This window comes from Eleutherodactylus coqui, chromosome 5 (genome assembly GCF_035609145.1).
Source record: "Eleutherodactylus coqui strain aEleCoq1 chromosome 5, aEleCoq1.hap1, whole genome shotgun sequence".
Classification (NCBI taxonomy): Eukaryota; Metazoa; Chordata; class Amphibia; order Anura; family Eleutherodactylidae; genus Eleutherodactylus; species Eleutherodactylus coqui.
In genome coordinates this window covers 112471123-112615301 of record NC_089841.1, presented here as the reverse complement: position 1 = coordinate 112615301, position 144179 = coordinate 112471123, and the positions used below count along the sequence as shown (strand labels likewise).

The 144179-nt window shown below is 45.1% G+C and overlaps 1 protein-coding gene across 1 annotated transcript; it reads left to right on the top strand.

The window, feature by feature from the left end:
• The first annotated feature begins 24296 nt into the window (after positions 1–24296).
• LOC136627707 (solute carrier organic anion transporter family member 4C1-like) lies at positions 24297–117657 on the top strand. The gene is made up of 13 exons (XM_066603027.1): positions 24297–24717; positions 78668–78931; positions 85247–85441; positions 88112–88208; positions 90711–90832; positions 91441–91556; positions 92999–93143; positions 103541–103736; positions 105960–106116; positions 110072–110268; positions 111839–111903; positions 112956–113093; positions 114243–117657. Exons 1-13 carry the CDS (start codon positions 24312–24314, stop codon positions 114365–114367), a joined length of 2223 nt encoding a protein of 740 aa, XP_066459124.1. The 5' UTR covers positions 24297–24311; the 3' UTR covers positions 114368–117657.
• The last annotated feature ends 26522 nt before the right edge of the window (positions 117658–144179 follow it).

Here is a 144179-nt window from a genome sequence, read left to right as displayed (position 1 = left end):
GCATCATCTGTGTTAAAGAGGCCTAAGTAACAGGTCACTTTACATCATTTTAAAACATTTGTTAATGAACTTTGTCCATTAATCAATGTGATAAGGCTTTAACACTCTAGATTCTAATCGTTATTCTTATCTGTAGTCTGATACCACAAATTTGACTAGAAATTCCCTGCTTTATGACATTAATGTTGAATTCTTTTGGTAGCTGAAGATGGCCGCACAAATATGCCAGGTCCATTGCATGGCAGACCCCATAAACCCCACCAGGTTTGATCAAAGTGATTTGACATTTCATTAAATACAAACCAGTGTTGCATGCAGAGCTGTTTTTTAATCAAATATGATGGAATCTGTGACAGAGGGCCCTTGGGGAGCCTCCAACATACCGTAGATGTGAACGTCACCAACAATGGGTGGTCATGTGCCACCACTGGTTTTAGTCTATGTATTCATTGGTTTTTAAACAGAATGTCCAATATGTACTCCAATTTTTATCAATTATCGGGCAAGAAGTGACTAATTAGCAAGCAAATACTATATAATTAGCAAAAGAGGCAACACATATTTTAAGGCTTATGTATAAAAATGGTGGGAGCAATTGCAATTCAGGCTACACATTGTACTTAGACATTTACAACTATGTTTTATATATCTCTCCAGTCTGTTTTCAATTAAAAATTGAAGCAACTTTGCAAATAGTCTTGATTAAAAATAGCATTTTGTATGTGCAGCTCCTATGCAGACCTATTTGTCATAATGGTTACAGACTACATCTTGACACTTTTGAAAAGTTGATTAGAGGCGTAATATATTCTGTGCTTAGTGCAAATCATTAGTAAACTTTTCTAAAATGCTTTCTGCTAAATAGGAACACCTTACACCAGTATTCTGGTGTAAGACATAAACAGTATATAATATAGAAACATCGCTCCTGTCAAACCAACCTGATCAACTTCTACGAGGAGGTAAATTCTAGACTTGACTGGGGGGAGGCATTGGATCTTGTGTATCTGGACTTTTCTAAAGCATTTCATACTGTGCTGCATAAAAGGTTGGTATATAAAATGCTTGGTCTGGGGGAGAATGTGTGTAAGTGGGTAACTGGCTCAGTGATAGAAAGCAGAAAGTAGTTATAAATGGTACATACTCTGATTGTGTCACCGTTACTAGTGGGGGACCACAGGAGGCAACTTTGGTCCCTATTCTTCTTACTGTATTTATTATTAATCTGGTAGAAGGATTACATAGTAAAATATCAATATTTGCAGATGATACAAAACTATCTAAAGAAATTAACACAAGAGTATACGGTTGCAAATGGATCTGGATAAGTTGCAGGCTTAGGCAGAAAAGGGGCAAATGAGGTTTAACACTGATAAATGTAAGGTTATGCTCATGGGCAGAGGAAATACATGTCACCATTACACACTAAATGGGAAACCAGTGGGTAACACTGACATGCAAAAGGACAGGGGGATTTTAGTTAACTGTAAACTTAACTGGAGAAACCAGTGTCAGGCAGCTGCTGCCAAGACGAATAGGAACATGGGGTGCATCAAAAGAGGTCTAGGGGCACATGATTAGAACATCGTTCTTCCTATTTATATACGTGGAATATTGCTTATAGTTTTGGGGTACCGGTACTCAAGAAGGGCATATCAGAGCTTGAGCGGGTTCAAAGGTGGGCAAAAAAAGTAATAAATAGAATGGGCGGACTACAATACCCAGAGAGGTTATCAAAATCTGGGTTATCTAGTTTTGATAAAAAGACAGCTGAGGGGCGACCTAATAACTATGTATAAATATATCAGGGGACAATACAGAGATCTCCCATCATCTGTTTATACCCAGGACTGACTGTAACAAGAGGGCATCCTCTAGGTCTAGAGGAAAGAAGGTTTCTACACCGACATAGAAAAGGGTTCTGTACTGTAAGAACAGTGAGACTATGAAACTCTGTACCTGAGGACATGTTGATGGCTAATTTGGTAAAAGAGTTCAAGAGGGGCCTGGACATCTTTCTTGAGTGTTACAATATTATATGTTATAATCATTATTAACTTCAGAAGGGTCGATGACCCAGGAATTATTCCAATTGCCAGATTGGAGTAAGGTAGAAATTTTTTTTCCCTTAACCCCTTTAGTGACACTGCAGTAAGGCCGCCTGCACACGAGCGGAAATCCCGCCGCGGGATTTCCGCCGCTGAAAGTTTGCATAGGAGTGCATTAAAATACGCGCGGCAAACAAACCGCGGCATGTCCTAATTTTCTGCAGGGCACGCACTCACCCGGGCGCCGGCTCCGGTCTGCGTATGCGCCGGCTGCGCGGCAGCCGGCACATGAAAGAGCCGGGGCCGCCAGGCGCGGGTGAGTACGTGCTCGTTCCTGCAGGCGCTCGGGTCGGATCGCGCGGCGAGAATTCTCGCTGCCGGATCCGACCCGCTCGTCTGCAGGCGGCCTTAAACCACGGATGATTTCCGTGGACAGCTCTAGTGCTGAAATGCTGTCCAGGACACACAGTTATTGTGCCACTGTACACATTTGCCACTTCAAATTACCTCAAGAAAATCTCCGGGGCTTGCTGCACTGACATGGTAATAATAATCCTGCCACTGAAGGGGTTAATGGGGAAAATTGGCTTCTACCTCACTGTTTTTTTGCCTTACTCTGGATCAATATTGGTGGGCTTTTTTGGCCTTACATACTATGCTATGTGATATAAGGTTTGCTTTACATTTGCAAATGCCCTAGTAGACACTGCTTGTAACATTACATATATAAATATTAGTAACAGTCCCTTTCAGCCTGTCACTGTAAATGTGCAACGACAATAGCAGTTATTATCATACTGATAATCTCTACAATATAGTCTTTGATTTTGAAGAGGTTATGCAACTGATTATCTCAGGGAGCCTTGAGCCATGCACCACAAACTTTGACCATTGCCTTCTTTGAACATTGACTCTCAGGAGTTATACAAGTGAAATATATGGTATTGTATTTCAATAACAAGAAAACTCTTTCCCTGCCTGACATCAACGGGAAATATGAGAGCAACAACATGTTATTCCACTGGCTAACACGGTGCCAAACTTTTTTCTGCCCGCGTTCGAGGACCTTTTTTTCACTGTGTGGATCTTCTCCATCCTTTCCGAAACTTCTTTCTTCTGCACAGGGATGCGTGTGGGCATGCTGGCCAGCGCGCCATGCGCATGTGCACTACACTTTTTTAACTCATGCTTTCCCGCGGACCTGCGGCACGTCTGCATTGTTAGCTGCAGATAGGCTGCGGATCAAACAGTTTCCATTGAGTTCCATAGAAACTGTCAGTGCAGGATCTGCACAGAAGTGGAGCACGCTGTGATTTGATTTCCAGACCAGAAGGTCCGCAAAACAAATCCGCATGCTTAAATTAATTTGTGGATGCCCATGCATCCCTATGGGTGGCTTGATTTGCGGATCTCCCACAGAGGTTCCCCACGCGGATTCCACAAATCAAATCCGCTCGTGGCCTAACTATCCCAGATGCGTCAGGACAGTCCTAGACTGTCCTGCAATCCCGGGACATAGGAAACATATGCAGGGGTGGCCAAAAATGGAGCAAAATAAAATACGGACCATACTCACTCTTTTTACTCTTCCTGCCGCTCTGGTCATGCACTTTCTTCCAGGTAGCTTCATCACGTGCTAGCTAGCATTTGAATGCTGTGGCCAATTACAGGCCTCAGCCATACCAATGCTGAGCCAGGAATTAGCTGCAGCAATCACATTATCACATTACTTACAAGTGGCGGACCAGAGCAGGGAGAGGAAAATAAGTGAGTATAGGCTGTTTTTTTAATTTTACTGCATGACAGGGGGCATTATTGAGTATGTATTTGTGCCTGTGTGTGAACTAGTGTGTTTTTGTGCGTATGTATTGTAAAGGAAAATATTCGATTATAGACAATTTGTGTGATATATATGATAATGTTTGAATCTAAACTACGCAATAAACCATAACTAGAGAAAAGGTCATTACAGGCACAGTAAGAATATAGTAGATGTAATTTCTCACCGAAGGGACAAATGGTTTCAGTAATGACTTATGAAAAACCCTATGAACCCTCCATGTAGCTGGCAAATCAAGTTCATAAGCATGTAGATTTACTACCCACAAGATGACAAAGGGACCCACATAACGTGGCACTAGTTTCAAAGACGGAACCCTCAATTTGAGATTTCTAGAAGACAAATATACCTTTTGTCCCATCCTGTAAGGTTCAGATACTGACAGACTCCTCCCACTACGCAACTGAATACGAGCCCCCGTTGCTTCCAGGTTCTTTTGTACTTCTTTCCATACCCCCTGCAGCGCATCTGTGGCGATATCAGCTGCAGGACAGGCCGATGGAGTAGAAATAGTTGTAAGGAAGCAAGGATGCTGACCATATACGCAAATGAATGGAGATACCCCAGTGGAAGAACAAGTACGGTTGTTTAGTGCAAACTCTGCCAATGGCAGGAATTCTGCCCACTGATGAGCCTTTTCGCTTGTCAAACAACCGTAAATATTGCACTAAATCCTGGTTCTTCCGCTCAGTCTGACCATTAGGGTGCGTTCACATGAGCGCATAAACGGCGCATTTTTGCGCCCAATCGTATAAACGTGACCATCTGAGGCATTGGTTTCCAATGTATTCGTTTGCACGGGCGATTTTACGACGCGTAAAAACGGCAACCCGAAAAAAAGACGGAACATACGCGACCAAAATACGCGCCAACGCATATTCGATGGCCGAAAAGATAGTTTGCAAAGTAGGAACAAACAATAATACGCTTTCTAGCTCTGGTCATGATTGCCGAAAAATGTTCTTTCCGGCGATTAAATGCTGCGCACGTGCGAACGTAAATACGCCTACGCTCGTGTGACCGCGCCCTTAGTCTGCGGGTGGAATGCTGACAAGAAGGAAAGCGACGTTCCCAGGTTTCTACAGAAGGCTTGCCAAAATTGCGCAACAAACTGAACACCGCAATCAGAAACAATGTTCTCGGGAACTCCATGTAGACGAATGCTTTCTTTTACAAAAATCTTGGAAAATTCTATCGCAAAAGGTAGCTTCTTCAACGCCACGAAATGTGCCATCTTTGAGAACAACTAGAATGGTGGTGAACTTCCGAGACTAAGGTAGATCTGTGATAAAATCTACCGATAACTGCGACCATGGACGAAAAGGCACCGTTAACGGTCTCAGAGGCCCCTCCAGAGGATGCAGCCGACTTTTACCACGTGCACAGACAGAGCATCCCTTAACAAAGTCGCGGATCTCCCGAGACATGCCTGGCCACCAGTAGTGTCTAGTACAAAGATCCAGAGTCCCCTGACCCCCCGGATGGCCTTCAAGAACAGATGAGTGAGAATCTTCAATGACTCTAAGACGCAAGGTCTCTAGCACAAACCATCTGCCCTTCCGCACCCCTGAGAGAGCATCCTGCTGACAATTTTGTAGATGGGGAACGAGATCAGATTCTACAGCTGCCACCACCACCCCAGGTGCCAAGATATTCTCGGGAGCCACTGTCTCACTTTCCAGCGAACCAAAACTCTGTGAGAGGGCGTCTGCCTTCACGTTCTTCTCCCCTGGAATATATGTAACGACGAGGTTAAACCGGGCAAAAAACAACGCCCACCTGGCCTGACGAGCCGTGGTATCTCTTAGCATTGGCGAGATATACCAGGTTTTTATGATCAGTATAGACGGTAATGGGATGCCTTACCCCTCAAGATGGTGATGCCACTCTTCTAGAGACCACTTAATTGCCAATAACTCATGATTATCCACGTCGTAGTTACGCTCCGCCGAACTGAACTTCCGCGAGAAGTACGCACATGCACTATACCCAGGTCTCTGGCTGACTTCCTGAGACAATACAGCCCCCGCCCCCACCTCAGACGCATCGACCTCAATGAAGAACGGTTGCTGCGCGCCAGGCTGTACTAGCACCAGGGCAGCAGTAAACGCCCTTTTGAGATGACTAAAAGCGTCTAGGGCCTCAGGCGACCATCTTACCAAGTCGGCACCCTTCTTGGTAAGATCGGTCAGGGGTTGAGCAATAACAGAATAATTCTTAATGAATCTATGGTAGAAATTTGCGAAACCTAAAAATCGCTGGAGAGGTTTCAGGTTATCTGGTCTGACCCATTGGGAAATTGCTGCCACTTTATCAGACTCCATTTGAATCTCCATGGGTGAAATTACATAACCAAGGAAAGACACTTGTTTAGTACCAAAAATGCATTTCTCTAACTTGACAAAAAGGTGGCACTCATGCAAAAAGGTCAGAACCAGCCTCAGGTGTCACATGTGAGTCCCAGTCTGGGGAGTACACCAGAATGTCATCAAGATATATAACCAAAAATACCCCCAAGATGTCGTGGAAGACCGCATTCATAAATCCCTGGAACACAGCAGGGGCATTGCAAAGTTCGAAGGGAATGACTAAACATTCAAAATGTCTGAACGAGGTGTTGAACACGGTCTTTCACTCATCTCCCTTTGGGATGCAAATTAAATTGTAAGCCCCCCTTAAGTCCAATTTGGAAAACCAGTGGGCCCCTACCACCTGATTCAGTAAATCAGGAATCAGCAGCAAGGAGCACTGGTTCTTCACTGTAATTTTATTCAAAACCCGATAATCCACACAAGGCTTCAATGTCCGATCCTTCTTCTCTACAAAGAAGAGACCTCCCCCGGCAGGGGAACTGGACGGCCTGATATGTCGTTTGGCCAGAGACTCTGAGATATAGGACTTAAGGGCTTCATGCTCACGCCGAGACAAATTGAAAATGGCTCCATTAGGGATGAGACTGTCGGGGATCAAATCAATACCACAGTCCCACTCCCTATGGGGAGACAAAGTCTCAGACTGTTTTTTTGGAATATACATCATGAAAATCAAACAAATACTCAGGAATAAGTATGGTATCTGCTGAACACATGGATATGGTAGCTAAGCGACTATGACAGGGGAACCCCCAATGTGTTAATTCCCGAGTGGACCAATCAAATCGGAGATTGTGCAGTGCCAATGAGGGCATACCTAGCAACACATCAACAGACATCCTTTCCATTACCAAGAACCACAGATTCTCAGAATGGAGAACACCCACAGTGAACTGTAAAATGGGAGTCCTCCATTGTACAACCCCTGCAGACAGAGGGGTAGAATCTATACTAGTGAAGCGTATGGGAATTTTTAACGCTGAGAATTCAGTCATCAGAGGTCTGACAAAACTTAAACTAATCAAATTGGCAGCAGCACCCGAATCAATAAAAACTTGACCGGACCGAGTGAAATTCTGGAGGCCAATCTGACAAGGCACCAACAACATAGGCAGTACCTGTGATTCTAGGCGATCCTCCCAAAGATTGCCTAGGATCTGAAGTTTTCCACGGTTCAGACTGATGTTGTAGACACTTCTGAGGACAGGTGGCTACCCGATGTCCAGCTTTCCCACAATATAGACAGAGGCGATTAGTCATCTGGAACCGTTGCTGTTTCTCGGGACTTAGCTGATCCACTTCCATAGGCACAGCACCAGAAGTTGGCATGGGAGAAGGAGGAGCGGGCCTGCCGGATTCCCTAGCCTTACGGGCCTGACGTTCCTCTTTTCTAGATCTCAGCCTCCTGTCAGCTTTGACCGCCAATTTCATCGCATCATTGAGTGTCACGGAAGCGGGATGAGAAATGAGTCAGAAAGACCCAACAAGAACACATCTATAAGGGCGCTATCATTCCAAGAGGTTTCACCCGCATACAGTCTAAATTTAGAGTAATAGTCCTCTACCCACTGCTGCCCCTGACGTAGAGACATGAGATGAGATACCGCCAACCCTGCACGGTCCGGCTCATCAAAAATACCTCCAAGTTCCTGAAAAAACAAATCAATTGACTGCAGGCAGGCTGAACTCTCAGGCAAGAAGTAGGCCCATGTCTGGGGGGGGGGGGGGAAGCACATAATTAATCCAACTTTCTGGGATTCTGAGCCGGAGGAGCGGGGCTACATCTGAAAATACAATCTACATGCCTGCTGAAAAACAAAAAACTTGCTCATCTCCCTGAAAATACCTCAGGAAGAGGACACTTGGGCTCGGGAATAGAAGGGGTAGTAGAAACATACACAAACTCCCGCTGCTCCTGTGCCACCATATGACTGGACAGGTCTTGAATCACGACCACTAAATCCCGCAACTGACTTGCAAGGGTACTCATGGCCTCCATTGGAGAGCAATTTTAAGGGACAGTTATTATGTTACGGTGTACTACCCTTGATACGCCCGCCCGGGTGCCCTAGATCTCACGCACAACCCCTGTCACTGCCTGCTTGCCTCCACTCCTGGCTAACCTCAGACGGGCAACTGGGCGGCTGTCCCTACTCTCACTAGGGACCGAAAAGGGATGCTGGCGTACCTGGATGGGAAGGGTAGAATACCGACAGAAAAAGCAGATGAAAATAACCAACACAAACAATGCTAAGCAGGACAGAAGCAGATGGAAAAACCTGGCGGACAATAGCAAAGTATGTAGACAAGATGACAGAGCAGGAGAAAAACAGAGGCAGACGAGCTAGCACACTGAGGGAAACCAATAACTGGCAGTGATTGCAAGTCTGTACCCGACATTTAAACAACAGCCTCTGCCCAGGGGAAGAGAGAGGGAGACAGCCAACTCCCAACAGAAAATAATAAAAGGGAGCTTGTGCACGGCAGCTGCACTCACCGGTGAGCGCGCGCACAGTGCTGCGCGCCCCCCGCACCACGCTGGCCACACCAGGCGAGCACCCACGCCCCCAGCAGCTGGAAAACAAGCTGGGGGGACGCCTTCTCCTCCGACCGCAAGACCCCGCACACCGCCACCCTGTGAGGACCAGCAACCGCCGCATGGTAACAACATTTTGATAGTGGTAACACTATCTTCCTCATAGTCTAGATCTTCAGAGCGTGTACAAAATAGGCCCAGGCCTAAGTCTCACACAGTTGGTTCTGGGTGTATGTAGCCCTATTGCACGGGTCACCCAGGATCGCGGGAGGAGAGTGCGAGTGGAGTAGGTTGTACAGGGTCTGAACGTACCAAAATTGATAATGCATAAACCGATGGATTAATGAGTGTATGTGACTTCTCTTGTATTGATTTCCGTTTGCTCTTGCTGGAAGAATATCTATTGGCTTTGTGGGAACATCTGTTTGAAAGCATGGATTGTATAGTTTTGATCTTGGCTGGCTGGTTGCGGTTATAATAATTCTGCCGATAGTGTTTGTGTGCTTCCTATGCCTTAGATAGAAGGTCTTAGCAAAAGCCTCTGGGGATAAGGCGACAAAGGGATCCGGGGAAAAATCTATAATAGCTATCAAACCCTGGGTTCAAGAACAGCAGGATAGTCGGACTGACAATTTCATGATGCGTTTGGATGTGTAAATGATGGCTGTATAAGTGATGACAAGTTTGCATGTGCAAAGAGACTCCCTTTGACAGAGGGAATAGGACCTTTTAAGCAGTAAACAAACTAATGACATAGAGAGAAAAAACCTGCAGACAAATACTTACATGGGACATGCTGCAGGCTATATATAACGACCCAGATGAAAAGACTAACTTGACCATTATATGTCACACAACTTAAGATGCAGTGCAGTTAGATTTTTTTATTTTTCCGAAAAGTAAATACGCAGTTATTTGACTAACTTACTGAATGCGTTATAGACAGACGCGACAAGTAAATTTAACCACCACCCGTACGTAGAAGATACCATTAATTTTGGTAGACTGCCAATTGCCTTCTTAAAGACAGAATCTATCTATCTATCTATCTATGAGTTTATTGCTGTTAGTACAAATGGGGGAGAATTATATGTAAAGTTTGGAAATTAAATGGAATTCCTAGTGGGCTAAATATAAAGTAATGTATATGTGTAAACCAATTTCACCATGTCAGAGATGATGAATTGGGAAATGACTCAATTTACTGATATGATTGTATTGCCCTTATGTCACTAATGTATGAATAGCAGTAGCAGTTGAGTTGCCCCCATTTCCCATAAGTATAAAAAATATATGGATGTCGGCTAAAAATGTTATTGTTTCTCTGAGAGTGATAAAAAGTATCTTTGTCCTGATGTAGGAGGAATTCAGAACACTCACCACCGCGACAAGGGTAGGAGACGAGAATATGTCAGGACACTGGGTTCTGTCTTGAGTGCCCCTCTGGGAGGGCGCCCTCCGAGGAGGCTAAACAGACAGATGGAGTGAGCCATTATAATAAAAACGTGAGTACTACCAATAAGACCTGTGTCATCACCCATCTTGAGTACTTTGGGATGGTGTCAGCCCCAGAGGGTACAAGACGGAGGTGGATTTTTTTCGCCTAGTGACCTGTCGTGACGGCACTGGGTGGTATCAGCCCCAGAAGGCTGTACACAGACAAAGGGGGGAGCATCCACATATGTCTTCTCATGTCCGTCCTGCAGGCTGCATAAGGCAGTGCAGAAGCTGGCAAAGTTTTTAGCTCCGCAACTGCCTCAACCACTGCCTGGCAGCAAGTACTTCCGCCCGGGTCAGTGGTCGGCACGTGCTGGGCGTCACTCCTTTGCCGGCCGCGTCTAACCACTGTAGTCGACGGCGAGTGAGCATAAATCAATAAATCTTGGTATTTGTATAGCGCCAACTTATTACGCAGCGCTTTCAGGTAATTATTACTTAATTACCCCCCACCAAGCTGGGTTCTCATTTTACCGACCTTGGAAGGATGGAAGGCTGAGTCAACCTTGAGCCGGCTACCTGACGCATGTGGGGATCGAACTTGCAACCTTCAGGTCGTAGGCAAGAGCTTACACTCTGCGCCACACAAGGCGCGCCGGCGTGCATATTAACTTTTTCTTCTGCCCTAATCAGCAATTCCAGCAACCTGATTGGTTGTTTGGGTTAACTGATTCACTAAACAACCAATCAAGTTGCTGAAATTGCTGATTAGGGCAGAAGTGGGGAAGAAAAAGTTAATATGCGGCCGGCGTAGGAGTGACGCGTCACGTGCCGACCACTGAACAGGTGAAAATACTTGCTGCCCGGCAGTGGTCGAGGCAGTTTTGGAGCTGGAACTTTGCCAGCTTCTGCACTGCCTTATACAGCCTGCAGGACGGACATGGGAAGATGGGGAGGTGTTTGGTGAACGGCCCGGTGAGATACAGGTGAGCAGGGGCATAACTATAGAGGATGCAGTTGCACCCGGGCCCAGGAGCCTTGGGGGGCCCATAAGGCCTCTCTTCTCCATATAGGAAGCCCAGTACTATAAATAAAGCATTATAGTTGGGGGCCCCGTTCCAGGTTTTGCATTGGGGCCCAGGAGCTCCAAGTTACGCCTCTGTAGGTGAGTATAATTTATTTATTTTTTTGCTGACAGAACCCCTTTAATGTTTGGACTATGATAGAATGTATTAAGAATATTTAAATTTTATCTTAAAGGGGTGGTCTCGCGAAACCAAGTGGGGTTATACACTTCCGTATGGCCATATTAATGCACTTTGTAATGTACATTGTGCATTAAATATGAGCCATACAGAAGTTATTCCACTTACCTGCTCCGTTGCTAGCGTCCTCGTCTCCATGGTTCCGTCTAAATTCGCTGGCAGCTTGCTTTTTTAGACGCGCTTGCGCAGTCCGGTCTTCTCCATTCAGCACGAGCCGCTTCAGTGTGCTCCCCGCTACAGCTTTTCTGCGCATGCGCAGACGAGCTGTCACTGCTCGGGAGCGCGCTGCAGCGGCCATTCTGCACCTTCCTCTGTTAGAGGAAGGTGCAGAAACTGGAGCTGCCCAGCGGAGAAGCCCAGCCCAGCAGCCCCGAGAAGCCTCCCAGGTAAGTGATTTGTCGGGGGGGGGGGGGGGCTGCCGCTGCGCCGGGCTGGGGCTGTCGCTGCGCCGGGGGGGGCTGCCGCTGCGCCGGGGGGGCTGTCGCTGCGCCGGGGGGGGCTGCCGCTGTGATGGGGGAACTAGCGCTAGGCCGGGGGGGCTGTCGCTGCGATGGGGGGGCTGTCGCTAGGCCGGGGGGGGCTGCCGCTGTGATGGGGGAACTAGCGCTAGGCCGGGGGGGCTGTCGCTGCGATGGGTCGGCTGTCGCTAGGCCGGGGGAACTAGCGCTGGGCTCCGGAACCTAGCGCTGGGCTCCGGGGCCTTCACCTGGGCTGAGGGTCTAGCGCTGGGGAGCTGGGGGCTAGCGCCGGTTACCTGCTGCCTGGCGGTGGGCGTCTGGTCGGCGGCTGCGGGGCGTCTGGTCGGCGGCTGCGATGCGTCCGGTTGCCATGGAGACACAGCTGGCGGCGTCTCGGGAGCGCGCACGTCGGGCTGCAGCGAGCGACGGGGAAAGAGCCGGCGGCCATCTTGAGGAAACTTTTATAAGTTGCTGAAACGCTGGAACGGTAAGTAGAAACCAGCTAGAAATGTCATTTACAGGGGGGCTTAGTAATGTATGTTTAATGGGGGGGACTGGGAAAAAAAAAAATTTAACTGCTTCCTCGAGACATCTCCTTTAACTACTCAGCTTCACTTGCTTAAAGATTAGAATGTTACAGCTATAGAATGTAGGTTTTGAGAGATGTATGTGTACTCAGTCTAACTTATTGACCAAGAATGGGCATCTGTGGAGAAATATATATAATCTATATATAATATATAATTGATTATATATATATAATCAAATTGATGAAAAACAGTGAAAAACACTTACAAATTACGAATCACATATTGAGGCAGAGAAACAGGCGATTAAAACTTTGAAAGGTCTAATATTTATATGTGTTCTTCTAACAATGTGGAATTGTTGTCCCTCCAGTTTCATCTCCAAGGAGAAATCGCCATAAAACTATCATACTGGTTGTTGACCTGAGCTATTGAACTGAATAGAACAAAGTAGCAAGTACTGTTTGCTTACAAAGAGTGCATTCTGCATGAGTTATGGACAGCTGAACAAAGATGGACTGTACTTTGAAATGTGTTTTCAAACATCTCTTTACAATATTGTGTTCTGCTTCTGCTTGTCTCTTGGAGACACACGCATGCTCCTTCTCCTACCCAGGGATAGCACAGTTGCCATAGGTTCCAGCGAGGTGATGCCCTACGGGGTGTTACCTCGTTTGGGGAAAGGGTGTGGACTCCTGAAGAGTGCCCAGGTCGTTCATGCCTTCTCCCAGTGTTAGGTAAGGCAACCTGCCCCTGTAGAACAGTTGAGTTTGGGGTGGGGAGGAGAGTGAGAGGTTTGTGTGGCATAGCATAGTAAGACAGCAGAAGTGATCACAAAACAGTGGAAACGATGGAGAATATATTTGTGTAATATTGTCAAATTGATTATTCACATGACTTAATTGCTTATGATGATAAAATTGTACATGTGTCTTTAACATAGATTGAAATATAAAGAGTAGTTTCAGTTATTGGGCGTACTCTTGTACAGACATTTTGGCTATACAATCTGAGATGGCATAACCAGACGACGGACTGGGATAAGAGCAATTGATATTATAGTATGTACTCTTATCCTAAAAGATAACGTAGAAGGATTAATGTTATAGAACATTAAGGCTGGGTTCACACAGGGCGGATTTGCGGCGGTTTTGCCGCGCATTGCCGTTGCATATCCGCACTGCGGCAAAACCGCTGCGTTTGCAGTGCAATGTAGCACGAATGAGTTTTGCCAAAAAGCTGTTCTCACAGGACGGATTTTTTCCGCAGAGCCGCAGTGCGGAAATACAACTGCGGTGCGGTTTTTCAAGACGCAGCATGTCCATTCTTCTGTCTTTTCCGCTGCGCTTTTTTGTCCATAGACCTCCATGGACGCAGCAAAATCCGCACCAAAATACGCTGCAAAAAGTAAAAAAGCGCTGCGGAAAAAAACAGCTGCGGATTTTTCCGCAAGAAAATCTGCAAGCCAAAATTAACCTTTGAAGCGGTTTTGCTGCAGAAGCAGTTCTTCTGCGGCAAAACTGCAATGGAAAAATTGCGGCAAAACAGCAGCAAATCCGCCCTGTGTGAACCCAGCCTAATAGGAAATGTCTAGCCATTAACCTTAAAAGTTGATTTATAATGTATGCAGCGAGTGTGTATTATATATAGAAGAACAAAGTAAGAATAAATCATGTAAGTTGCTGTTTTCTCAGGGCTAATTCCCACGGGCGGATTTCCACCGTGTATTACACGTCGGAAATCCGCCGTGTTGCCCCACAGCTATTAGGTTCTATTGAACCTAATAGCGCAATTCTCACGGTGCGGAATTCTGCACCCTGAAATCACACATCCTCACCCCCGGCAAGTTCTATTTGCTGCGGGCGTACGCGCGGACGGCTTCCATTGCAGTCAATGGAAGCCATCCGTCCCGCTATCTTCCGCTGTAGCACATATGCGGCCGGTGCATCATGTGATGATGTGGGCGTGTCATGACGCGGCCGGCGTGTCACATGATGCTGCCGGCACGTAACATGACGATGCCGGTGTGTAACGCGCTTTATTGCGCATGCGTGCCGAAGCGTCTTGCGGCATGTCGGACGGCGGATCTGGAGGTAAGTATGGGGTCTCTGGGAGGGCGCCGTGACGGGCTCCGCTGCAGAATTCCGCTTGCGGAGCCCGTCACGGCCATGGGCACTAGACCTCAAGAAGCAAGTAACCAAGGTCCAGGTAAATGCTCTCTGATATGTCAAACAGTGATTGGAGCACTGTAACTACCTGCGAGACCCTGAACTGGTAATGAGACACCTGTTATTACAGAGGTCATCCTTGACAAAAGCTTGAGATAATAGCAACATAAAATTATAATGTGTGTGCTTATTTCTTTTCTGTTCCTTTTTTCTCTAACTTCGTCTAAATACAAACAAGAGGGGGGAATGTAATGTCTAAAGTAACCAATCAAAGGTTGGATTGTAAATTGTCCAATGATGCTGTGACACCCCAATGTAAGGGGGCTATAAACAAAAGCCGCCTGACCTAGGTCAGGTAGGAATGTTATGCTGAATCCATAAGGCCTCATGTCCACTTGAAAAATAAAATCCGCGCAGAATCTGCGGATTTGCTTTAAATGATTTTTTTTTTGCATGCAGATATCCACACACATTGCTGTCAATGTGATAGCAATGTTGCTGATCCACGCGGAATCCGCGCCAGAATGGAGCATGCCGCGTTTTTTCTCCCGCGCGTGAAAAACGCAATTCTTTTAAAATGCCATCAGCGGGTGCAAAAATAAATTTAATGGACTGCGGATGGCCAATGATTCCCTATGATCAAAATCTGCTGCGGAAATCCGCCGCGGAATCTGCAATTCCATTTAGCTAGTGGACATGGGGCCTAACTGTGTGGGCTCTGTCATTTAATTCCTCCGGCATGTGACTTCGTGGGTCATATGACGTCATTCACAGCTACACTCCGCTGTCCTTAAACGGCCATACATTTTTGCCGTAACAGTATAGAAGTCGCAGTTACTTTAAGAGACTGGGGAGAAGAGGGAACCCAACTTGGTTTTCCTTGGAATTAATTGTATCTCCAATACCACCTGTACGCTGACGACACCCAGCTATACACCTCTTCCCGTGACATCTCTGCACCTTTACTCCACAACATCACCAACTGTCTGTCCACTGTCTCTAACACTATGTCCTCTCTCTACCTAAAACTAAACCTCTTTAAAACTGACTTACTGGTATTTCCACCCTCCACTAACCGACCTCCTCCTGACATCTCCATCTCAGTGTGTGGCGCCACCATAACTCCTAGACAACATGCCTGCTGCCTTGGGGTCATATTTGACTCTGATCTCTCCTTTACCCCTTATATCCAATCTCTCGCCCGAACATGTCAGCTGCACCTCAAGAACATCGCAGGAATCCGCTCTTTTCTCACTGTGGATACGCTAAAAATGCTTACTGTTGCCCTCATCCACTCCCGGCTCGATTATTGCAACTCGTTGCTGATCGGCCTCCCCTGCACCAGACTCTACCCTCTCCAATCCATCCTGATTGCGGCAGCCAGGCTCATATTCCTGTCCAGCCGCTACTCGGACACCTCTCCCCTGTGCTGGTCACTGCACTGGCTGCTGTTAAATACAGAATTCAATTTAAACTCACTACCTTCATTCACAAAGCCCTCCACAGTGCAGCACCACCCTATATTGCCTCCCTCATCTTAATCCATCACCCAGCGCGGGCACTCCGCTCTGCTAACGAAACCAGACTGAGCGCGCTCTAAAAACGCACCTCTTCAGGGAGGCATACCGCATTCCCTAAACAAACCCCTCTGTACTCCGCCTGATAACATGCTCCCTGACCTGTTGAGTGCAATCCCTGCTAGCCATAACCGTTTCTGCCATCACACGGCTAAATGTCTGACCATTGTCTATGTGTATAGCATCCCTCACTCTCCACCTCGCCATACCGTGCACATCTCCAGCCCCTTTACCTTCTGTATCACCCCATTACTTGTAGTATGTAAGCTCGTTGGAGCAGGACCCTCACCCCTACTGTTTCCATCAACTGATTACTATGTAACCGTGATTCTGTAATTTTTGTACTTTTCTCTTTCTGTATTCCCCCGTCTATGTAAGTGCTGCGGAATATGTTGGCGCTATACAAATAAAGATTATTATTATTATTTTTATTCATATTAACAGGTTAATTTGCTAAAGATGAAGAATTATTATTTTCTCTGTTTCCTAGTAGTTCCTCATTTGTGTATTTTCTTTTGTTGCTAATTTGTAAAAAATTCTTCTCTTAAAATATATAGGACTGTTTAATCCACTGATCATTAGCAATCTGCTGCATCCTCCAAATCTTCCATAGGCCACTGAGGTCACTATCTCATCTGTGGTGGACAATTTCTGGCATGATTAGAGACCCAAGTCCTCCCTCTTATAGGAACAATGTCTTCAGTCGTCCATAGACTGCAACATCAATGACATAAAAAGTAATTGTCACGTCCGTGCAGCACACAAGCACTAAGCTCAGCACGGATGCAGGGTGATGATAACCACGACTGTGAAAAATAGACTATTGTACTGATGAACAGTGTGCACCACACTATGCGGGATGGTAGCACCACTCCAGGGAGAGGGGAGGAAGCCTGGCCCTAACCTAGCAAGGAGGGTGATGGGTCCCTGCATAAAGCGGGGACATCGCCTCTAAAAAAAAGCAGCCCAGCGGTCTTTTTTCTGGGCCCAGATTGTCCCTGTAGGAATCCAAGAAGAGACGCATCGACACGCCAAGCAAAACAGAAAAGAAACGCAACAAAACAGACTGCAAAGGAATCAGCAGCTACTTATCTGCAGGTTGTAAAACATCCAGCACAGTAGAGCTCCAACTCCAAGTCCTCCATTGTGGAACGGAATAAGCAGCATTACTCACCAGGAGGGGTGAGAATATATAGCCCCTCTGCACCTGAACACTGGTAGAATGAATAGAAAACCACACCTCCAGCCTACTCCCAGGCATGGCTAATCCAGCATGCATTCATGCAGCAAAGGCAGACAGCACTAGCAGGACTTCGCACATGGTGCATTAACCCTTAATCTGCTTAACAAGACAACAGGTCTTTGGCCTGTGTTGAGGCCACCATGCCACGATGTTGTCGTGACCGACTGTCTGAATTACTTGCATAGCTAAGTTGGATCTGATCCAACAAAAGTCGTCATTTTGGTCTGGGACAAATGGATAAGAAAAGGAAAAAGTTAAAGATTCCAGATGGAGGGGACATCACCTGTGATCACTGGTGGTAACTGTGTTATAATCGTTTATATCGTCTGTAGAGCACCTGTATAGAACTGGTATCAAATGGTATATGGTCACTGTATGGGGATAATATTGGTTTTTGTATAGTGTTTTTTCAGTAACAGTATGGTATTACTGTGGTCCTAATCTGGGAGTATATTTGGGAGTCTTATTATTGGTTATACTGATCTTTGTAGTGGTGTTTCTTTAGTAACAGTATGGTAGTATTAGTTGCTATGTGGTGGTAATATGTGACAGTATTATTTGACCCTTATATAGTGTTATTACTGATGATGTTTAGTTTGGTATAGTTGGTTTAGTTCATATTCTAGAGGTAATATGAATGGTATACAGTATAGAGGTCATACGAATGGTGAAAATATTTGTATCTGGTATGCAATATAATTTAGGGGTCTGGTCTGGGATAACACTGTTCCTAAGACAATGTGCACTTATAGGCCTAGTTTTTTTTTTAAGCAGGAAAGTATGTACTTACCTAAACTTTTACATGGAACTGGTAAATCCCCACAAACCTATATATCTCTTTATTTTCTTTGCAGGCGGAAAGAGTTGTTCAGGCACATTCTCTGCATAGAGGCCCTTGGCACTCTGTATCTGTTGTCCGCCACTGGCAGTATCCCATTAATGGAGTGTGGGCGTGGCTGTAGCATTGCACTGGTAGCCAATACTTTGGCATCTCATTTGGTTAAAATATTCTTTTGAGTCCCAACTTTTTTATTTTGTCCATACTGTAATGTATTGAATGCATGTCGAAGAGACCAAAGTAGTCTCAAAAGCTTGCTTTTGTAAATTTTAGCTAGCCATTAAAATGTATCACATCCACAAGATTATTTTGCTTCTCTTAGGCCAGGCTCAAAGGAGCGTGTTTTAATTGTGCAATGTATGTGCGCATAGCGTATAAGGCGACGGGGCGTATAAGACGACCCCCCAACTGTCACCTTATACGCCGGTATACAGTGGAGAAAAAAAAAATATTTATTACTCACCTCCCACGGCGTTCCGTCGCGCTCCGGCAGGATGTCGCTCGCTCCTCGTCCCCGGCGCAGCATAGCTTTCTGAATGCGGGGCTTGAAATCCCCGCTTCCAGAAAGCTAATACACACGCCGGCAGCCATGACATCATTGAATGGCTGTGATTGGCTAAAGCACACGTGGCTTCAGCCAATCACACTATTCAATGACATCATTGAATGGGTGTGATTGCTAACACACGTGCGCCTTCAGCCAATCACAGCCATTCAATGATGTCATTGAATAGTGTGATTGGCTGAAGCCACGTGTGCTTTAGCCAATCACAGCCATTCAATGATGTCATGGCTGCCGTCGTGTGTATTAGCTTTCTGGAAGCGGGGATTTCAAGCCCCGCATTCAGAAAGCTATGCTGCGCCGGGGACGAGGAGCGAGCGACAGCCTGCCGGAGCGAGCGACATCCTGCCGGAGCGCGACAGAACGCCGTGGGAGGTGAGTAATAAATTTTTTTTTTTTACACTTTTTTTTTTTTTGTATTACCGGCGCATAAGACGACCCCCGACTGCAGAGCAGATTTTTCGGGGTTCAAAAGTCGTCTTATACGCCGGTATATACGGTAATATGCGGTGAATGGAGTCAATTGATTTGCATTGATCCATTTACACTGTATATAATACATGCACAAAAAGGAACGCATGTCCTATTTTACCATATATTACGCACGATGGAGACCTATTGTTATCTATGGGTATGTACGAAAACGCTGTGAATACACAATTACATATGTGTGGCATTTTTACATAACAATGTTTAGAGACAATAGAAGGAAAGTTAAAAAAAAAACAAAACAAAAAACTGGAAATCAGTGCATGGCATCGTGTATGAATATGTGATAACAAACGCGGTGATACGCAGCTTCACACACCCGTAAACCACGCCAATTTTTACACAACATTTTATCATACGGTCCCGTGAGCCCGGCCTTACTGAGAGCAATAATACATTGTACTGAAAGACAGTCTGCTGATGGTGCCGAGAGAGCTGCATTTTACTAGCCTAATTACTCCCATTCATAAAGGGAGTGATTCATATATCGCATATATCTTGCTGATAACATAATCCTTTATATCCACTTAAAGTGGCTTCCCTTTCATCTATCAACCATAATATATTCATATTAACATATAATATGAGATCTTGATATCTGCCTGGTGTAAGGTAGTTAGATATATAATTAGCATTTATTTTTACTTTGGGAGTAGTCTGGGTGGTGTTTTCCTCTTCTTAAGAACACGTTACTTATTTTCCATGACACTACAAACACTGAAATGATGATGGGAAGACAATTAATTTGAACATGTACTAAAAATTATAGTTGAATTTTAATGAGTAATTTATGGAGCTGTTAAACCTACTTAATGTTCACTGTCTCATTGCATGCCAAAAGCCCATAAAATGTACCTTTCTGAAAGAGTGTCAGATTATCCTCCATGTTACAGACTCTGATACAATTAGTGGTGGAACAACTGTTGTAGCTGCTATAGTATCTACTATGGGGTCTGTGATCTCAGGGGGGTCTGGGCTGCTTGGCATACAAGGAGGATTTTTTAAAACTCCTGTACGTACTGGCGTAACTATAGGGGGTGCAGGGGATGCGGTTGCACTCGGGCCCACGAGCCTTAGGGCGCCCATAAGGCCTCTCTTCTCCATATAGGGAGCCCAGTACTAGGAATAAAACTTTAGAGTTGGGGGCCTTGTTACAGGTTTTGCATTGGGGCCCAGGAGCTCCAAAATACGCCTCTGTGTTAAGGGGTTAAGAGAAGTTGGGTGGCCCCAAGATAAACGTTTGCACCCAGGCCAATGAACCTTTAGCTACGTCCCTGCCTCTACGCCATATGTTTGGCATTCAAAAGTTGCAAATTATGGTGCATTTCACATTTTCAGCATAATTTGGGACTTTTTGCTCACTTCATTTCTAAAACTGGGTGGGGCTTATCAAAAGTGGGCACGGCCTTGCAGGCCCATCAGATTTACTATCATTTACATAAGAAATTGGTTTAAATTATATATATTTCAGATTTGGCACATGGACCACCCACTGATATGCCAAATATATCAATAGGCTTATACCTCTTAATATATTTGGTACACTTCCCACCAATGCAACCTTTACTTAGACAGGGTATAAAACCCCCAGTGTCCTGATGCCAGTCACCTCAGTCACCGACACTGCCCACTGCCCACATGACGATTGACTAGTATTGAGCTCTGAATTTAATAGAAGTATATTTGGGTGAAGTGGGGGCTGGAACAGCAGGAATCAGTGAGGAACCAGGGCTAAAAGCAAACAGGCAGTTTCACTTGTCAGAGTATGGCCTGGCTCACAAGACCGTAATTCACTGCATGGCGCACACAAGTTGGTATGCAGCAAGTATGCAATGTCATGCTGCCAATCGCCATGCACTACGAGTGTGTAATATGCGCCAAGATAAAACTTCCTGTGGTCTTTCTTGCGCATGTATTTCATGCAATATGTGTAAACGGGAGCCTATGGCAGATTGGTACATTGTATTACATGCGCAAAACCTGCGTGAGGAATATGCTGTCACCACACACCTGTGTGAAGGAGCCCTATGCGGCAGGTCCTCTTTCAGATTAACCTAAAATACATACATATATCTACAATTCTTTATGATGCACTAGAACTTTGACTCCCAACCTTTTGCAAGCCGAGATCCTCAGCAATATTCTATTCATGTCGTGTTGATGTCCCGATAATTTTGAGGGACTCTCTAGGAAGATTCTTGGCTACTAGTATTATTGCTTCTATGGTGGGCTTTAGTAAAGGCTATTGCTAATATTTTAATTGTGAGTTTTTTACTTCAGCCTGACCGCCTTCACACGTACAAGAAAATTGCGCAAGATTTGTGTGTTGCGAGGCACACAAATTTCACACGCATATAGTGGTATGGTCTATCTTTGCACGTTCCTCAGAACATATCACCCATCCATTGGGACAGGAAAACACACCACACGCCGTGCAATGTGCATGCGAGTGCGATGCGAGGTTTATCATTGAAAATAATGGGAAAGACTTGCTGATCCTCCGACGCACCTGAAAGCCGCACCGGAGGATCACAACCTCACAGAAGTGATGGGAGGTATTTTTGTCAGAAAAACGGCTCACATCCACAGTGACATCGCATGTTCACGCGTGAAACACGGCCCGATATCACACTCGGCCGTGGGTAGGTAGCCTCTCTTATAGTCTGTTTTCATGGGGCTGTATCTTTTACTCATATTATGGACAAGTGTCCCAGGCAGCCTTAGTTGTATAGTATATTTTTATATGGTAGACCATGGAGAAGCAGGCCGGCACCACACTCTAATGAAAGCTATATAACAGAAAAATCTGTCTTTATTGCCCATAGCAACCAATCACAGCGAAGCTTTTACCTCTTATACTGCTGAGGTGAAATGAAAGCTGCGCTGTGATTGGTTGCTATGGGCAACAAAGACGGATATTTCTCTTAGACAGCTTTCATAAGAGTGTGGTGCCGGAGTACTTTTCTATCGCCGACCCTGTAGCTTAGAATCATAAGAAACACTGTGTCTGACTATACTGCTCTTGGCCAATTTCCTCCATATACGTAACCTGTTTCTTGGCCAATTTCCTCCATGTAAGGTTCACACTTCATGTGTTTCATGATTGCACACAGCAGAACTGAAAGGAAGGAATTTCTTGTCAGTTATTACATACAAAATTGTAACTCAACAAACTGAATTTAGTTGTGTCAAAAGTGTTTAGTTCTTCTGGTTTTTAGTTACTCACACCTGTGTTTTATTTGTGTGCATGCATTACTCGTGCAAACAAAATCGTGGAATGTCCTATCTTGTGTATTACATGCACATACACACCAAAATAGTGAATTGGGATTGGCGTCATGCAAATACACATGTCATAGTGCACTTGCCACATGCTCGTGCCACACAGGTACGGTACTTATGGCCGTATGAACCTAGACTAAGAATTGGAACTTTATTCGTATGATTGTGATTATTAAGAATAGCAAAGGCCTAACATGTCATAAAGATAATAGACAGTATACTATATATACAGATTATAACGACCAATTAAAAATAAATGATGGCACAGTTGTAGATTAAATCCCGCGCACCACCCACATTATAACCCACCTCTGCCTGTGCGCCTCTGTATGATGTCTTCATGAGTACTTCCATAATATGGCAAGCAATGCTACCTGCTCGATACTTTTTTTCGAGGGAGGATTCCATATGAATATGCATATATAATCAGAAACACTGGGAGGTACTGTATGGTTCCACATCAAACTATGCCTGGAGATTAAGGATCCGTACTAGAGATGAGCGAGCATACTCGCTAAGGCAAACTACTCGAGCGAGTAGTACCTTATTGGAGTACCGGCCCGCTCGTCTCTAAAGATTCAGGTGCCGGCGGGGAAGAGCGGTGAGTTGTGGGAGTGAGCAGGGAGGTGCGGGGGGGAGAGAGTGAGAGAGAGATCTTAGCGAGTATGCTCGCTCATCTCTAATCTGTACCCCATCGTTAGCATATTTGCCTATGATACTTAATCTCTATATGGTTGATAATGCAAGATCTGCACATGAACATTCCATTTCCAGGTTATCATTTATGGTCCCTGTCCTTGGTTGTAAAGTGATGTACAGTTTTCCTTCCAACAACTATTTCTGATCTCTGTGCAAACATGATACAAAGTTATAGATAGTGAATTACCAAGTTAAACCATGTAATGAATAACTACAATTGGAAACGTTTTACAATTGGACTTTAAACTAATTCAGGGTTTAGTAGTAATCCTAATCATTGATGACAGATATGACTGTATACACGCAAGAAAGTCACTCATGACTACTAAGCCCAGAATGAGCGGAGGCTTACATGAATAAATAAATGATACTGGAAGTTTTCTAACAAAACTACATATGAATGTGCTCAATTCCTCCTTCTGTAACACACGCTGCCTGCAGATTGCACTACATTTCCAATGTGACGGCTTTGCTTTAAGTATGAATGGCGTGCAAAGCTATCTAGAGTGAAAAGAAACAGGTTTGCATTACTGCCTACCTATAATTAGCTGTAGTTACACAGTACCAACAATCGGCTGTGATCTCTGCTTACAGCTCATACATATAAGTAAATAATTAATAGGTGGAAGTCATCTGCATGTGGATTATTAAATTGTTGCTTCTGAACAGATATTAAATGACAAGATCAGAAGAACTTCTGCTTTCTGTGCTAAAAAAAGGGTGTTGCACAGATAACCAGCATGTCAGTTTACAGTCTATGAATACAGGGGATGTGCACTAATAGAAGGAGGAGGTGGAGGGCAGGTACAGTAGGAGTTGTCTTCTCATGTGATCCATGCCCTCAGGTGGGAAGACAGGGAAACAGGTGAGATAAACAGGGTGGGAGGGGTGTGTTTTTTTTCCTTGGCAGGTGAGTTCATCCCAAACTGTAGCCAAGAAAAAAAAATTAGGAGGTTTCTCCACCTTTCCTATGACTCAACATATGTCTGACAAGGATGATCGTGGTTTGCCAAACTGCAGAACGACATATGCACCATGCACAGATAACTTGTCAGGAGCACTGCTGTCATTCCAAGAGTCCTTCAAGAAGCTACTCTCCTTCACTCATCCCAGACTGGACTGTCAAACATATGTCATGGAAGAAGGCATAGATAACCCTGCATTTACCTCCTTGGGTGAGGTGGGCTTAAAATCTATTGATCAGGAAATCAGTAAGGTCAAAGATGGAGTGAAGCCGGACTCACAGGCCCACCATGTAGATGAGGAGTTCAAAGAGGGTCCATGTGGATGGGGCAAATTTACCCCAAGCTGCCTGCAGTGCTGTAACAATCCCAAGGGTTACCTAGTGATGTTCAGTCTCCTGGCTATTTTGCAAGGTAAGCACTATAGTAATGGCATTTCTTCAAAAAACTATTTTAATATTGTGTGCAAACATAGTACAACATGATATTTAGAATTGGTTACGGACAAGTACAGTTACGGATTTCCTGTATATTCTAGACTTATTTTTATAGGATGGCATTCTGTCACTTACTGCTTTTGCATAGTTTGTGTATTGTTAGCAATCATACACCATAGTTGTACTATTCACCCCATGTAGCATACTTGCCTTTCTGACCTTATGATCTCTGCAGAATGACTGTACTAGTGTCTCGGGTATCGGCTTGGTTTTGGTTCTGGAGCTCTTTGCAGATACTGAGGAACAGTTTAAGGGCTTATTCACACAAGCACGTATATACCACGTTATTACGACCAACCGTATATACGCGACCATCTGAGGCATTGGTTTCCAATGCATTCGTTCACATGGGCAATTATACAGCATGTAAAAAATGTCGACCCACTGAAAATAGAACATACGCAACTGAAATACGCCAGACGTTCTGGAACTATCTTTTGGCCAATATACCCCAGCGGGTCCCATAGACTCCTATGGGAGCAGGGAAAAAAAGGGAGAGGGAGGAATTTTTGCAGCGTCCAAGGCTGCGAAAAGCTTAGAGGTGCCTCTATATAGGCACTGGAAGGCATTTCGAGGATTTTTGCACAGCGAGGGCTTTCTGGGTTGCAGCGTATTGTTTTGATAAAAACGACGCTCACGGTCGTGTGAATGGGCGAAAAAAACTCTGGCCAGGATCATGGAAAATGCCCATTCACTCGGTTTTACGGTGCCAGTGGGCAAACATAAAGACACCTACGCTCGTGTGAATGAACCCTAAAAATGTTTTTTTCTCGTAGAACAGCTGTTAATGAGGATCCTTTTGCCCATTGTGCCAAAATTAATGTTGACTTTCAGATAAATGAGCTCCCACTGATCACTATAATAAAGAATTCTACAATGTTTTTCTGAGCATTGTTTCCATTCAGTTTTTAGTTTTGAGATTTTTGGATCTCCAAGTATACCAATAAACAATGGATAGCTACTTTATTAGAGACACCTGCTCTGTCACAATGGGAGCTTCCCTGCAAAGAAATTAGAGATATAACCATGGTATGATTGAGGAAAACCATTCAACAAAGGGGGATCCTGTGGACATAAACAGCTTATCAAAAAAAAGGGGTCAGAGGAAGATATCAAGAATTGTTCTGATGAAAACATTCAACACAACATTGGTGCTCCAACTAATGGGTCATAATGCACAACTTAGCGTGGATGGGCTATAACAGCAGATGACCACTTCCAGTGCCAGTGGCAAAAATGAGCAAAAATTCGATCATTGAGGAGGGAAAAACCACCCGATCAGATGAATTCAGATTTATGTTTTACCGTGCTGATGGGAGGATCAGAATTTGGCACCTGCCAGCTGTTCAGAGTATGCCAGTACATCTGATTTGCAGAGCATGGAGATCTACAGCTGCAAGTCAAGAGATTCCCCATTTTCTCAGTGTCATTCAATTCATTGGGAAAAGTGAAGGAGAAAGAGAAGGTTTGGGGTTCATTCTCTGGGGTCCCAGAGTGCCCACCTCTGAGCTTTGAAATTTATGAGCAATTCCATCTCCACTCGAAGGAGGATGCTTCCAAAAGGAGACTCTCCTAAGCACTTTCCAAAATATCTGCCGAGTCTTGCTTGCAAACTTTATAGAGCCCTGACTGATGGCTGCAGAAAAACGACATTTCCCATGCATGTTTGTTCACATTTCATGCTCATTTCCGCGCCCCTATAGACTCCTATGGGGCCTTTGGTGCACAATTCCACAAAAGAATAGTGCATATTGTATACTTTCTCGTTCGATGGAAACGTGTGCAGAAAAACGAGCAATCTGAGGTAGCCGATTAAAATCAATGGATTCTATTGTATACAGTTTCTGCGACCGTATTTCTGCACACAAAATTCCAATTTTCCCATTGAATTGAATGACACTGAAAAAATTGTGAATTTATTGACTTGCAACTGTAGATCTCCAAGCTAAAAGCCAAAGGCATCCAGTACTCAGATACCGTGCGTTCTTTTATGGGCTCCTGCCAATTACATATTTAGATATACCTCAAATGAACCTTAACTTTAAAGTCAATAAACTATGAGGCACCAGTTTTCCTCCTCTATTTCACTATCTCGCTGGAAGATAAAATCCCTGATAGCTGGATATGTAGTTACCTGGCCTAACGATGACTTCACACAACCGTATGCAGAAGGGCGCTTGCTGCAGCGCAGTGTTTTTGCACATGAACGAGGTTGGAAGAAGTAGATTTGCGCATGTATCGGCACATAGTACTATACTTTTGCGTATGCAGGGCCAGTTCACCCGTGCGACACACCCTTTTTCTTGGAATAACAGACTAATTAGCCTAATGAGGTCCATATGTGTTCTTTCCATGCGTTTTGTACAGTGTTTCACACTTTCAAGGAAAATATTTACACACCGCCTTATAGACATCTATGGGACCTTTGCTGCGCAAATGCAGGAAAATAGAGCAGGTCCGACTTTTTTCTGCGTACTCATGAGAACAAACCCATTGAAATCAATGGGTTCTATTCTCTGTATTTTGCGTGCTCAAATACCTGCGCAAACACGGTCGTGTGAAGAAGGCATAAAATGTATGAATTGTATCTCAATTGGAGTACTGTGGCAACATTACACACTCCTTTTAAAATAAAGACAGACTCAGCCATTACTAACAGATGCATAATTAATTATCCCAACCATTGAATATATAGCATTTGGGATAGAGGGAATGATATTCCAAATATGAATGGATGTGATGATTGATATAGTGCATTAACGTACATGAATTTTAATCTCTTAGTCCCTGGGCAAGTCCTGAAAAACAGTTGAGTCTCGATATAAGGAGACACTGTGTTGACATACTTTCTCGGACTTTGGAAAGGTGCTTAATACGATACAATATAATGTCCGCACCTCGGTATAACAAGTTTTAGTCCTTCCGTGACTTCTTTTTGCAATTATAAGGATTTATTCTGCCACGGTGACAGGTGGTGCTTAGGTTGGATTAACATGAGCCTTTTATCATGGCAAATTTGCCATGATAAAATGCTGGCTGGAAAATGCAACCATCTGATGTATTGAATTTTAATGTATTTGATCAGATGGGTGATTTTCTGGTATGTAAAATCGGTCAGCCGGAAAAGATAGTGCATACGATTCACAGGTCTTTCCCTATCTTTTGCCGGAATATGCTGGCCATTCCCATCGATTCCTATAGATCCAATAAGAACCATTAGAAAATAGAAGGGAGAGGGAGTTTAGCAGTGGCTCGCGTTGCTAAAGTCCCTCCCCCTCACCTTGCCAGCAGCTCCCATAGGCTGGGGAGGGAGGGGGAGAGACTAGCTCTGCTAAGCTCCTGCCTCATCCCACTCCCTCCCCTTACTGGCAACCGGCAAGGGGCAGAGAGGAAGAGGGATTTTAGCAGAACTAGCTCTACTAAGCTCCCGCCCCCTCCCTTTGCCGGCAGCCGGCAAGGGGTGGAGAGGGGGAAGGGAGTTTAGCAGAGTTGAACCTTCTTCCCATGTCTTATGGTATTCCGGGCTGCGGCATATATACACCGCAGCCCAGCCATCTGAATGGGAGTAAAAAAAGAGCAGGAGATGCAGCGGCAACTTGCTCGCGGCTGCCTCTTGTTCATACGATTTCCGGTCACGATTCGGGCGGCCGAAAATTGCAGCGTCTGTGTGAAGGAGCCCTTTCTGTTATACGGTTACAATATATACAATAAATATGGCAAAGGATAGGAACCTGTAAAACAAAATGCATCTTATGCATCTTAAGCTAGTCAGACTGTTCTACCCCAAACATATTGGGAGTTATGCTAATGATACTGAGGTCAACTGAAGAACTATAACCTAAAGGAGTTTTCTACAAAATTGAAAATGATGTTGACTGAAGAATACTTAAAGAGTGTTTACTGTACGTACCGTGTGTTCTCAGACTGAATTGCACACTTTACTTCTTCAGCCAGTAGACGGAAAAAACTATATTAATGAAGCCACTGCCACGTTTTCTAACATAAGTAACAAGTATAGTTTGTATGGCAAAAAAGAAACTGACTTTACTGACACAAAAGTTGTTTGGTGCATTGCGCTGAATACAGGTCATACAACACTAATTCTTCATACATTTACCCCATTGTGTCAGGGGGTGCTTCCTGTTGTCTTCTTGAGATGGGCCACAAACTGCATCACAGCTCCCTCCATCACCCTTTGCGATGTAGTGCTTGATCTATGGTCACCAAGACCCATATCATGATAGAGACCAAGCTGAACTTTAATCAAATTAGTTCAATAGATTGATGTTCATGCTGCACTGTAATGGCTACAATCTACCCAAGACCTGTCTTGTGAACTATCATCAGAATATAGCCCAGTCTCATTCACTGTACATTTTACAGAGTACTGCAACACCAAGGTGTTTCATCTATAAGCCTGCTTTCTGCGTTTCAGTATGCTAAAGCCTTGGTATTTAAAGGAATTGTCTAACTTGTAACTGGTTTGCTGCAGGAAGTAGATGGCTCTATACTTTGCTCAGTTGCCTGCATTTGGTTTAGTCCTCCTGAAGTACCAACCCAGGCCACTACACAATGCACGGAGCTGACTGCTTCCTGCAGCAAAACAGCTTAAAGTGGGACAATCCCTTTAAGCCAAAGCATCATAGTACAGTACTCTTCTTGGGATATACTAGAAGTGTTTACATAGTAATGCTAAGAGGCTACATGGGCTTCTTCTGCGTAATACATATAAATGGTTGCATTTCCAACTTGCGTTCTAGTGGAGGTCGTTTTTCTTTGTTTTATCAAAAAGGAGACAGGATTCAATGAGAGGAAAGTAAGTAACATTTTCTAAAAGATTTCCTGCTTTCCTTTAATGAGAACTACTGAGAAGGAATATACAAGTGCCAAAACAGACTGAAAAGGTGTATGAATGTACACAAAGTCAATGTGTTTCCCATTCATCCGGAAAAAGGCATTGTGAGTAGTGCCGATATGCATGGAAATCTTAAATAAAGAAGTTTGTTCGGCTTACATAGTAACATAGTATGTAAGGCCGAATGAAGACAATGTCCATCTAGTTCAGCCTGTTTAACCTTCTTGTTGATCCAGAGGAAGGAAAAAAAAACCCAAGAGGCAGAAGCCAATTAGCTCTATTGGGGGAAAAATTCCTTCCCGACTCCCTAATGGCAGTCGGACTAATCCCTGGATCAACCTCTATTAGTTCCTACCTGCCTATATACCCGGATCAACATCCCGCTGGTCACCTAATATTTATATCCTGTAATATCCTTCCACTCTAGAAAGACATCTAGTCCCCTCTTAAACTCCTCTATGGATTTTGCCATCACCACATCCTCAGGCAGAGTTCCACAGTCTCACTGCTCTTACAGTAAAGAACCCTTTTCTGTGTTGGCGATGAAACCTGCTTTCTTCTAGACGTAGCAGAAGCTCTCTTGTTACCGTCGCAGTCCTGGGTATGAACAGATCATGGGAGTGATCCTTGTATTGTCCCCTCATGTATTTATACATAGTTATTTGATCACCCCTAAGCCGTCTTTTTTCCAGGGTAAATAATCCCAATTTGGATAGCCTCTCTGGGTTTACATTCGCACAGCCCCTATTGATTTTCATTCAGCGCGATACCTGTCATAGGTTCATCGAGAGCTGCAGTGATTTGCTGAGCTGTGGCGCTCGACAACCAATCTGAGCCAGCGCTTCCTGGAGGGCTGGCTGAAGACTACAAGCAAGTGGGGCAGAACTTCCGGAGAACAAGTGTGGTAGAGGGGACAGCGCCTATTAGGTAATGTGACAACGCAACGATATCGCACAGAACATAGCTGCAATATCGCTGTGATTTTCTCGCAGTAATATCGCTGTCACCTGTGTCAGAGAGGCCTAACCAGTAGTCAGCTGTATTTTTCCTGACACACTAGTGGCATTGTCAAGTTACAGGGGAAATGGACATAACTAACAGAACCTGTGTACTGGGTGTCAATGGTACCCCAATAAGATGCTCTTCCTTGGCCACAATCTGAAACTTTGCCCTAGGTGACAGAAAGCCTTAGGCCACTCTCAATATGCATTCACAAAATGCAGTTCGAAATTGTTGCATTTTACTGCAATTTCGAGCAGTGTTTTTAAACACGTGTCACAGCGTTTGATAGCGTTTTTTTGACGCACCCTTTCATTAAAAATCACGAAAACGCATAAAAATGAAACAGACAGCACTCAAAAATCAAGGTCTGCGAGGGCCCCATTTAAGTCAATGGGAGCGTTGTACTACTAATCGCGGTAAATAGCGTCCGGTATGAGAGCGCCTTTGACAGGTGTCACATGGGTGTAAGTGCATTTACGCATGCATTTGGGCCGGGTATTTGCTCCCTCGACATTGTGTATTTGCGCATGCATGTGCCTGTTTTACTGTACATTTTGCACTTGCAAAAAAACCATTCTACCATGCTCCTATTCATTGAAATGAGCAATTAAGTTAGTTAGTAGAGATGAGCGAACGTACTCGTCCAAGCTTGATATTCGTGCGAATATTAGGGTGTTCGGGATGCTCGTTACTTGTAACGAGTACCACGTGGTGTTCCGGTTACTTTCAGTTTCCTCTCTGAGACGTTAGCGCGCTTTTCTGGCCAATTGAAAGACAGGGAAGGCATTACAACTCCCCCCTGTGACGTTCAAGCCCTATACCACCCCCCTGCTGTGAGTGGCTGGGGCGATCAGATGTCACCCGAGTATAAAAGTCGGCCCCTCCCGCGGCTCGCCACAGATGCCTTGTGAGTTAGCTGAGGGACAGTGGTATCGTGCTGGAGCTGCTGTAGGGAGAGCGTTAGGAGTTAGTGTAGGCTTCTAGAACCCCAACGGTCCTTCTCAGGGCCACATCTAATAGTGTGCAGTACTGTGTTAGCACTGTATTTTTTTTTTTTTTTCAAAATTGGATCTGCAGAGCATTGCGCCCTGCAATAGGGACAGAAGTGGTGGTTAGGCAGGGAGAGTGTTAGCAGTGAGTGTAGGCTTCAAGAACCCCAACGGTCCTTTCTAGGGCCACATCTATCCGTGTGCAGTACTGTCCAGGCTGCTGTTAGCAGTGTTGCATATTTTTTTTTTTTCTCAAAACCGGCTGTGCAGACCATTGCACCCGGCATTAATACTACAGGGATAGAATTGTGTAGGCAGGGCCAGAAGACATACATTATTCATTGAATAGACGCAGTGTGGCTTGTCCTTTGAAAAACAAGGGAAAAAATTCTATTTTGCCTGCCTCTGACAGTCCTCAGGGCTCTGGGTACGTGTGTGCTGCGTGCAGAACGTTAAAAAAAATCAGACGCAGCCAGCTACGTTTTACTGCAGGCTTGCGCCAATTTTTTTCCTGCATGGGAAATCCCTGATCTGCTGGAGCCAATAACTTTGCATCACTGCAGTTCTCTGACACATTTGCAGGGCCACAACACAGTTATTAAACTTAGTAGTATTCATTGAATACATGCAGTGTGGCTTGTCCTTTGAAAAACAAGGGAAAAAATTCTATTTTGGCTGCAGGCTTGCGCCAATTTCTTTCCTAGCTTGGAAATCACTGGTAATACAGCATGCTGAGGGGTAGGGGTAGGCCGAGAGGACGTGGACGCGGCCGAGGACGCGTAGGCCCAAGTGAGGGTGTGGGCACAGGCCGAGCTCCTCATCCAGGTGTGTCGCAGCCGACTGCTGCGCGATTAGGAGAGAGGCACGTTTCTGGCGTCCCCACATTCATCGCCCAATTAATGGGTCCACGCGGGAGACCTTTATTAGAAAATGAGCAGTGTGAGCAGGTCCTGTCGTGGATGGCAGAAAGTGCTTCGAGCAAGCTATCTGTCAGGACAGTGTCCGGGATATGGGGGTCCCTGAGATATCCCGCAACCCCTGTCCCTGCCTACTTGCCCCCCTGGGCTAACCCCCAGGGCGACAACTGGGCGGCGGTCCCTACCCTCACTAGGGAAGCGGGACACGGGGAGACAAACAGACACTGAAGACAAACAACGGTAGAATGGTCAGACAATCCGGGTCGGCAACAGGAGGGTACGCAGTACAGGGGGGTCAGGCAAAAACGTAGTCAAGGTCCAAAAGCAGAGGTCAGGAAAGCCGGGGTCACAAACAGGAGTCAAAAGAATACGCGGGTGCAGCTGGAAGACCAAACTAACACTGGCAAGGGCTGAAAGGAAAACACACCTTTTTAAATGCTGTCAGCGCTCCCGCCCCAGAAGCCGATTGGGGCGGGGAGCCTGACAGCAGCAGGGCTAATCAGGGAGGTGCTGGGGACACACCCCCAGTCTGCAGCACAGACAGTTACTAGGGAAGCCAGCCTGGTAGTCAAGTGCCTAGAGAAGCACCTGCTGCCTCCCTAGCAACCCGGCGGCGACCAGTCTGACAGCGGCCCGGGGAGATCACAAGAACCGGGGCTCCCCTACGCCGCACTCCTGTAACCCGGGTGGCAGGACCGGTGGTGTGGGCACGGGGCCCCCGAGAATTGCTGGTTCTGACAGTACCCCCCCTTCTACGGGGGGACACCGGACCCCCATGGCCAGGAGCGGGCTTGAGCGGGAAGGCCCTGTGGAATGATCGGACTAGGCGTGGGGCATGAACGTCCCTGGCAGGGACCCACGTCCTATCCTCAGGGCCAAATCCACTCCAGTGGACCAGGTACTGCAGTACACCTCTAACCCGTCGGGCGTCAACAAGCCTTTCTACTTCATACTCCAGTTCCCCCTGTACCAAAGAAGGAGGGGGCGGGTTCTGGGTGGGTAGAACTGGAGTCACGTATTTTTTAAGCAAGCTTTTATGAAAAACCTTGTGGACCTTCCAGGAGTCCGGAAGTGACAACTTATATGACATCGGGTTGATAACCTGCGACACAGTAAATGGGCCAATGAACCGAGGAGCAAGTTTCAGGGAGGGAACCTTAAGTCTCAGATTTTTGGATGACAATAAAACCTGCTCCCCGACCACAAAAGGTGCCGAGATAGTACATCTTTTCTCAGAGTATTTACGTAGCTTCTCTTGGGAGCCCTGAAGGTTCTTACGAACCTGGGCCCAAACTGTGCACAGTTCCTCAGAGGATATGTCAGCGGCCGGATTGTTCGAGACAAGGGGAGTAGAAAGCGAGAATCGGGGATGGAACCCATAGTTACAAAAAAAAGGTGACACTTGAGATGACGAGTTAACATGGTTGTTAATAGCAAATTCGGCGAGAGGCAGGTAGTTGGCCCACTGAAACTGGTTATCAGAGACAAAAAGTCGCAGGTACTGGATAAGTTCTTGATTCATCCGTTCTGTTTGTCCGTTACTCTCGGGATGGAAGGCGGAGGAAAAAGACAAATTGACATTTAGGTTTTTACAAAAAGCTCGCCAGAAGCGAGCGACGAACTGTACCCCTCTATCTGACACAATATCCTCGGGGATCCCATGTAGCCGAACAATCTCCTTGATGAACATTTCAGACAGAAGTTTGGCGTTAGGTAACTTGCAAAGCGGAACGAAATGTGACATTTTAGAAAAACGGTCAACAATGACCCAAATGACCGTATTCCCCAGCGAGGATGGCAGATCAGTAATAAAATCCATGGACAAATGGGACCATGGCCTGGACGGAATGGGCAAGGGAAGAAGAGGACCCTCAGGACGTCTCCTGAGATTCTTCCCCCTTGCGCAAACCGGGCACGCGGACACAAATAACCGTACATCCCTGGCCATGTGCGGCCACCAATAGAGTCTGGATACTAACTCTAGTGTACCCCTGATACCGGGGTGTCCAGCTAGGACTGAAGCATGTGTCTCCTCTAACACTTTCAATCTCAGTGACAACGGAACAAAAAATTTGCCTTCCGGAAGGGCTTCAGGGGCGGATTGTTGAGCAGCGTGTATGAGAGGTGAAAGGTCGGAGGAGACAGCAGCGAGGACCACTCCAGGAGAGAGAATGCTCTCAGGCTCAGACTCGGAAGGTTCCGGAGAACCAAAACTCCTAGACAGGGCGTCTGCCTTGACATTTTTAGAACCGGGTCTATAGGTAACAACAAAATTGAACCGAGAGAAAAACAAGGCCCAGCGGGCTTGCCGAGCATTTACCCTCTTAGCGGAATCTAAATAGGTGAGGTTTTTATGGTCTGTGAGTACCGTGATCTGGTGACGAGCTCCTTCCAAAAAATGCCTCCACTCCTCAAAAGCCCACTTAATAGCCAGCAATTCCCGGTTGCCTATATCGTAGTTCCGTTCAGTGGAAGAGAACTTTCTAGAAAAATAGGCACACGGTCTAAGGTTAGTGAGTGTGGAGGGCCCTTGGGACAGTACCGCTCCCACACCAAACTCTGAGGCATCTACCTCCACCACAAATGGGCAGGACAGATCCGGTTGTACCAGGACAGGCGCTGAAGAGAACGCCGCCTTTAGGTTATCGAAGGCCCTCAGAGCCTCAGAAGACCAGGTACTCACATCTGCTCCCTTTCTGGTGAGGTCCGTTAGAGGTTTAGCCACCACGGAGAAGTCTTTGATGAACTTGCGATAGTAATTGGCGAAGCCGAGGAAGCGTTGAAGAGCTTTCAAGGTACCTGGCCGAGCCCACTCCGTGATGGCTTTCACCTTCCCAGGATCCATCTGGAAGTCGCATGGCGTGATAATATACCCCAAGAATGATATCTTTTGTACCCCAAAAACACATTTCTCGAGCTTAGCAAACAGCTTGTTATGTCTGAGTCGAGCTAGCACGGTTTGAACATGAGTACGGTGACTCGGCAAGTCGGAGGAAAAAATCAGAATGTCGTCTAGATATACAACGACAAACACCCCCATGATATCCTGAAACACAGAATTCATGTACCCCTGAAAAATGGCGGGGGCGTTACACAAGCCAAAAGGCATTACTAGGTATTCAAAATGACCGAGAGGCGTATTGAAGGCAGTTTTCCACTCATCCCCCTCCCGAATGCGAATGAGGTTGTATGCCCCCCTGAGATCAAGTTTAGAAAACCATTGGGCACCAGCGACCTGGTTGAGGAGGTCAGGAATGAGCGGAAGGGCATACTGGTTTCTGACTGTGATCTTATTTAGCTCTCTATAGTCAATACAGGGCCGGAGACCCCCATCCTTTTTCTCGACGAAGAAAAACCCGGCACCCACCGGGGATTCTGAGGGCCGGATGTGCCCCTTGGCCAAGCTGTCCTGGACATAGTCCCTCATGGATTCTCTCTCTGGAACCGTAACATTATAAATGCGGCCCTTAGGAAGTTTGGCCCCAGGAATCAAATCGATTTTACAGTCCCATTCCCTATGAGGGGGCAGGGCTTCAGATAATTGCTTGGAGAAGACATCCGAGAACTCGGAGAGGTAATCTGGTAGGGGAATCCCCTCGCAGGTGGAGATCCCCACCTCCACCGGACATAGGTGGTTGGCACAGCGGGGACCCCACTCTACCAGTTCCAACGTGTCCCAATTTACTACCGGGTTGTGCTCCCGGAGCCAGGGGAGACCTAGGACGACGTCCACAGACAAATCTCTCATCACCAGAAATGTGCAGGTTTCAACATGTAGGGCTCCTATAGTAAACCTTACCTCAGGGGTAACCAGATTAACTACCCCTGCTTGCAGTGGAGTGGAGTCCACTCCTGAAACAAGAATCGGAGTCTCTAAACGTAACAGAACCCCGGACAGTTGAGCAACGAAATTAAAGTTAACGAAATTAGCAGCAGCCCCAGAATCAACGAAGGCTTGCCCAGTACGGTGGAAAGAATGGAATTCTAGGGTGCAAGGCAATAACATTTTGGACAACACAGGGAGTACCTTGGCTCCCAGACAGTCCTCCGGACAACTGCCTAGGAGCGGACGTTTTCCCTGCCATGGCTTCTTGGCGCAGGTTGCAATGCGGTGACCCGGCTCCCCACAGTAGAAGCAGAGGTTCTTCTTCAGGCGATTTTCCCGTCGTTGCTTGGGGTTCATGGCTCCCAGCTCCATGGCCTCGGTGGTGGGAGGTGGAAAAGTCGGGTCAGTAGAAGAAGTGGGCGTGGGGAGTGGAGTGGTCCGAGCGGCGTGTCTGGCCCTCAAACGTCGGTCAGCCCGAATAGCCAGCGACATGGCTTGCTCCAGGGTTCTTGGCTCCGGGTGGGCCACGAGTAGGTCCTTAAGACCCTCAGACAGACCGGTCAAAAATAGGTCTTTTAGGGCGGCATCATTCCACCCGGATTCTGTACAGTGCTGGCGGAATTGGGAACAGTAGTCCTCCGCCATCTTGCAACCCTGGTGCAGGGCCAGAAGCTTGGAGACTGCGTAGCCGGCACGGTCGGGTTCGTCATAAATTTGACCCAAGGCGGAAAAAAAGGCGTCAAGGGATAGTCGGGCGGGAGAGCCAGCAGGTAATGAGAAAGCCCAATTTTGGGGCTCTCCCCTCAGGCGGGTAATTACAATTCCCACTTTCTGGTATTCAGTACCAGAGGAGTGGGGGCGGAGATCAAAGTAGAGCTTGCAGCTCTCTCTAAATGCGAAAAACTGACTTCTCTCTCCGGAGAAACAATCCGGAAGCGTGGCTCGAGGTTCTGTCATTGTTCCTGGAGCGGAAGGGGGCTGCATGGGACCTGCAGCTGCCGCTTGTTCCTGTCGCTGCAAGCGGGCTGTTAGGTCCTGGGCAAGGTTCGTAAGGAACTGGACCTGGTTCGCTAAAGCTGCCATGGCCTCCATCGAGGGGTTCAGAGTTGCCGGGCGGATGCAAGGGTCTGACCTTCGTTCGGCCAGTGTTACTGTCAGGACAGTGTCCGGGATATGGGGGTCCCTGAGATATCCCGCAACCCCTGTCCCTGCCTACTTGCCCCCCTGGGCTAACCCCCAGGGCGACAACTGGGCGGCGGTCCCTACCCTCACTAGGGAAGCGGGACACGGGGAGACAAACAGACACTGAAGACAAACAACGGTAGAATGGTCAGACAATCCGGGTCGGCAACAGGAGGGTACGCAGTACAGGGGGGTCAGGCAAAAACGTAGTCAAGGTCCAAAAGCAGAGGTCAGGAAAGCCGGGGTCACAAACAGGAGTCAAAAGAATACGCGGGTGCAGCTGGAAGACCAAACTAACACTGGCAAGGGCTGAAAGGAAAACACACCTTTTTAAATGCTGTCAGCGCTCCCGCCCCAGAAGCCGATTGGGGCGGGGAGCCTGACAGCAGCAGGGCTAATCAGGGAGGTGCTGGGGACACACCCCCAGTCTGCAGCACAGACAGTTACTAGGGAAGCCAGCCTGGTAGTCAAGTGCCTAGAGAAGCACCTGCTGCCTCCCTAGCAACCCGGCGGCGACCAGTCTGACAGCGGCCCGGGGAGATCACAAGAACCGGGGCTCCCCTACGCCGCACTCCTGTAACCCGGGTGGCAGGACCGGTGGTGTGGGCACGGGGCCCCCGAGAATTGCTGGTTCTGACACTATCATCCACCCAGAGTTCTGCGCCGTCCAGTGCTGCAAATCCGAATCCTCTGTCTGCTGCTCCTCCTTCCTCCCAGCCTCCTCACTCCACTACAATGACACATGCTCAGGAGCGGGAAGACTCCCAGGAACTGTTCTCGGGCCCCTGCTCAGATTGGGCAGCAGTGGTTCCTCTCCCACCAGATGAGTTTATCGTCACTGATGCACAACCATTGGAAAGTTCCCGGGGTCCGGGGGATGAGGCTGGGGACTTCCGGCAACTGTCTGAAGACCTTTCAGTGGGTGAGGAGGACGATGACGATGAGACACAGTTGTCTTGCAGTGAGGTAGTAGTAAGGGCAGTAAGTCCGAGGGAGGAGCGCACAGAGGATTCAGAGGAAGAGCAGCAGGACGATGAGGTGGCTGACCCCACCTGGTGTGCAACGCCTACACAGGACAGGTCTTCAGAGGGGGAGGCACGGGCAGCAGCAGGGCAGGTTGCAAGAGGCAGTGCGGTGTCCAGGGGTAGAGGCAGGGCCAGAGCAAATAATCCACCAAGTGTTTCCCAAAGCACACCCTCGCGCCATGCCACCCTGCAGAGGCCGAGGTGCTCTAAGGTCTGGCAGTTTTTCACCGAGACGCCTGACGACCGACGAACAGTGGTGTGCAACCTTTGTCGTGCCAAGATCAGCCGGGGAGCCACCACCAACAGCCTCACCACCACCAGCATGCGCAGACATATGATGGCCAAGCACCCCACAAGGTGGGACGAAGGCCGTTCACCGCCTCCGGTTTGCACCGCTGCCTCTCCCCCTGTGCCCCAACCTGCCACTGAGATCCAACCCCCCTCTCAGGACACAGGCACTACCGTCTCATGGCCTGCACCCACACCCTCACCTCCGCTATCCTCGGCCCCATCCACCAATGTCTCGCACCGCACAGTCCAGCCGTCGCTAGCGCAAGTGTTGGAGCGCAAGTACGCCGCCACGCACCCGCACGCTCAATCGTTAACCGTCCACATAGCCAAATTTATCAGCCTTGAGATGCTGCCGTATAGGGTTGTGGAAACGGAGGCTTTCAAAGCTATGATGGCGGCGGCGGCCCCGCGCTACTCAGTTCCCAGTCGCCACTACTTTTCCCGATGTGCCGTCCCAGCCCTGCACGACCACGTCTCCCGCAACATTGTACGCGCCCTCACCAATGCGGTTAGTGGCAAGGTCCACTTAACTACAGACACGTGGACAAGCACAGGCGGGCAGGGCCACTACATCTCCCTGACGGCACATTGGGTGAATTTAGTGGAGGCTGGGACAGAGTCAGAGCCTGGGACCGCTCACGTCCTACCCACCCCCAGAATTGCGGGCCCCAGCTCGGTGGTGGTATGTTCGGCGGTGTATGCTTCTTCCACTAAAGCACCCTCCTCCTCCTCCTCAACCTCTGTCTCGCAATCTAGATGTGTCAGCAGCAGCAGGACGTGGCCAGCAGTCGGTGTCGCGCGGCGTGGCAGCACAGCGGTGGGCAAGCGTCAGCAGGCCGTGCTGAAACTACTCAGCTTAGGAGATAGGAGGCACACGGCCCATGAACTGCTGCAGGGTCTGACAGAGCAGACCGACCGTTGGCTTGCACCGTTGAGCCTCCAACCGGGCATGGTCGTGTGTGACAACTGCCGTAACCTGGTGGCGGCTCTGCAGCTCGGCAGCCTCACGCACGTGCCATGCCTGGCCCATGTCTTTAATTTGGTGGTTCAGCACTTTCTGAAAAGCTACCCACGCTTGTCAGACCTGCTCGTAAAGGTGCGCCGGCTCTGCGCACATTTCCGCAAGTCCCACACGGACGCTGCCACCCTGCGCACCCTGCAACATTGGTTTAATCTGCCAGTGCACCGACTGCTGTGCGGCGTGCCCACACGGTGGAACTCTACGCTCCACATGTTGGCTAGGCTCTATGAGCAGCGTAGAGCTATAGTGGAATACCAACTCCAACATGGGCGGCGCAGTGGGAGTCAGCCTCCTCAATTCTTTTCAGAAGAGTGGGCCTGGTTGGCAGACATCTGCCAGGTCCTTCGAAACTTTGAGCAGTCTACCCAGGTGGTGAGCGGCGATGCTGCAATCATTAGCGTCACCATTCCTCTGCTATGCATCTTGAGAAGTTCCCTGCAAACCATAAAGGCAGCCGCTTTGCGCTCGGAAACAGAGCCGGGGGAAGACAGTATGTCGCTGGATAGTCAGAGCACCCTCCTGTCTATATCTCAGCGCGTTCAGGAGGAGGAGGAGGAGCATGAGGAGGATGAGGAGGAGGGGGAAGAGACAGCTTGGCCCACTGCTGACGGTACCCATGCTGCTTGCCTGTCATCATTTCAGCGTGTATGGCCTGAGGAGGAGGAGGAGGAGGATCCTGAAAGTGATCTTCCTAGTGCGGACAGCCATGTGTTGCGTACAGGTACCCTGGCACACATGGCTGACTTCATGTTAGGATGCCTTTCTCGAGACCCTCGCGTTACACGCATTCTGGCCACTACGGATTACTGGGTGTACACACTGCTCGACCCACGCTATAAGGAGAACCTTCCCACTCTCATTCCCGAAGAGGAAAGGGGTTCGAGAGTGTTGCTATACCACAGGACCCTGGCGGACAAGCTGATGGTAAAATTCCCATCCGACAGCGCTAGTGGCAGAAGGCGCAGCTCCGAGGGCCAGGTAGCAGGGGAGGTGTGGAGATCGAGCAGCATGTACATCCCAGGCAGTGCAACAGTCTTTAAGGGCCTGGACAGCTTTATGGCTCCCCACCAAGACTGTGTCACCGCTCCCCAGTCAAGGCTGAGTCGGCGGGAGCACTGTAAAAGGATGGTGAGGGAGTACGTAGCCGATCGCACGACTGTCCTCCGTGACGCCTCTGCCACCTACAACTACTGGGTGTCGAAGCTGGACACGTGGCCTGAACTAGCGCTGTATGCCCTGGAGGTGCTTGCTTGTACTGTGGCTAGCGTCTTGTCGGAAAGGGTGTTTAGTGCGGCTGGCGGAATCATCACAGATAAGCGTACCCGCCTGTCAACCGACAGTGCCGACAGGCTAACACTCATCAAGATGAACAAAGCCTGGATTTCCCCAGACTTCTCTTCTCCACCAGCGGACAGCAGCGATACGTAAGCAATACGTAGGCTGCACCCGCGGATGGAAGCTACGTTCTCTCTCACCATCCAAAACGGGGACATTTCTGCTTCATCAATCTGTGTCTAATATTCCTCCTCCTCCTCCTCCTGCTCCTCCTCCTGAAACCTCACGTAATCACGCTGAACGGGCAATTTTTCTTAGGGCCACAAGGCTCACTCATCTAATTTTTCTAAACAATTTTTATATGTTTCAATGCTCTTAAAAGCGTTGAAACTTTAACTTGAACCAATTTTTAGTTAAACTGGGCTGCCTCCAGGCCTAGTTACCACTTAAGCCACATTAACCAAAGCGATTAATGGGTTTCACCTGCCATCTTGGTTGGGCATGGCCAATTTTTACTGAGGTACATTAGTACTGTTGGTACACCAATGTTTTGGGGCCCTCACCTACAGTGTAATCATAGCAATTTGTATGTTCTTCGCCTGCACTCATGGTACAGAAGTGTGTGTGGGGTTGGCCTACACTTTAGCTACATAAATGTAACTTGGGCCTTGGCTATACTGCAGCTACTGAAATGGAACTAAGACTGCGCTCCCACTATACTGCTGCTTCGGAATTGTTCCTGGGGCCTGTGTAGGCTGCTACTATTACTGAAATGGAACGAAGACTGCGCTCCCACTATACTGCTGCTTCGGAATTGTTACTGGGGCCTGTGTAGGCTGCTACTATTACTGAAATGGAACTAAGACTGTGCTCCCCCTATAATGCTGCTAGTGATATGTTAGTGGGGCCTGTCGCTAATGCTACGGCTGAAATGTTACTAATTCTGGGCTCTGCCTATACCGCTGCTAATGGTATGTCTCTGGGGTGTGGAAACAGAGGCTTCCCAAAGACATGATGGCGGCGAGGCCATTTCCCACCAACGCTGTTACTGTTAAGGTGCATATAACCACGGACACGTGGAGAGGACACGTAGTGCCTCAAAAACATCCCCCGCCACAGCCCACTTAATCCTGGCCACATTCCGAAAACCAACAAAATAAAACCGTGCTACTAGGTCCGCAGTCACCACCACATTACCACCAACGCGGTTACTGTTAAGGTACATATTACCAGTCTGACTGGGGCATGCAGTGTGGGCCGAAGCCCACCTGCATTAAGCACGACATTACTACCTCAGCTGTGTTGGGCAATGCAATGGGATATTTTTGTGTATCGCCGGTGGGTTCCAGGGAGCCACCCATGCTGTAGGTGCACACGGAGTTTAACCTACATGTGTCCACTTGTAAAGAACCCCAGTCTGACTGGGGCATGCAGTGTGGGCCGAAGCCCACCTGTATTAAGCACGACATTACTACCTCAGCTGTGTTGGACAATGCAATGGGATATTTCTATGTACCGCCGGTGGCTTCCTGGCACCCACCCATGCTGTGGGTCCACAGGGAATTATAAATGCATCTGTTTCCACTTGTAAAGAACCCCAGTCTGACTGGGGCATGCAGTGTGGGCCGAAGCCCACCTGCATTAAGCACGACATTACTACCTCAGCTGTGTTGGGCAATGCAATGGGATATTTCTATGTACCGCCGGTGGCTTCCTGGCACCCACCCATGCTGTGGGTCCACAGGGAATTATAAATGCATCTGTTTCCACTTGTAAAGAACCCCAGTCTGACTGGGGCATGCAGTGTGGGCCGAAGCCCACCTGCATTAAGCACGACATTACTACCTCAGCTGTGTTGGGCAATGCAATGGGATATATTTGTGTATCGCCGGTGGGTTCCAGGGAGCCACCCATGCTGTGGGTCGACAGGGACTTCACAATAGGGAGTTGTACCTGCCTGTGTCTATGAATTAAAAAGCCCGGTCTGACTGGGGCATGCAGAGACACCTTGACAGAATGAATAGTGTGTGGCACATAGGTTCCCCATTGCTATGCCCACGTGTGCAGCTCCTGATGGCGGTGGCACAGGATTCTATTTCTCATTGCTTCTGTACAGCATTGTGGGCTATCGCCCCGCCCCTTTTAAAGAGGGTCGCTGCCTAGCCGTGCCAACCCTCTGCAGTGTGTGCCTGCGGTTCCTCCTCATGCAGACGCACTTCTAAATAGACATGAGGGTGGTGTGGCATGAGGGCAGCTGAAGGCTGCGCAGGGACACTTTGGTGTGCGCTGTGGGGGGGAGGGGGGGCGGTTGGGCAGCATGTAACCCAGGAGAAGTGGCAGTGGAGTGTCATGCAGGCAGTGATTGTGCTTTGTTGGAGGTAGTGTGGTGCTTAGCAAAGGTATGCCATGCTAATGAGGGCTTTTCAGAAGTAAAAGTTGTTGGGAGGGGGGGCCCACTCTTGCCGCTATTGTGGCTTAATAGTGGGACCTGTGAACTTGAGATGCAGCCCAACATGTAGCTCCTCGCCTGCCCTATCCGTTGCTGTGTCGTTCCCATCACTTTCTTGAATTGCCCAGATTTTCACACAAGGAAACCTTAGCGAGCATCGGCGAAATACAAAAATGCTCGGGTCGCCCATTGACTTCAATGGGGTTCGTTACTCGAAACGAACCCTCGAGCATCGCAAAAAGTTCATCCCGAGTAACGAGCACCAGAGCATTTTGGTGCTCGCTCATCTCACATGCAAATGTGCAGGAAAATAGAGCATGCTGTGTGTTTTTTTGTGCTGATGAAATATACACACAAAATACACTTACGTGAATGAACCCATTGAAATCAATCGGTTCTATACACTGCGTATTGCGCTCACAAAACAATGCGCAAGAAAACATGGGGCAGGGCCAATCTTCCTGCTCTTCTTTTTACCTGATTGCAATAGTGCAAAATGTGTACGGTAAAAAAAAAAGAATTTTGACTTGTTCATGCACTAATACGCTCTGCAGCAGTGCACCCATCTGTTTTAACCCTTAGTTCCATATTTAAGTCAGGGTTGTTTTAATGTCTTCTTGTTCAAGCTACATGCCGTTTGTATTTTTTTATTTCCATACTTTCATCAATATTTTCTCCAGTATTAAAAATAATACAGTGATCTGTAGCGTGGATGTTACTCCATATAGAAATGTATGCGAAAATAGCTGTAATAAAAGCCCTACATTTAGGACCAATTGTATACGGAGATAGCAGCTGTCCTGAATATGCAAATGTGAATATAGGCCAAGACCCCATTTACACTGAAAGATGATCGCTCAAAAATTGCTCAAACGATAGTTTGCGTGACAGTTTTGAGCGATCATGTTTGCATACTCTATAGTAGCTAATTAGCTGCTAAAGAGCTATGCAGGCAAAGCGGGACACCACTGCTATCGCTCAGTGAACAATACAGCCGTTCTACATAAGCAAACAGCTGTATTGTTCTCCCCAATTACAGCTCGCGTCCCGCTGTGAACTACCACATACATGAGACTATACAAACATGAAACATAAAAGAAGTGTAACGCTGTCCTAAACCTTGGTACTACTTATTTGTATCTCAGATATTCATTACTGTACGTGTATGTCGGTTCAATACCATACAATACCCTGTTAGGGTTGGAGTATCACTGAATTCGTGCTAGGGGACGACAGGATGCGTTACTACTAGAGATGAGCAAGCGTACTCGTCCCAGCTTGATGCTCGTTCAAATATTAGGGTACTCAAGATGCTCTTTACTCGAGACGAGCACCACGCGGTGTTCGAGTCACTTCCATTTTCTTCCCAGAAAATTTTGCGCCGTTTTCTGGCCAATAAAAACACAGGGAAGGCATTACAACTTCCTCCTGTGAAGTTCCAGCCCTATCCCACCCCCCTGCAGTGAGTGGCTGGGGAGATCAGGTGACACCCGAGTATAGAAACTGGGGCCGGCCGCGGCTCGCCACAGATGCACGCTGAGAGACATTAGGGAAAGTGCCGTCCTGCTGTAGCTGCTATAGGGAGAGTGTTAGGCTGTTATCTTCGTCTTCAAGAAACCCAACGGTCCTTCTTAGGGCCACATCTGACCGTGTGCAGTACTGTTGAGGCTGCTTTTAGCGTCCTCAGTCTGCAGTCATTTTACTGAGTATAGGGGCAGTACTGGTGAGGCAGGGACAGTGGTACAAGGAAAGAGGTATACTGGCTATATAGGCAGTGGGCTTTTCCCCCAAAATTGGAAAAAATACTATATTTGGGCTATATGTGACCGTCTTCAGTTTACTGTGTGTCTGCTGGGGATAGTAGTCGCTCATTAATACCCAGCTAGGTGTTACTGCAGCCTTGCGCATAATTTTTTCTGGCTGCACTGGCCGTGCCAACCCTCTGCAGTGTGTGCCTCCGGTTCCTCCTCATCACAGAGGCAATTATAAATTGACATGAGGTTGGTGTGGCTATGAAGTGAGCGTGTGGCATGGGGGCAGCTAAAGGGAGCGCAGTGACACTTTTGTGTGTGCAGCAGACGCTGAGTCGTGTGGGGCGGTTGGGCAGCATGTTACCCAGGAGAAGTGGCAGCGGAGTGTCATGCAGGCAGTGATTGTGCTTTATTGGAGGTAGTGTGGTGCTTAGCTAAGGTATGCCTTGCTAATGAGGGTTTTTCAGAAGTAAAAATTGTTGGGGGGGGGGCCCCACTCTTGCCGCTATTGTGGGTTAATAGTGGGACCTGGGAACTTGAGATGCAGCCCAACATGTAGCCCCTCGCCTGCCCTATCAGTTTCTGTGTCGTTCCCATCACTTTCTTGAATTGCCCAGATTTTCACAAATGAAAACCTTAGCGAGCATCGGCGAAATACAAAAATGCTCGGGTCGCCCATTGACTTCAATGGGGTTCATTACTCGAAACGAACCCTCGAGCATCGCGGGAAGTTCGACTCGAGTAACGAGCACCCGAGCATTTTGGTGCTCGCTCATCTCTAGTTACTACCATACACTGGACTTATTTACCACTATTTATCAAGAAGTTCTTGCCAGTTATACTTCAATACGCAGTTCAATACAGACCATATTGTTAAGTCTTTTAGTGAGAATCACTCCAAGAAATTAGGTCTTAAAGAGAGAGTGATAGATGCCTTAATCTTGTCCCTAGACCAACAAGAATTATGAATAGCTAGGTCAGAAGTTGTAGATAACTTGGTCGACGCGTTTCTTCGGCCTTGATTCAATTTTTGGGCCGATTCATTAGGATCAAAACTAGCTACTAGGATGGAACGTAGATAAATCGTTCCCTCAGATATATTAAAGACTTATCGTTCCAGACTTATGGTAGCTTATGATGCACGAAGTGCAAACCAATGCTTCTGACTTGCTATGTGAGATATTCAGATCAGATCTAAGTGTAGTCGATGGCGTCGCTATAGTTAGATTAAATGGCTATAATCAGTACGTAGCTATTGGTGATGAATAGCTACTGCTTCGCTGACAGCAATTAGATGGCTAGGTTTGAGGGTTCGCTTGTCCGGTTGATAGATAATATCATGGAATGATTGTATTCCTTTATTAATTCTCTATTCAACCATTGCACATTTAGTCCTCATTTGTCAGCTATCTGCCAGGCAGAGAAGTACCTTAGGAGGTTAGGGACTATGATGTGGCAGAATTGTTGTATCTGCACATCTATTTCTCTTTATTCTGACCTCTAGGTAGTTTGATTCTCGTCTTATGGTTGCTGCCTTCACCGGTATGCTATAATGATCTGCCCGTACTATCCCACAGATCTCTCTATTTCCCCATATAGTCTTGTGCTAGATTGTATTGCTCCTTTGCGGAGCTTACTGACACTATCTATTCTAGTAGTGACTGGATATAGCATTAAGTGATAGGCGTAGATAGGTAAGATTGTCTTTGACAAAGGGTAAATAGCACTGTGGGGGGCAGAGCACCCGGAGTTCAGGACACTCTGATGCTCCTGCCTGTACTGACATTCCATACCAGCGGGGCATGAGCTGAAAGAATCTTATCACCGCTAACGACTGTGATAACAGCTTGCCATGCTGATAAGAGTTCATCGCTCAATTCTAGAAAACTAGAGTTGAGCGAGGAACGAATAGTGCATGAAAACTGCATGATGTCTGTGCATTTAGATGCAACGGTTATCGCTCAAAAGATGGCTTTTGAGCAAGAAACTTTGTGTCTAAATGGGCCTTTACTGCTGTCCCAAATGGTAATGTAAGAAAGGATTGGGAAAGTCTTACTTGCTTATGGATTAACCAGTATCAATTATGCTGAAATGTAAACTGGGTGCAACCTTTTGTCTTATTAATGATATTTACCTTTGGTTTCAGGGTATTTACATATATATATATATATATATATATATATATATATATATATATATATCCTGCATACTTTTTTGTGCAGGTGTACAGTGGTGCCCTCAAAAATATGGGTAAGGCCTTTTTCACACAAGCATAATTTTGGCGCTAAGAGTGGGTGCGTCAATAAAATCGCATCTATTAGAACCAATGGTTTCCTATGGGTTCCTTCATACAAACGATTTTTTGGTGTGCCTAAAAAATCGGACCACAAAAGACAGAACACAGGCATGTTATTTCAATGCCTGATTTTCTTTTGCGTCAAAAGATAGGTCTTGTCCTATCTTTTGAAGGCACAATGCAGGAGGGTCCATAGACTCCTACAAGAGTCCATGGGAACCGGACAAAAAAGGGAGGGGGCGGGAGTTTAACAGCTGATAGCACTGTTAAACAATCACAGGTGCCTCTAGTAAGGCATTTAAAGTGATTTAACCCCTTCCCGCTCCAGGACGTACATTTACGTCCTGGAGCGTCGGGGTATGTATGCAGAGAGGTCGTGGGGCGACCTCTCTGCATACAGCATGGGCGTCAGCTGTTTAGTACAGCTGACACCCGCGGGCAATAGCCGCGGTCGACCATTCGGCCGATCGCGGCTATTAACCCTTTAAATGCCGCTGTCAATTGTGTGTGTCCCGTACGCCCCCCGCCCCCCGGGGCTACCTTGAGAGACTGCCTATCAGTGCAGTATGACGTAATGCTATAGCATTACGTCATACTGCAGGAGCGATCAAAGTATCGTATATTGTAGCCCCCCAGGGGGACCTAAAAGTAAAGCGAAAAAAAGAGCAATAAAGTTTTTTTAATTGTAAAAAAAAGTAACAAAAGTTTAAATCACCCCCCTTTTGCCATATCTATAATTAAAAAGTCTAAATAATAAAATAAAAATACATATTTGGTATCACGGAGTCCGTAAAATTCCGATCTATCAAAATAACATATTATTTACCCCGCACGGTGACCGACGCCCGAAAAAAAAAAAAATAAAGAACGCCAGAAATGCACTTTTTCATTCACTTTGTCTCCCAGAAAAAACGCAATAAAAAGTGTTCAAAAAATTGTACGTATTCCGAATTAGTACTAACGGAAACTACAGGACATTCCACAAAAAAAATGAGCCCTTGCTGAACTACGTTGACGGAAAAATAAAAAAGTTATTGCGCACACAATATGACTGCAGAAAATAATTGAAAAAAATTAAATGTCTTCGAAAAAAAAAAAGAGTAGTATAGTAAGAAAAAAACCTATACAAGTTTGGTATCGTAGTAATCGTACCGACCCATAGAATAAAGTTATCATGTTGTTTTTGTTGCAGTTTGTGCGCCGTAGAAGCAAGACGCACTGTAAGATGGCGGAACGTCGGTTTTTTTTTTCATTTTACTCCACTTAGAATTTTTTTTTAATTTTTCAGTACATTATATGGTACATTAAATAGCACCATTAAAAAACTACAACTCGTCCCGCAAAATGCAAGCCCTCATACAGCGACGTCGATGGATAAATAAAGGCGTTTTTAAGAGGGGGAGGAAAAAATGAAAATGGAAAAAAAAAGGGCATGTCATGAAGGGGTTAAGTAGTTCTGCTACCCAAGGGATTTTGGAGCTGCGGCATCTTGCAGTGAAAAATCGCAAAGAATAGCTGTGACGCGGTCGCAGCTATTCTTCGTTTCTGTGATTTTATGCTCTGATAGGCACGATTTTTTAGCGCGGCTATCAGGGCGTCAAAATGACGCTCATGTGAATTAGGCCTAAAGTTGTTCTCACATCACATATCCAGACATACACTCTAACTTCCACATAGATTTTTATGGAACAGACATATACAAAAAGATCGCCTTACCTGGCTTATGTCCTGATATCTTTCTTATAAGTATACAAAAATGTGAAGTTCACTAAGGTTTTCAGTGTGTTGGGATATTACAATCTTTGGATTAACATCTAGGATTGGAGAAAGCTCCAGCAAGCCCATCCTATGCCGTTATCAATAAAACTCATGGCACCTATACTGGAGGTAAAAAGATATGGTGGACGGGCATCCTTTGTGTTCTCTTGTCAGGCCTGACATCATAACAGCAGGGTGTAAAGGTTTTATATGGCAGTTTGTGGTCTAATAAGGGACCTGGTCAAAACACCTTTTTTCTCAGTTAATAATAATGCATTAAAAGTTGATTAAATATATTACCGTTAAAACATTTTAATTAAAAGGAGTCTACACACTGGACAGAAAACTTACAGTTTGGTAAATATAAAGTTTGAAAAATATAAGTTGTTAAAGTAAGGACGAAATAATTCTTTTCATAGACCACTTCATTACAGGGGTTATCCCAGGATTGAAAGTTATCTACTATCCACAGGACTGTAATTACTGGGGTTCTGTGTCCAGTGACTGAGCTTGTGTGCTGCCGCTCAGTTCATCTCTATTATGTATTATCTATTAAGTGTGAGCACTTGGCTTTTTCCCACAGTCCCATAGAGTTGAATGGAGTAGCAACCACATATTTAGCCACAGCTCCATTCACACAGGAGGACATAGAACTCCCATGATTGGTAGGAGTCATACACATATTTGGTATTCTACAACTCCATTAATTCCAGTAGAACTGCCTAAGATAGTTAAAACTTTGAACTTGGCTATCTCCACCAGTCATGTTGGAATAGAGTGCTGGTGTATATGATTGACCTCTGCTTTGCTCATGTGACCTTCAGGACCAGTGAGGGTTCCAGCGGTTGGACCCCAGTGATCACAAAATTCATCTCATTAGCTTACCTCTCTAAAAATATTTTGATCTTCTGCAATATAGTGCTGGTTATAGCAGAAACTATGTGAGTTTAAATCCAGTATTCCATGTTTGCTTCTAGTATCTTGCCCTAGTCTAGCTTGTTTAATATAGTCTTTGTTTCCAAGCCTTGTATTTTTTCTGCCTCTTTCCTGTTTATATCTAGTAGAGATGAGCGAACGTGCTCGGCCCCGCCTCTTTTTCGCCCGAATACCGCGATTTTCGAGTACTTCCGTACTCGGGCGAAAAAATTCGGGGGGCGCCGTGGCGGCGCGGGGGGTTGCAGCGGGGAGTGGGGGGGAGAGGGAGAGAGAGAGGGCTCCCCCCTGTTCCCCACTGCTACCCCCCACACCGCCGCGCCTCTCCCCGCCCCCCGGCGCCCCCCGAATCTTTACACGCGAGTACTGAAGTACTCGAAAATGGCGGTACTCGGGTGTGTAAGTAGTCATTACGAGTACGTTCGCTCATCTCTAATATCTACCTTTTCTTATTCATACTGTGGTTCAGCTTTGCTTTGTTCGGCTTTCTTATTTTAGCGAACTACGGCCCTCTCATTGTTCCTTAAGGATAGTGTTTTAGGTAGGACTGCTCATAGGAAGTCACTCAGAGACAGTGGTGTCTGGTGTTAGGGTCAGTGTTAGGGATAGATTGCAGAGACATAGTTAGTACTCAGGAAAAGCGACTGCTATAGGTGAAGTCAAGTTGTGCCTTCTAGTGTCCAGCCAGTGTTGTTACAGTTAGGGAAAAAATCGGTGTGGTCTTCAAGGACATGTGGTTTAGGCAAGATTTATTAAATATATTATGTCATCAGGTTAATACCTGGTTTAGGCAAGGTTTAGGCAAGATTTATTAAATATATTATGTCATCAGGTTAATACTGCCTAAACCATGAGTAGCATGAACCCAGGATCGGGATGTCTGTTGTCCCGATGAGTGTTTTATTCTGAATTGCTGATGACAGAATTCTTTTCCGTAGAATAGGTGGAATTTGTACAAATTTTGGCTCAAATCTATGCTTGTTCATAGCAGATTTAATTTGCTGAAAGTCAGGCAGATAAAAATACCCCAAATTTGTTAAGAGGTATGTAAATTTTAATAAATTTGGCACAAATTCCTCCAACTACCCTCCTTGCTTAGATTGATGTAAGAAAACCTTTATGAACTCTAAACTGGTACAGTCATTATACCGAAAAGCCCCTATGGTGAAGAGTGGCGCATTTACCACCTTTGTTTATTTAATTTTTAGCCAAAACAATGATTCTAACCACAACAAATTTATAAGGCTTTCCTTTGCATGCCATTTAGATATGATCCAGTCACCACAAAAGAAGTTGTGCCATTTAACAATTACAGTACATGAGCATGGTCCAACTCTGCTTAATTACTTGCTTAACTTTATTACTAGTAAGAGATCTCACACAGTGGTGAATAAATGATTATTTAGTGATGTATGTGCTTTTCCATTTTACGGTACAAATGTTACACATACCTGAAGTGGCTGACTTATTTTCTAGTCTAACTAAACATTTACCGTATGGTCAGGCTGGATTCACAGTAAAATGTGTTGAAGGCTATGTAGTTGTTTGTTGTTTGACTTGTCACAGGCCACTAGAATACTCTTCGGAATGTGTAACTACGGAAATTTGTTAAGAAGAAAAAAATTGGTACATTGCACACAAGTGAAGCAAAATAGATCTCAAACTAAAGCAGTATGAAAAGTAATAAGGCTGCTTGCAATTTTTTACAGGTGGTAGATTTAGCGACCATTGGCCTCCACATCAGGGAAGGGGAGGGGAAAACACTACCGATTGCCTATAGGGGGCCCGGCTGACCAGGAATTTTTTTTTTTCTTTCTGATACCATTGGCAAAACACAGCGTATGTTACCCTTCATATCCCCACAACACCCTAACTTAAGTTAAGGTGCTGTAGGGACATGACAGGGACCCGAGGATGTGATTTTTCCTACCGGGTCCACGCTGACAGCCTGTCTTCTTCCCTGCAGCAGATGCAAGATGCCATTGGCTTTGGAAAAGGACCAACTGTCATCAGGGACGTATTGTGTCTATTTCAAGCTATTTACAATTTTATATTTCAAGGAATATTTGTCAATTTCTGTTTGGCTCTTTGGCTTTTTCATACCATACCAGTCACATAAAGCCCCATTTACACGCAAAGATGATTGCTCAAAATTCATTCAAAAATAGGGAGAATGACAGTTTGCCTAATGTCCATTAACAGCTTATTAGCTTCAATTGCATGTGAATGAGCCTCCCTGAGCTGTATGCATGTACAGCATGTGGTCTGTTATCTGTATACAGCCCTTTTGTTCTGCTGCGGGACTGCAGCTGAATCCAATGTTATCAGCACTCCTTGGAGAATCACAACGTGTGGTCCCTGCAATCAGCTCTCCATCCAAACGATGGATTTGAAACTCAACTAAAAATCATCGCTCGCACGAAAAGCAAATAATAGTAGCATTTACACGTGTCGATTATTGCTCAAAATACATTGTTTGAGCAAATTTTGAGCAATAATCGTTGCGTGTAAATGGGGCTTTACTCACTAAAAAAGGAGCCAATAAGGGACCATCTGATAGATTGCAGGGCAGTTTTTTCTTATGATACCAGTCACAGTGGCATCTGCAGAAAGGTCCTTCAGTAGACTTGTGAATATGTTAAAAACATGGCAGAGGAGCTCCACATCGCTAGGAAGGCTGCACAAGTTAGCATTACTGGCAATAGAAAATAAATTGGCAAAAACTGTTGATTTTTCAGATATATTAAATCAATTTGCTCAAATGAAAACTTGCAAAAAGTTTTGTAAATGATTGTTCTACTTTTGGAACACACTTTGTATTCTATGAACACTTATCTAATAAAATAACTTTATCTATTGTTGGATTCTTTTCCACCTTTAGGGCTCCCACACACTTGCAATTGCGTTTCTTGTTAACGCGATTGTCAATGGGACTTTTTATTGTAAAAGAAACGCAACGCAGCGCATGCAACTGCGTTTTTGGTGCATTGCGTTGCGTTTTTAACATTAGAAAGTCCCATTGACAATCGCGTTAACAAAAAACGCAATCGCAAGTGTGTGGGAGCCCTTACTAAAAGACGCAGAGTACCGTAACAAGATTTTTAGGGGGAAAGAGGGTAGATGGGCTAGGGGGCAGAGAGTGACGGGGTAAGGGGCCCGTGTAAAAATGTGGGGGCCATGCTGGCAACACTGCACAGGTTCTTGCCATTCCCATGCATCAATATGTCTGAACCGGCAGTTGGACAGCCAGACTTTTCAGCATTCTGTCACAGCAAATAAAAGCACTTCGTACATGCCATCATGGTGCATTAAGTAGACATTTCTCTAAAAATACAGTAGAGGTTTGCGACTGAATTTTCAGTTTCTTTGTCACAATGTGCGAAGTCCATTCAAATGAGATGCAAAGTATAGCTTAAAGTGTATATAAAGTTAACCTTCTGACTTCCTGCAACAGTTCATTAGTCTTGGTAATGTTGACATCCATAACTGCTGTGCATGGCCTCTCCGAATTCTCTTCATTATTCACTTGTGCGTTGCTCTCCTTAAAGTGCTTCTACCACCAAAATACTGCAGCTTGGCTAACCATGTCATCGCCATATGCTTGTTGCAACATTTCAAGAATTCAGTTGGTGCTCTTCCCAATCTTAACACAAAATTTAATTGCCCGGCTCTGCCATACTTTTAGAGAAATGTCTACTTTATCAGCCATGATTGCGCGTGCGAAATGCTTTCATTCGCTATGACAGAATTCCGAAGAGCATGGCTGTTCAACTACTAGTTCAAACACATCGATGCATGATGTTCACAAGCTCCTGTGCAGTAATGCCAGATCTACACCTTGTAACATAATACAGGCAGTCTAAGTACTTTTCAGTCAGCTCTCATACTGTAGTTTGAGATCTATTCTGCTTCATTTGTGTGCATTGGCAAAAAAAAGTGATGACTAGAGATGAGCGAACGCGTTCGTCCGAGCTTGATATTCGTGCGAATATTAGGGTGTTCGGGATGTTCGTTATTCGTGACGAACACCATGCGGTGTTCTGGTTACTTTCACTTCCTTCCCTGAGACGTTAGCGCGCTTTTCTGGCCAATTGAAAGACAGGGAAGGCATTACAACTCCCCCCTGCAACGTTTAAGCCCTATACCACCCCCCTGCTGTGAGTGGCTGGCGAGATCAGGTGTTCGCCTAATATAAAAGTCGGCCCCTCCCGCGGCTCGCCTCAGATGCGGTGTGAGTTAGATGAGGGACAGTGCTGTTTGTACCGGAGCTGCTGTAGGGAAAGAATTGGTAGTTAGTGTAGGCTTCAAGACCCCCCAAAGGTCCTTATTAGGGCCACTGATAGCTGTGTGTTGGCTGCTGTTAGCAGTGGGATTTTTTTTTTTTCTCAAAATCGCCTCTGCAGACCGTTGCACCTGGCATTAGGGACAGAAGTGCTGCATAGGCAGGGAGAGTGTTAGGAGTGAGTGTAGCCTTCAGGAACCTCAACGGTCCTTTCTAGGGCCATATTTATCCGTGTGCAGTACTGTCCAGGCTGCTGTTGGCTGTGCTGCATTTTTTTTGGGCTTCTCAAAATCGCCTCTGCAGAGCATTCCACCCTCCATTGATACTGCAGGGAAAGAATTGTATAGGCAGGGCCACAACACAGTTATTATTCATAGAATATACGCAGTGCTGCCTGTTGGTGGGAAAAAACTGAAAACAAATCTATTTGTCCAGCCTCTGTCCGTCCTTACGGGCGGTGGACACGTGTGAGCTGCGTGAAAAACATTGCTAAATCATACGCAGCCAGCTACGCTTTACTGCTGGGTTCGCCATTTGCTTTCCTTAATTGGGAAAAAAAATACCTGCTCTCCAAGAGTTATAATAACTCTGCTACCCTCACGTTCTGTGACACATAAGCAGGGACACAGCACAGTTATTAAACTTCTCAGGTTCATTGAATATACGCAGTGCTGCCTTTTTGTGGGAAAAAACTGAAAACAAATCTATTTGTCCAGCCTCTGTCCGTCCTTACGGGCTGTGGAGACGTGTGAGCTGCGTGAAAAACATTGCTAAATCATACGCAGCCAGCTACGCTTTACTGCTGGGTTCGCCATTTGCTTTCCTTAATTGGGAAAAAAAATACCTGCTCTCCAAGAGTTATAATAACTCTGCTACCCTCACGTTCTGTGACACATAAGCAGGGACACAGCACAGTTATTAAACTTCTCAGGTTCATTGAATATACGCAGTGCTGCCTTTTTGTGGGAAAAAACTGAAAACAAATCTATTTGTCCAGCCTGTGTCCGTCCTTACGCCTGTGGAGACGTGTGAGCTGCGTGAAAAACATTGCTAAATCATACGCAGCCAGCTACGCTTTACTGCTGGGTTCGCCATTTGCTTTCCTTAATTGGGAAAAAAAATACCTGCTCTCCAAGAGTTATAATAACTCTGCTACCCTCACGTTCTGTGACACATAAGCAGGGACACAGCACAGTTATTAAACTTCTCAGGTTCATTGAATATACGCAGTGCTGCCTTTTTGTGGGAAAAAACTGAAAACAAATCTATTTGTCCAGCCTCTGTCCGTCCTTACGCCTGTGGAGACGTGTGAGCTGCGTGAAAAACATTGCTAAATCATACGCACCCAGCTACGCTTTACTGCTGGCTTCGCCATTTGCTTTCCTTAATTGGGAAAAAAAATACCTGCTCTCCAAGAGTTATAATAACTCTGCTACCCTCACGTTCTGTGACACATAAGCAGGGACACAGCACAGTTATTAAACTTCTCAGGTTCATTGAATATACGCAGTGCTGCCTTTTTGTGGGAAAAAACTGAAAACAAATCTATTTGTCCAGCCTCTGTCCGTCCTTACGCCTGTGGAGACGTGTGAGCTGCGTGAAAAACATTGCTAAATCATACGCAGCCAGCTACGCTTTACTGCTGGGTTCGCCATTTGCTTTCCTTAATTGGGAAAAAAAATACCTGCTCTCCAAGAGTTATAATAACTCTGCTACCCTCACGTTCTGTGACACATAAGCAGGGACACAGCACAGTTATTAAACTTCTCAGGTTCATTGAATATACGCAGTGCTGCCTTTTTGTGGGAAAAAACTGAAAACAAATCTATTTGTCCAGCCTCTGTCCGTCCTTACGCCTGTGGAGACGTGTGAGCTGCGTGAAAAACATTGCTAAATCATACGCACCCAGCTACGCTTTACTGCTGGCTTCGCCATTTGCTTTCCTTAATTGGGAAAAGAAATACCTGCTCTGCCACAGTTAATAACTCTGCTACCCTCACGTTCTGTGACACATAAGCAGGGACACAGCACAGTTATTAAACTTCTCAGGTTCATTGAATATACGCAGTGCTGCCTGTTGGTGGGAAAAAACTGAAAACAAATCTATTTGTCCAGCCTCTGTCCGTCCTTACGCCTGTGGAGACGTGTGAGCTGCGTGAAAAACATTGCTAAATCATACGCACCCAGCTACGCTTTACTGCTGGCTTCGCCATTTGCTTTCCTTAATTGGGAAAAGAAATACCTGCTCTGCCACAGTTAATAACTCTGCTACCCTCACGTTCTGTGACACATAAGCAGGGACACAGCACAGTTATTAAACTTCTCAGGTTCATTGAATATACGCAGTGCTGCCTGTTGGTGGGAAAAAACTGAAAACAAATCTATTTGTCCAGCCTCTGTCCGTCCTTACGCCTGTGGAGACGTGTGAGCTGCGTGAAAAACATTGCTAAATCATACGCACCCAGCTACGCTTTACTGCTGGCTTCGCCATTTGCTTTCCTTAATTGGGAAAAGAAATACCTGCTCTGCCACAGTTAATAACTCTGCTACCCTCACGTTCTGTGACACATAAGCAGGGACACAGCACAGTTATTAAACTTCTCAGGTTCATTGAATATACGCAGTGCTGCCTGTTGGTGGGAAAAAACTGAAAACAAATCTATTTGTCCAGCCTCTGTCCGTCCTTACGCCTGTGGAGACGTGTGAGCTGCGTGAAAAACATTGCTAAATCATACGCACCCAGCTACGCTTTACTGCTGGCTTCGCCATTTGCTTTCCTTAATTGGGAAAAAAAAATACCTGCTCTGCCACAGTTAATAACTCTGCTACCCTCACGTTCTGTGACACATAAGCAGGGACACAGCACAGTTATTAAACTTTGATAATTCATTCACTAGAGGCAGTGGGGCCTTTCGTTTTCCAAAAAGGGCAAAAATTATATTTGGCCTGCAGTCTTGCGCCAATTTATTTCCTGCCTGGGAAATCTAATCACTGGTAATACAGCATGCTGAGGGGTAGGGGTAAGCCTAGAGGACGTGGACGTGGACGTGGCCGAGGACGCGGAGGGCCAAGTGAGGGTGTGGGCACAGGCCAAGCTCCTGATCCAGGTGTGTCGCAGCTGTCTGCTGCGCGATTAGGAGAGAGGCACGTTTCTGGCGTCCCCACATTCATCGCCCAATTAATGGGTCCACGCGGGAGACGGTTATTAGAAAATGAGCAGTGTGAGCAGGTCCTGTCCTGGATGGCAGAAAGTGCTTCGAGCAACCTATCGTCTACCCGCAGTTCTGCGCCGTCCACTGCTGCCAATCCGAATCCTCTGTCTGCTGCTCCTCCTTCCTCCCAGCCTCCTCACTCCACTACAATGACACCTGCTCAGGAGCGGGAACACTCCCAGGAACTGTTCTCGGGCCCCTGCTTAGATTGGGCAGCAGCGGTTCCTCTCCCACCAGAGGAGTTTATCGTCACTGATGCCCAACCATTCGAAAGTTCCCGGGGTCCGGGGGAAGAGGCTGGGGACTTCCGCCAACTGTCTCAACAACTTTCTGTGGGTGAGGAGGACGATGACGATCAGACACAGTTGTCTTGCAGTGAGGTAGTAGTAAGGGCAGTAAGTCCCAGGGAGCAGCGCACAGAGGATTCGGAGGAAGAGCAGCAGGACGATGAGGTGACTGACCCCACCTGGTGTGCAACGCTTACTCAGGAGGACAGGTCTTCAGAGGGGGAGTCAAGGGCATCAGCAGGGCAGGTTGCAAGAGGCAGTGCAGTGGCCAGGGGTAGAGGCAGGGCCAGACCGAATAATCCACCAAGTGTTTCCCAAAGCGCCCCCTCGCGCCATGCCACCCTGCGGAGGCCGAGGTGCTCTAAGGTCTGGCAGTTTTTCACAGAGACGCCTGACGACCGACGAACAGTGGTGTGCAACCTTTGTCGCGCAAAGCTCAGCCGGGGAGCCAACACCAACAGCCTCACCACCACCACCATGCGCAGACATATGATGGCCAAGCACCCCGCAAGGTGGGACAAAGGCCGTTCACCGTCTCCGGTTTGCACCCCTGCCTCTCCCCCTGTGCCCCAACCTGCCACTGAGATGCAACCCCCCTCTCAGGACACAGGCACTACCGTCTCCTGGCCTGCACCCACACCCTCATCTCCGCTGTCCTCGGCCCCATCCAGCAGTGTAGTTCAGCGCACCGTTCAGCCGTCGCTTGCGCAAGTGTTCGAGCGCAAGCGCAAGTACGCCGCCACGCACCCGCACGCTCAAACGTTAACCGTCCGCATAGCAAAATTCATCAGCCTTGAGATGCTGCCGTATAGGGTTGTGGAAACTGAGTCCTTCAAAAGTATCATGGAGGCGGCGGCCCCGCGCTACTCAGTTCCCAGTCGCCACTACTTTTCCCGATGTGCCGTCCCAGCCCTGCACGACCACGTCTCCCGCAACATTGTGCGCGCCCTCACCAACGCGGTTACTGCCACGGTCCACTTAACTACGGACACGTGGACAAGCACAGGCGGGCAGGGCCACTACATCTCCCTGACGGCACATTGGGTGAATTTAGTGGAGGCTGGGACAGAGTCAGAGCCTGGGACCGCTCACGTCCTACCCACCCCCAGAATTGCGGGCCCCAGCTCGGTGCTGGTATCTGCGGAGGTGTATGCTTCCTCCACTAAAGCACCCTCCTCCTCCTCCTCCTCCTCCTCTGTCTCACAATCAAGATGTGTTAGCAGCAGCATGTCGCCAGCAGTCGGTGTCGCGCGGTGTGGCAGCACAGCGGTGGGCAAGCGTCAGCAGGCCGTGCTGAAACTACTCAGCTTAGGCGATAAGAGGCACACGGCCCACGAACTGCTGCAGGGTCTGACACAGCAGACCGACCGCTGGCTTGCGCCGCTGAGCCTCCAACCGGGCATGGTCGTGTGTGACAACGGCCGTAACCTGGTGGCGGCTCTGCAGCTCGGCAGCCTCACGCACGTGCCATGCCTGGCCCACGTCTTTAATTTGGTGGTTCAGCGGTTTCTGAAAAGCTACCCACGCTTGTCAGACCTGCTCGTAAAGGCGCGCCGGCTCTGCGCACATTTCCGCAAGTCCCACACGGACGCTGCCACCCTGCGCACCCTGCAACATCACTTTAAGCTGCCAGTGCACCGACTGCTGTGCGACGTGCCCACACGGTGGAACTCTACGCTCCACATGTTGGCCAGGCTCTATGAACAGCGTAGAGCTATAGTCGAATACCAACTCCAACATGGGCGGCGCAGTGGGAGTCAGCCTCCTCAATTCTTTTCAGAAGAGTGGGCCTGGTTGGCAGACATCTGCCATGTCCTTGGTAATTTTGAGGAGTCTACCCAGGTGGTGAGCGGCGATGCTACAATCATTAGCGTCACCATTCCTCTGCTATGCATCTTGAGAAATTCCCTGCAAACCATAAAGGCAGCTGCTTTGCGCTCGGAAACGGGGGCGGGGGAAGACAGTATGCCGCTGGATAGTCAGGGCACCCTCCTGTCTATTTCTCAGCGCGTACAGGAGGAGGAGGAGGAGCATGAGGAGGATGAGGAGGAGGGGGAAGAGACAGCTTGGGCCGCTGCTGACGGTACACCGGCTGATTGCCTGTCATCCTTTCAGCGTGTATGGCCTGAGGAGGAGGAGGAGGAGGAGGAGGAGGATCCTGATAGTGATCTTCCTAGTGAAGACAGCCATGTGTTGCGTACAGGTACCCTGGCACACATGGCTGACTTGATGTTAGGATGCCTTTCTCGTGACCCTCGCGTTGCACGCATTCTGGCCACTACGGATTACTGGGTGTACACACTGCTCGATCCACGGTATAAGGAGAACCTGCCCACTCTGATTCCCGAAGAGGAAAGGGGTTCGAGAGTGTTGCTATACCACAGGACCCTTGCGGACAAGCTGATGGTAAAATTCCCAGCCGACAGCGCTAGTGGCAGAAGGCGCAGTTCCGAGGGCCATGTTGCAGGGGATGTGCGTAGATCGAGCAGCATGTACATCCCAGGCAGTGCAACAGTCTTTAAGGGCCTGGCCAGCTTTATGGCTCCCCACCAAGACTGTGTCACCGCTCCCCAGTCACGGCTGAGTCGGCGGGAGCACTGTAAAAGGATGGTGAGGGAGTACGTAGCGGATCGCACGACCATCCTTGGTGACGCCTCTGCCCCCTACAACTACTGGGTGTCGAAGCTGGTCACGTGGCCTGAACTAGCCCTGTATGCCCTTGAGGTGCTTGCTTGTCCTGCGGCTAGCGTCTTGTCGGAAAGGGTGTTTAGTGCGGCTGGGGGAATCATCACAGATAAGCGTAGCCGCTTGTCAACCGACAGTGCCGACAGGCTAACACTCATCAAGATGAACAAAGGCTGGATTTCCCCAGACTTCTGTTCTCCACCAGCGGACAGCAGCGATACGTAAGCAATACGTAGGCTGCACCCGCGGATGGAAGCTACGTTCTCTCTCACCATCCAAAACGGGGACATTTCTGCTTCATCAATCTGTGTCTAATATTCCTCCTCCTCCTCCTCCTGCTCCACCTCCTGAAACCTCACGTAATCACGCTGAACGGGCAATTTTTCTTAGGGCCACAAGGCTCACTCAAATAATTTTTCAGAACAATTTTTATAAGTTTCAATGCGCTTAAAAGCATTGGAACTTTAACTTGAACCAATTTTTCGTTACACTGGGCTGCCTCCAGGCCTAGTTACCACTTAAGCCACATTAACCAAAGCGATTAATGGGTTTCACCTGCCCTCTTGGCTGGCCATGGCCAATTTTTGGGATGTACATTAGTACTGTTGATACAGCAATTTTTGTGGGCCCTCGCCTACAGTGTAATCAAATTAATTTTTAGCCCACCTGCATTACAGCTGACGTTACCTCAGCTGTGTTGGGCAATGCAATGGGATATTTTTATGTACCGCCGGTGGGTTCCAGGGAGCCACCCATGCTGTAGGTGAACACTGAGTTTTTAATACATCTGTACACTTCTAAAGAACCCGTCTGACTGGGGCATGCAGTGTGGGCCGAAGCCCACCTGTATTACGCACGACATTACTACCTCAGCTGTGTTGGGCAATGCAATGGGATATTTCTATGTACCGCCGGTGGCTTCCTGGCACCCACCCAGGCAGTGGGTCCACAGGGAGTTAAACCTACATGTGTCCACTTGTAAAGAATCCCAGTCTGACTGGGGCATGCAGTGTGGGCCGAAGCCCACCTGTATTACGCACGACATTACTACCTCAGCTGTGTTGGGCAATGCAATGGGATATTTCTATGTACCGCCGGTGGCTTCCTGGCACCCACCCAGGCAGTGGGTCCACAGGGAGTTAAACCTACATGTGTCCACTTGTAAAGAATCCCAGTCTGACTGGGGCATGCAGTGTGGGCCGAAGCCCACCTGTATTACGCACGACATTACTACCTCAGCTGTGTTGGGCAATGCAATGGGATATTTCTATGTACCGCCGGTGGCTTCCTGGCACCCACCCAGGCAGTGGGTCCACAGGGAGTTAAACCTACATGTGTCCACTTGTAAAGAATCCCAGTCTGACTGGGGCATGCAGTGTGGGCCGAAGCCCACCTGTATTACGCACGACATTACTACCTCAGCTGTGTTGGGCAATGCAATGGGATATTTTTGTGTACCGCCGGTGGGTTCCAGGGAGCCACCCATGCTGTAGGTGCACACTGAGTTTTTAATACATCTGTACACTTCTAAAGAACCCGTCTGACTGGGGCATGCAGTGTGGGCCGAAGCCCACCTGTATTACGCACGACATTACTACCTCAGCTGTGTTGGGCAATGCAATGGGATATTTCTATGTACCGCCGGTGGCTTCCTGGCACCCACCCAGGCAGTGGGTCCACAGGGAGTTAAACCTACATGTGTCCACTTGTAAAGAATCCCAGTCTGACTGGGGCATGCAGTGTGGGCCGAAGCCCACCTGTATTACGCACGACATTACTACCTCAGCTGTGTTGGGCAATGCAATGGGATATTTCTATGTACCGCCGGTGGCTTCCTGGCACCCACCCAGGCAGTGGGTCCACAGGGAGTTAAACCTACATGTGTCCACTTGTAAAGAATCCCAGTCTGACTGGGGCATGCAGTGTGGGCCGAAGCCCACCTGTATTACGCACGACATTACTACCTCAGCTGTGTTGGGCAATGCAATGGGATATTTCTATGTACCGCCGGTGGCTTCCTGGCACCCACCCAGGCAGTGGGTCCACAGGGAGTTAAACCTACATGTGTCCACTTGTAAAGAATCCCAGTCTGACTGGGGCATGCAGTGTGGGCCGAAGCCCACCTGTATTACGCACGACATTACTACCTCAGCTGTGTTGGGCAATGCAATGGGATATTTTTGTGTACCGCCGGTGGGTTCCAGGGAGCCACCCATGCTGTAGGTGCACACTGAGTTTTTAATACATCTGTACACTTCTAAAGAACCCGTCTGACTGGGGCATGCAGTGTGGGCCGAAGCCCACCTGTATTACGCACGACATTACTACCTCAGCTGTGTTGGGCAATGCAATGGGATATTTCTATGTACCGCCGGTGGCTTCCTGGCACCCACCCAGGCAGTGGGTCCACAGGGAGTTAAACCTACATGTGTCCACTTGTAAAGAATCCCAGTCTGACTGGGGCATGCAGTGTGGGCCGAAGCCCACCTGTATTACGCACGACATTACTACCTCAGCTGTGTTGGGCAATGCAATGGGATATTTCTATGTACCGCCGGTGGCTTCCTGGCACCCACCCAGGCAGTGGGTCCACAGGGAGTTAAACCTACATGTGTCCACTTGTAAAGAATCCCAGTCTGACTGGGGCATGCAGTGTGGGCCGAAGCCCACCTGTATTACGCACGACATTACTACCTCAGCTGTGTTGGGCAATGCAATGGGATATTTCTATGTACCGCCGGTGGCTTCCTGGCACCCACCCAGGCAGTGGGTCCACAGGGAGTTAAACCTACATGTGTCCACTTGTAAAGAATCCCAGTCTGACTGGGGCATGCAGTGTGGGCCGAAGCCCACCTGTATTACGCACGACATTACTACCTCAGCTGTGTTGGGCAATGCAATGGGATATTTTTGTGTACCGCCGGTGGGTTCCAGGGAGCCACCCATGCTGTAGGTGCACACTGAGTTTTTAATACATCTGTACACTTCTAAAGAACCCGTCTGACTGGGGCATGCAGTGTGGGCCGAAGCCCACCTGTATTACGCACGACATTACTACCTCAGCTGTGTTGGGCAATGCAATGGGATATTTTTGTGTACCGCCGGTGGGTTCCAGGGAGCCACCCATGCTGTGGGTCGACAGGGACTTCACAATAGGGAGTTGTACCTGCCTGTGTCTATGAATTAAAAAGCCCGGTCTGACTGGGGCATGCAGACACCTTGACAGAATGAATAGTGTGTGGCACATAGGTTCCCCATTGCTATGCCCACGTGTGCAGCTCCTGATGGCGGTGGCACAGGATTCTATTTCTCATTGCTTCTGTACAGCATTGTGGGCTATCGCTCCGCCACTTTTAAAGAGGGTCGCTGCCTAGCCGTGCCAACCTCTGCAGTGTATGCCTGCGGTCCCTCGTCATGGCAGACGCAATTCTAAATAGACATGAGCGTGGTGTGGCATGAGGGCAGCTGAAGGCTGCGCAGGGACACTTTGGTGTGCGCTGTGGGGGGGAGGGGGTGCGGTTGGGCAGCATGTAACTCAGGAGAAGTGGCAGTGGAGTGTCATGCAGGCAGTGATTGTGCTTTGTTGGAGGTAGTGTGGTGCTTAGCAAAGGTATGCCATGCTAATGAGCGCTTTTCAGAAGTAAAAGTTGTTGGGAGGGGGGGGGGGCCCACTCTTGCCGCTATTGTGGCTTAATAGTGGGACCTGTGAACTTAGGATGCAGCCCAACATGTAGCCCCTCGCCTGCCCTATCCGTCACTGTGTCATTCCCATCACTTTCCTGAATTGCCCAGATTTTCACACATGAAAACCTTAGCGAGCATCGGCGAAATACAAAAATGTTCTGGTCGCCCATTGACTTCAATGGGGTTCGTTGTTCGAAACGAACCCTCGAGCATCACGGGAAGTTCGTTACGAATAACGAACACCCGAACATTTTGGTGTTCGCTCATCTCTAGTGATGACCTGTTGGGGTACCACAGATTGGAACCCAGAGAAGTTGTCACTTTTAGAGTTCTTTAGTTCACCAGCTATGGGACAAGGATGACCTCAACTATAGTATATTGTTCAATCCATTACTAGTGGACTGGTTTTGATGTGAGTCCTCTTAGATCTCCCTACACTGTAGTTTTCAACAGATTTGCTCACACATTATATGGCATACATGACTAGTTCAGTAAATAGATAAGAGCAGCATGCAATTGCAATTTGCAATTCTGATGAAATGCTGTGCCCGTGGCATTAACTCTTTGACTTAATCTTTCAGATGCATTTTAAAAAGGTTGCACATGTATACTAAGGACAAACTAACAAGTCACTAGCAGATCTAGGAGTTACTTTGAAACTTGCCTCAAACAGGATGCAACTTGCATAGAAATAATTGTATATTGCTTTGTATACTAAATGTAAGGATCAAAACATTTCAAGTAATACTGCTTTTACCAGTTTGTACACAGGGAGAGACACCATATGAATTAAAAATTCATTATTGGGACAGAGGTTATCATTATGTTATCATCATTAATGTTCACTGTATTTAATGCACTACAGTAGTTTCACTGTTTATACCAGGATATATTGTTTCCATTAAAGGAGTTCTCCCACTTTAACTTGTTTTCAGAAAGCTCCATACATTGTCCAGTGGCTCGGGTTGGTACTGCAGTCCCATTCACTTCAATAGGACTGCAGTACCAACCTGGGCCACTGTATATTGTACGGAGCTGTCTGAAAATGGCTAGAAGTGGGAGAACCCCTTTAAGCTCTGGCATCCTCTTCAAACTGAACCTTCCATACTGCATAAGTAAAATGAATTTGTAGAAATGAAGCTGATCCTGGAAGTTATTAGTGATTTTAACTGCAGTAATAGTTTGTTGTAGGAAATCCTATAACTCCCACCAAGCCTGTTCCAGTTAAAAAAACGGTGTCCGTAGAGCCTGTATGGTGGCACACAGAGTCTATATGGTCCTATATTATGGAGCTATTGCACTTTTGTGTCTGTATCCTTTAAAATGATTCTAGAGTAATATCTCTCCTTCAAGGCTTCTTCAGATGAGCATGATTTAATCCCGTTATGCAGCCGTGATTATCACAGCTGCATAATGGGACTTATTTCAATGGTTTAGTTTTCACTAGCGGTATTCTCACCTATTATTAGTACGGGCGAGAAAAGATAGGACTTGCCCTATCTTTCTCACATGTAGTCTGTTAGTTGGTGTGCAAATACCTGGTATGAACAATGTCTGGTTCAATGTCTGTAAGTTGGTGTGCAGATATCTGGTGTGAATTATATCCTATGTTGATGTTCCTGCCTACACGTATCGAGGTTGAGACAGGTGGCCCTTAGGTTCCAGCGGGGGATGATCGCCCCGCTTGTAGGCAGGGTTCCCTTTTCTAACAAGCTATCTTGTTACGAGTAGTGTAGGGTCTCACAAAACAACAAGGACCCTTAAAGTGGGCTTGTGAGCTTAAAGACTCTGGCCTAAATACTAACCAATACCTTGCACTTATTTATATTCTTATCTGTCTTGTTATGTTAGTACTAGAGATGAGCGAACGTAGTCGTCCGAGCTTGATGCTCGTTCGAGTATTAGCGTGTTCGAGATGCTCGTTACTCGAGACGAGTACCACGCGATGTTCGAGTTACTTTCACTTTCATCTCTGAGACATTAGAGCGCTTTTCTGGCCAATAGAAAGACAGGGAAGGCATTACAACTTCCTCCTGTGACGTTCCAGCCCTATACCACCCCCTGCAGTGAGTGGCTGGGGAGATCAGGTGTCACCCGAGTATTTAAATCTGCCCCGCCCGCGGCTCGCCACAGATGCATTCTGACAGAGATCAGGGACAGTGCTGCTGATGCTGCTGCTGCTATAGGGAGAGCGTTAGGAGTTATTTTAGGCTTGAAGAACCCCAACGGTCCTTCTTAGGGCCACATCTGACCGTGTGCAGTACTGTTAAGGCTGCTGTGAGCAGTGTTGCACATTTTTTTTTTTTGTATATCGGGCGTGCAAAGCATTGCGTCCTCAGTCTGCAGTCCTTGTACATAGTATAGGGCCAGTACTGGTGAGGCAGGGAAAGAGATATACTGTCTATATAGGCAGTGGGCTTTTTCAAACAAATTTGGGAAAAATACTATCTTTGGGCTGCCTGTGATCGTCTTGAGTGTACTGCATCTCTGCTGGGGGTAGCAGTCCTAATTATTACGCAGCTAAGTGTTACAGCAGGCTTGCGCAAAATTCTTTCTTGGCTCTGCGTTGCCCGTTACATCACCGCCGTCATCCCGTCCAGAGGGAAACAGTCTGCAGTCCTTGTACATAGTATAGGGCCAGTACTGGTGGGGCAGGAAAAGAGATATACTGTCTATATAGGCAGTGGGCTTTTTCAAACACATTTGGGAAAAATACTATCTTTGGGCTGCCTGTGATCGTCTTGAGTGTACTGCGTCTCTGCTGGGGGTAGTAGTCCTAATTATTACGCTGCTAAGTGTTACAGCAGGCTTGCGCAAAATTCTTTCCTGGCTCTGCGTTGCCCGTTACATCACCGCCGTCATCCCGTCCAGAGGGAAACAGTATACATATATACGCTGCCTACAGTATCTGTCTGCTGTCTCAGCTCAGCCTTTAAAAAAATAGAAGCAAAATACTTAAGGCCTACTAGTGGCCTTTGGACACTTGACTGCTTCTGCACTGTGAATTCCACTAGCTCAGTCATACGCACCTACGTCTCACTACAGGCTTGCGCAAAATTCTTTCCTGGCTCTGCTGTGCGTTCCATATGCGAAGTCAGCCTCCAACCACAGGCCAATAAGCGGCACATTTAATTACAGCGTTCTGTTTCTGCACTACTGGTAATACACCATGCTGAGGGGTAGGGGTAGGCCTAGAGGACGTGGACGCGGGCGAGGATGCGGAGGCCCAAGTCAGGGTGTGGGCGCAGGCCGAGCTCCTGGACCAGGTGTATCGCAGCCGACTGCTGCGGGATTAGGAGAGAGGCACGTTTCTGGCGTCCCCAGATTAATCTCACAATTAATGGGTCCACGAGGTAGACCTTTATTAGAAAATGAGCAGTTTGAGCAGGTCCTGTCGTGGATGGCAGAAAGTGCATCCAGCAATCTATCGACCACCCAGAGTTCTACGCCATCCACTGCTGCAACTCTGAATCCTCTGGCTGCTGCTCCTCCTTCCTCCCAGCCTCCTCACTCCATTACAATGACACATTCTGAGGAGCAGGCAGACTCCCAGGAACTGTTCTCGGGCCCCTGCCCAGAATGGGCAGCAATGGTTCCTCTCCCACTGGAGGAGTTTGTCGTGACTGATGCCCAACCTTTGGAAAGTTCCCGGGGTCTGGGGGATGAGGCTGGGGACTTCCGGCAACTGTCTCAAGAGCTTTCAGTGGGTGAGGAGGAGGACGACGATGAGACACAGTTGTCTATCACTCAGGTAGTAGTAATTGCAGTAAGTCCGAGGGAGAAGCGCACAGAGGATTCGGAGGTAGAGCAGCAGGACGATGAGGTGACTGACCCCACCTGGTTTGCTAAGCCTACTGAGGACAGGTCTTCAGAGGGGGAGGCAAGTGCAGCAGCAGGGCAGGTTGGAAGAGGCAGTGCGGTGGCCAGGGATAGAGGCAGGGTCAGACCGAATAATCCAGCAACTGTTTCCCAAAGCGCCCCCTCGCGCCATGCCACCCTGCAGAGGCCGAGGTGCTCAAAGGTCTGGCAGTTTTTCACTGAGAGTGCAGACGACCGACGAACTGTGGTGTACAAGATTTGTCGCGCCAAGATTAGCCGTGGAGCCACCACCACCAGCCTCAGCACCACCAGCATGCGCAGGCATATGATGGCCAAGCACCCCACAATGTGGGACGAAGACCGTTCACCGCCTCCGGTTTGCACCACTGCCTCTCCCCCTGTGCCCCAACCTGCCACTGAGATCCAACCCCCCTCTCAGGACACAGGCACGACCGTCTCCTGGCCTGCACCCACACCCTCACCTCCGCTGTCCTCGGTCCCATGCACCAATGTCTCTCATCGCACCGTCCAGCCGTCGCTAGCGCAAGTGTTTGAGCGCAAGCACAAGTACGCAGCCACGCACCCGCACGCTCAAGCGTTAAACGTGCACATAGCCAAATTGATCAGCCTGGAGATGCTGCCATATAGGCTTGTGGAAACTGAGGCTTTCAAAAACATGATTGCGGCAGCGGCCCTGCGCTACTTGGTTCCCAGTTGCCACTACTTTTCCCGATGTGCCGTCCCAGCCCTGCGCGACCACATCTCCCGCAACATTGTACGCGCCCTCACCAACGCGGTTACTGGCAAGGTCCACTTAACAACGGACACGTGGACAAGCACAGGCGGGCAGGGCCACTATATCTCCCTGACGGCACATTGGGTGAATTTAGTGGAGGCTGGGACCGAGTCAGAGCCTGGGACCGCTCACGTCCTACCCACCCCCAGAATTGCGGGCCCCAGCTCGGTGCTGGTATCTGCGGCGGTGTATGCTTCCTCCACTAAACCACCCTCCTCCTCCTCCTACGCAACCTCTGTCTCGCAATCAAGATGTGTCAGCAGCAGCACGTCGCCAGCAGTCGGTGTCGCACGGCGTGGCAGCACAGCGGTGGCCAAGTGTCAGCAGGCCGTGCTGAAACTACTCAGCTTAGGAGAGAAGAGGCACACGGCCCACGAACTGCTGCAGGGTCTGACAGAGCAGACCGACCGCTGGCTTTCGCCGCTGAGCCTCCAACTGGGCATGGTCGTGTGTGACAATGGCCGTAACCTTGTGGCGGCTCTGCAGCTCGGCAGCCTCACGCACATGCCATGCCTGGCCCACGTCTTTAATTTGGTGGTTCAGCGCTTTCTGAAAAGCTATCCACGCTTGTCAGACCTGCTCGGAAAGGTGCGCCGGCTCAGCACACATTTCCGCAAGTCCAAGACGGACACTGCCACCCTGCGCATCCTGCAACATCGGTTTAATCTGCCAGTGCACCGACTGCTGTGCGACGTGCCCACACGGTGGAACTCTACGCTCCACATGTTGGCCAGGCTCTATGAGCAGCGTAGAGCTATAGTGGAATACCAACTCCAACATGGGCGGCATAGTGGGAGTCAGCCTCCGCAATTCTTTACAGAAGAGTGGGCCTGGTTGGCAGACATCTGCCAGGTCCTTGGAAACTTTGAGGAGTCTACCCATATGGTGAGCGGCGATGCTGCAATCATTAGCGTCACCATTCCTCTGCTATGCCTCTTGAGAAGTTCCCTGCAAAGCATAAAGGCAGACGCTTTGCGCTCGGAAACGGAGGCGGGGGAAGACAGTGTCGCTCGATAGTCAGAGCACCCTCATGTCTATATCTCAGCGCGTTGAGGAGGAGGAGGGGGAGGAGGATGAGGAGGAGGGGGAAGAGACAGCTTGGCCCACTGCTGAGGGTACCCATGCTGCTTGCCTGTCACCCTTTCAGCGTGTATGTCCGGAGGAGGAGGAGGATCCTGAAAGTGATCTTCCTAGTGAGGACAGCCATGTGTTGCGTACAGGTACCCTGGCACACATGGCTGACTTTATGTTAGGATGCCTTTCTCGTGACCCTCGCATTACACGCATTCTGGCCACTACGGATTACTGGGTGTACACACTGCTCGACCCACGGTATAAGGAGAACCTTTCCACTCTCATACCCGAAGAGGAAAGGGGTTCGAGAGTGATGCTATACCACAGGACCCTGGCGGACAAACTGATGGTAAAATTCCCATCCGACAGCGCTAGTGGCAGAAGGCGCAGTTCCGAGGGCCAGGTAGCAGGGGAGGCGCGGAGATCAGGCAGCATGTACAGCACAGGCAGGGGAACACTGTCCAAGGCCTTTGACAGCTTTATGGCTCCCCAGCAAGACTGTGTCACCGCTCCCCAGTCAAGGCTGAGTCGGCGGGAGCACTGTAAAAGGATGGTGAGGGAGTACGTAGCCGATCGCACGACCGTCCTCCGTCTGCCTCTGCCCCCTACAACTACTGGGTGTCGAAGCTGGACACGTGGCCTGAACTCGCGCTGTATGCCCTGGAGGTGCTTGCTTGTCCTGCGGCTAGCGTCTTGTCAGAGAGGGTGTTTAGTGCGGCTGGGGGAATCATCACGGATAAGCGTACCCACCTGTCAACCGACAGTGCCGACAGGCTTACACTCATCAAGATGAACAAAGCCTGGATTTCCCCAGAGTTCTCTTCTCCACCAGCGGACAGCAGCGATACATAGGCTGCACCCTAAACAATACATAGGCTGGACCCACGGATGGAAGCATCGTTCTCTATCACCATCAAAAACGGGGACCTTTTAGCTTCATCAATCTGTGTATTATATTCATCCTCCTCCTCCTGCTCCTCCTCCTGAAACCTCACATAATCACTCCGAACGGGCAATTTTTCTGAGGCCCACAAGGCTCAGTCATATAACTTTTGTAAACAATGTTTATACGTTTCAATTCTCAATTCAATAAAGCGTTGAAACTTGCACCTGAACCAATTTTTATTTGAACTGGGCTGCCTACAGGCCTAGTTACAAATTAAGCCACATTAACCAAAGCGATTAATGGGATTCACCCGCCCTCTTGGTTGGGTATGGGCAATTTTTCTGAAGTACATTTGTACTGTTGGTACACCAATTTTTTGGGCAGAGGGATGAAGAGGAGGCAGAGAGGGGGCGGGAGCTCAGTTCCTGCTTCTGGCTCTTTCACCCCCCCCCCCCCCTGCAGATGAGGACGACGTATATCGGCTTGGCGTAAAAACCGAGCCGATATACGTTCGTGTGAATCCAGCCTTAGAGTGCTTTTAGACTGGTCAAATTATCTGCTTCATATAATGAGTGCTGATTGACAAACAGCGATGGGAATTTACAATGATAACTATTATCGTTTATCTCCATAGGTAGATGTATAGACAATCAATAAGCATTTTTATTCTTGTTGAAAGTCAACGATCATTCACTTGTCCTTTGGCTGATTGTTCCAGCTTTTGAGTGGGCCAAGCATCAGGCGAAGGAATGTTTGGATTGATGGTCATGCCCAATCACTGGGCTGTGTTAAAGGGCCCTAAAGTATATCTGTCACCTACTTTTAGTCCTATAAGCTAAGATTATCGGCTGAAAGTGGATGACCCGCTGAGTCTGCGGATGCAAGAGTTATTCATACTTTCCCCGTCGTTTCCCTTGTGTCACTGCTGTAACCCACAGCTCAGTGCATTGAGTGGCGTGCTAAGCAGTTTGCCTATTCTAATTTTATCATGGACGGACTACTTAGCAGTGCCACTTAATGCATTGCAGCAGCGGCTTCCAGCGCTCACACCGAGGAAAGGATGGGGATGATAAGCATAACACTTATATCCCTGGACTCAATGAGTCTCCTATTTTCAGTCCATAAACTTAGCATATCCGGCTAAGGCCCCCTGCATAGGGGTGGAAATTCTACAGAATTTCTGCCCGTGCCCGCCTGCATAGGATTGCATTGCAAAAGGCAATCCTATGCAGATGGCCGTGATTTGTCCGCATGAAAACACACGCGGAAAACAAATCGCGGCATGTTCAATTTCTGTGCGGGTCTCACAGAGGCCCACACAGAAATGCCAGTAGTGCCTGGCTGACTCTACTCTGCGCATGCGCCGGCTGGCCGTCAGCCGCACATCACAGAGCTGGTAAGAGCCACAATAGTCCCTGCAGGGGCGTGGGTCGTGTCCCGCTGTGAGAAGTCTCGCAGCGGGATCTGACCCGGCCGTCTGCAGGCGGCCTAAAAGTTAGTGACCAAGTCTCTAAGTCAGCTCTGCTATGTTTTACCAGTACGAACATTTATATTTCCTTTTGCTCTGGGAAAATATTTACGTTATATGCCCTTCTCAATTATCCTTAAGGCATTAGAATCTTGGTTACTGTCTGCTTATTTGTACTTGCTTCCTAATATAAACAACTTTAGATCACTCTGGTTGGGTTCTCCTATTCTTGGCATACATTGTTGATAGGCTGGTTTCCGTTGTGCAAGTACTGAATTTTTGATTCACAGGTCCAACTATAGGTATGATTCCTGTGCTGTGAGCAATAGATACATAAGCGAATGGGCAGTAAAAGCAGTACCAAAATGGACTTTTTTTTAGGGTGCCTTCATATGTGGTGCAATCGTTGCGGGCTGTAGCAAAAACACACCCATATCCATTCGATGCAGATTTTGATGCAGATCTATATGAATTAAGGGACTAAAATCTGCTGTGGATCCGCATCAAAATCCACACCAAAAGGGATGTGTTGGACAAGAATTTTGTTGCAGAGTTTTCTAGTGAATAATACATGTAGCCATTCCCTAAAGAGGGTCAAAATAATAAAATAAGATTAATTTGCCTTTCGCATTTTTCTATGCTAGCTGTTCCCCTGTATAATAATTGAATATCAGTATGTCACATCATCACTGCGGTGATGTAAATGAGAGCATGCAGGGGGTCAGGGAGCTGTTAGGGTGCCTTCACACATTAAGTAAATGCTGTGGGCTTTCTGCAGAGCCAAATCCGAACCCAAATAGTGTAGATTTTGCTGCAAAATTGCTTCCTTGTATTTCTCGAGTTGATAATTGCAGTCACCATCCACAACATAAATAAGCATGCTGCGAATTTAGAATCTGCAATAAAAATCATTGATTGTCGCTTGACAGCCATTCTGTGTTCACAACCATTCCCAGACGCGTCTAACAGACCAACGATGGACTGAACAAGCTATGATGAAAAAAATGAGAAAAAAATGTAAATGATTATCTGCGCATGTAAATTGACATATTTTAAAAGCAAACGATTTGGTCAGCGTTTGCTCATTCTTTCCAACGACTAATTGCTCCATGAAAAAAGACCCTTAGTGTCAGAGTAAGGGCATTTGGAGGGTAGGAAAATCTGATTGTGTTACTTTAACACATATGTAGAACGTTCAGTTTTCTTTACAAGGTTGGGAGCCCTTTCTAAGCAAATTGCCATTCATGCTGCAACACCCCAGAGGGGTGACCCTGGGCACCTGGCTAACGTGAAGAGCTGGGAGGGTTAAGTGCTGACGCATCACGGTGGCACTTACCATGCTCTGGTCCAGGAGGGATGACACGCAACCAAGGCCAGTGTAAATTGCAAGCCAGGCTTCGACACTCCTTTGGCAGGGAGTGCCAACAAAGGAGACGAGGGAGGTCTTAGTACATATCACTCGTGACGCCACCGTTCCAACACACCGTTATTCTATGTGGTGGAGTAAATAACACAGAGACTTGTGTCTAGTACCTCGGGTCCCTAGGAATGGTTAGGGTCCGGTATAACTTTTAATTGAAGTAAATTTGCATAACAGGTAATTACAGGCACAATTAACTTTCAGTAGTTACAGGCTATATCTCAGAGGTAGGGAGGATACACAGGATCAAAACGGCCCTATAGTCCAAGTTATCTATATGTCACCGGTCCTAGATTGGGAGCATTCTGGAGAAGGAAAGAGGGTAGGGATCACTCCGCATACACTCTGGTAGGAAACACTTATTCAGAAAAAAGGCCCAGGCAATAAAGTACCTCTGTGCGGTGATCCTGACTGACGGACGGCTACACAGGAAAACGCCTGTGGTCTGAATGGGTACCTGGTTTAGAAACTGGGGTTGCTCTCCCTCTCTCTTGCTGGGACTTACTCCTAATACATCCACTCTCCAAACACTATGGGAAGTCTCTCTTCTCCTTCATCTTCACCTACATGGAAGCTAAAGGTGCTTCCATGCGGCTCTGTGTTAGCACACGCAGGTAGATCAGATGGAACTCTCTCCCTGCTCTCTGGCACTCACATGTATACCTTCACTTATACCACATGACGCAATAGAATAGATACATTCAGCAGACAGGGCTGACAGGCAATGATTTTAAGAACATTAACCCTTCAGACGCTGCAGCTGTGCAACACACATACAGAAAATGACATGACAGCTTTGCACAGTGCATCTACGTAAGACAATACTATGACATTTATGGAGGGGACCTAAAATGCAATTCCTTAGTATAAGTGGCTTCAGTTCTCCTCTGTAAGTGACTGCTATGTGGCTTCACTGTAATAAGCAGTCTAGCTGTTTTTTTTTCTAACTATTGTGTGTTCTGAGGTTACAGCATCTTCTGTATTATTGTCTTCGGAACAGTGTTGCCATGGTTCATTTCTCAAGGGTTGTAAGTCAATATCCCAGGGAAAGGCAAAAGAGTGCTGAATGCTAACATGTAGACATTCACTTCACAATTGCAGCCGAAGTAGGTGAACTGGGGGATTACTGTAGAAAAATAATGAAGAAAAAAACAAACAAAATTCATACTAAAACATATGAAAACTTACAGCACATATTTATAGCAAATCCAAAAAAAATGATGTCATTCAAACACCAGTAAAGTACAGTTTATGATTGTTGTGACCCTATATGACATATGGCAATTAAATGTAGAATGTACCCACTTTAACCACTGCCAGGTAAAATGTTACATCTGCCAACAGGGTTTTTTTTTTCAGAGATGAAGCTTTTATTCAGATTTTCAGGCTCAGAGACAGCAATAATGATGAATTTCGTTTGATACAATTATGGATGAATGTACAGTACTATACATATTCACACCTCCATTCATCCATCCCTCCAGTCATTCACCCTTTAATTCGTGCATGCTTTCAGCAGTCTTTTATTCCCTTCCCATTCAATTTGCCATCATTTTCTAGCATGTGGAGAATATCTAATTGGCTGAAATCAAGATCATTCACATTTTAGGACTAAACTCTGGTGTTGATTTGTTAATTAGGTAATATTGTTTTGGTGGTGACAGCTGTGCAGACGTTTTAAATGTAGAGGCAAAATCAGACGGCAGGACTCTCATTTTTAGACACTTGTCTTAAGCTGGTGTCACATGCAGCTTTTTTGGAAAATAAAAAATGACATTTTCATGGAGTTTTTTGAGTCAAAGCCAGAAGTTGATTCAAAAGGAATGGGAAATACAAAAGAATGGCTTCTACTGCTTTCAGCTGGATCCACATCTGGCTTCGGCTCAAAAACTGCATGAAAAACTGTATTGTCTTTTTTTTACAAAAAGCTCTCTATGTAAAACTACCTTTATGCAAATAGTCAAATTTACAGTTTCCCTACAGCCAGGATGTTACATTTATATGACAAATACTGCCGTTCTCATATTTAATCAAGTCCCAATGCACATGGGCAGATTTTTGCTGTGAAATCCGGAGCGGGTGCCCGCCATTCTGCAGCAATAACCCTCCACAGCATACAATGCAAAAGAGATTCTTCATGTACACGAGCGAAAACCAATTGCAGATAAAAAATCGCAGCATGTTCTATTTTCTTGCGGTTGTCGCACAGATTGCTTTCATTGAAGTCAATGGAAGCTGTCTGACCTGCGGCCCGTTCACAATTGACATTGCAGATGGGCCGAGGATTCTGCATGAAAAGCGGGAGTTTAAAAAAAAATCTGTACTGCACATATTTGACGGTGAGCTGTGCAAACCATCCGCAGTACAGAGAAGCCAGAAGAAGAGAGGTCTGCGCGGATGCCACCTGCACACACAGGTACGCAGTGTCACCCGCCATGGTCAGGGCTGGATTCCGTGTGAGATTCCGCAGGCGAAATCTGGACCAGCTGTGTGCATGACGCCTACTGCGGAAAGATATTATCCTTCCTCAGCTGATTGTTGTAGCTATGATAAAATCCTGACTAAAGCTATCCAAACATATTCAACAACTGTCCGGTGAATTAATGTTTATCTGAAATCTGTTTTTCCCACCAATGCTGGACAACTTTGGTGCCTTTTTATCTCCTAGAGAACAAAAGGATTGAAATCCTTCTTTCCCCTTATATCATCCGTTGGGAAAAAGCTGAGCCTCCCCGATACACATCAGAGTCGTTTGGACCTACCATTATCGGCAGTTTTAGAAAACTAAGGTCTACTGTGTATGGGGTCCCCAAGTATCTTCAAATGTTAGATCAGTGCATAAATCGACTTATACTAGGGCCCATATACACCTGTGTCGGAGGTTACATTCTAAACCTCTGGTGCAGAGCCAGAAGATAATCCAAGAGGAAACAGTGCAGCATTCTGCCCTATTTAGTTTGTTAAAATTCCGGTCGGCATGCCAGAAACCGGATAGGCCCCATTATAGTCAGTGGAATTCGTTTGGCACCATTTAGCTCTGGCATGTGCCAAATCCGGCAATTCCAGTATTTTTGCTGTTCAACTCCAAGGGCAGGGCGCATTCACTCATGTGAGTATTTTTTTCATCCAAGTTCTGTCTAAGTTTGTTAATGAATAAACTTTGATAGAAATCAGACTCATTGAAATGAATCGGGCTATTCAGATGAGCTTTTTTTTCATGGGTTAATAGTCAGTGTAAATAAAATCTCAGCATGTCCTATCCTGACCCAATGGATGGATGAAAGTAGGACGTGCAGTGCTGCACTGTCCCTGCCACTCAGACTTGCGTCCGTGTGTTGTCTGATGATAGTTGTACCTAAGAATCTCAGTCATAACTCACACTCGGCCATCTGAATGCAGCCTTAGTATAGTGCATATGGAGAAATTACGATGGCAATTTCTCTAGCAGACTGTAGATCTTTGAAATCTTAGTGAAATTGGAGCTCCATCCATGTACTTATCCTATGTTTGACTATTTTTGACTCTGAATTTCCAGTCTCACATCACTAATGCAAAACCTCTTGCTTCGTAGGCTCGCCAGTGTAGGAAGACGATGAGTATTTTGTAAGCAGGCTGGTTGTAAAAAAAAAACAAATAAATTCTCAGAAACAAAATAGCTTGAGGTTGGCATCTCAACCAAGTCATACTTACAGGAATCCAGGAAACCGAGTGATAAAACATTCTTCTGTGCTATCCTCACTATGGAGAACTAATTAGGCTGTCATGGTGTTTGGACAACTAGTATAGATAAAAGGAAGTATTTTTCATAACTGACATTGTGGCTATAGAGAGTCAGAAAACACCAGTGACCATCTTCTTCCTTCTATGTTAGGTCTGCAGACTCAAGAAAAGCTACAGCAGCTCTTCAGTATAAGGGATTTCTAGAGGGAAAACAAGATCCCAGCTTCTTGGACCCTTGGTAGTATATATGTGCGAATGTAGGGACAAAAGATTTTGATTGGAATTGTTCTTTAGATTGAGACATTTTTTGGCAATTAAAATGATTTTCCAGGACTACTTATTGATTACTTATTGTCAGGATAGGTCATTAATAGTTGGTTGGCAAGGTCCGCTGCCCGGGATCCCCACTGTTCAACTGATCGAAGAAGCCATGAGGCTTGGGTAAGTGCCATAGCCTCCTCTCAGGTCAGTGACATAAGTCATCTGGCCTGAGAGCAGCTTGATCCCATTCAAGTGAATGTGATTGAACTGCTATACCAGGCACAGCTGCTATACAATGTATGGCACTGTGCCTGGTATGGCCTGAAGTGGACAGGGTGCTCATCCAAGAGCCGCTATCACTTCAATCAGCTAATCAGCAGGAATCTCGAGTGGCGTACCTCCACCAACCAGCTATCGATGACCTATCCATAAGATAGGTCTTCAGTAGTTTTATACCATTTTATTTGTGAACTAAAAAAGTGAATGGACACCGTAAATGACTAGATCTCGATCTTTAGATAAAGTTTCATGAAACCATAAGCGTCAAATTTTGGTTTATTAATAGTAAACCTCTCGTTTTGTATTTCTCAGGGACTGCTTTAAAACTATTAGTAAACTTAATGAACAGTTGATTTGGTAACATGAAGTATTTCCATGTATTCCTTTAGAGCTGTTAATATGTATTTCTGCTTTTATTTTTCAGGTACTGCTGTAAACGGTTTGGTGAATGTGGTCATTTCAACTATTGAGAAGCGTTATGATTTAAACAGCTCCCTTACTGGCTTGGTTTCAGCCAGCTACGACATTTCATTCTGTCTATTGTCACTTTTTGTGTCATTTTATGGTCAAAGAGGGCACAAACCAAGATGGCTTGCCTTTTCTTCTCTGATGATTGGCATAGGAGCAATCGTTTTTTCTGTGCCTCATTTTACCACTGGAAGGTATCAGTATGGAAACAGATATAATGGTAAGTTCAGGGAAGACAAAAAAATAAAGTAAAACTTGACAATGTTGACAGTGGATAATTATGTAATTCTTAAAGTCATTGTCTTAAGTTCAAAGAAAGTTTATTGTCCCAGAAACCCCACTCTTGTCCATGGGCTGTGTCGGATATTGTAGTTCCGAATTATTAAAGTTGAGGCAGCTCAGCTAAAATACCAGACGCAGCCCATAAACAAAAAACCTAAGAGATTACTTTCTTCATTTTCTTCTATCGTTACTTCTGTTCTTACTTTATTTCCCTTGCTCTCTTCTTCTATAAAGGTAATTTGAAGTTTTTATTATATTGTTTTATATTCATTATTGTACTTCCACTTTCACAGGCTCAATACTACAACACTGCTTTGCTATTCCCATTAGAGGCTTACTCCAGTCCTCTCCGATTTCTTTTTGATCTCTAGTGTTTGAAAAATGATTGTAAACCTTTTTTGTAAATGTGAGTTTTGTGAATAAATACTTCTTGGACCATAAAAATTGCACACTGATTTCCAGGACCAGGCAGCAGTTCATGAGATCAGCACTCAGGGACCCATTTAAGTAATATTGCCGTACATCAGTACCATTTATGTGACTCAAAGAGAGCAAAGAGAAGAACTCCATATGCCAGCATGAAGTAATGTTCAACAATATTTTTCTGGAGGCATTCAATACTTTTAGTCAGGCAGGGTCTAGCTAAACGAAGACCCGTCTCATCTCTTGACATGTTTTAGTAAATATTATATTGCCCAGAAAATAACAATTTTGTAGCATTTTTTCTTAGAACTCTGTATTGTGCCGTTCCTCTGTTATTGCTGCTAGAAATTTATAAATAAATTGACAACCGGGGCTTACAATTCTCATTTGAACTAGTGTGTGTCCCTACATAAACTCACTGTCAAAAAAAAATCAAGCACCTAGAAAGAGCTGTCAGAATCGAATGAAACTTTATATATGAGTGTAACACTGATATAAGAAAGTGATTATCAGAGCAAAAGGATGATTTAGTGTGGGAAAACTGACCCCTTGAAGGGAGGCTCTAGTACCCTGTTTACCGCCTCTATCTTAGATACAAGATGTGATACCGGTGGGCATGGAGGCTCTAGTACGCTGTTGGGCCACCACTAGCTTGGATGCAAGATGTAATACGGGCGGTCATGAAGGCATACAGGTTCCATATGGTATCCTGCAGTATATTGGTCCACATTTACTGTAACTGAGCCTCTAGATCATGCAAAATCATAGGCTGTTGAAGTTGGCATCCCAAATGGTCCCTTAAGTGTTCTTTTAGTGATAAATCTGCTGATCAGGCAGGCCACGAAAGTGTGGCAATGTTATGGAGGCATGCTGTGATACCCTTGCTGTGTTCTGCCAAGCATTGTCCTGCTGAAAAATCCCTCTTGGAAATTCTTCCATGTGAAGCAACATATCTGGCTGTAGGATGTCCTGAACATATTGCTGAGCTGCAATTGGCCCTCATGACACTACCAGGGGTGACCAACTGTCATATGCGAAGGCCCCCCAGACTATCATACTAGCATTGGGGGCTGCTCCACAGCAAAGGCAAGATTGAGGTGTGCACCCCTAAGACTCCAGACACAAACACGACTATCTTCCGTGCCCAAACTAAACCTGGATTCATTGCTGAAGACAACCCCTTTCCACGTAGTAGCAGTCCAGTTTCACTATTGACAACACTCACTGCAAACGGAGGTAATAATGGGTGGGTGTGAAAGGCAGTATACATAATGGACACTATGACAATAAATGTTCTTCAGCCAAGCAACAGGAAATAGTTCCAAAAGACTCCGGGGGCCTGTAACGAAGGTGCCATCTGTCTCTGGATGGTGGACAATGAAACAGTTGGAGCTGTTCGTGCTTGTCGGACAATAAGGCAATCCTCTCTCCTGGTTGTCTGTCAAGGGCATCCTGGGCCCGGTCACCTTGTGTGCGTGCCCTCACACATCCACTGGTCCCAACACTCCCTAATAGTCCCATCCAGTTTTTGCATTCTAATAATATGCCCCCTCTCAAGCTCTGGTAAATCTTTTCAATTGCATCATAGAGGCGTCTAGTTGTCAACAAGCTCTACACAAGCGGAAAAAGAGGTCACTACACACAAGTAGCCTCTAAAAGGCTTTTTATAGGCCAAGGGTGGAACCACTTTTAGGGCTTCAGGTGATAAGACCGTTCATTTAATCACGTTTTTTTTTTTTTTACAAAGAGTGCAGTTTGATACTGTTAACTCTGAATGGACAATGTAAAAGTGTTTAAACCCCAACTAAGAACACCCGGTTGTCAATTTATTCAAATATTTCTGAGAAGCGTAAGAGAGCAATGGCCTAACACAGAGCTCTAAGAAGAGATTCCCCAGAATTGTTACTTCATAGGGATACAAATATTTGCTAAAACTGATGTTAGAGGAGCTGATAGGTTCTTTTTCATAAAATAAAAGAGGCTCTGTGTTAGTGAAATGTAATTTTCCAGAATTATGTAGGTTTAACCAGAAGCCAGCTGCATTGTTTGTGACACAGTAGTGGCATTGTCAAGTTAAAGAGGTTGGGGAAATAACTGAACATGTGTGCTGGGTTTCAGTTGAGACACAATGAGCTGCTCTTCCTTTGCCAGGGTATTTAAATTAAGGGCTATTGTCACAATCTGAAACTTTTCCCTAGGTAAAGGAGAGCCTTAGGCCGGGGCATAGCTAAAGACTCATGGGCCACGGTGCAAAAGTTTATCTTGAAGGGAGGCTCTAATACTCTGTTGTACCGCCTCTAGCTTGGATACAAGATGTGATACGGGTGGGCATGGAGGCTCTAGTACACTGTTGGGCCACCACAAGCTTGGATGCAAGATGTAATACGGGCGGTCATGAAGGCATACAGGTTCCATGTGGTATCCTGCAGTATATTGGTCTACATTTACTGTAACTGAGCCTCTAGATCGTGCAATATCATAGGCTGTTGAAGTAGGCACCCCAGTTGGTCCCATATATGTTCTTTTGGTGATAAATCTGCTGACCAGGCAGGCCACCGAAGTGTGGCAATGTTATGGAGGCATATCTGTGATATCCTTGCTGTGTTCTGCCAAGCATTATCCTGCTGGAAAATCCCTCTTGGAAATTCTGCCATGTGAAGCAACATATCTGGCTGTAGGATGTCCTGAACATATTGCTGAGCTGCAATTGTCCCTCATGACACTACCAGGGGTGACCAACTGTCATATGCAAAGGCCCCCCACCTAATCATACTCTGTCAAGAGTGCCGAGGGAAATGGGCGGGGGTTCGTGACGCGCTTAGCGTCATTGTGTCACATGATCATGTGACACACGCCTCTTGGATGACATTAAGCCTTATAATTATATTAGAGTATGATTAAGTGATGTAATGACGCAGAGGACGTCACGAAACTCCCCCACCCCCCCCCTGCCCGGCGGTCGGATGGTGCCTGCACCTCTCGGCGTTCAGTATATACAAGGTAATGAAGAAACCTTTATTTACCACCTAGAGCGATCTAAACATGAGTTATTTTTACCTCACGGCAGCCCCAACATACGATCATACTATACGGACACATTGTATACGTCATAAAGCACCGCCTCCATGCTGCATGACGTTTTTGACGTCACTAGTAAACACCCACCCTTCGAGACGCCGGGAACACGGCACTGACAAACATGTGAAGGGTGTGTTCTCATTCTCTATCATGTATATATTTATGTATTGTATATTTGTTTGTCTGTATGACTTGAGAAAGGTGCTTTACATTGCACCGAAACGCGTTGCCTTATTAAAGTATCCTGTTTATTACTATATACTCTGGAACATAGTTTTGTATCCTGTGGAAGACACTCATAGGAGGGGGCATTTGTGCATCATACCCCCCTCCTTCCAAGTATCTGTCTCTGGATGGTGGACAATGAAACAGTTGGAGCTGTTCGTGCTTGTCGGACAATAAGACAATCCTTTCTCCTAGTTGTCTGTCAAGGGCATCCTGAGCCCGGTCACCTTGTGTGCGTGCCCTCACACATCCACTGGTCCCAACACCCCCTAATAGTCCCATCCAGTTTTTTGCATTCTAATAATATGCCCCCTCTCAAGCTCTGGTAAATCTTTTCAATTGCATCATAGAGACATGTCTAGTTGTCATCAAGCTCTACACAAGCGGAAAAAGAGGTCACTACACACAAGTAGCCTCTGAAAGGCTTTTTATAGGCCAAGGGTGGAACCACTTTTAGGGCTTCAGGTGACAAGACTGTTCATTTAATCACACTTTTTTTTTTTACAAAGAGTGCAGTTTAATACTGTTAACTCTGAATGGACAATGTAAAAGTGTTTAGACCCCACCTAAGAACACCCAGTTGTCAATTTATTCAAATATTACTGAGAAGCCTAAGAGAGGAATGGTCAAACACAGAGCTCTAAGAAGAGATTCCCCAGAATTGTTACTTCATAGGGATACAAATATTTGCTAAAACTGATGTTAGAGGAGCTGATGGGTTCTTTTTTATAAAATAAAAAAGGCCCTGTGTTAGTGAAATGTAATTTTCCAGAATTATGTAGGTTTAACCAGAAGCCAGCTGCATTGTTTCTGACACAGTAGTGGCATTGTCAAGTTAAAGAGGTTGGGGAAATAACTAACAGAACATGTGTGCTGGGTTTCAGTGGAGACACAATGAGCTGCTCTTCCTTTGCCAGAGTATTTAAATTAAGGGCTATTGCCACAATCTGAAACTTTTCCCTAGGTAAAGAAAAGCCTTAGGCCGGGGCATAGCTAAAGGCTCATGGGCCCTGGTGCAAAAGTTTATCTTGAGGCCCCCCAACTTCTCTTATCCGCTTAGCGCAGAGGCATAACTTGAAGTTCCTGGGCCCCAATGCAAAACCTGTAACAGGGCCCCCAACTATAATGCTTTATTCATAGTGCTGGGCTCTCTATCTGGAGAAGAGAGGCTTTATGGGCCCCCCTAAGACTCCTCGGCCTGTGTGCAAGCATATCCCCTAAAGTTACGCCAGTGGCCGGGGTCAAACGGGTGTTAGTGCATTTACATGCACATTTGCCTGCCGTGTATTTGCACAGTAGGCATTGCATATTTGTGCATGCCTGTATGTGTTCCACTGTACTTTTTTCACATGAAAACCAGGTGCATTTTGCGCGCATTAAAACACGCTACCATACATCTCTTCATTGAAATACGCAATTAAGTTAATTAGTTCAGTATGTGCTATTCTTGTATGCAAAAGCGCAGGAAAATAGAGCACAATGTGTATTTTTTTTACAAAGTTTGTATGCACACAACACTGCACATATACGTTTGTGTGAATCCGGCCTGAAGGCCCATTTAGACACAATGATTATTGCTCAAAATTCACTCAAAAGCCATCTTTGCAGCTATAATCGTTGTATGTAAAGGTGTCCATCTTTCACTGTTCAGCCGAACAATGAATTTCAGTTCTGCCTGAAAACCATCGTTCGGCAGAACAGCTGATAAGCAGGACCGCACGCTGTGTTCTGCCGGAAAAACCGCTGATGACAGCTGATTGCATTGTCTCAGCTGTTCTCAGCTGTCAGCCCCGCCGGCAGAACAAAACAAAAGTAATCAGGGGGCAGTGCTCCCACTGCCCCCTGATTACTTTTGTTTTGTTCTGCCGGCGGGGCTGACAGCTGAGAACAGCTGAGACAATGATTACAGCTCCCGGCGGCTCACATGATACTACTTGGTAGTTGGAGTTGCAGCAAATTGCGGCATGCCACGATTTTTAGATGCGAGCGGAAAATCGCGAGCAATTTTCCGCTTGTGTACATTGGGCTGCACTTTCCATAGTTATCCTATAACTATCCATAGATTTATCGCCACGGATCATGCTAGGACAAATCGCCCATGGACACTCGTCCTAAAAGGGGCTTAAATTGTACCACAGACAACTTCTGTCCATATGCCGTACTAATATTGTCTGACCATATATTACATTTCAATGGGCCATGTACTACAGTTCCCCTATAGAGAAAATGCATGACAATTTAGAAGGGTGTCTGTAAATGCTGTAGGTGATCTGCTGTAATGTTATGTGAATCACTACTACTTGCTGGGTGGCACCTGGACTTGCTAGTGATCCACATGCTGCAGCCATCCACAGTATATACAGGCCACCTAAGGATATTGTGAAATTCTCAGTATTTAACTTTCTGGACACAAGATTGTAGTATCAGGGGCACGGCAGGGTGGTCTGCTTTGGTGCGACTTTAGACTTTAAATGTGCCCATGTATCTCAAATCTTGCAGTGAAAATTCACTTTGTTTTCTTTTGTAGATTTTTGTGAAAGATCAGGAAATAGCACCAATCTAGAAGACTGCAGTGGGAAAGCTCATTCCACCTTATCCAACTACATTTATGTCTTTATTTTCGGTCAGCTGATAATGGGCATAGGAGGGACTCCCTTATATACATTGGGAACAGCTTTTTTTGATGACAGTCTTCCAACACATAAATCCTCATTATATATCGGTAAGTATATATTAACAAAACAAAGACAAACTGTAGCAGAGCTGATTGGGAATCATTATATCATTGCTGCATTAAGCCGATATAGAAATCTGTGAGTGCAATGTAGTAGAAGTGAGTTGTCAGAGATAGGAAAGCTGCATTCATAATTATCAAATTATAATTTGGCATAACTAATTGTGATATCATGATCTGGTGTAATAATTCAGAGTTGTGATAGCATTTATTATACAGCTATTTTATATACAATTGATTTAGAACCCTCTGACTCGAAACAGTTAAATGATAAATTCAGTCTTGTTATATCTGTCTTATAATTGGCATTCACTACTAAATTGCATACTCCCTTTCAGCTGTTCCTAATGCTTTACTAACGTACCCAAATGTATGTTCACATCAATTGAGAAAAGATGGACGGGAATACAAACTGCAGGATCAGATCACACAGGGTGTTGATTGCAGCCAGTAAGCATGGAGACACATATGACTGCTTAGAAGCTGTATACACAAAACAATGGGTAGTAATAAACGATTAGTAAAATATTTGGGACATGTTTTACAAAAATCATTGTGAATCGGGATGGCCCACATAGGGTCTCCTGGATCAAAAATTATGCAAAAAGGAGACAGGCATGATGCAGAAACTTTTTCTGCTTCCTTCAGTAGAACTCTATTTAAATTCTCTGCTGGTATACAAGCTTTCACATCCAGCAGCGATATCTCCACTGTCCCTATTAACAACAGACCAATGGATTATATAGATATATAAAACTGATACAGCTTCTCTGTCCTGTGCTCAACTTTATATAGCTACTGGTTACACAATGCCTATGTTATATATGGCTAGGTCATGTGATGTAGGCATTTAGTGAAATGCCTGCCCATATGGAAAATGAAGGACATATTTAGTGACATCATCAAGGTGCCCTGGCAGCTTATTGGCAGTATGCTGACCTTTGCAGCAAGCACTAGGGGAAATTAGATTTTCCCAGGATTTTTGACATGAAATAAGTTATTTCTAGTTAGGAATATTTGTAAAATTCCTTTTTATTTTCAGAATGCAAAAATGGTTCAAAACATGCACATATGTTTTAAATGGACTATTGAGGCTTTTTAGAGTTGATGGCCAAGCCTTACGATAGTCCATCAATATTACATCAGTGGGGATTCTTTGGCACCCCTGGTGATCTGCTGCGTGAAGGAGCTACAGTGCTCAGGAGAGTGCTGAGTCTGTTAATCTTCACACTGGTGTGGCAAACAAAGTACTATTAGTTATTGCACTGCAGTGTACTGCAGCGTTGTCTCATTCAAATGAATAGGAAAATGCTACAAAACACTGTACTCCCACCAATCCCCACTAACCTGATATTGGTGGCCTAAGGATAAGGATTGTCCACCAGTTTTAAAGTCTGGATAATACCTTAAACTGTACTGATGACTACAGATAGCCAGCATATTAATCTATGTCTATGCGGGGAATTTGGAGCGCTGCAGCAGTATAAATGGAGCTCTTATCGATATAAAGACTTCTGTTTATTAACAATCAAATGGCACTGAATGTTGCATTTTAAAAACAACATGCTGGTAAGGTCATTCACTAAGCTAGAGACAATGTATCGCTAGTAAAGCAATTTCAATTTCTTTTTAATTATAATGTAGAGAGAGCTTCAAAATATAGAATAAAAAAATATACAGACACTTAAACAGTGTAGGATCCCATAACGCCCAGGTGTATTACCATGCATGCACTCAGACTGTTGGTTACTTTTTATGTTTGACATACCTAACAGATGTAACTTATATTTAGCCTGCAAGTTAAGACATACAGTATGACATTACATTACCGTTGAAACACAAAAATTAATTCAAACGTTCTTTAATAGTACTTTAATAGTAAAAATGTTAATATAATTAAAGTGGTTGTACCATAATTGCAAGTTATCCTCTATCCACAGTATAATTGATAACTTGCTGATCAGTGAGGGTCTCACCATTGAGACCCCCACCGATCTCGAGAATGGGGGTCCTGTGTCCTCTGTCTTCACTGCAGGTTTACTGCACCCTCTGCAGTAAGGACAGACAGACTGAATGGAGTGTTGGTCACACAAGGGCACTAGCTCTCCATTCATTCTCAATGGGACTGCGGAGATACCAGAACAGATGTGGCTCGATTATTTATATTAGGAGGAAAAGCGACCCCTGCAGTTACAGGAAAGAGGGACATGGGAGTCCCGTTTTGAAATCAGGAGGGGTCTCAGTGGTGAGACCCCCATGATCAAGAAGTTATTCCCTAACCTGTATTGGTTGTCCCGTACTGATATGTAAAATAAAGTTATTTTGTCAGCTTTGGCAAATGGCTTAAAAATAAGTAAATAATTGGAATTGTATTTTTCATATATTTCTCCATTCTGAAAAGTTTATGTAAATTAATCATTAACTTAAATGTACTCCAGAATAGTTTCTAAAAAAAATCTGTCGACAGATATAATGCTGTAAGCCTGTGAGCCAAACTTGCCTTGGTCCTTTAGGGAATGAGGTTGTAGTCAGAAGAGCGGTCTGCTGAACAAAGATTCAGTCCGTAACAGTCTAATATGCAGTTTTGCAGGTTCATATAATAGCTTTCTGTTGATGTATAAGGATACCCATTTACCATTGTATTCTTTTGTGTTTTAGGCATTGCATATGGGATGTCTGTAGTGGGTCCTGCTATTGGATATTTAATAGGAGGACAACTGCTGAATATTTATATTGATTTTGAAAAAGTGGAGAGGTAAGTATCACACAAAATATACTGCCGTGTTTAGGATATGAAGTATGAGTAGATCAGGAATAGAATGAGGAGAATTTATTAAGACTAGCATTTCAAAAGCCTGTCCTAATTTTAAATGTGACCAGATTTATTAATTCACAGAGTGCAGAAAGTCTAGGCGTTCTAGAAGCCCTTCGCAGAATAGACTGTTTGAAATAATTAATTTTAATCTTTATAAGAACAAGGCCTAAAAACATACACACAAGGACTAGACGACTGGGGCAAAGATCTGTATAGAGACAATTGGACCCTCAAATCCCAGTAACAAACAGACATATACACAGAACTCAGACACGCATAATAGGAAAGACTTATCTTATCGTATTCCGGTCACAAAGACCTCTATTGTGGGTTATAGAATTGGACCCAGTATGCATCCGGTGTCCCTAGTATAAGGGCCGAGTGCAGTATAAGATTCCTTTTGACTCAATAATTAGAGTACATTGAGGTTTAGTAACTGCCGACAAATTCTAGCATCCTTTAAAACTCTACGAGTTTCACCGCCAATATGGCGGATCTTCAGGAGATGTGGGTGTGTAGGTCAAACCTGCCATCTAGGCTAGAGGCGCTGCTGCTTTTTTGTTTTCAGTAGAAGGATCTCTGCTTTGGGGAAAATTCCTCCATTGTGGGATGCATAGGGGGTCGGACTTCTACCATTCTCAGGCAGCAATGACACTTCTGCAGTTTTCCTTGTATCCTGGTTCTGCTATTCCAGCCATGAAGTACTTCCTAAAACCCTCCCACACCTGCAACCCACTCTAGGCTCTCGTTTTCTGGGAACTAACAATATATTACTGTTGAGTTCGGGTCAGAGACCTAATCAACGAGTGGGTGATCGTACCCTTTCGTCGTACCCACAACCTCATAATATACGGCTACTCAGATTTGAATTCTTAATTACATTTCGCTTCAGTCTGGTTTGACCTACGCCGATTCGCCATATTGGCGGTGAAATGCGTAGAGTTTTAAGGGATGCTAAAATTTGTCGGCAGTTACTAAACCTCAATGTAATTATTCAGTCAAAAGGAATCTTATACTGCACTCGGTCCTCATACAAGGGACACCAGATGCATACTGGGTCCAATTCTATAACCCAAGATAAAGGTCTTTGTGACCGGAATATGAGAGTTACATCTCTCCTATTATGTGTGTCTGAGTTCTGTGTATATGTCTGTTTGTTACTGTGATTTGAGGGTCCAATCGTCTCTATACAGATCTTCGCCCCAGTCGTCTAGCCCTTGTGTGTATGTTTTTAGGCCTTATTCTTATAAAGATTAAAATTAATTATTTTAAAGAGTCTAGTCTGCGAAGGGTGACCAGATTTATTAAGAGGCACATGTCTTTGGCTATCTGTGAATCAGAAAATGCTATTTAAAATTTATGCACGTTTCTATAACTTCTGCGCTATAATTTATGCCAAATTCTGGCATAAATTATAATAAATTATAATAGTTTTGAGCATTGCGTTATATAATCTACTTCCTTTTTTAAAGTTCAGATAAGTTTGTTGGTCATCATCTCTAGCAAAACTCAAAGACAAGAACAAGACTTTTGTCTGTGAGCAGGATATTTTTTTAATAAAAGAATTACTCCACATCCATTAAGCAAAATTTATGCTTTTTTTCAAGGAGAAAGGTGGAACCAAGAATCAGTTTTCAATAAACTCACATTTTGTGCTCCAGTGACGTCCTTTTATCTTGTCTGACACCACCACTTTTCTCTCTGTGGCAGTCAGTGAAAATGCTGAACAGTGCAGGCCACTCAGCAGTCACACTAGAGGGCGCTCTATTAAAATCCTCTCAGTTGTTTTACGATTGCCAGTTAAAATGGTATTACTTCGGCATGTGTTTGATTCCCTCGATTGACTTGACTTTAAATCTGTACCCTCTGTACTCCATGTGTCCACATGGTTGATATCCTGCTAGTTTCTTACAAGATCTCTTTTTGCCACTGGCAACCACCTGCTTCCATAATTCTAACCTTTGCCACCGTATTATACATTACTCATAAAATTTAATTCTAAAAAAATGAACACTCAAAGAACTCCATGTCCAACAAGGTACCAAGACCCTAAGCACAGTTGCAGCTAAATGGAGTACTAAAATCTAACGTCCACAAAAGCTCTTTCTCAGAAGCTGGCTTACCACTACCTGAACTTGGTGGCTTGAAGCATGGTGGATTCCTTTTCAGTACACTCTTGATGTAACTTGAATATTATTTAATTAAATCTCTACTTATTCTGGGCTTACAGATAGGTGACAATTAATAAATAGGACCGCCGACTGGACTCCTAAGCCCAGCATGACTAGGAATGAAAATGGAGAAGTTATGCAGTAAATAAATTATGGCAATTACCATCAAATTGCTTATATGCATTATTAATTATTATCAAGTCAAAGGGAACCTGTCACATGGTAACTATTAACCCTTTGCTTAATCACATTTTCTTTTTTTCCAATGCAGTGTGCCTCTGTCTCCCAATGACCCCCGATGGCTTGGAGCATGGTGGATTGCCTTTGTAATTGTGGGTCTAGTGACCTGGTTGCTAATTATACCGTTCTCCTGCTTCCCCAAACACTTACCTGGTATGTCACACTGTGTTTACAACCCTTTTTTTTCTGCAAGATGATATGTTAATACAAATACCATACAGTAGTATACATTTAACATTGTGTTAAGCAATAAAAAAACTCTCTCCCTACTGCATATTGCACAAAATTATCAAAAGAGTGCCATGTTGACATATACTCAAAGCTCAAGGTCAAACACTTGGCATTATAGCACAGAGTTGCATCACGTTGGATTATTTATAATTAGGGATGAGCGAGTATACTCGCTAAGGCACTACTCGCTCGAGTAATGTGCCTTAGCCGAGTATCTCCCCGCTCGTCCCGAAAGATTCGGGGGCCGGTGCGGGGCGGGGAACTGCGGAGGAGAGCGGGGAGGAACGAAGGGGAGATCTCTCTCTCCCGCCCGCTCTCCCCTGCTCCCCACCGCAACTCACCTATCAGCTGCGGCGGCCCCCGAATCTTTAGGGACGAGCGGGGAGATACTCGTCTAAGGCACATTACTCGAACGAGTAGTGCTTTAGCGAGTATACTCGCTCATCCCTATTTATAATCCCTTTTTTATAGAATAATCTTATTATATATTTTCCTATTTTATAAAATTACGTATCCTTCTTGTATTACAGGTACATCAGCAATACAATCTGAAAGAGTTTCACAAGCACATAACAATGGGAGTGAATGCATTGTTGAGTCGAAAAATCTTGGCAAAAATTTTAAAGATTTTCCTTTGGCTTTTTGGGTAATAATACCAACAACACCCATAATACATACTACTACTACTACAGTTATGCTGGTTTCAGATGAGCGTATAAAAATACGAGTCTGTATTACAAACATCATCAATTTTCATCAGGATTTGCTTCCATGTTTGTATTATTTTTATTGAGCACATATTCATCTGCATTTGCCCAATAGAAAAGAATGCAAATACGAAGACAAATAAGCAAAAAATAGATCATGTTACGCTGTAGAAAATTGTTTGGACATATATGGTTAGCCTTAGAGATTTACATTACCTCAGAATTACAGTCCCTCAACACGGACCTAATACTGAGCTAAAATATACTCTTCTGAAAGCAGCCTTATTAATAGACATAATAGTAATAAAAATTTGTGTTGAGCAATCTGAAACAGTTGCACCCTGTTTTGGGTTGAACTTTGCTAAAAATTCATTTCAGCGCAAACCTGAATCTCAGGTGGTTCATCTTGGTTCGAACCCACTAAAATTATTCCTCTTCCTCCGTGTTATACATTAGTTTTTGGGGTATTGGTGAAATTTAAGTTCAGTTTGGACTAATTTGAACTGAAGCAAACTTTTTGCCTAAACTAGCCAAACCGAACTTTTGAACTGTTTGCTCATCACTAATATAAATGTACAGTAATGCAGAATATTGATATGAGACTGGTATAGCTGTTCTTAGGCTTCATGCAAATGTGGAACAGAGATACATACTGCATTTTGGGCCCACAATATAAACCTTATTGTGATCCATGTGGTTCATAGGCCTTGTGTTGTTCCCATATACCTCTGTCCACCTTAGTATTCTTAACTAGAAGCATTGCTGATGTAGCGTGGTGAAACATATCCTGAGATCTTTTTCCCATTGACTCAGTGAAAGAAAACTTTTATGTGTTTCCATATGATCATACAGAAGCAGTTAAAGGTACAATGGGGGTCCATTATATTTTATTAGTTACACATTCAAGATCTATACAACAGAGTTCTCAGATATGCATGAGCCAATTTTCCTGTATGTTGTAGCAACTGTTGCCCCAATGGCAAATCTGTACCCAGGTCCCCAACTACCAGGTGCCATTTATAATGCTGATATCTTCTTATGTGACAGAGGGGCATTTGGGACGTGTCAGATTCCAAGCCGCAATAGCAACTCCAAGTAATAGCTACTCTTCTGCCATACCTTACCATGATTACCTGTCTTTGCTCTATTTAGTTCAGATTAAAAGGAAAAAAATCACCTTCAATAGAGATTTTTCCAAGTTAGGCTCTATATATTAAGTTGGACCTTGATGGAATTGTGATGGGTAATTTAATGGCCTTTCCAGTCTTGTGTCGACACCAGAATAATGTAGTCTTCGGGATTCAAAAGATTTAGACATTTTACTAATATTTGAATGTGCTTTGCTTCATTTTACTAACAAGTCAACCTGCATTTATTTTAGCTTATGGTGAAAAATCCTGTTCTCATGGCTTTAACATTCGCCAGCTGTGCAGATGCATTAATCACTACTGGCTTTGCAACATTTCTTCCAAAATTTATTGAAAACCAGTTTTCACTAACATCAAGCTTCTCAGCAATTCTTGGAGGTAAGTGAAGATTTTCTTTTCATATCTATCAATTATAGTGACCCAGTCCAGTTAAAAAAAAAAATCTAGAGCAAAGAGACTTATCTTTTGCTATCCCCATAAACCTCTTCTGAAATGCCGTGTCTAAAAATCAACCTAATCTTCTTCTCTAAGACGCAAATGTTCAGTAGGGTCCCTCCAGGGTATATACACTGCTGGACAAGCCCTAATTCTGTCCATAACAGGCCAGTGTCAGATGTAATACTGTAGGTTTTATTCCACCTCTGTGATGCACTAATTAAATGCAACTAACTGCTAATCAAAAATTCCTCACCCCCTTTGCTATACACCTTGGTCTGCTGAAAATTGCACAATTCCGGCAATCAAGAACTCTTTCTCAAAAAGTGGTTTCTTCATGGTTCCTGTGAATAGTTTGTGTAAATACTAGACGAATGAAAGTGGAAATTTTGCTTAGCAAATCATTACTGTATTTTATGACTTATTGGGTAATGCTGCACTCACTCATGTAATTTCTAAGGTTAGTATTGACGTAGAATGGCATTAATAATGTACTGGTTATGCAAATAAGCTTTTTAACCCCTTCATGACATGGCCTATTTTGGGCTTAAGGACGCAACAATTTTTGGCGGATTTTCTTCTCCGTTTATCAAAAGTCATAACTTTTTTATTTTTCCGTCGACGCGGCCGTATGAGGGCTTGTTTTTTGCGTGGCGAACTGTAGTTTTTATCGGTGCCACTCTTGGGTACATAGACTATATTGTAAAACTTTTTTTTTTTTTAATGATAGCAGGGAGAGAAAACGCATCAATTCTGCCATAGATTTTTTTTTTTTTTTTTACAGCGGTACTCATGCAGCATAAATGAGACATTCCATTTTTTCTGCGGACCGGTACGGTTACAACGATACCAAAATTCTTACATTTTTTTTAGGTTTTCCCACTTTTTTGCAATAAAAACCCTTTTTCTGGGTAATTTTTTTTTTTTCTAAATTGCTGCATTCAAAGTCCTGTAACTTTTTTATTTTTTGATGTACGGCACTCTATGTGGGCTTATTTTTTGCGAGACGAGCTGTAGATTTTATTGGTACCATTTTGGGGTACATATGGCTTTTTTGATCACTTTTATTGCGTTTTTAGTGTGGCAAAATGCTAAAAATTAGCATTTTGCCTCAGTTTTTTAGCGTTTTTTTTTGCGTTTTTTTCCGTGCACAGTCAAAAGCATGTGCAACTTATTGTACGCGTCGTTACGGACGTGACAATACCAAATATGTGGGGTTTTATTTTTTTTTTACCTTTTTTTATGCTAATCTGAGAAAAAGCATTAAAAAATTGTTTTTTTTAACTCTTTTTTTACATTTTTTTAATTCTTTTTTTAATCTTTGTTTTTTTTACACTATTTGAGTCCCTCTGAGGGACTTTAACCACTGCCCTGATGATCGCTGGTATAAGGCATGGCAGAGCTACTGCTCTGCCATGCCTTATCGCTTGTACAGCGATTATAGGCATAGGCAATACAGGACATCGCGAGTTCCGGCCGGAGACACAGAGGGAGCCGCGCTCCCTCTGTGAACTCTTTCCCTGCCGCGATCTACGTAGATCGCGGCAGGGGAGGGGTTAACAGCGGGGGGCGCATCTCCGATGCCCCCCCGCTGTTGCAGCGGGACGCCGGCTGTGACTGACAGCCGGCTTCCGCTGCGAGAGAGCGCGGGATTTTATGTAAGTTTACGTCCCGTTGCGGCAAGTACCAGGCTGCTAGGACGTAAACTTACGCCCTGCAGCGGGAAGGGGTTAAAGTAATACAGTGTGTAAGGCTAAAGAAAAAAACATATGTTCATCCTGTTCAGCCTATTAAACCCCCAACGTTGATCCAGAGGAAGGCAAAAAAAAAAACATGAGATAGAAGCCAATTTTCCTAACTTTAAGAAATAATCCCTGGATCAACGACTCTTCTAAAGTAATCCGTGACTATAACATGTAATATTGTTACATTCAATAAAGGTGTACAGGCCCCTCTTGAACTCTTTTATTCAGTTTGCTATCACCACGTCCTCAGACAGAGCGTTCCATACTCACTGCTTTTAAGGTAAAGAATCCCCTTCTATGTTAGTGTAGATACTTTTTTCTTCTAGATGTAAAAAATAACCATTTGTTACAGCCACAGTGCTGGGTATGAATAGATGATGGGAGAGAGCTCTGTATTGTCTCCTGATATATTTATGCATAGTTATTAGGTCACCCTTTAGCCGTCTTTTTTTCTAAACCAAATAACCTCAATTTTGATATCTACTCTGGGTATTGTAGTCTGCCTATTCCATTTATTAACTTAGCTGCCTGTCTGAAGCCATGCAAGCTCTATGTCCTTCTTGAGTACCAGTGCCCAAAACTGTACACAATATTCCATGTGTGGTCGGACCAGTGACTTGTAAAGAGGAAGAACAATGTTATCATCATGTGTCACTAGACCTCTTTTGATGCACCCCATGTCCCTATTTGTCTTGGTAGAAGCTGCCTGACACTGATTGCTCCAGTTGTGTTTACAGTTAATTACAATCCCTAAGTCTTTTACCATGTCAGTGTTACCCAGTGGTTTCCGATTGAGGCCTTAGTCAGACGGGCGTTTTTTTGCGTGATTTGCGCATGCGCATGCGTCCGGCGATTTTTTAAAACCATTGCTTTGCAATGGTATCGGACACATGAGCGCTTTTTATGCGCTCGTCCGATAAATTATAGAACAGAAATCGCAGATCGCACCTATCTGCGATCTGCGATTCCTGTTCTCTTCTCTATATGCGCCCATTGAGAACATATAGAAGACAAATCATTCTTCTCTGCCACAGCTGTCACAGCTGTGGCAGAGAAGAACAATGTTTGCCCATTGAATTCAATGGAGCCGGCAATACAGCGGCTCCATTGAAAGCAATGGGCTGCCGGCGTGCGCGGGATGAATTGCAGGGAAGGGCTTATATATTTAAGCCCTTCCCGACAATTCATCTCACACTCGCCCGCAGCGCATTGCTTTCAATGGAGCCGCTGTATTGCCGGCTCCATTGAATGCAATGCGCTGGACAGCTCCGGCCCGTTTCTAATGAAACGCGGCTAGGAGCAGATTTTCGGGCGATTTTCGGGCACCGGTCACGCGATTTGCGGATGCGCATCCGTCATGCGATCCGCAAATCGCGCGAAAAAACGCCCGTCTGACTAAGGCCTTAGTGTGTAATGGTGACATGTATTCCTTGTGCAGAACCTTACATTTATCAGTGTTAAACCTCATTTGCCACTTTTCTGCTCAAGTCCCAATTTATCCAAATTAGTTTGCAACCATATACTGTCCTTTCTTGTGTTATTTTTCATAGTTTTGTATCATCTGCAAATATTGATATTTTACTCTAGATCCCAATATGATGACATTAATAAATATATTCAAAAGAATATGGCCCAGTACTGACCCCTGTGGTACCCCAATAGTAACGGTGACTAAATCAGAGTGTGACCATTTATAACCGCCCTCTGCTTTCTATCATTAAGGCAGTTCCAGTGGAACAGACCGCATATACCGTTTATCACATTACTTAATTCCCTTAGAACCCAGGGTTTATGCCATCAGGATCCAGCAATATGTCTATTTTAATGTTTTTATGGGGGCTTTGCATTCCTTCTGGGCTAAACTGGTGACATTTAATGGGGGAATTACTTTATCACTCTTCCTTTTCCTGAGTGAATTCACTGGCGAAAAGACTGTTTAACAGAATTGCTTTCCCCTCATCACCCTTTACAATTTTCTCTCTAATTACTTTTTAAAGGGCCAACACTTTCCATTTTAAGCTTTTTGTTGTTTATATAGTTGAAGAAAAGTTTAGGGTTAGTTTTACTCTCTTTGGCAATGAGTCTCTCTGTCTCTAACTTTGCTGTTTTTATTTGCTTTTTATATAATTTATTTTAAGTAATAACGTAAGTAATGCTTGGCTTATTTACTAATATTGTCTAAAAGTTAGTGCAAACTTAGACCAGACAGTCCTAAAATGCACCAGATTTATTACTGAATGATAAATCTGTTGAATTTTAAGACTGTCTAGTCTACGTTTAGACCACCTATTAGTTGGCTTAGTTTACACAAAAAAAATCTGTCATTTTTTTGTTGCAATTTTGGCCACACCCCTTTTTTTGGCTAAGCCAGGAAAAACTTTCTAAAAGTGTCTAAAAACACATGATAAATGTGAAAGCATGCAAGACAATTTTCTGGCATAATTTGCACCAGAAAACTGTTGTATTGGGAATAGCAAGTAAGACCCACTGTATTTACATATGCAAAAATACACAGAAAAACAATTCTTTTGATGTGCAAAAATGCAGTGAATATGCATGTTCTGGGTGTTGGCCCATTCACTTCAATGGCCTATTTAGGTGCATAATGCGCACCAAAACAGGACATGCTGTGTATTTTTTCACATGAATAAAAAATACGCATACATCAATGAAACCATTGAAATAAATGGGTTTTATTCACTGCATTTTATGTGCGTAAAAAATATATGCACTTAATATGCAACATATTTATGCCAATGTGAGAATGAAGTCAGACGAGCATGTATGTATTAGAACCATTGGTTCCTTATGGTGTGTTCACATGTCCGTTTTTTACAGGCATGAAAATATTCGCACCTGTAACGATAGGACATGCGTGCATCACATAGATCCATGCTCTGCGAGAATCCCAGTGGGGAATTACCTCATTACTGAACACTGTGACAGCACTGTCACAGTGTTCAGTGATGAGGAAACTTCCCACGGGGATGAAGGAATCCACTGCCACAGTTGTGACAGCTGTGGCAGAGGACCGTGGTGTTCTCCCATTGCTTTCAATTGGGCTGGTGCTGCAGCCACTCCATTGAAAGCTATGGGCTGCAAGCAACCCCTGCAGTAATTTTCGGGGAAGGGCCTTCCATAAAAATCATCCCTAGCTTGTGTAAAAAAATTAAAAATATATACTCACCTCTCTGCTGCTGTTGGGGCTTAGCGCGTCTTCCGCTTGGCTATACTGAAGCTCCTTCAGCAGGCGGGGATTTAAAATTCATTGAATGGCAATCAGACACAGCCCTTTCAGGAGGCGGGGATTTAAAATCCACACCTGCTGAAACAGCTTCAGTACAGTGTCGGGGAGCTAAGCTGCAAGACATGCTGAGTTCCGACAGCGGCGGAGAGGTGAGTATATATTTTTAAATGTTTTTTACACAAACTAGGGATGATTTTCAGTGAAGGGCTTATATTTCAAGCCCTTCTCCGAAAATCACTGCGGGGGCTGCCTGCATCCCATTGCTTGCAATGGGGCAGCTGCAGCACCGGCCCCATTGAAGCCAATGGGCACAGAACTTCGGTCACGCATATCTTCCACATCCATGCAGTGCATTTTTTTGCGCAGCACAGATGCGTTAAAATACACACTCATTTGACTGAGGCCTGAATGAGACCTAAAACAAAAAAATCACAAATATTGACATTGTGGGCAGAATCAAGAGTGCAGAATTAACAGTTACACCCATGTCATAGTAACATAGTTCGTTAGGCTGAATGAAGACAATGTCCATCTAGTCCAGCATGTCTATCCTCCTGTGTTGATCCAAAGGAAGGCAAAAAACCCCAAGGGCAGAAGCCAGATAGCCCTTTTGGGGAAAAAATTCCTTCCCGACTCCCTAATGGCAATCAGACTGTTCCCTGGATCAACCCCTAATAGTTCCTACCTGCCTGTATACCCGGATTAACAGTTAACCTAAGATTTATAACCTATAATGTCTTTCCTCTCCAGAAAGACATCAAGTCGCCTTTTAAACACCTTTATGGATTTTGCCATCACCACTTCCTCCGGCAGAGAGTTCCACAGTCTAACTGCTCTTACAGTAAAGAATCCCCTTCTATGTTGGTGATGAAACCTGCTTTCCTCTAATCATAACGGATGTCCTCTTGTTACCGTCGCGGTCCTGGGTGTAAACAGATCATGGGAGAGATCCTTGTATTGTCCCCTAATGTAGTTATACATAGTTATTTGGTCACCCCTTAACCTTCTTTATCCTAGAGTAAATAATCCCAATTTTGATAACCTCTCTGGGTATTCCAGTTCCTTCATTCCATGTATTAGTTCAGTTGCCCTTCTTTGAACCCCCTCCAGTACTGTAACATCTTTCCTGAGCACCGGTGACCAGAACTGTACGCAGTATTCCATGTGAGGCCTGACAAGTGCCTTATATAATGGAAGGATAATGTTCTCATCCTTCGCCCTTATACCTCTTTTAATGCACCCCAAGACTTTATTTGCCTTTGCAGCAGCCTACTGGCATTGGTTACTCCAGTTTAGTCTACTATCCACTAATACCCCCAGATCCTTTTCCATATCACTTTTTCCTAGCGGTACTCCATTAATTGAATATTGGTGACATCCGTTTCTCCTGCCCATGTGCATAGTCTTACATTTTTCAACATTGAACTTCATTTGCCGTTTTTCTGCCCAAGCCCCCAGCTTATCCAGGTCCATTTGTAGCCGCACATTGTCCTCCGTTGCATTAATTATATTGTATAATTTTGTGTCATCTGCAAATATTGATATTTTGCTGTGCAGCCCCTCTATCAGGTCGTTGATAAATATGTTGAACAGAGTGGGGCCTATTACCGAACCCTGTGGCACCCCACTAGCGACTGTGGTCCAATCAGAGTACGAGCCATTTGTATCTGTATCTGAACTTTCTATCATTGAGCCAATTTTTTACCCACTTACCCACGTTTTCACCTAATCCTAGCTGCCTCATTTTGTATATTAGCCTATTATGTGGCACGGTGTCAAAGGCTTTAGAGAAGTCTAGATATACGAGATCAATAGATTTCTCCCCGGTCCAGCTTAGAGCTTAGTTCATCGTAGAAACTGATCAGATTTGTCTGACATGAGCGACCCTTCATGAATCCATGCTGGTGAGGAGTTATTCCCTTGTTCTCCTTGAGGTACTCATCGATGGCGTCTCTCAGAATCCCCTCGAAAATTTTTCCAGTTACTGAAGTGAGACTTACTGGCCTGTAGTTACCAGGCTCACTTTTGCTCCCCTTTTTGTAAATTATGTCTGACACATAAGAAGATGCCACTAGTCTGAATCACATACAGTAGGTGGAGAACCTGTTACAAACTTCATTTAGTACCCTGAGATTTCAAGTAACACTTTTGGAATCAAACTTAGGACTCTGTCAGACGAGCGAATTTTTCACGCATCTGTAGGCATGTTTTCAAAACAGATCTATTAGAACCAATGCTTTCCAATGAAAGTGGTCACAAGTCTGTTGTTTAGAAGCGGAAAAAATACGCACCTGCAACAGATAGGACATGTGAGCGCAAATGGACCTGGTAACGCGATTTTTTTCTACATGCGATGTGCGATTTTTTCCCCTGCACCTATAATGCATGAAAAACGTGCTTGTGTGACTGAGCACTTAGGCTGCATCCACATGGGCGACAGCGCTATCACTGCTATGTACACGCGATTTCATAGCGTCAGTGATGCTTTTTCCTTGGGAAAAATGTAGCATCGCGTTGCAGCTACCTGTGATTTTCTCGCGCTATACAATCACTTGATTTTGTAGCGAGAAGGTTAGTAGGACTTTCTAATGTTAAAATCTTATCAGATAGCATGAAAATCAAGTTCAAGTTCGTGCGATGCAATATACAAGGAGGCTCCATAGGGGAACATGGGCTACAAAGCATAGCAAATCAAGGCTGTATAGAGCATGCCCCAATTTTGTAGTCTGGCAAAGTAGCAGGCTACAAAACATTGATGGTGTGGAAGAACCCAAAGGAAAGCATGGATTCTACATACATGAGATTTGTAGCACTGTTGCATCGCTATAAAATCGTGCGAGAAAAGCGCCCGTGTGGATTCAGCAAGCCTAAGGCCTAGGCCACCAATAGTAAATCCAGCACCTGAGAGCACCTGGTCCAGCACCTCTCATGAGCTGTTCACCAGGCTGGTGTGCTTATGCACTGAGCAGATTTCTGCAGGAAGTAGATAGCTCTGTCCTCACAGCAATGGACAGGCATGGTATTACAGGTGAAGTTCCAAACCTGGCCACTGCAGTGGGAACAGAGCTATCTACTTCCTGCAGAAATTAGCTCAGTGCACAAACACACTGGCCTAAGAAATAGCTTGTCAGTTGGGTCCTTGGCTGCAGACCCCTACTGATTTACTATTTATGGCCTATCCTGCAGATAGGCTATGAATAGTTTACAACTAGACAACCCCTTTTAAATAGTTTCCCATTAATTTGAATTACTAATATGTAGTACCACATTTTCATGATTATACTGTATACATGGGACGGCCAATTAGTCGTAGAAAAGCCGGCATTTACCAGCGCTGCGGAGCGGATTTCTCTGCCACAGCATGTCTATTTTTTATTTTTTTTGTTGGAGCTGCGCTCCTGTCTATGGGAGCGCCGGACACAACGGAAAAGCATGTGGCCAAGCTGCTCCAAAACCCGTGGCTAAGTTACGCGGATTTTTTTGCTGCGGCAAAACCGCAAGATTTCCGGTGGGATTCTGCCCTGTGTGAATCCAGGGTTATAGTTGTTTGTCCAGGCTGGCAAATTTGGAAAGAATGTGATAGAAATTGTCCCATGTTTGGCACATGATCAACAGAAGTGACAATGCAATGTATTGCAGTGAATGCTAGCTCTATTAACAGTAAAGCCTTATATGTTTTGATCAAGTTCCTTTTACAGGTATTATCAGAGTATGAACAATGAAGCAATGAACTACAGCACGGCCTGACCATCTCATGTGTCACTATTGGCAGACTTTATGTCTATTAAAAAGACCTTTAAGCCTGAATACAGAGTAATCTATATTAAAAATGTATTAATGATGAGCTCACATTTCAGTTTAGACATTTAATGTTATTATTGTAAATCCAGATGATAGATTTTTGCTCATTTTAGGAAAGCGACGCAATAATAACTATTTAATTAGTTTAAATGAGGTTATTCCAATTAGAGAACAGTTTCCTAAATGCAAGACAACCTACTGATGAAGTGACTGTTATGGGTCTGGCTACAGCAAACCTACTGTTAGAAGAACTCTAGGTCAAGTGCAGGGTTGTTACAATCGGTTTTCCAGGTATAACACTTGCCGCAAATCTGAGGGATTTACATTTTAGAGAATCAATGCAGATTTGGTTAAAAAAATGCTAAATTCTAAATAGGAGAATTACTAGATGACATAAGCAGCAAGAGAAAAGTTATGGGGCTGCAGTTATAGGGCTCTTTCACATGAGCATTGTTTTGATGCTGTATAGGTGCATCAAAAAATCACAACTAAAAGAACCAATGGTTTCCTATGGGTTCTTTCAGATGAACGATTTTTTGATGCACCAAAAAAATCGGGCATTAAAAGATTTTTTGACGCCGAGGTATGTCCTATCTTTTGACAGAACAGCGCAGGTGGCTCCCATTGACTCCTGTGGGAGCCGTCTGTCCGGCAAAGGAAGGGGATGGAGGGGAAAGGGCTATAACATGGCTATCTGAGCGCTAAAATAACGCTCGTGTGAAAGAGCCCTACATTTGTGCAGAAGTGCACTTTAGATATAATTTTTACATTACTGGTCAACTATATAAATACATATTTATTGTGTCAAAAAGACACTTTTTATTTTTGAATGAATTCATCCATTAAAATTATACTTTAGAATCACATTGAATAAGTAATAATTTAGTTGCATGTATATGCATAATATTACATATTTAACTTCCTGGTAAAGAAGATAGCAATATAGTTTGTTTTTACCTCCACCTTCAAAATATACTGTCAGAGAGGGGCTGTACATACCAAATAGCACATTGGGAAATAGTATTTCACAAAATACCATTACTTAATCCTCTAACTTTGGGCCCCCTGTCCACGGCCGAGGCGGAATTTCGCCAGCGATATTCCACCGCTGGGGATGAGGTGGGAGAGCTGTCAGCTCTCTGAGGTGAGCCTGTCAGATAGATCCCGTGAGCAGAGAATCGCTATGATTCTGCGCTCGAGGACGCCGGTGGTGCTGCGCTTTCCATAGCAACGCTATGGAAAGCTTCAGACAGCGTGATTCGCCTGCGATTTGTCATCGGCGAATCATCGTCCGTGGACAGGAGCCCATAGACACCATTCCGACCCTAGAATAGAAGACCTATCCTAAATCTCACATGACTGGATCCAATCCCATCCTTGGCTCTACTTACACAGCTCGTGCACAGAGTAATAATACAAATGTGTGCATGAATCCTTGTATCCTATATTTATCAGTAATACTTCCCTCATAACTCTGTGCAAGAATAGACATTTGGTATCTTACTTTACCAGTATATAACATTTACTGTTTTCTCTGTACATTGCAGGTGGTGTACTGATTCCAGCAGCAGCCATTGGACAAATTATAGGTGGCATAATTGTCTCAAAGTTCAAGTTTTCCTGTAAAACCATCATACGGTTCTCCATTATATTATCCTTTGTATCCTTGGCCCTGACAACTGTCTTTATATTTGCTAAATGTGGGAATGAGCCATTCGCTGGTGTCTCCATACCTTATAATGGGTAAGTTGTCTTCCTGTATTTACCTGGGAGGTGACTGCTATACCTAAATCTGTTTAGGGCAAATCTGTTAACCCTGCGTGTTTTCTGCTAATATTTATGTCCAAACAAAATGTTGTGTAAATGATCAACAATTTTCTACTTAAATTTTCTACTTACAACAATTTTCTTATATTAGCAGCATTACACTAGATGTCCATGATAAAGACACCCTAATTAATGGATGCTTATGAATATCCATTAGAGATTCTGTTCTTTAAGAATACAAAGTTTGCCCCTTCCTCTCTAAGCTGAGGGCTGATTGGTCTGTCATGTGACCTCCCTTTAAATTCTGTGTAACAGTCAATGAGATTGTATAAAGTCACCAATGAAGCTCCAATCGTAAGACTCATTCAGACAATGAAACCCCTTAGGCCCATTTGTTCCCAACTAAAGTTTCCTTAATAGTAGTTTTGGATATGAAAAAGGAATAGACTTTATTTATTTGATTCCTCACATTGAAATGAATTGCAATATAACATTGAAAATGTATTGTCCACAAAATAGGGGAAAGTGTTATTTAAAGATGATATATTACGCTGTTTCCCCGAAAAATAAGACCGCGTCTTATATTAATTTTTGCTCCAAAACATTTTTCTTTTTTACATGTACATCTGCCTGGACACTATTTAAACTGACTTTTTTTTAACTGCAACCAGGGCTTATTTTTAGAGTAGGGCTTATATTTCAAGCATCCTCAAAAATCCTGAAATAATCATGCTGCATTCTCAAAAATTCAGAAAAATCATGCTAGGTCTTATTTCCGGGGAAACAGGGTACACCCAGCTAGGGTTGGGACATCGAAAACCGATATATCAAAATATTGATATATCGCTAATGCTTTGGCGATACTTTTCATCGATATTGTTATGTCCGATATATCGGTAACATTGATAGTTTAAGGTGATATAACCAACCGGCAGGTGCCGTGTTTCTGCCGGTTTTTTAAGGTGATATAATATCTATTTTTTGTAAAGAAGAACCGTGTCTTGTGGTCCGGTGACCAGATTTTCTTTCTTTACATTCTGCCCTTTCCTTAGTATTGCTACAGGATGTAGTTTTGCTTGCGGTACTAATAAACTGATAAACAAGTTCTAGAAACTTTTGGAAAGTGTGAGGTGACTCTTTGTCACCAATAAGGTTTGCTCATGGCAAAACGACTCTCAGAAAAAGTGGGGTCTTAGGGCCGCTTCTCCACATCCACTTGTTCACCACGTTAGACGCAGGCTCTGAACACTTGTATCTAACACGATGGCTGTGGGCAATGCTTTCTAAATGCAAGCATTTCCACATGCAGACGGAGGGCGCGCTGAACGCACGAAGGTCGTGTCCAGAAAAGGAGACGCAACATGTCATGCGTTCGGCGTCTAACACGAACGCAGTGCCCATAGAAAAGATAGGAGACCCATCTAACGCAATTACAATTGCGTTCAGGGCACTGCGTTTGCGTTACCAGGCCCTGCATTGTTTATAAGTTGCCATGGAGACCGTTGGTCTCTCAGTAGCAACTTGAAATGCTGAGTTTTCTTTATAGAGCTCTCATCAGAAGGTTGTAGAGGAGACCTGGAACCTCAAACCCCCCTCCCTAAGAACGTTAGATGAAACAACACCAGAACTTTCTTTGTACTTAAAAATGACCCCCCCAGGTCGTTTAGGAGACAATCCTTTTAAAATATGCATTCACACAAACGTATATCGGCTCGGTTTTCACGTCGAGCCGATATACGTCGTCCTCATCTGCAGGGGGGGGGATGGAAGAGCCAGGAGCAGGAACTGAGCTCCCGCCCCCTCTCTGCCTCCTCTCCGCCCCTCTGCACTATTTGCAATGAAAGGAGGTGGGACGGGGGCGGGGCTAATTAATCAGCACTTAGCCCCGCCCCATCCCGCCTCTCCTCATTGCAAATAGTGCAGAGGGGCGGAGAGGAGGCAGAGCGGGGGCGGGAGCTCAGTGCACTGCTCCTGGCTCTTCCATCCTCCCCCCCTGCAGAGAGGGACACCATATATCGGCTCGGCATGAAAACCGAGCCGATATACGTTTGTGGGAATGCAGCCTTACACCCAGCAGACCAAGAATAAGGTGGCATATTGATACCTTAGGCTATACTCAAATGATGCTGATTAAATCAGTGTAAACAATTGTATAACTATTAAATATATTCTTTCTTTTTTGTATTTATGTATCATTAGAACTGAAGATTTTGGTGATTTGAGTGCGCCATGTAACAGCAACTGTTCATGTGCTCGCTCATTTTATGACCCCGTTTGTGGCGCTGATGGAGTGCAGTATTTTTCAGCATGTTATGCAGGATGTAGTTCTGAAGCTGTAGCCGGTGATGCCAGTAAGGTAGGTTTAAGCATATTGTGATGTTTTTCGATTTTTTTTTCTTTAGTGCAATTCCATCTACATATGAAAATTCCTCTACTATAACTATACTTTCCAAAAACGTTATCATGCCACAAGGACATGTCAAACTTTAAATCGCTGGAGTCATCGTGCTGAGAGCATCCACTAATTGCTAAAACGAAGCACCTGAAGCAGTCATCTGAGCACTATCACTGCTTGCTAGCTGAAGATGACCCCATGGACATTTTTTTTAAAAGTCCATCTTTAACTAGCAAGCAGTGACAGTACTTAGATGAGCACATCAACTGCTTCGTTCTAGCAATTGCTAGGGTCTCAGCACTCAGACTCCCTGCAATCAAAACTTTTGAAATGTTCTTCTAACATGTCAAAAGTTTTGGAAAAGCACAGATACACTTGAAATATTCCTGCCTGTCGGAAAGAATATTAAAGTAGTCTTAGCAGTAGAGACATTAGCATCCTTTCAGAAGCTATAAGGGATTTGAAATGCCTCCTACCAGTCCACTATTACAATTGTGTTTTATACGGAAACGTTTTTGTTTTTAATTAGGTGTATTCCTCAGTGTGATAGGGGCCTGTTTCTCCAGTTATGCACTCGAATGACTCACAGGGAGTTTGGCATCATGCACTATTGGTTGGGGATCAACATATTTAGATGCAAGAATGTGAACACGTCACACACACCCATATGAGCATTAGTATTCTACATAAGGAAGTAAGAGTCAGATGACAGGGAGTTTGATGCTGCTAAGAACGAGTGCTGTGATGAGCCATGACAAGTAATGCAGTGTACCCAGAGGGAGGGATTGTGATTGTCAGAGCTATCAGAGATGTACATCCCTACTGTGTGCATCAACCTCTCAACAGTCGCTGGTGTAGAACAAGGTCGGACTGATGCTAATACAAAATACACGTCTGAGACAGCATGAGAGCTGAACAGCACTGTGACCAGAGAGGGTCTGAGACAGTGGGGATGAAGTAAGCCATTGACCAAGAGCAGAGTTGGGTATAGTAGAAGTGAGCTGCATTCTAAGGCCTTACTGTCAGTACTTCTGCATGTGCGCTTGTAACAAGTAATGCGCCTCTCCAGCAGAAGTAGTTGTTTTCCATTTAAACTATATAGTGGTAACTTTTTGTAACCTGTAAGGGCGCCCACCCACTGGCGTTTTTTTACCTGCGTTTTGCGTTTTTCCTGCACAGGCATAGAGATAACATGTGTTCCTGTCCACTGGCGTTTTTTTTGCGTTGCGTTTGCGTTTTTAACATAGGAACTGTCAGTTGCATATGTGTCCTTATTTTTCTCCTAATGCACCCATGAATGTCAATGGAAATTAACGGAAAAGCCGCGAAAACGCCGCGAAAAACGCGCGGAAAATCGCGGGGAAACGCGGCGAAAACGCTGCGTTTTTTCCCGCGGAAAACGCAAACGCCAGTGGGTGGGCGCCCTAAGACTGGAAGTTGCAGAAACTTCAGCAAGACTGAAGGGCTTAGTCACACGGGCGTTTTTTTGCACGATTTTTTGTGCACAAAACTGATGCGCACAAAAAATTGTGTGACCGAAGCCAGCGTCACGGCTGAAAAAAACGCTGCTAGCAGCGTTTATCAGCCCAAAGGGCTCGGTCACACGGGCGCTGCCCGCTATCCTCTGCCACAGCTGTGCCACAGCTGTGGCAGAGGAGAACGATGTTCTCCCAGTGAATTCAATGGAGCCGGCAATACAGCCGTCTCCATTGAAAGCAATGGGCTGCCAGGCAATCGCTGTATTAATTTTTGGGGAAGGGCTTCAAATATAAGCCCTTCCCTGAAAAATATCCTAAAAAAGGGTAAAAAATATATATACTCACCTTTTTGCAGCGACCAGCCGGCTCTTCTCCAGAACTGCTTTCAGTAGTATTCAGCAGGTGGGGATTTAAAATCCCTGCCTGCTGAATGGGCAGCACTTACCCACCCACACATTCATGAATGGGTGAGTGAGTGCTGCCTCTGATTGGCTGAGCACTGTGACCAATCAGAGGCAGCTCTCAGCTATTGACTGACAGCTAAAAGTTGCCTCTGATTGGTCCCAGCACTCAGCCAATCAGAGGCAGAATGGGTGAGTGAGTGCTGCCTCTGATTGGCTGAGCGCTGTGACCAATCAGAGGCAGCTCTCAGCTGGGATTCAATAGCTGAGAGCTGCCTCTGATTGGTCACAGTGCTCAGCCAATCAGAGGCAGCACTCACTCACCCATTCATGAATGTGTGGGTGGGTAAGTGCTGCCTCTGATTGGCTGAGCACTGTGACCAATCAGAGGCAGCCCATTCAGCAGGCAGGGATTTTAAATCCCCCCCTGTTGAATGCTACTGAAAGCAGTTCAGGAGAAGAGCCGGCTGGACGCGGCTGAGCCCCGGCAGCTGCAAAAAGGTGAGTATATATATTTTTTTAAATTTTTTACACTTTTTTAGGATGCTTTTCAGGGAAGGGCTTATATTTGAAGCCCTTCCCCGAAAATTAATACAGCGATTGCTGGCAGCTATGACAGCTGTGGCAGAGGAGAACAATCTTTAGTATATGGTCTCAATGGGGTTGGCGCTGCTGCCGTCGGCCCCATTGAGCGCACATAGAACACTGATTTGCGAAGAACACAGTTTCATGCGTTCTACGAATCGTTGTGTCATATAATTTTCGGCACATCCGCATAAAAAACTCACATGTGACCGCTCCCATTGCAAAGCATTGGGTCTATATAGATGCAGATCGCAAGCGCATCTGCAAATCAGGCAAAAAGAACGCCTGTGTGACTAAGCCCTGACTCTTTCCCGGTCAAATCAGGCCTACAGACTTTCCTAGTGTAGCTGATCTATACTTTGTTATAAGTTCCATTAACATTAAAAACAACTTTGGAACCCTGTTTCCTGGAGTATCTGTCATTCTGCTCGCAAATATTCATAGGGGCTGTTCTGCCCTTGCAGAACCTCCTTCTTCCTCCAACACAGTAAAGAACCACAGTGCCCCTATTACATAACATGACATACCATCTTTATAACTCTACCAACCAGTGTGTCCCCAATTACAGTGCCAGCTACAGTAACCCTGTTATAGAGCCAACCATTGTGCCCTCTTGTACCCATCATAGGCATTCTGTAACAGATCTAGGTTTAGTAATAAACCAAATGCTTCCATATTCCAAATACAGGAACAGAAAGTCTAGTGTAGAGGTGCAGCCTGAGACAGATGGACTATTAGCTTGCAAGGCATGGCACTTAAAGGAATAGTATCACCCATATTTTTTGTAACTACAACCAGTTACTGGGACATATTCTATTCTTCTCATTTGTTTGTATTCTCTGATTGCAGATTGTACTGATTTTAGATTCAGTACAAGATGGGCACAACCATCTCACCTGATCTGCATCTTTGTTTACAGCAGAGATATATTTTACAGCAGACTCATGGGCCTAGGCATCTGGTGTCTAGGAATGACTCATTGACTTCTATGGGAGAGTATTTTGGAGATGCTTCTGTTTTATGCATGGAGGAAGTTGAACAATGGTTGATCCTGTGTTATATTTGTTATGCTTAAGGTGTAACCTCTCATTGTTGTTGTGACTATGATGAGATAATGAGATGACTACTGAGAAGTGTTCTCAACAGAACAGTAAGTGCCAGTCTTCTTTGAGGCTCAGTGGCCAGATTGAAGTCTGTGAGAATTCAGATTTTTTTTAAATATAGATGATCTTATGGAAGATTGTAAAAAGACTGTCAAAAACTAAAAAAAAGTGTTTAATATAATAACTCAATTGGGACAATAGGTCATTTTCTAACAAAATATACATTCACTTTAACGGTAGCCTGCATGTACCTGGATTGGACTGGACTGTATATGAGTTCCATATAACTGACATTTAATTATAGTTTATATATTTTTTTTAAAATAGATGTATTCTTTTTGTCTTGCAGATTTATGCTAATTGTGAATGTGTTGGGAACTCAGTCCGGGAAATAGCAGAACGGTCTCTCAGCTTAAACGTTTCAGATGCTACACCTGGGAAATGTCCATCTTCATGCAAAAACTTGATACTATTCATGGTATTTTTCTTTTTTATTGTCGTAACAACCTTCATGACTGCCACACCAACAACGATGGCCATTCTCAGGTTGGTAATGGTTTATGACATATATTCAAAGTTATATTGAAAAGTTGGTACATTAACTTCTGTGCCCTTCAACTTTTAAACATTGCCCATATATTACCCATTTCCCATACACTTGGCTGCTATTCCAAATCATGATTTGAGCTGACTAGATTACCACCATAGATGACCCCAGAGAATACAATGACCTCAGCATTTAAGTCTGTTTTATAACAAGTTTGGATAACATCAATACTCTGAGTAAAAATAAGCAAGCAGTGGTCCAATCTTGGAGCAGCGAGAGAGCACCATTCAACAATATAGCATGTAGACTGGCAATTATTACTACGGTTTACATGCAGTACAACAACTCTAGTATGGGGATGAATGGTCTTTGCTGCAATTATTAATGACAGAACCAATTGGTGCCAAATTAACCCATTTGACTATAATGCGATGCATTTGGTTTCTGTCTGGCCTTCAGGGGAAAACAGTGGGGCATGCTGTTCTATTTCGTCTCAATTTTTAATGGAATTCAGCGATGGAGGTTCTGAATGGAACCTCTGAAGCTAATGTGAATAAGCCCTTAATAGACAGAGGATTTCATTTACATTTTTCTTTACTGTTCAGATTTTTTGGGGAATTGAATGAAGAGCGTTAAATTAGCAATTCTACAATAAAATGCATGTGCTGTAATGCATGCAAACAATATTTGCAAGTTCAAGAATGAACTATTCTACCTAAAATTTCCCAAGTTTTACAAAAGATGTTAGAAACATTGGCAGCATTCTTGGCAACCTTTGTAAGAAGTATATGAAACAAGCTTTGGCTGGAATGTATCTCATTTACATAAATTATATTTCCAGTTTTAATGGTGATTTATGTGGCTCATAACTCATATCCCACTGGAATGTTTCCAGTATATAAAGCAACTATTTCAAAGTTATTTCTAGTCCATAAAGTTTTAGAACTGGTCATCTCACAGCTACAGGTATATGAAAAAGTATTTAATCCCTTCCACAGGTGAGGTGAATGTATGCCTTATTTATTACCAATTCTAATGACCTGAGGTACCACTCTTACAGTACAGCCATTTTTGGAATACACAGAGTTTCTAATACAGAACCAGTCATAGTGTCCGCAGTACCAGTCACAATCTATCCATTATGAACCCGTTTATAGCCTCCCTATTACAGGACCAGCTGCATTATCCCCATTACAGAGCTAGCAATTAAATGTTCCCATTTAAGTGGCAGTCACAGTGTCCCCATTATAGCTTTAGTCATAGTATCCACATTAAATGCCAACATACAGTCTCTATTATAGTACCAGCCACAGTGTCTCCAATAAAAAGCTTGTTATAATGTCCCCATTACAGTGCCAGCCAAGCTTCCAATTACTGTATAAAGCCAGCAGCATGCCTCATGCAATGCCAGTCACACTAGGTATGATGTTAAGATGACAGTTTTTACAAGTGATGTTCATTGTCCTTTACGCAGGAGCTAAACATACAAACTGTGTTAGAATGGTTGTTTTTGGAAACATTTAAAATTAAGTTATGCAATCTTTTCAAATAATAAATCTATTCTTTCAGATGTGTCCCAGACAAGCAGAGGTCGTTTGCTCTTGGTGTACAGTGGTCATTTATTCGGTTATTAGGTAAATATCCGATTAATTGCTGGAGCCTGTAGATACAGTCTCTTTGGGCCTTTAAACTCGGCTCATCATTATTGCTGTAAAATCTTTATCTGCTCTTATTAAAATATCATTGTGGTGCACTTCTCACAATATCTGGTACCATTGTAGCCTTCGTCTTGATGTCCTCTTTCCATTCCTACACAATAGTGGGCGACCAATTAACACAGAAATACACAGAATGTGCATAGAACTACACACTGTTCAGTGAAATCATATGTAAACTTTCTTGTAACAGACTAACTTTCTTCTGGCCCACTTATAGGCACAGATCTATTGAGCCTACAGGGAAAAATCAAAACCGAAATTGCCCAAAGGGCAGCGCCCCAGTTGTATGCCCTCATTATAATCTAACTTGTGCCTGAGATACTGTATATATGCTTTATAGAGCTCTCCTATAAACGTCCGATGTTTTCTAGCCTTGATTTCTCTTTGCATATGGTACTTATAGTTGATGACAAATTCCCTTTAAAGGGACCTGTCATTGATTTTGAGTCCCATAAACTATGTTTTTGGGCTCATGGGTGATGGAACAAGCAGTATGGATAGAGGTGTTTTATACTCATTAGGGTCCTGCGCTGTGCCCCCGCAAGGTTGGCACGCACACATAGTGTGACTCCTTTCTGCTGGCTGCTTGTGCATGTTCTCCCATTCATCTCTATGAAAGATTGTGTGTACACAACTAGCTGAAAGGAGGCACACTTTCTGTGTATACCAACTTCTAAGTGACTATGAAGTACCACTCCCCAGATTCCCCATTCCATCACCTTTGAGTCCCATAACGTAGTTTTTGGGGCCAAAAGGGGATGATAGGTTCCCTTTAAACATGGCAGAAAGGTGTATTAAAATAAGTGCAAAGTGAAATTGCTGCCATCCTAATTTCTCTAAGGCAGATTGTGTTGTTGAGTATTTCAGAATAGTTCACACCTTAGATATTGAAATATTTTGCTTAATTGACAGTATCAGCAGTATGAAACCTTATGCTGATATGATATGATTTTTTGCTCTACTTCTAGGCTCCATTCCAGGACCAATAGTATTTGGAGTCATCATAGATAGCAGTTGTATTTTATGGAACATGAATGAATGTGCGAAGAAGGGAGCGTGCTGGACATACGATAATACAGGCATAGCTTATAAACTGATCGGCATCAGTAAGTATTATGTCATCACGTAAAGGTGGTATGTCCGAAGCCTAGTTTAAGTGACAATAGATTACTATGAAAATTCTTCTGATTGATTTTTTTCAGAAGTTTAAGAGATCCAGAAAAATCCCCATAATATAAGAGGAACATACTGGTTTTCTCTGTGTGCTTACATGGCGTTATGATGGCTTGTTTTTTATGTGGCACACTGTAGTTTGTATTGATACTATTATGGGGTACATACGGCTTTTCTGATCAATTTCATTGCATTTTTTGGGAGGCAAAACAAACAAATTACGCATTTTGCCTCCGTTTTATAAGTTTTTTCTTACAGTTTTTGTTGTGCAGGATAAATAGAGTGTATTAAAAAAATTAAAGATCCCACACATTTGGTATCATCGTATGCGTAACAACCTGTACAGTAAATTGAACAAATCGCGGAAAGTGTCAAAAAAGTTTGTTTGTCATTTTTTTAACACTTTTTTTATTTATTGTTTTACGTCCCTGTAGGGGACTTGAACCATAACAGCTATGATAGCTATGAGCTATGATCACTATGATAATGCATTGCAGGACTTCTGTACTGCAATACCTTATCGCTTACTATCATTTGCCATGGCAAGCCCGGACACCAATACCTGGCGTCCTGTTGCCATGGCAACCCATCAGCCTTCTGCGACCATATAGCAGAGGTCCGATGGCTCTCTTTGTGAATCCTCTACATAGATCATGGTATGTAGGGGGTTAACAGCAGAGATTAATATTCTGATCAATCTCCAGTATTGCAGAAGGAGGCCAGCTATCTTACTTTTGGAGTCCTCACTGTTCAATTTCCTCCAATGTTTGGTTTCCCTTTTTGTTCCTTGGTTCCACTTCACATGAGCAGGGTGTACCGCCGCACAGTGACATCACTATGGGTTAAATGTCGCTGCGACTAGTTGTGGTCGACTTCCATTGTTATTCACTGGTAGCTTTTTTTTGCTTATTTTGATGCAAAATGTAGATGAATGATAAACTTTCCAAAGAGCATATTACACAAATAAATAACCATACCTTTCCTTAATATCATCATACGTATGCTACTAGCTATTTTTCTTTCATGTGGCCTGTATAGGGGCAATACAGAAATGCTGATTTATTTAAATTCTTTCTTTTCAGGCGCAGCAAGCAAAATCATCACAATCATTTTCCTTTTTATTGCATATTTTATATATAAACCTCCACCAAGCAAACCTGAACCTTCAGAGGATAATGGAAAGATCATCTCTTCAGACTCACTTTAAGAAAACAGTAATGGACATATTTACGCACATCATTGATTTTATGTTGTAATGTACCTTGTCTAAAGATGTCACATTGTTCTTCCTCAAATAATCAAAATGAGGCCAAATAAGTAAACGGAGTCCATAACCATGGAAAATAACACTTTCCCATGGACATTTATATAATGTGAAGAACGGAGGTTAGAACAAAGCTGAATTTGTTGTGTCTTTTTTCTTTTAATATCTTCTTTCGAAGATGCATTGGAAGGTTATATTAACCCTTTCAGCTTGGCTGATGGCAGTTATATTAGATTCTTTGCGGAACGTAATGTGAATTAACCACCTTTGGACACTATTAACATATGAAATTAATCTACATTAATCTAAAAAAAAGTTAAGTAAACTTGTTTATGCATTGTATTACTTGATCTTGCATTAATCCTGGGTTACAGTCTGCACTGGGCTTCAGAGCTAAAATCATGTAGTCATGACAGGCACTGTATAAGAGCTCAGCTAAGCCAACACAGATTTAAATTGTGCAAGCTTATTGTTTCCTACGAACAGTAGCAGAACTATGAATACAGCTCTGGACTATAAAACAGGCTGCTAGTTGGGATTTCAATTCCAAGACATTGTTACAAGGCTTGCATAAAGAGTCTGACATTGACTTGAAGGAATGCTGCCTTCCAATAGGTGGCACTGTGGAGGTATTGTTCCATCTTATTTGCACAATACCGAAGGAGCATGAATGGCCTTTTATGTCTCCTCACTTACCGCCTAGGTGCTCTCCCTAAGGAGAAAAGATAGCATTTCTAACCCAATTGAAATTAAGTAATGCAATTCATCTACTGAGATATTCAACTTTTCATTTACAAAAACGGTGCTCAAAGGTTTATATATTCTTTAAATGCACAACTTTTCCAAAGGACGAATCATAGGAAGACCCCTATAATTTAAAGCATCTAACAGAGTAACTTTTAATCCCCAATATCTCCTATGGTCAGGGGATCCTGTATACACATGACAGCTGTTCCAACACAGATGATATCTCTTCTCTATTTAGTTTTAGAAAGGGATATTGATATTATGCAGAAATCATTGATAAACAATCATGTGGGTAGATTTGTGTATGATCAACCATTCTCTCTTTTACCATTAGTGAAGAATAATCAAATTAATAATATAATAAAATTCCACCAATGAGGCCATTAAAAACTGTCGCTATTTGCACCCTGTAATCAGAGACTATACAAATCATATATGGGGAACACATTCCTGTAATTTATATTAGCATAATTATACTAATTTTAAAAATAAACAAACAACTATAAATTTAAAAAATCTTTTTTTTAGCTTTGTACCCCTAATAAAACTAAAAAAAATGAAAAAAATCAGTAAAAAAAGATATAAAAGAATTGCCCTATATATCATGGGGAAAAAACGCCGCAAAATAATTTGGTAGCTGAAGGAAAAAAAATAGGGCAATAAAACCACCACATTGGTAAAATCCTTAAAAAGTGTCAGGTCCTTTAGGACCAAAACACTCTGGTCTTTAAGGGGTAAAGAAACAGTGCCACACTGGCCAATGGGCTGTGTTTGGTATTGCAGCTCACCCTTTTCAAGTAACTCAGACCGAACTACAAAACCAGAAATAGCCTATGAAGAGTATGCCACTTTTTCACCAAAAAAGACTGAAAACAGGAGCCTTTTTACTATATAGTCCTGGACGGCCTCTGTTACCTGTCTGAGACTTTGTTTTCCAGGGAAGAAACAAATATTCTCTGCTGGTATAAGTGTTCCTTGACAAAAGAAAATAGCTGTTGGCCAAATAATAATTTGACAGCTCTTGAATGTGTTTGGGCAGCTTTAAAGGGACTTTGTCAGCACCTTCGCATACCATAAGCCATGTTATGGTGCTCGGAGCTGAGGGAAAGGGGAGTTCAGGGAGGTATGTTTTATACGCATTGGGTTTCCTGTTCCTGCACTGTCCCTGTGAACTTGGTGCATGCGCATAGAGTTACTCATTTCAGGAGGCTCTCTGCACATGCTCTCCCATCAAGATGAATGGGAGAATGTGTGCACAGAGCTGTCTGATGAGAGTCAAGCTTTGTGCATGTGCCAAGTTTGTGGGGACATATCACAGCAATGGGGGACACAATGAGTAAAAAAAGCTACTCCTTGGATTCCCCGTTCCCTCACCTTTGAGCACCATAACATAGTTTATGGTGCTCAAAAGTGCTTATAAAGGCGAGTTACTGTGTACTGTAGGTTTACCCTTGGTGACCCTGAATATAATATGGAACAGCCTGAAAAAATAAATAAATTATATATTTATATTTCTTACCAAATCCCGCAGAGTCTCCAGGAAGGCCATGTTACATTGGAAAGTGGAGAGGAGCGGCACAATTTCCAATATTTTACAGGCAAGTGTCAGTATTGCACAAAGCTCAACAAACATCTAGAGCTCATAAATAGTATGAGTCTAAGGCCTCATGTCCACGGGCAAAATAGGATTTAAAATCCGCAGCGGATCACCTGCATGCGGATCCGCACCCCATAGGGATGCATTGACCACCCGCGGGTAGATAAATACCCGCGGATGGTCAATAAAAAATAATAAAAAAAAAATGGAGTATGAAAAAAAATGTGACATGCTCCATTTTTGTGCGGGTATCCCGCGGGGACGGCTCCCGCAGGCTTTTATTGAAGCCTATGGAAGTCATCCGGATCCGCGGGAGACCTAGAATAAGAATAACTTACCCGCAGCGGACCGGGCAGTTCTTCTCTTCTTCACGGCCGGATCTTCTTTCTTCGGCCGGGCTGATGTGCACGGCGCATGCGCACGGCACGCAGCCAGCGTGCCGAGCACATCCGCCGGCCGGAGAAAGAAGATCCCGCCGTGAAGAAGAGAAGATCTGCCCGGTCCGTTGTGGGTAAGTTAATTCTTATTTTAAGTGCTCATGTCTGCGGGCAGGAGGGACCCACTACGGATTTTCCATGGACATGAGGCCTAAGTGATTAGGCCCCTTACATCCCTACTAAATACTCCTTGTGTCTGTATTCATGTATGGGCCACTGTTCTGTGGCAACTTGCTAGTACACATGTGCCACTGCTGGAGTTTGCAATAGGAAATGATGACCAAATGTTGAATATAACCTCAGTCTCATATTTTTATATGAGTTGTGTATTTCCCATTCTCAAATTTGCAAGAGACTGAGTTCAGGCGGAATGAGGAACAGTAGACTTTTGGCGACTGAAGTCTTAGAGTTTTTAAAATTGTATTTTAAATAAAATTTACTTTAGAATAATGTTTCCTGGACTTATTTTATGTCTATGTTGTCTGTTTACTCCTCATAATGAACAGTTTTATACAAAAATTTGATGTAAAGGATGTAAAAGGGTATTTCCATATTAGTAAGCGATGGTATATTGCTTCCAAATGCCATCAAACTATAATTTGTTACAAGGTCTGGGATGCCTGTTAATTCCAGGACTAAAGGGGTAGAAACACCTTTGGCAGGTCATCTGCACAGTCCAGCCAATCAACCTCCTGTGCATGGAACTGCAGCATGGCTCCAATCAAGGTTCTGCTGCCTGTCCCTGCACATTCTGAGTATTTGGGGCTTATTCAAATGGCTGTAATTCTTGACTGACTGGACATGGACAGCACAGAAACCCATTACAAATTCATAGGGGTAGAGTTCCTATCTTCACTGCAACATTCCTGCCTGTCTAGTGCCTCGGAAGTGCACCATGATTCGGTCTCTTGGTTTCCAAACAACTCCTTCAATGTTTGGTTGACCATGAACCTATTATGTGGGATAAGTCACTGAACCTACAGAATAAGCAAAAGGTCCTGCTCAAATGAAGGAATGATGGAGAAGGCCGAAGATGAGTATTAGAGGCCGTATATACACAGTTGTATACAAGTTGATGATATAGTGAAAGTTACAAAATGTTATATACTTTCCAAACAGATTGGATTTTAGGTTGCCTTGGAATGTTTGCAGAACAATGGCTACTATGTTAAGCCAGAAAGAGAGTTTCTCTCTAGCGTGACCCATAAGGCATTATTTTTCTGAAATTTTAAATTATTATTTATAAACCATGTAGAAAGATAACACTTTAAAAGGAAAAAGCATTTGCAGAAAGGTGAAGCCGCAATATTTGTACAATAATGCAAATTGCCACTTGATGGCAGTGTTTCCTCTTTAAAGCCTTCCATTCTATAGTCAGCATTGTTTCATCACTTCAAAAATGTAATAAAACAGGACAATTTCTAACAGAAATTCAGAGTTTAAGGCCCCAAATGAGTCTCGGAATATGTTTTTTAGGTTCTTTAAAGGTTAAACTTTAATAAACTGTATTATGGCATCCTATTGATGAGGCAGTCAGGGCTGGCCCTAGAGGTGTGTGACATGAGCGATGACATCTCGTCACTTTTCACATTGAAGGGGGCACCACTGGCCATGATGCTTTAACCCCCAATTGTAGACTTGTACAGAGGATACAGCTGTACTTCCCAATTTGTTGATTAGGCAGCATCATTTAGAAATCTCTCTGTTCATGTTATTTGAGCATCTTGTAGCAATATTGTCACATTGTACTACTCTATTATTTGGACACTAAATGTTACACCAAAAGGGAGGCTACAGTATTGTAATCTGCACATCGTAAGCAAATATAGTGGCACTGCTGACACCCCAGCATTATTCTAAATGGTAGTGCTCACAGAAGTCACTATACTAGGGCTGCATAGTGCCTACTGTATACAGTGTTGCAACCCTGAAGCTGTTCCATACTGTCAAGTCTGTTCAGTAGTGCAGGCCAAATACTAATGCCAACACAGTAATATCAGGGGTCAGAAATGCTATCTTTTCTCCTTAGGGAGAGCACCTAGACGGTGAGTGAGGAGACTCAAAAGGCCATTCATGCTCCTTTGGGTAATATGCAAATAAGGGCGATGGAATAATACCTCCACAATGCACTGTGGCACTGTGGAGGTTTTATTCCATTTCCCTTATTAGTAAAAACAGGCAGATGACATTGACATGCAGCACCATGAATATCACATCCTCCACTCAAAAGAGGGCCTGAGATGACTGACTGGCATCAGACCAAAGTTGCCACCTGCTCAGTTATTCACGGGCCAATGGGCATTAAGAGCAGGAGTCTGGTGTTGGTAATTATTTTTTACTGGCAATATTAATTGCCTCTTTTTCATGGAAATAACTAGCGAATGCGCAAGTTTGTACCGCACTCCACTTCCTCACTGAACTTTGGTTCCTAGTCTGCAGCCTAAGTTCCAATTCGCTAAGTGACGTGCTCTGTACTTCAAGTTGCAGCGTCACAGAAGAATTCGGGAGTATAAATTTATGGCCATTTTTGGAATGGAATGAAACTCGGAGTGGGATATCAGTGGAGAATATGAGAGTTCTGAAAGAGGTCAAAAGGGATGTCCTCTTGGCATTGTCTCTCTTCCCAATCATTGTTTTTTTTTTTGTTTAAAACTTCATAAAAAATCATATATTGATTTGAAGGAATGATGCCATCCAATAGGTGGTGCCACAGAGGTATTGTTTCATCTCCCTTATGTGCAGGTCTGAAGGAGAGATAAGACACATCATAAAACTGTCACATTCCTTGGCAATGGACTGATTAAGTATTTATCTCTCTACTCATCTTGTCTGATATTGTTTTAAGTGCAAATCAGTCCCAAATTTCTGTGCGTGAAGATTCAAATCAAATCAGTCTCATTCAGCCTGCGGAAGGGTCCATAGAAGTTCCAAAAGCTCGCTATAGCATCATGTATTTTTGTTAGCCATTAAAAGGTATAATAGCTACAAGATTAGTTGGTTTCTTTTACTGAGAACAATCACACTGTACTTTAAAGGAATTTTTTTTTCGTTGAGCCATGTCTCTAAACTGGCCCGGTCCCCATATACACAGGGCTACAGGACTGTACCCATATGTACCGAGCTCCGTCTCCATCATAATGTAGCAGACTGTTTTCTGCCCCTTCATCTGTTCTAAGAGGTGAAGCAGCGTCCCTCCCCAGCTGCAAAGTCGATAAAGCAAATATTACAGCGGTGCACAGCTAAGGGCTGAGATTGGTGTAGCTTTCTGTAACTTTCTGTAGGACTGACTGCAGTTTGTAAATCAGCGGAGGGAAGAGGAGATGCAGTGTGGAGCTGCAGGCGTCCGGGATGTGTCAGTATATGTTCTTTTATTACTTTTGCCAATTCCTGCCTGGTTATTTGAAAGAAAAAAAAATAACATGGAAAATATCTTTATAGATGGGATTAAAGGCTGCATATAACTATTTCTCCCTGAAATCATATGAACAATAACTAGAAACAGTCTTGATTAACAATCAATACCTCCCAGATCTGAGCATCCAGTCAAACTCTGTATTGAAGCATGCCCCTAAATTACAACCCTTTTTTAACCTTGGTTGGTACTTTTTGGTGAAAAAGGTAGCAACTAGTGATGAGCGAGCATACTCGCTAAGGGCAATTGCTCGAGCGAGCATTGCCCTTAGCGAGTACCTGCCCGCTCGAGACAAAAGGTGCGGCGGGCAGGGAGCTGCGGGGAGGAACGGAGGGGAGATCTCTCCCTCTTCCCCCTTGCTGACTGCCGCTACTCACTGCTCCCCCGCGCCGGCACCCGAACCTTTTGTCTCGATCGGGCAGGTACTCGCTAAGGGCAATGCTCGCTCGAGCAATTGCCCTTAGTGAGTATGCTCGCTCATCTCTAGCAGCAACCCTACAATGTAGGTAGGAGATAATGCTTACATGATGTATGGCGGTTGCTCAGTCCATTCTTTGATTGTTGCAATGCAATGACCCAGACACATTCTGCCTGTTGTACTTTGGTTTTACCAGAGTTTCCCTTTACTAGAACATACTTTTAAACTTAGTGCAAAGGTAAATCATAGTTGCCAGCATTCAAGAATTGTTTTTAGGCTGTATTTACACAACCAAGTAAATCATGTGCGGTTTGTGTGACCCACAAAACTAGTATTAACCCATTGTTTCCAATAGGGTAATGTACACAGTAGATAGAAAAACTGTAGCATGTGCTATTTTTGAGCGATTCACACGTTAGAATAGGACTTGCAATTTGCAATGTCTCTCACAGCACACGGATGGAGAGTCCATGTGAGTTGAACCCAAAAATTTCAGGCGTAAAGGGAGATTTACATGTGATATGGTGTGTCAAACTATGTGCATAGATGCTCCAATTTTAAACACTGTCTACACCCCCATAATGAAAGAACACCCTGATTAACAGTGGCATTATTAACAAAGCCAGAATGTCCCCATTAAAGGGGCCCGAGTGACCCCAATAACAGTGCCAGACAGAGTTCATCCATAGGTGCTAGGAATGTTGCCCCAATACATATTGCTACCATTCAGAATGTGAGTCAGAGAGTGTCATATTATCAGTGCCAAGAAGAAAGTGCCTTTACTAATAGTATCAGCCAGATGGAGAAAAAACTTGGATTTGGATAGAAAACTGTGCATGTTGGCTTAAAAAAAATAATAAAAAACCTCTCATGAACAAACTCGTATTAAGATGCCCATGTGTTTTTATTTAATTAGAATTCACTCACAACGGCGAGTGGAAAAGATATTTTATGGCTCTCTTGTAAATTTTACAATACACTGGAAATGACTTCTCATTAAGAATATATGTTTTGTATCTTCATCATGAGAAATAAAACAACAATAATATTCTCACGCTCAGATGATTTGTTTGGCAGTTCTAGTCATTTAAAACTTAGCTAATCTTCAGAGTTTTCCATGATTATTTGGCCTTTAGAATTTACTTTTATTGGTTTATTTTATAACTATATTTTTATAGCATTTAAAAAGTGAATTCTTTACTATGAAAGTCACTAGCACATATTAATAAAGTATTATTAACAACAAATGTTGCTAGAAAGTTTGTGAACCCTTTAGAAGTTTCAGAATTTTTGCTTGTGTATGTAGTCAGATGAGTCATGTAATCAGGGCAGTCTTAACAGCATTATGGGCCCCTGGGCAAAGCAGTGTACTGGGGGCCTCTAGGACAACTGCTCACAGGAATAAAAATGCAAATTGTCAATAAAATTAAACATATATTTATTTTATTGGCATTGAAATGTTAACATACATAGATTAGTATGGGGCGCCTATGCTTGTGGAGCCCCTGGGCAAGTGCCTATCAGGCCCATGCAGTAAGAAAGCACTGCATATAATAGATTACAGGATGCTCCTTTTGTAGATCCTCAGTGCTTCTATGCAATAGGCAAAAATCAATCAAAATGCTAACGAAAAAAATATCAATATGACAGTAATATATGAAGAGGTGCTTCTGTGAGTGGGTACTTCATACAGGGACTATTTAGACGTACTCTTTGTCTCGAGACCACCACTAGGAAGCATTAAGCAAAGGCCCAGTCACAAGCCTTGCATCTGTCCATGGGGCACACTTACACGCCTGCCAGTGTGTGCTCTGTTAATGCTTTCTGGTTAATCAGCTCTGGTCATATGAGAAATCCTGCCCCTAAGGAGGATGCCTAAGCAGGCATCCACCTGTTAAAGGCTCCACCTGTTAAAGCCTGATCAGTACTTTGTGTGCTTTCTTGGTTTCCGGACTCCTACTTGTTCCTGACTATTCTGACTTTTCTATCCATGACCTCGGGTTCCTGCCTATTCTGCCTGCTGCATGCCCTGTCTTGGGCTGTTTATCATATTGCCCCTGTTCTGCCAGCCCTGATCTGAAGTTTATGCTGCTTGCCATGAGCTAAGACTCCTGATTATATCTCTGTTCAAACCCTCAGGTACCACGTCTTGGTCTTCTGTAGCTCCAGCAGCTACATAACTGAGACTACTTTTGTGAGTAATGCCTTGGGGGCCTCACAGCAAAGACCAGATCCCAACTGGTGGGGTGTAAGTATGAAAACTGTGGTATCGCAAATGCTGCCTCCAGATTTTAACCCAAAGCCAAATCGAAATCGGTGTGTGGCAAAGTAGATCCACATCTGCTTGCTGACATATTCCGAAATGGTGCGCAAAACCAAGAAAAGAATGAAAGAAAACGCAAACCACCAAAAAATGTGTTTTTGTTTCTTTTTACAAGGATCTTTGCTGACAAGAATTAATTACACATTAGCAGATTAATAAACTACATTGTGCTCCACACTTCCTGGAGGTTTGGCTAAAGAGCAAGGAAAGATTCTGTATGTTTTATTGATTGAACTATAGGACTCGAGGAAGGAGTAGAACAACTTTGGGAGAGAAACTGGGAACTAATTCTATGACTTTGCAAAGATAAGACATACTTGTCATCAGGGAGGTTTTCTAAAATAAATGAAATGAAAATCAGATTTAGCATTCCCATGAAAGGTACAATAAAGAGCCAACTAAAATCTATAGCATTTTAATGATACAAATCATCTGTAGATCACAAAGCCTTTAGGGGTGGTTCAATCCTCTGTTATTAAAACACTGTCCAGATTACTGTAGTGAAAAGGTAGAAACTTGGCACTTCTATGTAATGCAACAAGACCACAGCAGGCTTCTCCAATACCAGATGTGTAACTACAAATGCTAGAAGTAATAACGTTGGCTTCTTAATTCATCTCCAAGGCTCTTTTTCATTTATTTTCTCTAGATAATTCATTTTTATGATACTAAATAACTACTTGAAAAATAATAACCTGAAGTGAAGCTCTTCATAGAGCTTTCATAACATTATCTTATATAGTATGGTCTATTGAGATCCCTGCTATTACTGATCCACCGGCTACAGAGGCTGTTGACCTTATGGCAGTCTGTAAATAGCGTTCTATTGACTGAGCACTCAGTACACAGAGACTGAATTGTAACACAGGATATATTAGAAAGAACTAAGTATCTAAAGCTGCTGGGTTATTGAGACTTATGTGACATATTCCCAGAAATTGGATCCTGTGTTGTCTTTACCAATTGTGAACTCTTGCAAATATGAATTCTGGCTTATTAGACAAGAACTTTAATTACTGCAACTACTACTACTACGAGTTTGGGCTATTCTGCACTAAATCGTTCAATGTAAATGCTGGCCGTGAATGATGAATAATAATTTGTTCACTGTTCAGTTTCTGCAGGCATAAGAATCAAACAACAATTGGCCTTTGTAAACAGGCAGTCATTCATGTATGAACAACAGCCTGTTTACTGTGAATGGAGGCGGGTGGGAGGCTGGAAGGATTTTTGGCTCCACCTCCATTCCCTTAGTGAAGGCACAGGAGTCATTATGGCTGGGACAACTGTCAGGTGCTTATAAGGAAGTAAGGGTATGTATCATGCCATTTGATTCCCTGTGTCCCTCCCTACATATGCTTTGTCCTCAAGGTTAAACACAAAAAAATCACAGAGCCCCATAGCAAAACTCAAAATGATCACCCCTCCCCACTGAGAGCTCTGCCAAATACATAGCACATTAAAAAACCTGAATGTCCTTGTTTTTACATTCAAAGATATTCACTCATTAATTTTATTATACATCGTCGCCAGAGAGCTGTTTTTCTGATTTAATGAATAATATCATTCTGGATGCATGCAAACACCATTAGAGAGAGTGTCTGCATATGGATTTATACAATTAGTTTTGAACTAATTTGAGTTGTACATTTGTAAACTATATGCTCCCCCTGGTGGCCACTGCAGGTAGCATATATGACACAGGCATGCACTTCAGTGGTGGGCCCCCTTTTACCATGAGCCCATTAATAGTAGCATAGCTTGGCTCTACAGTAGGTATGCCACTTTGTCTTGAAATGAACTAGTAATACATAAGGAATGTTACAATCTTCTAGCGAGGTTCATATATATGTTTAGAGATGAGCGAGCACCAAAATGCTCGGGTGCTCGTTACTCGGAACGAAATTACCACGATGCTCGAGGGTTCGTTTCGAGTAACGAACCCCATTGAAGTCAATGGGCGACCGGAGCATTTTTGTATTTCGCCGATGCTCGCTAAGGTTTTCATGTGTGAAAATCTGGGCAATTCTACAAAGTGATGGGAATGACACAGTGACGGATAGGGCAGGCGAGGGGCTACATAGTGGGCTGCATCTCAAGTTCCCAGGTCCCACTATTAAGCCACAATAGCGGCAAGAGTGGGCCCCCCCCCCGCACTGTCAGCGTAAAGATCGTTCTCCTCTGCCATAGCTGTAACAGCTGTGGCAGAGAAGAACGATGTTTGCCCATTGAATTCAATGGAGCCAGCAATACAGCAGGTTCCACTGAATGCAATGGGCTGCCGGCGATCGCAGGATGAATTGTCGGGAAGGGGTTAAATATATAACCCCTTCCGTGCAATTCATCCAGAAATGTGTTACAATAAAAATATATACCGGCGTATAAGGCGACGGGGCGTATAAGACGACCCCCCAACTGTCACCTTATACGCCGGCAATACAGTGGAGCAAAGAATAAAAAGCATTACTTACTTCTTCAGACGATCTGCGCCGCTCCTGCAGGCTGTCACTCCCTCCTGGTGTTTGCAGGCTCTTGCTCCCTCCTGGTCCACGGCAGACTATTGCTTTCTCTACGAAAGGCTTGAAATCCCCGCCTCCAGAAACACAGCCAATCACAGCCATTCAATGACATCATTGTCATTGGCTGTGATTGGCTGAAGGCACATGTGTTTCTGGAGGCAGGGATTTAAAGCCTTTCGTAGAGAAAGCAATAGTCTGCCGTGGACCAGGAGGGAGCAAGAGCCTGCAAACACCAGGAGGGAGTGACAGCCTGCAGGAGCGGCGCAGATCGTCTGAAGAAGTGAGTAATGCTTTTTATTCTTTGCTCCACTGTATTACCGGCATATAAGGTGACAGTTGGGGGGTCGTCTTATACGCCCCGTCGCCTTATACGCCGGTATATACGGTATATATTTTTATTGTAACACATTTCTGGATGAATTGCAGGGAAGGGGTTATAAATTTAACCCCTTCTCGACAATTCATCCTGCGATCGCCGGCAGCCCATTGCATTCAGTGGAACCTGCTGTATTGCCGGCTCCATTGAATTCAATGGGCAAACATCGTTCTTCTCTGTCACAGCTGTTACAGCTGTGGCAGAAAAGAATGATTTGTCTTCTATATGTTCTCAATGGGGTCGGCGCTGCTGCCGCCGGCCCCATTGAGCGCATATAGAGAAGATTTATGGCCTTTAGCAGCTCCAACACGATAGCACTTTCCCTGAACTAATGTCAGAATGCATCTGTGGCGAGCCGCGGGAGGGGCAGATTTCAATACTCGGGTGACACCTAATCTCGCCAGCCACTCACTGCAGGGGGGTGGTATAGGGCTTGAACGTTGCAGGGGGAAGTTGTAATGCCTTCCCTGTCTTTCTATTGGCCAGAAAAGCGCGCAAATTTCTCAGAGATGATAGTGAAAGTAACCCGAACATCACGTGGTGCTCGTTAAGAGTAACGAGCATCCCGAACACCCTAATATTCGCCCGAGCATCAAGCTCGGACGAGTACGTTCGCTCATCTCTATATATGTTATTTTGGAACATACTAATGACGTCAATAAAAATTTGTTTTATTAGAGAAAATATTTAAAACTTGAATCATTAATGAAATCAAGTAATAGAGAAACCAAAAATAGCATTTCATATGTAATACGAGGGAAAGTGTTGTTTTTCCAAAGCCACAAATGAACTAAAGTAACAACATACATATAGATTATGTGCAATCTGATTTATTCATGTTTTCATAACAATATGGATAAAGCAAGAACTAAACAAAACAGCCTATAGCAACTAAAATGATATAATATCAACTGATATTTTTATATAGTAAGGTTTTGGGGAAAAAAGTTCAATCTAGTTAAAATTATTATCATGTAGAACTGATACAGAGAAAAGCTAAATAACCCATATGTCATTTATCTGTATTTAAAGGGCCAGCAAAACATAGATTTCCATCACTGCACTCCTTACATGATTGTCACATTCTCAACACAGCACCACATGGCCAGCTATAGCCAGTACCATCTCTGTCTGCTGGTAGGACAGTGTAATTATCATTACACTATATATTCTCCTACATAAGCTAAAGATCATACGTATACAGTCAGGAGACTCAAATGTCAGCTTCTTCATTATAACTATGTGACAGAAACCTATAGTAATCAGCAGTAACTGGGTTAGGAGCTTTTTACACTATAAGATACTTTCTTCCGGCACTGCCTCACTTTGGTTAATGTTTATTATTAACCGTTCCCGGCTGATGTCCAGATTCTTCATGAGGTGATGGCTAAAGGGATATCATTAGACCCGGCCCCTCTAATAATGATGGGCAACTTTAATCTCATCATGGATCCGATACGTGACCGTTTTATACGGGCAAATCCTTTAGTATCTCAGTTGCCTGATTGGGCTTCTACCTATCTACTACAGGAGGTGTGGCGTTTGAGGTACCCATATGATATTGCTTATTCCTGTCACTCACTGTCACATGCTTTCTATAGAATTGATCTCCACTTTGGTTCTCCAGATTGTTTATCCTTGGTTTGAGATATGTCATACTTACTGGAGGTATCTTGGACCATTCATCACTCAAGCTGGTTCTTGATTACGGGGAGAGAGGGAATCGCCTTCCATGGAAACTTAGTCCCCTTTGGATGGACCACCTGGAGGTCTGTGAATACGTGAAGAGGAAGGTGACTGCCAATAGGCCATTAATAGTAGTTTGGTATCTAAGCCCATGATCTGGGAATCCTTTAAGGCCTTTAGCCGGAGATGCCTTACATCTGCCATTTTGGAACATAGGAAATCCATCAAGCTTGCTCGGTTACATCCGAAGCGCCTTTCTGAGGTGGAGGCCTCCTATGTTGCATATTCCACATTAGGTAATTACTCTACCTTTGAGGGATTATGTAATCTGTTGTTTACTGAATATGCAAAGAAAAAAACCTCTATACTCCCAACATCATACTTTTGATCAGGGCGACAAAAATGGTCAATTCATAGAGTTATCTTGCCAATCAAGATACTACTATACCCCCCAATTGTGGCTATCCGTGATGTATCTGGGACTGAGGTCAATAACCCTGTGCCTATTAATCAAGTATTTACCTCCTTCTATGTGACTTTATATCCCACTAAATTTCACTATCCTGACGACAAACTTGCAGCTTATTTAAATAACGTTCCCATCCCAACATTATCTCAGAGAAGTGTGGCTTATTTAGATGGGGTGGTTGGACGAGGAAGAAATGGTGGCAGCCATTCAATCTTTCGCTAACAGGAAGTTTCCAGGTACTGACGGGCTTCCGATTGAGTGGTATAAGAGGAATATGGAATTTATAGCCACAAAACTTCTTGTGTTGTACAACCATATATTGTAAGAGGGAGTTTTGGCAACTACTAAGCAGGAGGCTTTGATTGTTTTGATTTCCAAAACCAAGAAGGACTCGGGTGACTGTGGCTCTTACTGCCCTATTTCCTTCCTGAATAATGAAAACAAAGGTTTGGTACCATGTTAGCCAGTAGAGCAAAATGTGATTGTTTCCAGCAAGAGAAACCACGTGGTCTTGTAGATATGATACCTTTCCTGAATAATGACATTAAAACCTTGGCTAAAGTGTTGTCGACCTGTCTTATTGCAGTTCTTAAAGAGATTATTCATTTTTAGAGATGAGCGAGCACCAAAATGCTCGGGTGCTCGTTACTCGGGACGAAATTATCGCGATGCTCGAGGGTTCGTTTCGAATAACGAACCCCATTGAAGTCAATGGGCGACCCGAGCATTTTTGTATTTCGCTGATGCTCGCTAAGGTTTTCATGTGTGAAAATCTGGGCAATTCAAGAAAGTGATGGGAACGACACAGCAACGGATAGGGCAGGCGAGGGGCTACATGTTGGGCTGCATCTCAAGTTCCCAGGTCCCACTATTAAGCCACAATACCGGCAAGAGTGGCCCCCCCCCCCTCCCAACAACTTTTACTTCTGAAAAGCCCTCATTAGCAATGGATACCTTAGCTAAGCACCACACTACCTCCAACAAAGCACAATCACTGCCTGCATGACACTCCGCTGCCACTTCTCCTGGGTTACATGCTGCCCAACCCCCCCTGCACGACCCTGTGTCCACAGCGCTAACCAAATTGTCCCTGCGCAGTCTTCAGCTGCCCTCATGCCACGCCACACTCATGTCTATTTATAAGTGCGTCTGCCACAGGAAAAGCAGGCACACACTGCAGAGGGTTGGCACGGCTAGGCAGCGACCCTCTTTAAAAGGGGCGGGGCGGTAGCCCACAATGCTGTACAGAAGCAATGAGAAATATAATCCTGTGCCACCGCCATCAGGAGCTGCACACGTGGGCATAGCAATGGGGAACCTATGTGCCACACACTATTCATTCTGTCAAGGTGTCTGCATGCCCCAGTCAGACCGCGGTTTTTAATTCATAGACACAGGCAGGTACAACTCCCTATTGTGAAGTCCCTGTGGACCGACAGCATGGGTGGCTCCCTGGAACCCACCGGCGGTACATAAAAATATCCCATTGCATTGCCCAACATAGCTGAGGTAGTAATGTCGTGCTTAATACAGGTGGGCTTCGGCCCACACTGCATGCCCCAGTCAGACTGGGGTTCTTTAGAAGTGGAAACAGATGCATTTATAATTCCCTGTGGACCAACAGCATGGGTGGCTCCCTGGAACCCACCGGCGGTACATAAAAATATCCCATTGCATTGCCCAACACAGCTGAGGTAGTAATGTCGTGCTTAATGCAGGTGGGCTTCGGCCCACACTGCATGCCCCAGTCTGACTGGGGTTCTTTAGAAGTGGAAACAGATGCATTTATAATTCTCTGTGGACCCACAGCATGGGTGGGTGCCAGGAAGCCACCGGCGGTACATAAAAATATCCCATTGCATTGCCCAACACAGCTGAGGTAGTAATGTCGTGCGTAATGCAGGTGGGCTTCGGCCCACACTGCATGCCCCAGTCTGACTGGGGTTCTTTAGAAGTGGTTTCATATGCATTTATAATTCTCTGTGGATCCACAGCATGGGTGGGTGCCAGGAAGCCACCGGCGGTACATAAAAATATCCCATTGCATTGCCCAACACAGCAGATGTAACGTCAGCTGTAATGCAGGTGGGCTAAAAATTCATTTGATTACACTGTAGGCGAGGGCCCACAAAAATTGCTGTATCAACAGTACTAATGTACATCCAAAAAATTGGCCATGGCCAACCAAGAGGGCAGGTGAAACCCATTAATCGCTTTGGTTAATGGGGCTTAAGTGGTAACTAGGCCTGGAGGCAGCCCAGTTGAACGAAAAATTGGTTCAAGTTAAAGTTTCAACGCTTTTAAGAGCATTGAAACGTATAAAAATTGTTTAGAAAAATTATATGACTGAGCCTTGTGGCCCTAAGAAAAATTGCCCGTTCGGCGTGATTACGTGAGGTTTCAGGAGGAGGAGCAGGCGGAGGAGGAGGAATATTATACACAGATTGATGAAGCAGAAATGTCCCCGTTTCGGATGGTGATAGAGAACGATGCTTCCATCCGCGGGTGCAGCCTACGTATTGCTTAGGTATCGCTGCTGTCCGCTGGTGGAGAAGAGAAGTCTGGGGAAATCCAGGCTTTGTTCATCTTGATGAGTGTTAGCCTGTCGGCACTGTCGGTTGACAGGTGGGTACGCTTATCCGTGATGATTCTCCCAGCCACACTAAACACACTCTCTGACAAGACGCTAGCCGCAGGACAAGCAAGCACCTCCAGGGCATACAGCGCGAGTTCAGGCCACGTGTCCAGCTTCGACACCCAGTAGTTGTAGGGGGCAGAGGCATCACGGAGGACGGTCGTGCGATCGGCTACGTACTCCCTCACCATCCTTTTACAGTGCTCCCGCCAACTCAGCCTTGACTGGGGACCGGTGACACAGTCTTGATGGGGAGCCATAAAGCTGGCAAAGGCCTTGGAGAATGTTCCCCTGCCTGCGCTGTACATGCTGCCTGATCTCTGCGCCTCCCCTGCTACCTGGCCCTCGGAACTGCGCCTTCTGCCACTAGCGCTGTCGGATGGGAAGTTTACCATCAGTTTGTCCACCAGCGCCCTGTGGTATAGCATCATTCTCGAACCCCTTTCCTCTTCGGGAATGAGAGTGCAAAGGCTCTCCTTATACCGTGGATCGAGCAGTGTGTACACCCAGTAATCCGTAGTGGCCAGAATGCGTGTAACGCGAGGGTCACGAGAAAGGCATCCTAACATGAAGTCAGCCATGTGTGCCAGGGTACCTGTACGCAACACATGGCTGTCTTCACTAGGAAGATCACTTTCAGGATCCTCCTCCTCCTCCTCCTCAGGCCATACACGCTGAAAGGATGACAGGCAAGCAGCATGGGTACCGTCAGCAGTGGGCCAAGCTGTCTCTTCCCCCTCCTCCTCATCCTCCTCATGCTCCTCCTCCTCCTCCTGAACGCGCTGAGATATAGACAGGAGGGTGCTCTGACTATCCAGCGACATACTGTCTTCCCCCGGCTCTGTTTCCGAGCGCAAAGCATAGTAACATAGTAACATAGTAACATAGTATGTAAGGCCGAATGAAGACATTGTCCATCTAGTCCAGCCTGTCTATCCTACTGTGTTGATCCAGAGGAAGGCAAAAAACCCCAAGGCCAGAAGTCAATTAGCCCTTTTGGGGAAAAAATTCCTTCCCGACTCCCTAATGGCAATCAGACTGTTCCCTGGATCAACCCCTAATAGTTCCTACCTGCCTATATACCAGGATTGACACTTAACCTAAAATTTATATCCTGTAATATCCTTCTCCAGAAAGACATCAAGTCCCCTTTTAAACTCCTCTATGGATTTTGCCATCACCACTTCCTCCGGTAGAGAGTTCCACAATCTAACTGCTCTTACAGTAAAGAACCCCTTTCTGTGTTGGTGATGAAACCTACTTTCCTCTAATCGTAGCGGATGTCCTCTTGTTACCGTCGTGGTCCTGGGTGTAAACAGATCGCGGGAGAGACCCATGTGTTGTCCCCTCATGTACTTATACATGGTTATTTGGTCGCCTCTTAACCTTCTTTTTTCTAGAGTAAATAGTCCCAATTTGGACAGCCTCTCTGGGTATTCCAGTCCCGTCATTCCATGTATTAGTTTAGTCGCTCTTCTTTGAACCCCCTCAAGCACTGTGACATCTTTCCTGAGAACCGGTGTCCAGAATTGTACGCAGTATTCCATGTGAGGTCTGACAAGTGCCTTATATAATGGAAGGATAATGTTCTCGTCCTTCGCCCCTATACCTCTTTTGATGCACCCCAAGACTTTATTTGCCTTTGCAGCGGCTGACTGGCATTGGTTACTCCAGTTTAGTCTATTATCCACTAATACCCCCAGATCCTTTTCCATATCACTTTTCCCTAGTGGTACCCCATTAAGTGAATATTTGTGACATCCGTTCCTCTTGCCCATGTGCATAGTCTTACATTTTTCAACATTGAACTTCATTTGCCATTTTTCTGCCCAAGCCCCCAGCTTATCCAGGTCCGTTTGTAGCCGCACATTGTCCTCCGTTGCATTAATTATATTGTATAATTTTGTGTCATCTGCAAATATTGATATTTTGCTGTGCAGCCCCTCTATCAGGTCATTAATAAATATGTTGAACAGAGTGGGGCCTAATACTGAACCCTGTGGCACCCCGCTAGCGACTGTGGTCCAATCAGAGTACGAACCATTTATTACCACCCTCTGCTTTCTATCGTTGAGCCAATTTTTTACCCACTTACACACGTTTTCGCCCAGTCCGAGCTGCCTCATTTTGTATATTAGCCTATTATGTGGCACGGTGTCAAAGGCTTTAGAGAAGTCCAGATATACAAGATCAATAGATTCTCCCTGGTCCAGCTTAGAGCTTACTTCATCGTAGAAACTGATCAGATTTGTCTGACATGAGCGACCCTTCATGAATCCATGCTGGTGAGGAGTTATTCCCTTAATCTCCTTGAGGTACTCATCGATGGCGTCTCTCAGAATCCCCTCGAAAATTTTTCCCGTTACTGAAGTGAGACTTACTCGCCTGTAGTTACCAGGCTCACTTTTGCTCCCTTTTTTGTAAATTGGAACCACGTTGGCAATGCGCCAGTCCAATGGTACTACTCCGGTCTTGATAGTGTCTAGAAATATTAGGTATAGCGGCCTAGCTATCTCGTCACTTAGTTCCTTTAGTATCCTTGGGTGCAATCCGTCTGCCTTTATGCTTTGCAGGGAACTTCTCAAGATGCATAGCAGAGGAATGGTGACGCTAATGATTGCAGCATCGCCGCTCACCATCTGGGTAGACTCCTCAAACTTTCCAAGGACCTGGCAGATGGCTGCCAACCAGGCCCACTCTTCTGTAAATAATTGAGGAGGCTGACTCCCACTGCGCCGCGCAAGTTGGAGTTGGTATTCCACTATAGCTCTACGCTGCTCATAGAGTCTGGCCAACATGTGGAGCGTAGAGTTCCACTGTGTGGGCACGTCGCACAGCAGTCGGTGCTCTGGCAGATTAAACCGATGTTGCAGGGTCCGCAGGGTGGCAGCGTGCGTGTGTGATTTGCGGAAATGTGCGCAGAGCTGGCGCACCTTTCCGAGCAGGTGTGACAAGTGGGTGTAGCTTTTCAGAAAGCGCTGAACCACCAAATTAAACACATGGGCCAGGCATGGCACGTGCGTGAGGCTGCCGAGCTGCAGAGCCGCCACCAGCTTACGGCCGTTGTCACACATGACCATGCCCGGTTGGAGGCTCAGCGGCGCAAGCCAGCGGTCGGTCTGCTCTGTCAGACTCTGCAGCAGTTTGTGGGCCGTGTGCCTCTTCTCTCCTAAGCTGAGTAGTTTCAGCACGGCCTGCTGACGCTTGCCCACCGCTGTGCTGCCACGCCGCGTGACACCGACTGCTGGCGACGTGCTGCTGCTGACACATCTTGATTGCGAGACAGAGGTTGCGTAGGAGGAGGAGGAGGAGGAGGAGGAGGAGGAGGAGGGTGGTTTAGTGGAGGAAGCATACACCCCCGCAGATACCACCACCGAGCTGGGGCACGCAATTCGGGGGGTGGGTAGGATGTGAGCGGTCCCAGGCTCTGACTCTGTCCCAGCCTGCACTAAATTCACCCAATGTGCCGTCAGGGAGATATAGTGGCCCTGTCCGCCTGTGTTTGTCCACGTGTCTGTTGTTAAGTGGACCTTGGCAGTAACCGCGTTGGTGAGGGCGTGTACAATGTTGCGGGAGACGTGGTCGTGCAGGCCTGGGACAGCACATCGGGAAAAGTAGTGGCGACTGGGAACCGAGTAGCGCGGGGCCGCCGCCGCCATCATGCTTTTGAAAGCCTCCGTTTCCACAAGCCTATACGGCAGCATCTCTAGGCTGATCAATTTTGCAATGTGCGTGCGTGCGTGTGCGTGGCGTCGTACTTGCGCTTGCGCTCAAACTGTGGCGCTAGCGACGTCTGGACGCTACGCTGAGAGACATTGCTGGATGGGGCCGAGGACAGCGGAGGTGAGGGTGTGGGTGCAGGCCAGGAGACGGTAGTGCCTGTGTCCTCAGAGGGGGGTTGGATCTCAGTGGCAGGTTGGGGCACAGGGGGAGAGGCAGTGGTGCAAACCGGAGGCGGTGAACGGCCTTTGTCCCACCTTGTGGGGTGCTTGGCCATCATATGCCTGCGCATGCTGTTGGTGGTGCCTCCCCAGCTGATCTTGGCGCGACAAAGGTTGCACACCACTGTTCGTCGGTCGTCAGGCGTCTCTGTGAAAAACTGCCACACCGTAGAGCACCTTGACCTCTGCAGGGTGGCATGGCGCGAGGGGGGCGCTTTGGGAAACAGTTGGTGGATTATTCGGTCTGGCCCTGCCTCTACCCCTGGTCACCGCACTGGCTCGGCCTGTGCCCACACCCTGACTTGGGCCTCCGCATCCTCGCCCGCGTCCACATCCTATAGGCCTACCCCTACCCCTCAGCATGGTGTATTACCAGTGATTTGATTTCCCAGGCAGGAAAGAAATTGGCGCAAGCCTGCTGTTAAACGTAGCTGGCTGCGTATGTTTTTTGTTAACGTTCTGCACCCACCACACACGTACCCAGAACGCTGAGGACTGTCAGAGGCAGGCCAAATAGAATGTTTCCCTTTTTTTTGGTAAAGAAAAGGCCCACTGCGTATATTCAATCAATAATATATGTCTTCTGGCCCTGCAAATGTGTCACAGAACTGCAGGGTTGCAGAGTTATTAACTACAGCAGAGCGGTGATTTTTCCCAGGCAGGAAAGAAATTGGCGCAAGCCTGCTGTTAAACGTAGCTGGCTGCATATGTTTTTTGTTAACGTTCTGCACCCACCACACACGTACCCAGAACGCTGAGGACTGTCAGAGGCAGGCCAAATAGAATGTTTCCCTTTTTTTTGGTAAAGAAAAGGCCCAATGCGTATATTCAATCAATAATATATGTCTTCTGGCCCTGCAAATGTGTCACAGAACTGCAGGGTTGCAGAGTTATTAACTACAGCAGAGCGGTGATTTTTCCCAGGCAGGAAAGAAATTGGCGCAAGCCTGCTGTTAAACGTAGCTGGCTGCGTATGTTTTTTGTTAACGTTCTGCACCCACCACACACGTACCCAGAACGCTGAGGACTGACAGAGGCAGGGCACATAGAATTTTTCCCTTTTTTTTAAAAGAAAAGGCCCACTGACTATATTCAATCAGATAAGAAATCTGTTCCACAGAAATGCAGTTATATGAAGTGCAGCAGAGCGGTGATTTTTCCCAGGAAGGCAGGAAATAAATTGGCGCAAGCCTGCTGTTAAACGTAGCTGGCTGCGTATGAATTTTTTTCTATCTCCACCCACCACACACGTACACAGAACGCTGAGGACTGACAGAGGCAGGGCACATAGAATTTTCCCCTTTTTTTTTAAAAGAAAAGGCCCACTGCGTATATTCAATCAATACTATATGTCTTCTGGCCCTGCCTACACAATTCTGTCCCTGTAGTATTACTGCAGGGCGCAAAGCTCTGCACAGCCGATTTTGAAAAAAAAAAAATAATGCAACACTGCTAACAGCAGCCTGCACAGTACTGCACACGGTTAAATGTGGCCCTAAGAAGGACCGTTGGGGTTCTTGAAGCCTACACTCACTCCTAACACTCTCCCTGCCTAACCACCACTTCTGTCCCTGGACTATTACTGCAGGGCGCAATGCTCTGCAGACAGCCGATTTTGAAAAAAAAAAAATTGTGCCACACTGCCCACAGCACCCTCCACAGTACTGCACACGGATAGATGTGGCCCTGAGAAGGACCGTTGGGGTTCTTGAAGCCTACACTCACTCCTAACACTCTCCCTACAGCAGCACCAGCAGCAGCACTTTCCCTCAGCTAACTCAGTCACAAGGCATCTGAGGCGAGCCGCGGGAGGGGCCGACTTTTATACTCGGGTGACATCTGATCTCCCCAGCCACTCACTGCAGGGGGGTGGTATAGGGCTTGAACGTCACAGGGGGAAGTTGTAATGCCTTCCCTGTCTTTCAATTGGCCAGAAAAGCGCGCTAACGTCTCAGAGAGGAAACTGAAAGTAACCCGAACATCGCGTGGTACTCGTTAAGAGTAACGAGCATCCCGAACACCCTAATATTCGCCCGAGCATCAAGCTCGGACGAGTACGTTCGCTCATCTCTATTCATTTTCATCAGTCCAGCTTTATGCTGGGTAAGAGGACGGACATGAATCTCAGGCAACTGTTCACTAATGTTGCTCTTGTGGGAAGCACATGGTTGTATTTATCGATCAGGCTAAAGCCTTTGATTCTGTTGAAGGGAGGCATTTATGGATGGTGATGAGCCACTTTGGCTTTGGGTCAACTTTCATAAAGTAAGTAAAAGTTTTATATAACCCCTGTTGCTGGTGTAGCCAGCCCTTATAGCCATATCTCTGCACAATTTTGCCTTGGTAGGGATACGTGTCTGGGCTGTTCCTTGACTCCAGTTTTATTTGCTATCGCTATTGAACCCCTTGCAGTTCAGATGAGTTTTTCACCAACTACAGTTGTATTTAAACTGAATAGATATGAGGAATGTATAGTCTTATATGCTGATGATACTCTCCTCTTTTTACAGGATCTGGAGTCTTCTTTGACCTCTGTTCTCTCTATCTTTGATACCATTGGTATATATTCTGGGATTAAGGTTAACTGGGATAAAACTCGCCTGTTAGTGTTTTGTCCACCAGCAGGCTTGGTAACTGTACCTGCCCCATTGAGTTGGGTGGATAAGACGACCTATCTTGGGATAGCGGTACACAGCCATGTTGACCATTTTTTTGGAGACAACCTTGCTCCACTTCTGTACTGTGTAGACAACTTAGTGATTAGTTGATCCTCTCTCCCTTTGACTTTAGTGGGCCGTGTTAAGAGCAGCACCGGTCCTCTGGAACGCACTACCAAAGGCTACCCGAGCAATCCAGGACTCGCAGAACTTCAGGCGTGCTCTAAAAACGCACCTCTTCAGGGAGGCATACCGCATTCCCTAAACAAACCTCTCTGTACTCCGCCTGATAACATGCTCCCTGACCTACTGACTGCAATCCCTGCTAGCCATCATAAACCGCTCCTGCAGTCACACCGTTTCTGCCGTCACACGGCTAAATGTCTGACCATTGTCTATGTGTATAGCATCGCTTACTCTCCACCTCGCCATACTGTGCACATCTCCAGCCCCTTTACCCTCTGTATCACCCCAATACTTGTAGTATGTAAGCTCGTTGGAGCAGGACCCTCACCCCTATTGTTTCCATCAACTGATTACTATATGTAACCGTGGTTCTGTAATGTTTGTATTTTGTCTTTCTGTATTTCGCCCTGTCTATGTAAGCGCTGCGGAATATGTTGGCGCTATACAAATAAAGATTATTATTATTATTATTATTACAATTAAGCTACTTCCTAAATTACTGTATATCCTTCATAATTCTTCCATTTTGGTTTGTAAGCAGTTTTATCACCTTCTCTGAAAGATCATCCTCTGTATATTGTGGAAAGGCTCTTCTCTTGAATTAAACTAAAGACCCTTTGTTTGCCTGTGGACTGGCTCTCCCTCACTTGTATTACTATTAACTGGCTAGTCAGTTAATGTATGTGGGCTGGTGGTTATCCTCTTTGGATTATAACTCAGTGGTTGGATTGGAATGCAGAGAGGTGAGCACAGTTCTCACCACTGTGGTATAATCCACATCTCCCACATCTGCAGCACTTTCTAGATTCCCTGTTTTGGCGATGATGTAGGGTTACCACTAGAGATGAGCGAACGCGTTCGTCCGAGCTTGATATTCGTGCGAATATTAGGGTGTTCGGGATGTTCGTTATTCGTAACGAACACCATGCGGTGTTCTGGTTACTTTCACTTCCTTCCCTGAGACGTTAGCGCGCTTTTCTGGCCAATTGAAAGACAGGGAAGGCATTACAACTTCCCCCTGCAACGTTTAAGCCCTATACCACCCCCCTGCTGTGAGTGGCTGGCGAGATCAGGTGTTCGCCTAATATAAAAGTCGGCCCCTCCCGCGGCTCGCCTCAGATGCGGTGTGAGTTAGATGAGGGACAGTGCTGTTTATACCGGAGCTGCTGTAGGGAAAGAATTGGTAGTTAGTGTAGGCTTCAAGACCCCCCAAAGGTCCTTATTAGGGCCACTGATAGCTGTGTGTTGGCTGCTGTTAGCAGTGGGATTTTTTTTTTTTTCTCAAAATCGCCTCTGCAGACCGTTGCACCTGGCATTAGGGACAGAAGTGCTGCATAGGCAGGGAGAGTGTTAGGAGTGAGTGTAGCCTTCAAGAACCTCAACGGTCCTTTCTAGGGCCATATTTATCCGTGTGCAGTACTGTCCAGGCTGCTGTTGGCTGTGCTGCATTTTTTTTGGGCTTCTCAAAATCGCCTCTGCAGAGCATTGCACCCTCCATTGATACTGCAGGGAAAGAATTGTATAGGCAGGGCCACAACACAGTTATTATTCATAGAATATACGCAGTGCTGCCTGTTGGTGGGAAAAAACTGAAAACAAATCTATTTGTCCAGCCTGTGTCCGTCCTTACGCCTGTGTAGACGTGTGAGCTGCGTGAAAAACATTGCTAAATCATACGCAGCCAGCTACGCTTTACTGCTGGGTTCGCCATTTGCTTTCCTTAATTGGGAAAAAAAAATACCTGCTCTCCAAGAGTTATAATAACTCTGCTACCCTCACGTTCTGTGACACATAAGCAGGGACACAGCGCAGTTATTAAACTTCGCAGGTTCATTGAATATACGCAGTGCTGCCTGTTGGTGGGAAAAAACTGAAAACAAATCTATTTGTCCAGCCTGTGTCCGTCCTTACGCCTGTGTAGACGTGTGAGCTGCGTGAAAAACATTGCTAAATCATACGCAGCCAGCTACGCTTTACTGCTGGGTTCGCCATTTGCTTTCCTTAATTGGGAAAAAAAAATACCTGCTCTCCAAGAGTTATAATAACTCTGCTACCCTCACGTTCTGTGACACATAAGCAGGGACACAGCGCAGTTATTAAACTTCGCAGGTTCATTGAATATACGCAGTGCTGCCTGTTGGTGGGAAAAAACTGAAAACAAATCTATTTGTCCAGCCTGTGTCCGTCCTTACGCCTGTGTAGACGTGTGAGCTGCGTGAAAAACATTGCTAAATCATACGCAGCCAGCTACGCTTTACTGCTGGGTTCGCCATTTGCTTTCCTTAATTGGGAAAAAAAAATACCTGCTCTCCAAGAGTTATAATAACTCTGCTACCCTCACGTTCTGTGACACATAAGCAGGGACACAGCGCAGTTATTAAACTTCGCAGGTTCATTGAATATACGCAGTGCTGCCTGTTGGTGGGAAAAAACTGAAAACAAATCTATTTGTCCAGCCTCTGTCCGTCCTTACGCCTGTGGAGACGTGTGAGCTGCGTGAAAAACATTGCTAAATCATACGCACCCAGCTACGCTTTACTGCTGGCTTCGCCATTTGCTTTCCTTAATTGGGAAAAAAATACCTGCTCTGCCAGAGTTATAATAACTCTGCTACCCTCACGTTCTGTGACACATAAGCAGGGACACAGCACAGTTATTAAACTTCTCATGTTCATTGAATATACGCAGTGCTGCCTGTTGGTGGGAAAAAACTGAAAACAAATCTATTTGTCCAGCCTCTGTCCGTCCTTACGCCTGTGGAGACGTGTGAGCTGCGTGAAAAACATTGCTAAATCATACGCACCCAGCTACGCTTTACTGCTGGCTTCGCCATTTGCTTTCCTTAATTGGGAAAAAAATACCTGCTCTGCCAGAGTTATAATAACTCTGCTACCCTCACGTTCTGTGACACATAAGCAGGGACACAGCACAGTTATTAAACTTCTCATGTTCATTGAATATACGCAGTGCTGCCTGTTGGTGGGAAAAAACTGAAAACAAATCTATTTGTCCAGCCTCTGTCCGTCCTTACGCCTGTGGAGACGTGTGAGCTGCGTGAAAAACATTGCTAAATCATACGCACCCAGCTACGCTTTACTGCTGGCTTCGCCATTTGCTTTCCTTAATTGGGAAAAAAATACCTGCTCTGCCAGAGTTATAATAACTCTGCTACCCTCACGTTCTGTGACACATAAGCAGGGACACAGCACAGTTATTAAACTTCTCATGTTCATTGAATATACGCAGTGCTGCCTGTTGGTGGGAAAAAACTGAAAACAAATCTATTTGTCCAGCCTCTGTCCGTCCTTACGCCTGTGGAGACGTGTGAGCTGCGTGAAAAACATTGCTAAATCATACGCACCCAGCTACGCTTTACTGCTGGCTTCGCCATTTGCTTTCCTTAATTGGGAAAAAAATACCTGCTCTGCCAGAGTTATAATAACTCTGCTACCCTCACGTTCTGTGACACATAAGCAGGGACACAGCACAGTTATTAAACTTCTCATGTTCATTGAATATACGCAGTGCTGCCTGTTGGTGGGAAAAAACTGAAAACAAATCTATTTGTCCAGCCTCTGTCCGTCCTTACGCCTGTGGAGACGTGTGAGCTGCGTGAAAAACATTGCTAAATCATACGCACCCAGCTACGCTTTACTGCTGGCTTCGCCATTTGCTTTCCTTAATTGGGAAAAAAATACCTGCTCTGCCAGAGTTATAATAACTCTGCTACCCTCACGTTCTGTGACACATAAGCAGGGACACAGCACAGTTATTAAACTTCTCATGTTCATTGAATATACGCAGTGCTGCCTGTTGGTGGGAAAAAACTGAAAACAAATCTATTTGTCCAGCCTCTGTCCGTCCTTACGCCTGTGGAGACGTGTGAGCTGCGTGAAAAACATTGCTAAATCATACGCACCCAGCTACGCTTTACTGCTGGCTTCGCCATTTGCTTTCCTTAATTGGGAAAAAAATACCTGCTCTGCCAGAGTTATAATAACTCTGCTACCCTCACGTTCTGTGACACATAAGCAGGGACACAGCACAGTTATTAAACTTCTCATGTTCATTGAATATACGCAGTGCTGCCTGTTGGTGGGAAAAAACTGAAAACAAATCTATTTGTCCAGCCTCTGTCCGTCCTTACGCCTGTGGACACGTGTGAGCTGCGTGAAAAACATTGCTAAATCATACGCACCCAGCTACGCTTTACTGCTGGCTTCGCCATTTGCTTTCCTTAATTGGGAAAAAAATACCTGCTCTGCCAGAGTTATAATAACTCTGCTACCCTCACGTTCTGTGACACATAAGCAGGGACACAGCACAGTTATTAAACTTCTCATGTTCATTGAATATACGCAGTGCTGCCTGTTGGTGGGAAAAAACTGAAAACAAATCTATTTGTCCAGCCTCTGTCCGTCCTTACGCCTGTGGAGACGTGTGAGCTGCGTGAAAAACATTGCTAAATCATACGCACCCAGCTACGCTTTACTGCTGGCTTCGCCATTTGCTTTCCTTAATTGGGAAAAAAATACCTGCTCTCCAAGAGTTATAATAACTCTGCTACCCTCACGTTCTGTGACACATAAGCAGGGACACAGCACAGTTATTAAACTTAGATAATTCATTCACTAGAGGCAGTGGGGCCTTTCGTTTTCCAAAAAGGGCAAAAATTATATTTGGCCTGCAGTCTTGCGCCAATTTATTTCCTGCCTGTGAAATCAAATCACTGGTAATACAGCATGCTGAGGGGTAGGGGTAGGCCTAGAGGACGTGGACGCGGCCGAGGACGCGGAGGGCCAAGTCAGGGTGTGGGCACAGGCCAAGCTCCTGATCCAGGTGTGTCGCAGCCGACTACTGCGCGATTAGGAGAGAGGCACGTTTCTGGCGTCCCCACATTCATCGCCCAATTAATGGGTCCACGCGGGAGACGGTTATTAGAAAATGAGCAGTGTGAGCAGGTCCTGTCCTGGATGGCAGAAAGTGCTTCGAGCAACCTATCGTCAACACGCAGTTCTGCGCCGTCCACTGCTGCCAATCCGAATCCTCTGTCTGCTGCTCCTCCTTCCTCCCAGCCTCCTCACTCCACTACAATAACACCTGCTCAGGAGCGGGAGCACTCCCAGGAACTGTTCTCGGGCCCCTGCTTAGATTGGGCAGCAGCGGTTCCTCTCCCACCAGAGGAGTTTATCGTCACTGATGCCCAACCTTTCGAAAGTTCCCGGGGTCCGGGGGAAGAGGCTGGGGACTTCCGCCAACTGTCTCAACAACTTTCTGTGGGTCAGGAGGACGATGACGATCAGACACAGTTGTCTTGCAGTGAGGTAGTAGTAAGGGCAGTAAGTCCCAGGGAGCAGCGCACAGAGGATTCGGAGGAAGAGCAGCAGGACGATGAGGTGACTGACCCCACCTGGTGTGCAACGCTTACTCAGGAGGACAGGTCTTCAGAGGGGGAGTCAAGGGCATCAGCAGGGCAGGTTGCAAGAGGCAGTGCGGTGTCCAGGGCCAGCGGTAGAGGCAGGGCCAGACCGAATAATCCACCAAGTGTTTCCCAAAGCGCCCCCTCGCGCCATGCCACCCTGCGGAGGCCGAGGTGCTCTAAGGTCTGGCAGTTTTTCACAGAGACGCCTGACGACCGACGAACAGTGGTGTGCAACCTTTGTCGCGCAAAGCTCAGCCGGGGAGCCAACACCAACAGCCTCACCACCACCACCATGCGCAGACATATGATGGCCAAGCACCCCGCAAGGTGGGACAAAGGCCGTTCACCGCCTCCGGTTTGCACCCCTGCCTCTCCCCCTGTGCCCCAACCTGCCACTGAGATGCAACCCCCCTCTCAGGACACAGGCACTACCGCCTCATGGCCTGCACCCACACCCTCATCTCCGCTGTCCTCGGCCCCATCCAGCAGTGTAGTTCAGCGCACCGTTCAGCCGTCGCTTGCGCAAGTGTTCGAGCGCAAGCGCAAGTACGCCGCCACGCACCCGCACGCTCAAACGTTAACCGTCCGCATCGCAAAATTCATCAGCCTTGAGATGCTGCCGTATAGGGTTGTGGAAACGGAGTCCTTCAAAAGTATCATGGAGGCGGCGGCCCCGCGCTACTCAGTTCCCAGTCGCCACTACTTTTCCCGATGTGCCGTCCCAGCCCTGCACGACCACGTCTCCCGCAACATTGTGCGCGCCCTCACCAACGCGGTTACTGCCACGGTCCACTTAACTACGGACACGTGGACAAGCACAGGCGGGCAGGGCCACTACATCTCCCTGACGGCACATTGGGTGAATTTAGTGGAGGCTGGGACAGAGTCAGAGCCTGGGACCGCTCACGTCCTACCCACCCCCAGAATTGC

Bases quoted from the DNA above. Each gene is read 5' to 3' on its own strand.
- LOC136627707 (XM_066603027.1), top strand. From the start codon at position 24,312: ATGACTCAACATATGTCTGACAAGGATGATCGTGGTTTGCCAAACTGC. The intron at 85,442-88,111 runs GTAAGTATATAT...TTTGTGTTTTAG, and splicing joins TAAATCCTCATTATATATCG to GCATTGCATATGGGATGTCT. The intron at 103,737-105,959 runs GTAAGTTGTCTT...ATGTATCATTAG, and splicing joins GTCTCCATACCTTATAATGG to AACTGAAGATTTTGGTGATT.